Source organism: Monodon monoceros, unplaced genomic scaffold (genome assembly GCF_005190385.1).
Source record: "Monodon monoceros isolate NGI ecotype Baffin Bay Population unplaced genomic scaffold, NGI_Narwhal_1 Super_Scaffold_18, whole genome shotgun sequence".
In the NCBI taxonomy this organism is placed as follows: Eukaryota; Metazoa; Chordata; class Mammalia; order Artiodactyla; family Monodontidae; genus Monodon; species Monodon monoceros.
In genome coordinates this window covers 86,042,365-86,186,543 of record NW_021703774.1, presented here as the reverse complement: position 1 = coordinate 86,186,543, position 144,179 = coordinate 86,042,365, and the positions used below count along the sequence as shown (strand labels likewise).

The window sequence follows — 144,179 nt, the reverse complement described above, 5'->3', positions numbered from 1 at the left end:
TCCCATTGTTGTGAATTTTTAGGGGAGATTTTTTTCAGTTTTGTGCTCAGAGCCAAGGCTGGTGTAGATCAGCCTCCATGAAGCTGCCCTGGGCCAGTTCTCTCTCCTCCTCTTACTAGGCCAAAACTTCATCTCCTATTTTCATGGTTTGTTGAAATCCAAACCCCTTAGTAACAAAGGGAGACAATATTAGGACTTCTTTTTATATTTATAAAAGTAAGGGAAAAAATAAGCTTTCTAATATTTAACATGAATTGACAATTGCACATATATACAATATTTAAATAAGTGTACCCAAAATGAGGGTGGATGAACAAAGAAATTTACTCTTGTGTAATAGAGGTGATCACCTGGTCAGTGGGTCAGTGAGCTAGTGGAAAAATTGGTGAGAAAATCAGCAGCAGTTAAGGAAAGCCACCAGAAGCACTGCTCAAACCAAACAGACCAGTCACAGCAGTGGAACAATGGAGACCAGCACTGAACACAGACAGGAGACCAGCTGACGCCAAAGGGCGTGCTCTAACAATCTGCTCAGGCAGGTTGTTCCTTAGTCCCAATGCTGCAGAAGTCACAAGTAAGCCACATCCCTCCCTCGGACCCCTGGACGCTCTCTTAGGGAGAGAATTAGTGAGCAGTTAGCAAAAGGAAGTAAGTACTATCTAAAGGGGCTAATTCTAAGTTTAAGCTTTAAAACTAATTAGATATTGGCTTCACTTTTTCCCCCTAATATCTAACAGGTGGGGGCTCAGGAGAAAGCCCTGTTTAGGCAAATAAAGTACACTTTCTCTACATGTCTGAATTTAATACGAGCTGAGATTTGGGAGGCTTTGTCCCATTAGTATTCTTCTAGACCCATGTTTTGAAGTCCTCTCTCAGCACACTGGTACTGCTGATTGTTTCTTTATGATCTCTACTGATGTCGGGCAACAAAACTGAAGTTGAAAGCCAACACCTTAGGATGACAAAGCAGAGGATGGAAAGGATCCAAATTCTTGATTGCATCCCTAAGCCGGTGAACCACTTCTGGAATCAGCTTCCGCTGAACCTCTTTGGACAGTTGACAAACTAAACCTCTGTTATTTAAGCCACTTGTTGTTGGATAGTCTGTCACCGCTGAAAGTATCATAACTTATAGAAAAATCATAACTCGTGTAATAATTACAAACTGGAGGGAGTGCGATTCTCTGTATCACTCTCAGTTTGTAATTATTCTATGAGAACATAACAGAGACCTAATACATATACATATCAGGGAATGAGGGAAGGCATCCTGAGGTTAGGAGATATTAAATCTAAGACCTGAAAGATAAGTAGGAGTTGGCCAGTGACGACTGAGGAAAACAGCATTCTTTGCGCTTTTAACATTGCTGAGAAGAAAAGGAATTCGAAAAGTTCAAAGAACTAAAGGAAGGCTACTGTTACTGGAGAATAATGAACAACAGAAAGAGTGGCATAAACAGATTAAAAACACAGGCCATGTTAAAAATCCTACCTTTTATCCCAAGGGCAATATAGAGCTATATTAGGATAAATTACGTTATGCTGTGATAACAACTCCAGAATCTCAGTGACCCACAGGGTAAATACCTCATTTGTACAAATACCCGTTGTAAGTCAGCTGTGGGCTCTACTCCTAGGATGTTGTCCTTACTCTGGGTCCGAAGCAGCTACTGTCTGGAACATAACTGGTAGCCATGGCAAAGAGAAAAGGGAAAATGGAGAAGCATGCTGTGACTCTTGAACTTCTACTTATAGGTGACATATTCAATTTCCGTGTACATTTCACTGGCCAAAGCAAGTGACATGCTCTCCTGACTTTAAGTCCTCCTGCAGGGAAGGATGCTGAATATTAGTGAACAATATTACACTCTAACCCAAGAACTATCTCAGAATTTTGGTCAACAGAATAAACATGATTTAATTCACAATGTAAAATATTCCTCTAGGGAGTTCCCCGATGGCCTAGTGGTTAGGATTCAGGGCTTTCACTACAGTGGCCCGGGTTCAATCTCTGGTCTGGGAACTGAGATCCCACAAGCCACGTGGCACAGCCAAAAAAAAAAAAAAAAAGAATCCCTCTAGGTGCTGTGTGGAGAACAAGAAATAAGGGAAGAGTCAGTGAAATGAGATCAGTCATGAGACTCTTGGAGCTGTCAGCTTGAGCTACGGTGGTGGCAGTGGCGAAGGAGAGAAGCAGACAGATCATGATATATTTTAAAGGTAGAATTGAATGAACTTTGGGAATGACTGGATGAAGGAGAGAATGATCCTGCTATAGACTGAATGTGTCCCCCAAAATTTCATATGACATGCTAACCCCCAAAGTGATGGTATTAGGAGGTGATTAGTTCATGAAAGGAAGCCTCATGAATGGGATTAGTGCCCTTATAAAAAAGATTCCAAAGAGCTCCCTGGCTTCTTCCTCCTTGTGAGGACACAGCAAGAAGACAGCATCTATGAGCCAGGAAGTGGGCCCTCACCAGACACTGAATCTGCCAGTGCCTTGATCTTAGATTTCCCAGCCTCCAGATTGTAATAAATTTCTGTGGTTTATAAGACACCCAGTCTACGGTATTCTGTTATAGCAGCACTCTCGGATTGAGACAGTACCAAAAATAACTTTTAGGTTTCTGGCATGAGACACCATGTAGATGGGATTGCCGATCTCTGAGGTGGAGGAGATTGTTTGGGGATAAGATCAAGAGTTCAATTTTAGACATGTTAAGTTTAAGATGCCTGTGAATCAAGCAAGTGGCAAAATTGCATGCATAGCTCAGGAAAGAGGTCCAGGCTAGAAATATAAATCTGCAAGTCATTGGCATACAGGTAGCTTTTAAAGCTATAGGAAAGGAGAACATCACTTAGAAAGCATGGAGTAAGAAGGCCCTAGACCAAGCTCTGGAAAACTCTAAAACATAGATGTCAAATGCAGGCAACAGAGCCAGCATGGCATAGTGGTACAAAGCTCAGGCTCAAATTCAAGCTGCCAGCATTTGAATCATCTGGAGCAAGTTACATAATTTCTCTGAGCCTCAGTTTCCTCATCAGTACCAGTTCTGTCTCAACAGTCTGTTGTAAGGATTAAGTAGAAAAAAATACTTAATACATGGCCTAACACATTAAAAAGCACTTTATAAATGATAGCTGTTTTTATTTTTATTTTTATTAAAGGAGACTGAGAAAGAGCCTTCAGAGAAGTAGGGGAAAACAGGCAAGTGTTAAAGAAACCATAAGAAGAGGCTGTTTTTAGAAAAAGAGAGCTGCCAAAAGTGTCAAAGTCTACTGAAAAACTGAGTAAAATTAAAAGCTGGGACTGAAAATTGTCTTTTGGATTTGGCAAGAAACACGCCAGCATTTTTAGTGACTTGGTGAGGAAGAAACCAGATTGGGGAGAGTTAAAGATTAAATGGATGTCCACCTCATACTATGCACAAAAATAAATTCCAGGTGAAGTAGATATAAAAGTAAAATGTGGGGCTTCCCTGGTGGCGCAGTGGTTGAGAGTCCGCCTGCCGATGCAGGGGACACGGGTTCGTGCCCCGGTCTGGGAAGATCCCACATACCGCGGAGCGGCTGGGCCCGTGAGCCATGGCCGCTGAGCCTGCGCGTCCGGAGCCTGTGCTCCGCAACGGGAGAGGCCACAGCAGTGAGAGGCCCGCGTATCGCAAAAAAAAAAAAGTAAAATGTGAAACCTTAAAATGTTACGAAGAAAATCTGGAAGAATATCTTTGTGATCTCAGTGTAGAAAAGGAGTTCCAAAACAAGACAGAAAAAGCATAAACCGTAAAGCACAAATGTGATGAAATTTAAAACATCTATGCATCAGAACTCATCACTTAAAAGGTGAAAAAGATGAGTTACAGATGGAAAGAAAATACAAGCTTATAAACAACAAAAATAACATTCAGAATATGTAAGGAATCCTGTAAATCAATAAGAAAAAGACAACCTAATAAATGGACAAATAATATGAACAGGGATCTCACCAGGACCTACAATCTATTAATATTTTCACTTTGTCAGTGTCATCACCTCACCATGTTATTTCTCTCTTTACTTCCACTTAGATTCCACAATCCATCACCTCAATCAATACCTTTCATACCCCTTTAAATTTCTGGTCCCTTTTTCTTTGCCTAATTCATTTGGGAACACCATAACCTTGAGTAAATTCAACTCCATGTTCTCTGAAGCTTCACCCCTATCTATGGCTGACTACAGCTGTAGATGCCCTTCCTACAATGCAATAAAAAAAAAAAAGTACAAATTCTGTTGAGAGTTTGGAGATGAAATGGTGGAAAGATGAAGGGGGCCCAGGCTCTTTGAAGGATGGCTTCCAGTTCTTCAATGAATGAATGAAGAAATGGTGAAAATGAGGATGTTAAGATATGAGGGAGAGAGGGTCAGAAAAAGAGGATGTGAGGGTCAGAAGTTTGAAGAGATGGAAGAAGGGATAGCATAGTTGTTATAGAGAGTGGGAAGGCTATGTTACAAGAGAAACTGGGTCAGATTTGGGGGCATTTTGGGTACCAATTTGTAGCCATGAATTTATGGAATATCATTTGTGAAACTTACTGTGCATATCATGAAGCCCAGAACTGGGCACCAGTCTCGTTATAGTTGTAATGGACCCAGAGCATTACATCAGCACCTTTGTTCAGAACTACTAATATACCAACCTCCACTCTGCCATGCCATGGAGTTTATTCTAGTCTACTCTCCCAAAGGCTCTGCACCTATTTATTCCACTTAATATACACAGCTTATTCATGCTTATGCATGATGGAGCAGTAAGACAAAAGAAGCCAGGATCCTGGAGCCTTCATATCAGCCCTGGACTACCTATATTTATGTGAAACAGAAATAAACTCAGCCCTTCAGCCATCATAATTTCAGCCTTTCTGCCCCACAGCTGATCCTAATTCTAACCAAAAAAATCCTCAATTAATAATACACAACTAATCAGAATAACAGGTAACCAGAAAAATGCCCAGGTTAAATCACAATCTAAATGACAATGAACATAGGTTTAAAACTGTTAAAATATATTGAAATTAAAATAACTTTAGCATTTTTAATGAAATCAATGTGTTGCAAAAATGTTTTACTAATTTTATATAAATCTATGTAATAATTATATTTATGAAACAAACTTATAAAATAATGATACATGAAGGTTGCTATAATTGTGCAAATTGCCTCAACATACCAGTTATCCAACATTTACTGAGTGTATATACTATGCTAAGCAGTATGCTAACTACTAGGAATATGAAGATAAATGAAAGAGTCTCTGACTTCCCTTGAGGAGCTTACAGACTAATGATAGAGACATAAACAGATGATATTTGATATACTTAGTTTCACTATATTTTTTTAAATTAATGAACAGATTTTGTAGATTTAGCAATAAACAAAATTTTTTTTGTGTCTTTTAAGAAGAGATCCACTTTGGAGTGGGGGAGAAAGCTAAATGTAATTTGGCTCGCTGACCAATAGAGGGTGATAGAACATCAGAATGACAGCTTAAGAATGCCTTTATGGACCAGGTTGTAGGCATTTTTCTATAATTTATTCAATTAATACCATTTCCCAGACTCGTTGACATATTTCGCTATGAACATACAAAGCAAATAAATTCACTCTGAATAAAATACATTTATGATTTGGAAAAAATACAGTGAAATAAATAACAAATTTCACTTATTCATGTTTCAGTTTTCATTCTTTTTTAAACTTTTTTCTTCTGTGTCCTACAATATCATGAAAGCTTATCAACTGAAGAAATACATTGTATCAGGTTTTTTTTCTCATAAGTGCTGCAAATATAGTTTATCTGTCTTAGTATCTTTCCAAGAATGGTCAAGTTAATGAAACCCAATGCAATGGGAACACCGAGCCAGCTGTGGCTGTTGACAGAAATAAATGATAAAAATCTTTAGGACTTCCCCGGTGGCGCAGTGGTTAAGAATCCTTCTGCCAATGCCAATGCAGGGGACATGGGTTCGAGCCCTGGTCCGGGAAGATCCCACATGCCGCGGAGCAACTAAGCCCGTGCGCCTCAACTACTGAGCCCGCGCGCTAGAGCCCACAAGCCACAACTACTGAGCCCACGTGCCACAACTACTGAAGACTGTGTGGCTACAGCCCGTGCTCCACAAGAGAAGTCACTGCAATGAGAAGCCCACGTACTGCAACGAAGATCAGCCCCCACTCACCGCAACTAGAGAAAGCCCGTGCACAGCAACAAAGACCCAATGCAGCCAAAAATAAAAAATAAACCTTTATATTATCTGTGAGTAATATTTTTTTTAATTTATTAATTTATTTTATTTATTTTATCTTCCCAGACCTGGGCTCAAACCCGTGTCCCCTGCATTGGCAGGCAGATTCTTAACCACTGCACCACCAGGGAAGCCCCTGTGAGTAATATTTTAAAGCATGAAATTTGATTCCCCTTGTTTAAGTCAGTTTCTTTGGCTATGATTCATAAATTAATGAGATTGAAACTTTTCAAAAAGCAACTATAGTAAAGCATTTTATGTTAAACCAGTGTGTTTTCTACCAAAACAAAGATTTCTTCATCAGAATGTGTTCTGTTTAAAATTATTGTGGAAGTGTCTCTCTTGTTTGGATTATTATAAAACTTGATTCTCCCTTTTGAAGGATACCTGTTGGCAATTATTTATGGAGCACCCATTAGCTACTCAATTTATGTGCCAGAACAAATTAACAAATTACCAAAAACTGAGTGGCTTAAACAACAGAAATTCACTCTCTCACAATTCAGGAGACCAGAAGTCTGAAATCAAGGTGTAAACAAGGTTGGCTTCCTCTGGAGGCTCTGAGGAAAAATCCTTTCCTTGCCTCTCTCCTAGTTTCTGGAGGTTGCCAGCAGTCCTTTGCTTGTAGCTATATTGCTCCATTGTCTGCCTCCACCTTCACGTGACCTTCTCCTCTGCGTGTCTCTGTGTCTTCACATGGCCTTCTTATAAAGATAGCAGTCATCGGATTTAGGGCCCGCCCTAATCAACTATGACCTCATCTTAAATAAGTACATCTGCAAAGACCCTACTCCCAATAAGATCACATTCTGAGATTCTGAGTAGACATGAATTGGGGGGGGGCACTGTTCAACCCAGTACAAGTAGTAACGCTATCTTATATATCTTCAAACAAGTCTTAAAAGAGAAAAAAATAATATGGTTTTCTGTTACGGAAATAATATGGAAACTGAATATACTATATTCAAAATAGACATATCCCAAAATCCACTCAACCGAATCTTTTAATTTTATTTTTATTATTTTTTACTTTTACTTTATTTTCATGTTCATGTATTTATACCTTGTCTTGTTCTGTAATGGTTTTGAGCTGCCTTATAATAACATTTAGATAGTAATGTGCACAACATAAAATATATGTGGTTCACTGTTAATAAACAGTGTACACGTTTTACTGAAACCCAGTAGAACTAGAGATTTAGCAATAAAGGAAGATACAGAAAAACCCTCTCTATACATGGAATCCAAAAATTTCCATCACATGAAATTCCTGGTCACGTTGCAATGTTAAACATCTCTTCTCAATTAGTTTTCCAGTTACTATGTGTTTTAACTTTTTTGTCTTCATTTATGAGATGTGTAAGAAATAAACCAATTATTAGAAAATGTGCACCGTATACTGAACTGAGAAAGCCCCAAATAATCACAAAGTAGTCATTTTCTAACCCATTACTCTGCAGAAGATACTACCTTTAATTGATCCCTCTTTGAGAATTGCAGCCAGATGGAGGATGGGAATGAATTGACAATTGAGTTGTATCTGAATTCACATTATCTCAGAGACATTGTCACATTTTTAAGATAGAAAATCAAGACCGGATAATGCTAAAACACAGATGATAAAGGGAAATATGGTCCCTTGCACCATTCTCATTATCAGAAAGGAAAAAACACATCAGCTCCTCTGGAGAACCCAAGTTTTTTGTAGCAGTGAGTTGTTTTTAAAAATGTCCCACTGAGTAAATGAAAGGAGAAAATAATGTCCTTTAGAAACTCCTAAAGTAATTGCAATAACAGGAAAGTCTGCTTCTTGTCAATTGTTTTGTTACAGTGGAGGCCAAAATGCTGAAACACAACTCAGCCAAGGCACTTGTGAAGGGCTAAGATAACACAATCACAGTGGTTGGTTGTTCCAGCATATTCCAAGGATAGAGGTTAGTGTTACTGGAAGAGTAACTGAAACAAATATCCTTCAAACATGCTTCCCCAAATACCACCCTCCCACTTGGCATTTAGGTTGCTACGGGATGGCAGAGCCTCCCAGCTTATGCTGACTGATGAGAATCCAGGAAGCTAATATTCTGAGCTGCTAGACCTATACATGTTTTAAAAACAAGTGAGCAGATAGTAAAGTTACATTTCTTAAGAAAATTAAAGAATCTATGTAGAAAACAGGACAAATACTCCAATGGTTCCTGCAAGGAAACTCAGGATTTTCCTCAAGAAACAGTTCTGGGGGCTTCAAATTCAACACAGTAAACCCAGGGAGAACCTTTGTCTTCTCTACTTCCCTACCTTCTGAGACCTAATGATAACACAGGAACAAACCCAGAACGATAGAGAGAACAGGAGAGTTGCCAGTGGGTGAGGGATTAAAACAAATTTGTGGAAGATAGAAAAAAAACTAGAAACCCGTGGTTAGATAAGAAAGAATGTGTAGCTCAGAATAGGCAGGAAGGGAATATCAGTGGAAGAGAAGGTCAGTCTCCACGGCAGAAACCTGCAGGAGCTTTACACGGAGTGAGCAGGTACCTTGGGGGGCAGGAGGCAGAGGGGAGGCTACACTAGAGGGATGTTTGAAAATGTGTCTAGTATATAGCACCTGACTGCACCAGACACCTGCCTACACTCCCTACCCTCTCCTCCCGTTCCTAAATACCTAGAATACCAACTAGCATTTGACTTCTGCTGCCCTCCAACCAAAATAAACAAAAGGTTTTCTTATCTTGAAAAATTGAATAAACTGACTGCAGAGAAGTAGGACTGCTAAGGCTGGATGCTAGTGCCCCAAGTAAAGCTCTCCCCATTCTTGCATTTTGGAGTGCCAAATCTCCCCCACAAAAACTAAAAGTCTCTAGCATTCTTACCCTAAAATGAAGGCAACCAGTGGATAAGTCTATTTATAGAAGCAGCGGCTGGCTGTCTACCAAGAATTTGTGCTCCTCATTCCTTAGTGTGATGCTTCTTTGGGGCAGTGACTGCCCAGCCAGGGACTTCATTTTTCAGCCTCTCTTGCACTCCGGCATAGTCACCTAACTAGTAAACGTGGGTAAAAGTGATTGATATGTGTCACTTCCTGACCAGAGCTTTGGAGAAAGCTGGTGTGCCTTTTCAGTGTCTTGTTTAATCTCTGGCAGCGGGAAGCAGAAGGCACCAAGACCCAAGGTGATGCTGAAAGTACCAGTGGAAGGAGCCTGGGGCTCTGAATCACCACATGAAAGAAAGCAACCTGCCAATCAGAAAAACTTGCATTGGAGTGTGACAGATGAGAAACAAACATCTATTCCGGAAAGCCATTGCAATCTGGAGGTTTGTTTGGGTAACCCAATAACGGTTATTGGGTAATCCAATAATCAATTGTCCCTTCTGTATGCACAGAGCTATCCCACAGGAAGACAGACCTATATATACAACAGAAAGAAACTCCTAAAAGCTATCTAGAACAGTCCCACTCGTAAATATGATGGGCAACTAAAGATCATAAGATCACAAAAAAGAAAACAAGCAACATTAAAAGAGAAAGACCAATATAAATAGTAGTGATCTTAGGGGAAAGGCACAGATTACAGAATAGACAAAGAAACTTTAAATTTTAAAAATTAGCATTATCAGAGAGATTTGAAAAGATATTGCTTCCACAAAGTTAGAATCGGATGCTCCTACCTCTCACCCTGATCTCCCCCCCACACCAAAGTAAAAATCGGAAAGGAGAAAGACTTCTTGGAAATTATGCACACGATTGCTGAAATTTTAAAAATCAGTAGGAGTTGAAAAACAAAGTCTAGAATCTCTCATAGAACATAAAGCAAAAGATAAGATGAGATAAAACTTTAGAGAAAAGATGAAACAAAATCCAGAAGGTCCAATATCCGGCAAACAGAAGTTCAAAAAAAAAAAAAAACAGGGAAGAATGAATATATATATATATTCATTAATAAATAAATATATATTTGCCTAAAAGCAATGGATGATTAATTCTCACACAGTAAATGCAAGGAGGGCTTTCAGTCACTAAATGAACTTATTAAAATGTTTACTGAGCACTGTAAAGATGATACGTACTAACTTTCTGAGAAATAATTGCAGTTAGGCTGAGTAGCTTGGATTTGGATCAAAAATGGCAGGGAAAGATATACAAGTAGAAAAAATATATAATTCAGTTAACTTTAATATATGGTTTATTGGAACCCCTCACAGAGTTTTTCAAAAGAACTTAACAGATTTTATTTTAATAAGACACAGTAAAGAGGAAATGGTTTAAAAGATGGCATCAATCTTTTATTTAACTAAGAACTGCCCTTCATTTAAAGGCAATGATACAATTTCAAATTGGAACTTCCTTCTCAAGAAGTGGTATGAGGATATAATGTTGATTTAACATACAATCTTCAACAAAAATAAAGTTTATACAATTCACCCGGAAATAAAATGCACTGGGCATTTATCATGTTAGTCAATGTAATTCTCCATGGGTCACAATTTTTATTATAGCTAAGAACAAAACAATACAAAGAAAAGTTGAATAAACCAGTCAAGTTCATAATTACCCTGATTTTTAAAAAATACAAATAAAATGTAACTTTCCAAACAAATCCATTCAATAACGATGATCACATTAGATTTCATTCTAATTTTTTTTAATGTTTAGATAATCACATAGTATCAAGTCTTCAACACAGTGAATTCCATTTTGTTAAGAAAAAAAAAATAGAAAACCAGTAGTCCTTAAATTTTCTTAGCTCATCATAGCATATGTTGTGTAAAATTAAAGTTTTGCTTCCATATATATATATATATATATATATATCCTCTAGAGTTAAATAAAATCATAAGATCATAAGTATTCCTAGTAAAGGAGATAAATGAGTGCCAAGAAAAATGAATGAAAAAAACCATCTAGACACAACATCATGAAATTTTAGAACACCAAATACTGAGATTTTTTAAATTAATTAATGGTTTTTACTGTGGTAAGAACACAAGATCTACCTTCTTAGCAAATTGTTAACTTATAGATACGCTGTTGTAGAGCAGATCTCTAGAATTCATTCATCTTACATAACTGAAACTTTATACCCATTGAAGAGCAACCCCCCATTTTCCCCTCCCTCCAGCCCCTGGTAACCACCATCCTACTCTCTGCTTCTATTAATTTGTCTATTTTAGATACCTAATATAAGTGGAATCATGCAGCACTTGTCCTTTTGTGACTGGCTTATTTCCCGTAGCATGATGTCTCAAGGTTCATTCATGTTGTTACATATGGCAGGATTTCCTTCTTTTTTTAGGGCCAAATAATATTCCATTGTGATTTTTTTTTTATTTTTTACTTTTTTATTATTATTATTATTTTGTGGTACACGGGCCTCTCACTGTTGTGGCCTCTCCCGTTGCGGAGCACAGGCTCTGGACGCTCAGGCTCAATGGCCATGGCTCATGGGCCCAGCCGCTCCGTGGCATGTGGGATCTTCCTGGACCGGGGCACGAACCCGTGTCCCCTGCATCGGCATGTGGACTCTCAACCACTGCACCACCAGGGATGCCCTGTATTATTTTTTTAATCCATGAATCCATCAATGGACACTTAGGTTCTTTCCAAATCTTGGCTGTTGTGAATAATGCTGCTATGAATGTGAGAAGAGAAGGTTTTTTTAAAGCCTTTAGAGAGGAAAAGAAAAAAAGTTCACTAACCAAGGAACAATAATAAACTAACGTCTAACTTCTTATCAGTAATTCTCTGTGCTAGAAGATAGTGGAGCAATACCTTCACAGTTCTGAGGGGAAAAATGTTTGGATATAGAATTCCATGCTCTGCCAAACTATAAATTGACATGAAGGCATACTAAAGACATTTTCAGATTTACAAGTACTCAGAAATTTCATCTCCCATCTGTTTTTCATGATGCAGATTTTTAAAAATATTTTCCAGAGAAATGAGGTGCAAACGAACAAAGAGGAAGATATGCAATATAAAAAAGAGTGTAATTAACCCTGGAGTCTAATGAAAAACAATTCCAGGGTGAGGCTGTGCATTGGGTTTATAAAACAATCTAAATCAGAATAAGAAGTCAGTGGGCCTCAAGTACAATGTCTTCAAGAAGAAAAATGAAATTTAGTCTTTGCAAAAGATAGAATGATTATGGAACTGGATGATATCAGCGATATGGTAAAGAAAACATTTTTTTTCAACAAGATAAAAGACAATTGGCAATTCCAGGAGAGACAAACAAGAATTGCATTCTAAAAACTCATGATACAAATATGAAGTCAGCTAAAATGTGGCATAATTTTAAGCAATTTATGAAATTATAAAAGAACGTAATTTGGACACTAGAACATTCTTTAAGGAGCCCAGAGCTCATGATCTTGGACCTCTAAAAAAAAGAAACAATTTGTGAACATTATTTGGCTCTGCAATGAACAATAATTAAATAATCATAATAATATAAATTGGGGAAAAGGTTGATTTTTAACTTTCAAAATCAACCTATAAACACTACATGAAAGGTGGGTTATAGCACACACACTGCAACGAAAAGTAGCCCCCGCTCTCAGCAACTAGAGGAATCCCGCGCCCAGCAAGGAAGACCCAATGCAGCCAAAAATAAATAAATAAAATATAAATAAAATTTTTTAATCTAAAAAAAACCTGATTTTAGCATTAACCTTGAAAATGCAAAAACAAAAGTATAGTTGACAGAATATGGCACCTAGAAGAGTGGAAGGAGCTACTAGTCTCATCAAAGTATATCCAGAATATAACTGCTTCTCACCAATTCCATGAGCACTCCCTGCTCAGAACTCCCATCATCTCTGTCTGGTTTACTGCAATAGCCTCCTAGCTAGCCTGCCTACTTCCACCAATGCCTTCCTACACTTCCTACACTTATTCTCAACATAGAAGCTATGCAAATCCTCCTAAATACAAGTCAGACCATGTTATATCTCTGCTCAAAACCTTGCAATGGCTTCCCATTTCACCCAGAGTACAGAGAAAGTCCTTATATTGGTCCATATGGCCCTACATCATCTCACCCTCTGTCATCTCTCGGATCTCACTGCCCACCACAAGGCCCTTTGCTCACTCCATTCCAGCCATACTAGCCTCCATTGCAATCCTTGAATGTGCCAGGCCCATTCCAGCTTTGGGGCTTTTGTTATTTCATATGCCTGGAACTCTCTTCCCTAAAATATTTCATATGGATAACTTCCTCCCTGCCTTTAAGTCTTTGCTCAGATGTCAGCTCTCAATGAGGCTAAATCTGACCACACTGTTTAAAATTGTTACTCCCACCTCCCTGACTCCAGATCCCTTTTTACCTTGGTGCTACTTTTCTTTTTCCTTGAACGTATCAACGCCTACAGCAGGGGTCCACAACCCCCCAGTCCGTGGCCTGTTAGGAACCCAGCTGCACAGCAGGAGGTGAGCAGCGGGCTAGGGAGAAGCTGCATCTGCCGCTCCCCATCGCTCCCATTACTGCCTGAAACATCCCCCTGCCCCGCCCCTCTGGAAAAATTGTCTTCCGTGAAACGGGTCCCTGTGCGAAAAAGGTTGGGGACCGCTGGTCTACAGTATAATGTAAATATCTCAACATCCCTCCTCTCACTTGAATGTAAGTGCCAATGAGGCTGGGATCTTTTTTTTTTTCGCTCACTGAGCACTTAGAATAGTGCCTATCACCATAGCAGGTGTTCCGTAAGTAATCATTAAATGAATAAATATAGCTTAGGAGTCAAGAGATTATATAAGGCTGATGGGACAAAACCTAAAGCTTTAAGTATATTATTTAGAAATATAAAAAAATGGAAAATAAAACTATAATAATAACTATCAAAATCCAGAGGGGATAGCTAAATTCTTATTTTTATTATAGGCAGTGAATAGATAATGGCTTTTAAATTGAGCAACTAAGAAGTGGCAGCAACAGCATATAACTGAAAGCTTGGAGATGATTACTAGCATACTAAAAAGAAAAAGTTACTAAGAAGTGGCTACTACCTCCATGTGTGTATATATATGTCTGGTATAAACATAGAAACAAAGACTTGAAGGATACGCACAAGATTACCTGCCATTGTAAATTCTCAGGACATAAAGGGGTATAAAATAAAAAGGAATAAAAGGGTAAAAATCAGTAATTATAATGATTTTAATCCTTTTACCAAACAAAGGAGGTCATTTGCCTCTGGAAAGTGGGACTGAGAAGTGGGGCAAAGAACTGTTGTTTTTCAGTATAAATTCTTCAATAATATTTTATTTTTACCATGTACATGTATTACTGTGATAAAATTGAAAGAGGAAATTAATTTAAAAAAAAAAAAAAGGAAAAGAATAAACAGGTCCAGGTTCACTCTAGCACATAAAACAAATACCCAATAGATTCCCCAAATACCATCATGGCCAAGATGATGTTGGCTCAGAAATTTTCAAAGTGAGTGTTACCAAATGATCACCATGGTTATAAAAAATAAAATGAGATGAAATAACACTAAACATTTGGTTTTAAGCACTTTAACTTTCTGATATATACCTGTATGGATTTCAAAATGTTCATCTATTATCTAAAATTGTCTCTATTTGAAAGCAAAGGCCTCCTCTCGTATCCACCTGTCAGCTGCTAGAGAAATTAGTCCAGTATTTTAGCATTTGACCTTATTTTCTTCTTTCTGGATCATAGGGGTTGGCTTTGCCTCTTTGTGGGTTTGCCGAAAGCAAAAGTAACACGCCCGGGGCTTCCCTGGTGGCGCAGTGGTTGGGGGTCCGCCTGACGATGCAGGGGACACGGGTTTGTGCCCCGGTGCGGGAGGGTCCTGCGTGCCGCGGAGCGGCTGGGCCCGTGGGCCGTGGCCGCTGAGCCTGCGCGTCCGGAGCCTGTGCTCCGCGACGGAAGAGGCCGCAGCAGTGAGCGACCCACGTACAGCAAAAAAAAAAAAAAAGTAACACGCCAGACCAAACATTTGTCACTAAACAGCAGGAGATTTCTTACTTTTACCTAAAAGAATGTTTGTTAGACAGAAATACTGTAATCATTAAACAAAGACGAGGCCCAGTCTCAGTGATGGTGTAACCTTAGGCCTCAAGGTCTCAGGGAACAGCCTGCTTCTTCCCATTCTCACAAAGCCCTGAAGGATGCAGCCTCTCCTTCTGCAGTGCTGTCAAGAAGGAGAACTGCGAGGAAGGTTCTGATGATGAGGGGATATACACATCTACACAGAGTTCTGCAAAACTCAAGGGCTGAAACTAAAAATGGCCGTTATGGTCAGCCCTAGTATCTGATACCAATACTCTCCCAATCCCTAGCAAGACTGGAGGGAGTGATAAAGATAGCTCCTGGCCAGACCTCAGGCAAAAGAGAAATTCTGGTTCTCAACACTGATTGTGTCACCAGAGGGTGGGGTTAGGGGGAAGGTGTGGGGAGAACACAAGGAGTTAATACCAAAGAACAAAGTGTTCCTTTATCTCCACAGTTTATCTTTAGGATGGCAATCTTGCTGTTACCCTGGTTAAAGATCAACTTACTACAGCAAAGGTTAGTTGACAAGCCATTCAAGGCATTTAAACCAGTAAGTGCTAAAATTGTATCTGTGCATTTGTGTGTGTGTGCTTTTGAGAAAAGGTCTGAAGACTATATTGCAGCCCCCATTGGGTAAATTTATTATGTAGTTTATTAAGTTTATTACACTTAGGACAATTAAATTTTGGAGGACATCTATCAAAGATGACAATGTTTGTTTTAGAAGTGTTAATATTATGCCATTTTTTCCCTAACAATGTTTATTATACAAGGATTGATTGTCAGTTGAGGTCAGTCTTGGTTCTTGAAAGAAAAACCATATTATCACATAATTACTTACCCCCCCCATTTTCTCAAATAGTGGGGCAAAAGATCAGAAGGTGACTCTGCTTTTAAGTACTTTAAATTTCAGAAAAAAAAATTCCTGTGATGCCCAAATCTTTCAATGCTGTTAAAATGTAGACTTTTAAAGCGTCAGTAACCAGGAATCTCTACTAAGTATATATGCAATTCCTGTCCTCAGTCTCAGTGATCTCAGTGCCATCCAGGTGTCCAAACTAGAGCCCTGGGAGCAATTCTTGCCCTCTCCCTCTCCCTTATTCTCCCTATCCAATCACCCCTACAAAGTCCTAGACTATAATTCTAAAATACATCTTGAACCTTCTCATGCTCTCTAATTAAACATATTCCTGCTCATCACTATCTCTCAATTGGGCTGCTACAATAATAATTTTTGAAGTGAAAATAGTAACAAACACTTCATAATACTTACTATGGGTCAGGTACCCCTCTAAGCACTTTACATATATTAGCTCATTTATTCCTCTCACAATCCTATAAGGTGTTCTTGTATACCACCACTTTAGGATGAGGAAGTATGCACAAGGAAGTTAAGTAACTTGCCCAAAGTCACACACCTGCGATGTGGAGAAGCCAGCAATCACCTCTTACACTTCGCATTCACACCTGTCACCCTCTGATTGGATGTCCAATCAGCAGCCAGTGTGATTGTCTGAAACACTTAACTCTCACCAGAACCAGAAACTCTCATAAGGTGAGAACAGAAAACAGCTTTATTCTTTTCTTCCCAAAAACCTGATCAAACCAGCTCTGCAGGACAGGTTCTTTCCTAGTACCTAAGAGAAGTCCCTTGACTTTTTTGGTGCTCTCAGTTAATAAAAATTCTTCTTTTTAGTCACAAAGTAGTCCCATTTCAATAATAAAAATGCCCAGTCCAGTGTGTTTGTCAAAACCTGCATTTCATTACAGTTAATGCTTCCTCCCACCACCCACTCAAACTGCTTGGGCTGGAGGCCTCGGTGGTGGGGATCAGCTCCTCTCTTCTTGCCCTTTTCCTCTTCATTCTCTCAGCTGGCCTTGGGCCAGCCACGGGTGGAGGAGCCAGAGAAGGAAGAAAGATAAGGAAAGTTCTTGTTCGACAGGCACAGATGTAACCTAGCATCGGTACACTCTGGCTGTGGCAGGTATTTCAAATTGACTCTTGTTCTCAGGGTTGTTTTTATGAACACCTTGGATATTCTCCTGGGGGCTCCTCTGACCACAGCTTCCTTGAAGCAGGCAAGACCTCCAACTTAGCTGGACACTTCTACCCCCACCCGACCCCCAGCCTCACCTTCAGCCTCTGAATCTGATGGCACATCTCCCCCTTCTTTGTGCTAAGGTTGACTGGTTTAGGCAGAAGGCTTCTTGGGCATGATTCTTTTTAAATGACCCCAGGCATATATTCCTACTAAGGGTTTCATACCTTTAAGATGCCAAGGAAAGGGTTAAAGTTACTTTCCAAATACAGTTCCTTATTCTAATGCCAGCAAACTTTTCCAAGTATTTCTGTGTCCCATGGAATCCAGAGGATGCAAGTCAAATTCTCCATGTTGTCTCCCTAAAGCCTTCCTTACTAGGCCTGAGGCAAAGTAAAAACACCTGTCCCACCAGTCTCCCAGGGGTGCAGGCAAGACGCACGACACATTGAAGATTCTTTCCATGAGAATTTTCCAAATCTCAACTAGCTCCTTAGCCCCTTCAGTTTTAGCCCTTGTATAGCCTTAAGATAGGCAGGGGAGTAAGGATCCACACAACTGGTTTTTAGACCTTCTTTGTAATTCTGGCATTGATGATCTGATTCTAACGCTGAACTCTGGAATATGGGGATAAGTGGGGCCCTCAGCTGAAAGTAAGTTAGAAAGAGTCCTGTTTTAACATCTGGTTAGAAATACTAAAATATTATGTCTTTCCATTGCTATTAGGAGTAAATGCCAACTCCTTAACATGTTCTATGGAGGGCTGCGTGATGTGGCCCCTGCTTGCCTCTCCAGCCTTGTCTCCTGTCACTCTTCCCTGGGCTGTCACACTGGGCTTGCAGGTCCTTAGATTCTCTAAGCCTTTCCTACCTCACAGCCTTCAAAAATGCCTAGAATGTTCTTTCTCCTACCATTCTTTGTCTTCTCATTTTTCAGGTCTCAGTTTAATTATTACCTCATTACAAATGACTTTCCTGAAATAGCTTCCCACCCCCAATCCATTATTCTCTCTTATATATACTATTTTACTTTACAGCATTTATCACAAGTTATATAATTGTGTGTTTACTAGTTTGTGGCCATATGGCCACAGACTGCTTACCTATTTACCAAGCATTTCCATTTTCCTCCTGGGCATACAATTGGACTGCATTTCCCAGCCTCCCTGCAGTTAGAGGCAGCCACATGACAAGTTCTAGCCAATGGAATGGAGGCAGAAAAAGACCACTTCCAGGCATGAAAGCCTTCCAAGTTTGACTCAATTACCATTGTGAACCTCATCTAGGAAACCCCAGGGGACAGGGGTTCTGCCACTTACTGACCTTGAGAAAGTTGCTTAATCTCCCTGTTCCTCACTTTCTTCATCTGTAAAGTAGAAGAATAATATCTACCTCACTGAAGGGTGAGGTTTAAATAAATGAATAAATGAAGGTGCTTAGACTAGAACAATGGCTAGTACATAGTAAGTGCTCAATAAATGCTGATAATATTGTTATAATGGAATTTTATTATTATGGAATAACTAATGATATCAGCAAACATATGAAATAAGAGAAATACAGATTTGCAAGGCTTAAATTGATAAGGTAAAGAAAACAGACCTTTTTCACATTATAAAGGAATTTTTTAAATCATAACCAATAAACATGTATTAGGATGAACAGAGCAGGACTTGACTATGTGTGAGGTAAGAAGTAGCAGAGAAATTTAGAATTAAAGGCTTAGAAACTTCTGCCAATTAAAGATCAATCAGCAATAAGAGTAAGGGAATTCTGAATATATAACATAGCCATTCAGATTTGATTAAAAACCAAAAAAATCAGTTTATATACCACTTTTAAAAAACACATCAGTGTAAAGTTAAAGTACATCTGTATTTTTCAATACCAAACACCCACCTAATCAGCAAAGACAGATGGGAGTCCTTTCCTCCTGCCCCTGCCCCTGCCCCTTCTACATCGCATAACCACCATATCCCCCTTTTACTGACGACTTCTACCTGGGAATCAGCAACATCACTTATACTGTAGCCCAGGCTTATCAAACTAGTGCAAGGCCAATATATTTGGCCGAAAAAAAAGAGTTTCCACAACTGCAGGTGCTTGATTAGCTAAGATATTTGTTAAGAAATCAAGTCTTCTCTAAAGATAAAACCAAAAATTGAAGCAAGTCACTGGATAACTTTGATAAACTTGCTTTTAAATCTGTTGCTTGTGCATTTACCTCAGTTTCCTTTCTTACGTGTTATTGGAAAAAGATTTTTTTTCCTTTATTTTTTATCATCCACATTATTATTGTTTCAGGGGTTTTTTTGTTTTGTTTTTTGTGGTTTTGTTTTTGTTTGTTTTGCTTCGTAGTAAAACCATCAGGGTGAGATTTTGACACAATCTCCTTTGGCCAAACTGACTTGCCGCGCATGTAGCGGTCTTCTTGTTCCCACAGAGCAACTTCCCATCTTTTCTTAGCTAGTATTTTGAAGCGTGCCAAAGAAGGGAAATGATACTGGCTGTCTCGACATACCTTAAGTCTTGACCCCACTCTACCTCAAAAAAAAAAAAAAAGCATTTTTATAAAGATAGCTCTTAGGATTTAAAGGATAACTTTACACGAGTAAAATTAAATGTAGCATTAAAATATCACACTAAATGGGCCCACCGCATATTACTACTGTAATTCTTTTCAGTTTGAAAGTGAAAAACCACAGATATGGACTAAGGTTCTGCTTATAACACTTTGTGTTATAAATGGACTCATTTTTTGTAACAGATCTTCCCTATCCACTTATTTAGGAAGTACTCTGGTAAAACAATTGTTAAACCCTTAAAAAATGTTTTTTAATCTTAACCAATTCTACTGAAACCTAAATATTCCTTGTTAGAAAGATTATAAAAATTATACTTTCCAACTGTGAAATTATATTGGATTGCATTAGTCATGATAATGACAGTAATTGTCTATGGGCTATTTATTTGAAATATATTAACTGCATCAGATTTAAACTAGAAAGCCCCTGAGTTTAAGTGTTCAAAGAATATGTAAGCTAAAAGTTTAAATCCAGTCCATCCATGGATGGATGCTTTTTTTGTTGTTAAAGGTAAAGATCTTTTTGCTATTTTAAGAATCTCCTTGGTTAAAGATTTTGAACACAGTGAAAAATCTATACGTCTCGGACACTGGGCTAAACAAGAAGGTCAGGTTAAGATTACAAGAGGCACTTCTCCAGCTTCTCAGTTTTAGACCATAAATATACTCAAGTAATAAAGGAAACAACATTGAATATAAGTAACCTGGACACTCATTATTACCATAGTGCAAAATTCAAGGTGTCCCCTAGCACACTTCACATTTTCATCACTGGCATCAGTTAAAGTGAAATGAATATATAAATTTCAAGAATATAGTATAAATATATTTCTTCTCTACAAGAGCATACTTTCTGTATCAATCTTAATCCCTCCTTCCCTAAAATTGCTTAAAGTACCACCATCCTCTGTGTCATGGAGTTTTATAATATTGGAGTCTTTTTATTTTTTAACTTCTTTCCTTATTCCACCACCATATGCAATGAGTTGCCAGGGCCTATTGATTCTAGCTTTACAATAACCTCTCATGAGTCTTCTCTTTTCTAACGACTCTGCTAATATCCTAACTCAGAGCCTCATAACCTATTGTCTGCACTGCTGTAATAACTAGCCTTCTAACTGGCCCTTGCATTAGCCTCTCCCTAGCCCAATCTATCTTAAACACGCCTGTCAGGTTAATGTTCCTAATGAACAACTCTGATTTTTCATTCCCTTGCTCAAATACTTCACAATCTACAAAATAAAGTCTAGACTACCCAGCCTAGCATTTAAAACCAGGTTCTGGCCGCAGTCTATGTTTCCAACCTGTTTTTTTCTACTCCTTTTCATAGCTACTTTTTCCTTTGTTTCAACTCAGACTCTTCTCCTCCCTAACTTCGTGCTTTCCTGCCTCTCTCTGTTGGCTCAAGTCGGAAATGCCTTTCCTTCCTCCTCTGCATTTGCAGATCCTACGCTTCCTTCAAGGCTCAAGGTCCAGCCTGATGCCACATCCTCCACAAAGCCTTCTCTTAATGTCTCATCTGGAAGTAACTGTTTCTTCTGAGGTACACTGGTAGTTATGTAAATGCCTCTTTCTCAGCTTTCTTCTGTTTTATTTTCCCTACTCTCAACTCCTTGAGAAGATCCAACTCTTATTTGCTCTTGTATCCTTGAATTGAATATTTGCATTTTGGTCAACTAAACAAATAAGAATTGAATAAATAAATAAATAAATAAATAAATCCAATAAACAAGAGGCATTTAAGGCAAGTACGAATTTCATGTAAAAGAAGACATGATCTAATGCACAGAAAAATACTGAACGATATTATAGCTAGACACCAGTTAAAAAAAAAGAACATTGGAAATGAATAAATATTTATATCTAGGTAATAATATAAAATAATCTTTTCTGAGAAATATCTCCTCAGAGTATTTATTCTAACTGATGCAAAATTTTACGAGGAGTTTTTAATGGACAAACATGCCTAATCCTTTCATTTCTACTTTCTTTATTATTAATACTAGCCGGTGCTGCTGATTTGGCTCTAGGTAGTTGAAATAACATTTGAAACATCATCAGGTCATATTTAGGCCAACAAATATAAAATTGAATTGAATTGAAACACCATCAATCCAAATATAACCAAACCCATCACCTGGTGATTTATTTCCTGAAAAATAGAGTCAAAGTCTGTTTTTGTTTTACTCTAAACTTTTGAGATCACCTTTAAAACATCATCAAATTCATTTCTTTCACACATGCCCAGCAAAGAGCTTAGTACATAGAGAAACAGTCACTAAATATTGAATGAATGAATCTACAAAATAAGAGTGCTGATAGAATTTGTCAGCAACTAACTCTGAGTAATAGTGCTGTACTCAGAAATCAAGCCAATAATGAGCTGGACAGAAAATAGGTGCTCAGTAAATATTTGTTGAATTTAATTAATATAATTTTAGAGCTGGAGAGGATCTTAGAGATGATTTGCCTTCTGTTAATTTCTCTTTCCTCAGTCTGTACACGGTGCTTTTGCATATGTTTATTGAAGCACAGTATTAGCAAGTATTTATTTAGCTTTTCTCCATGTTAACTCCTCGAAGGCAAAGACATTGTGATGACCCACCTTCCCCAGGTAGCCTGATGTTTGGCAGATTGTAGGCACTCAAATGCTTGCTGAGTGAGTGAGAGCTAGTCTAGACCTCTGACACCCAATATGGCAGCCATATGGCAGCCATAAAAGCTTTTATCCTTTTATCCAGGCAGACTAGTATTCAAGACAACTAAATGTCAGTACTTAGGTATCAAAACGTTCTTATTTAACTACAGAACCAAAAAAGGAAGATGTGTTTTTATTGCCATATTTCCTTTGATGTGAAATTAAAAAGGTTTTGCTTGGCTGGGAATGTTATTATTCAAACTCCTGTGTCATTCTCCTATAATCATTCCTCAATAAAGCTAGTATAGTTCGGTTTTAGACAATGGAAAATTAAGGCAAGTATTTGATTTACCATTCTTAGAATGTATGCTTTTGCAAACAACCCAGTATAGGAGTGCTTCCTAAAAATGAATAACATATAGGAAAAAAAGCCATGAACTCCCAATGTTAATTTAAATTATTATAAGATTTCATAAATGGGGCTTCCCTGGTGGCTCAGTGGTTGAGAGTCCGCCTGCCGATGCAGGGGACACAGGTTCGTGCCCCGGTCTGGGAAGATCCCACATGCCGCGGAGCGGCTAGGCCCATGAGCCATGGCCGCTGAGCCTGTGCTTCCGGAGCCTGTGCTCCACAACGGGAGAGGCCACAACAGTGAGAGGCCTGTGTACCACAAAAAAAAAAAAAAAAAAAAAAATTTCATAAATGTATTTTAAACATCAAATTAGATCTTATAACTTTTATATAACTCTAAAACAGTACAATTTACAAATTAAATATATCATAATATTCTAAACAAATGTCTCAAATTAATGACAATAGTTGAATATTCATTCATTCAGCAAATATTTATTTGAGGATATACTTTGTTCCAGGCATAGAGTATATAATACTAGCTGGTACAACAAACACACCCCAAATTTAAGTGGTTTTAAAAACTAAGTGCAGTGAAATAAGCCACTCACCAAAGGACAAATACTGTATGATTCCATTCATATGAGGTACCTAGAATAGTCAAATTCATAGATACAGAAAGTAGAATGGTGGTGGCCAGAGGCTGGGGGACGGGAACATAGGGAGATATTATTTAATGGGCAAAGAGTTTCAGTTTGTGATGACAGAAAAGTTCTGTAGGTGAATGGTGGTGATGTTTGTACAACAATGTGAATATACTTCATATCACTGAACTGTACACTTAAAAATGGTTAAGATGGTAAATGGTATGTTATATATATTTTACCACAATTTTTAAAAATAATTTTTAAAATCACACAAAAAATTAAATGCTAATTTCTCACTCACTTCACAGACCAATACCTTGGTCAGTGGGTTTGGGAGAGTGAGTGAGGTCTGCTGTAAGCTGCTAATAGAAACACCCAGGCTGATAGAGCCTTTCTCATCTTCAGCACTTGGCTTCCAAGGAGATCTTAACATCAACATTCAGCCGTCAGATGGGGGAACAGTGAAAGAATCACATGTGGGAGTTTTATATGGACTAGACCTGGAAGATGCATGCATTTCATTGGCTGGAACTCAGGCTTGCAGCAGCACCTAATTGCAAAGGAGACTGGAAAATATTATCTGTGTACTCAGGAAGAAGAGAAAACAGGTTTGGGTTTGGTGGTGACCTAGCACTCTATGCCATAGTCCCACCATTTGGTCATAAGATATCCATTTCACCCTTTTTCCCCAAATAGATAATCCCCAAGAGGGATAATCTAAAATCTCACTCAGTTACTTCATCAAGTTCAAAGTACAGGATCTCCAGGTAACCACATGGGCTTCTCCATCAGGTCTGGATATAATTCCACATCATCTTGTGACCTAGTGATTCTCAACCACAGGTGATTTTTGTCCCCCAGGAAACAGTAGGCAAGTTCTAGAGGAATTTTTGGTTGTCACAGCTGGGAAGGAGGAAGATGCTATTGGCATCTAGTGGGTAGAGGCCAGGGATGCTGCTAAACGTTGTACAATGCACAGGACAGACCCACCCCCACCCCAAAGAATTGTCTGGTCCAACACGTCGATAGTGTCAAGGATGAGAAACTCATTGTGACCTATGGACTAATAAGATATCTTCCCCAGTCACACCCAGTATATAATGATGGAACAAATGTATTGCAGTAGATACTTCCAGGTGGGACAGGGGAGAAAGGGGGACACTGGCCCACTGCAAAGATGAAATTCTGCATGGAGGCTTTGTGATGGCCCTGAACTGGCAGTGGCAGAAGCTCCTAGGCTACACCATATTACTCTTTTCTGCAAGGAGCCCCTTTCTCCTTGTACATTGTCCTCTGTGGTCACTGACTCTGCCCTCTGGGAGTTTTTCCTCTAAGCCTGCATGTGAAGTGGGTGTTGGGAATCATGACTTCCTTGAGGAAAGTACAGCTTTTAATACAGGCTCCTGATTTCTTTAGCAATACAGTCCCTCAAAAATTGAAAGACTTCTGATCTATCTGCATCCAGTCAGTTCCATAATGCCAATAACACTAAAGTTTTTCCTAGGGATAATTCTTGATCCTAATTTATTTCCTTGCTTTCTCACCCCATGTTTCCCTTCCTCTCAACTTAAAAGTCCATCAGACTTAAATGTGAAGGCCAAACCCTGAATCTAATCTTTGCTGCATGGCTGAGTTTTAATGGGCCCTTGCCCAAAAGCTTTTTCAGTCTTATTTCCTATTCTTTGAAGTACAGAGCAGTAGGTTTTTCCATCCCTGAGTCTCCAAATTGCTGTACTCTCTATATTCCTCTTCATTTATGCTTGCAAACCTACTCATTATTGCATGAGCTCATCTCATTTTCTAATATCTTGCTAAATGCAGCCAGTAGGCATAACTTCCAACCTCTTCTAGAGCTATGAGCTTTGTAGGCACCTTATTTGCCTTCTGAATTATCACAGGCAACTCTTTCACCAAATGTCTTGCCATGGGTTTCCATTTTCCGGCTCCTAATAAGTTTCCTTGTTGCCCACTGCCTGTCTGACTAGTTTTAGATTTCTACAATAGCACTCTACCTCTGTAACAATTTCTGAATTAAGGTAAAGCTAGCTGTTGTGACAAACATACCTCAAAAAGTCACAGTGAAAGTTTGTTTCTTAGTCACATAACAGTGCAATACTAGTGTTCCTGGTTAGGGGTGGAGGAGTGAGAGAATAACCCTTTGCCATACAGTCACCTAGGGACCCAGGCTTATACAGGCTCTGTCATCTTCAACATGTAACTTCAAAAGTTTCCCTTGGGGCGTCTCTGGTGGCTCAGTGGTTGAGAGTCCGCCTGTGATGCAGGGGACACGGGTTCGTGCCCCGGTCCAGGAAGATCCCACATGCCGTGGAGCAGCTGGGCCCGTGAGCCATGGCCGCTGAGCCTGCGCGTCTGGAGCCTGTGCTCCGCAACGGGAGAGGCCACGTCGGTGAGAGGTCCGCGTGCCGCAAAAAAAAAAAAAGTTTCCCTTGACATCAAATTCCAAACTAGATGCCAGAAGAGAGGGAGGACCACATGTGGGAGGTTTTATGGGCCAGGCCTGGAATTGGTGCCATCACTTCTGATCGCATTCCATTGGCCAATGGAATGTAAGTAAAAGTAGAGCGTGCATATTCCAGGAAGTGTTCTTAAAGGGAGAGAGCATACCTTTCTTCCTTCTGAGCATGCCTTGCATCTTCTTGCTGGTTGGAATTGAGAAATGGCTGGAGCTAGAGCAGCCGTATTAGACCATAGGGTAAAAACCACATGTTAAGGATGATGGAGCAACAGAGCTTGGGTTCCTGATGATCATGGAGCTCTCCTACCAGCTCTGGACTCTTTACCTCCTGTCTTTACTCAATTAAGAAGGAAATGAGCTTCTGTCATATTTAAGCCACTGTTGTTTTGAGTTTTCTTTTATTTGGAGCTGAACCTAACTTTAACTTACATAACTATTCTCTAACTGTTTGGTACGGTTACTTTTTCTTCTGCCCACTCCTCTTAGTTGGAGACCGCTTATACTTCCTTCTCACAGTAGAGGGTACTATAAGATCTGTCAAATCTCTGATACAAGTAGTCTTAGCACATGACTAGCACCTTTATCGTTTTACCTGAGAAGTAAAGCACTTAGGATTGGTCCATAAATTCATATCATTTCAAGAAACACTTATTGAATACCCAGTAATGCCAGGTATTGGGCTAGATACAAGAGATACAAAGATGATTAGCAAAATCCCTGCCTTTGAGGAAGTTTATTATAGGTATTGGGGTAGATATTTAGATCTGCTGCCTCAATTTCCATTCCATTATTCTATATGAAGAAGTTGGAAAGCTAAAAATTATATTCCTCAGACTCCCTTGCCACTTGAATTCTAGATGCAGATAAGGTCAGCCAAATAGATGCACTTATGAAAAAAATAGGTGCAAGTGAAATTCAGGCTATCTTCTGGCTGCTGTGGCAAGTGGGTGCTCAAAAGCTTTTTCAATCTTATTTCCTTTTCTTTGAAGTACAGAGCACCTTGCAAGCAAGCTGTGATGACATGTTTGTGGCATCTAGACCCTTCATATGGGCTCCATGGTGGTGGCAACAGCAGCAGCAGTGTCCTATTGTCAGTTTCTCATCCCAGCTACATTGTAAATTAGTCAGAATAGGCTAGCCTAATGCTTTAGTAACAAGCAATCCCCCAAACCTCAGTGGCTTAACACAACAAAAGTTTCTTTCTCACTGACAAAAGTTAACTGCATGCACAGCAAAGGAAACCATCAACAAAATGAAAAGGCAACCTATGGAATGGGAGAAAATATTTGCAAATCATATATCTGATAAGGTGTCAATATCCAAAATATATAAAGAACTCATACAACTCAATAGCAAACAACAACAAAAATCCAATTTTAAAATGGGCAGAGGGAGAATTCCCTGGCAGTCCAGTGGTTAGGACTCGGTGCTTTCACTGCTGGGGACTGGGTTCAATCCCTGGACAGGGAACTAAGATCTCGCAAGGTGTGAGGCATGGTCAAAAAAAACAGTGGGCAGAGGAATCAAATAGACATTTTTCCAAAGAAGACATACACATGGCCAACAGGTACATGAAAAGGTGCTCATCATCACTAATCATCAGGGAAATGCAAATCAAAACCACACTGAAATATCACCTCACACTTATTAGAATGGCTATTATCAATAAGAAAAGAAGTAACAAGTGCTGGCGAGGATGTAGAGAAAAGGGAACCCTTGTACACAGTTGGTGGGAATGTAAATTGATACAGCCACTTCAGAAAACAGTATGGAGTTTCCTCAAAAAATTAAAAATAGATCTGCTGTATGATCCAGCAAGCCCACTTCTGGGTATATACTCGAAGGAAAGAAAATCACCATCCTCAAGAGATATCTGCACTCATGTGTTCATTGCGGCATTATTTATAATAGCCAACTCATAGAAAGAAACTAAGTGTCCACCAATGGATGAACGGATAAAGAATATGTTATATATAGATATAATTCGACCATATAAAAGAAGGGCATTTTGCTATTTGCAGCAACATGGATGAACACTGAGGGCATTATGCTAAGTGAAATAAGTCAGACAGAGAAAGACATATACCATGTGATCTCACTTATATGTGAAAACTAAAAAAAAAAGACACAGATACAGAGAACAGATTGGTAGATGACAGAGGCAGGGGATGGAGGGCTAGGCAAAATGGGTGAAGGGGGGTCAAGAGGTACGAACTTCCACTTATAAGAGAAATAAGTTCTGGGGATGTAATGTACAGTATGGTGACTATAGATTTACTGTATTGTGTATTTGAAAGTTGCTAAGAAAATAGATCTTAAAAGTTCTCAACACGAAAACACAAAATTTGTAACCATGTGAGGTGATTGATGTTAACTAAACTTATTATGGTAATCATTTCACAATGTATACCTATATCAAATCATTATGTTGTACATCCTGGACTAATACAATGTTACATGTCGATTATATCTCATTAAAACTGGGAGACAAAAGTTTACTCCTGCTGTGGGCAGTTGTTCTCCAGGGGCTGACTCAGTGATCTGGGCTGCTTCAATCTTGTGGCTACCACATCTTAACACAAGGTTTCCTCCATGATAATTGTAGCAGGGAAGAGAAAGTCTAGAGAACTGCTCAAAAGCTTGTCACTGTCTCATCCTGGAAATGACATATTCTCACATTTTATTGGCTAGAGCTTGTCACATGGCCCTACTGAACTGCAAGGGGATTGGGAAATGTAAACTCCCATATGCCCAAGAAGTAAAGAAGGACCAGATATTAGTGGCATCTGATAATGTTTGCCACAAATGATGCGGCTTGAATTCAACAGTCTGTTGACTTCTACTCCACCAGCCCTTCCAAAGGTTTCAGAAGGACTGAATTGCCTGACTTATATCCCTTTGTTTCAGGTTTCTACAGGGAACCCTGGCTGAATCAGGTGTGCGCTGGTAGCTTTCTGTCCCCTAAACTCCATCACTCTCCACCCTTCTGTGCCTCAGGAGGCTATCCTCTACCAGCTGCATCTTCCAGATTCCTTTGCCCTCTTGCTTTGGTTGGTTTTAGATCATGCGAGGTACCAGCAGGAGATCAGAAAGCAGGAGGTGAGAGAGGTCAGGATATTTATCCCCCTTCCTTTCAACTCCCCACCAGACTATGGATTCCTTACGCTGCAGTTCTGTAAAGAATCCTTTCATTAAAATTTCCTCATTTAAACACTTTGAGTATGATGTCTGTTTCTTGCCTGGACCTTGACTCATACACGCTTTTTAATAATCAAACCACGAGTCTAAAAAAAGAATACTAGACTCCCTTCCTTCAGTTTTACTGAAGCTGGAGATCTTTATATACTTCAAATCTGAGTAGATCATTCCTGTTTTAAAACTTCAATGGCTCCCTATTATATTCGCGGCAACACACCCCACTCTAAGTTGCAGCCAGACTGAACTACTTTCAGTTCCTCCTGCAGCATGGTCTCTCTTCCTCTGAGCCTTTGCACACGCAGTACCTTCTTCCTGGAGACTGCTCTCCACCCCCACTCTCGCCATTCAGACATAAGCCCAGAAAGTTTTCCACAACCCTACTTATCCTAGTTAAATGTATTGTATTCCCCCATAAGCCTCTATTAACCCACTGTCATGTGAAGATAGAATTCAATGTTACACTGTACCACAACTGCCTGCTTACTTACCTGTGTCCTCCGATAGACCCTAAGATTCCGCACAGAGACTGCATCTTAGATCTCTAGGACTTATCAAGGTGCTTGGCACATATTAAGCACTCAGTAAATCTTGGATAGTTCCTGAATGTCGTTGAAAAAGCTTGAACCCTCCTGCTCTAGCTACTGTCCTTTCTCTTTTCATTCACTGACAAAAATCAGAAAAAAAAAATTAAGTCACCTACCCCACATGACTACCTACCATTCACTTCCCAGATTGTTACCCAAAAACTGGGTTTGCCTCTTGGTGGGTGTTGAGCCAAAAGACACAAAGAGAAGGAAGGATTTATTACTTGCAACAAGTAAGGAGAATACTGGGGATCTTTCCCAAAGCAGTATCTCCCCAACAGCAAAACTGGGGAAATTTTAAGCTAAGGGTACATGCGTATTCATGAAGGGGCTTGAACAGAGGAGAATTCAGCATAGAATTGGGGCAAAGGTGGACAGATCCCAGGCTTTAGTTGGTCGAAGCCAGAAAAAGTCATCATTCCTTAGGTTCTGATCAGTCTGGGGTCTCAGCATGTAGTTACCATCCTCCACCTGGGTGAGGGGTCTTAGTTCCTGCAGAACTCAAAAATAAGTATCAGATTGTAATGTATATCCCTTGAGGCGGAACTGGGACTCTGTTTTATTGCTGAACTATTGTTACTTGACTGCTTTCCCTTTGTCCTGCATTCCCTCACTTCCCTTAAGATCATTAATTACTGACACCTGTTCAAGGGCAATTATTGTCTCCAGGCTTAGATCCCAAAATGGCTTAGGCCAAAAACGGCTTCTCTTATGTTAAGAAAACCATGCCTGGTTCTTTTTTTCTCCAGGGACCCCCCATCCTATCTGCTTACAAGACCATTTAAATCTTACTTTGCCATCACCTTTTATGGAGGCTTCTCTTGCCAAGATTACCAATGACCTCCTAGAACTTCAATTTAATAGCTTCTTTTCAGTCCAAATCCTCCAGGATTGCTCCGCAGCAATACAGACTACCCTTCTCTACTCTCCATAGATCATAGACCTACCTCTTTCTCCCCCTCTCTAATTGATCTGCTTGCGTATCTGTACTATAAGCCCCTGTGTGTCTTGTTCATGTGTATCTCTAGTCCCCAGCACAGTGCCTGGCACACAGTAGGTATTAATAAATACAAATGTTAAATGATTAAAACTCTTTCTTGGCTTCCAGTCCATTTATCTTCCTTGATCTCCTCTTTCTCTGTTCTCAGGCGCCTTCACAAGCTCCTCTTCCTCCATCTACCCATTAAATATTCTTCAGAGTAACTCATTTTTATCCATTCTTGGGACTTCAGCCATCAGGGAAAATGCTCTAAATCCCAAATGCATATATTCAGTCTTAACCTCTCCCCTGAGCTAAGGCTGCCCTTCTCTCCATGGATGTCTCCCAGTTCAAATAAATGTTCATTATCGCTTCCATTTCCAACCTGCCTTCCTCCTGCTTCCAGCCATCCAACTAGTTTTCCAAGTTACAAACCTCAAAGTCCCGTTTAACTCTTCTCACTTCCTCTTACCCTTGTCCTGCTGGCCAACCAGCTATGTTCACTACCAACCGCCCAGCTCCAAACTCCTAAACTCTGTCCCTGGGTCTTTACCTTCATTTCCTCCCCCTGGAACACCTCCCCTCCTCCCACACCCCACCTTGTCCCAAATCCTATTCATTCTTTGAAATTTAGAACACTGGTTAACTTCAATTAATTGCTGCTGCTTCTGAGTTCGCGACAAACCGCTTCTTCATTCTAAACACACATGCTAGGTTTGTTTTTTAACGACAGATTTGTATATGTCTCTCACTAAATCGTAAAACTCTTGAGGTCAGGGTTTTTCTGTTTTTTTGCGGTTTTTTAAAATAAATCATTGGGTCTAGACAGTGACTAATATTTTAGGCGATTAAAAAAATTTTATGTGAATGAATGCATGAATAAATGAGTGAACTGGAAACGAGAATCTCTTCTATGGCAGCCTTTCAGAGAGATTACGGAGAGGGTTATAACTCAGACTGAAAACACGATTATGTAACCAAGTAGGCAATATACATTGTAACAACATACACCTACCTGCCTATAGAGGGCAGGTAATTGCTATGCATCTATGGAGACTTTATTTTTAGGCTTTTCAGTTCCCGGTATAGACAGACAAATTTTAGAAAGGAAGGTACTATTTTCATCCCGTCTGTACTCTTTTATCCGGGATGACAGGAATTAAAGAAGAAACAAGAGAAAACGCCTGTAGCAGTACAGTGCCTGAGTCCTCAACACATTTTAATCCTTTCCTTGTTCTTCCTCGTTTTATATTAGGAGGCACATGAATTTAGAGTACCTAAAAGAAATTTTAGTTTTAGGATTTCAATTTGACGAAAACAACGTCGTGGAGATTCTGATTAACCCTATTAACCCATGACTCTCAAACCCAAGGGAAAAATATATCAGTGGAGGGGAAGGGGAAGAAAGGGGGCGGAGCAAAAACTGAAAGAAAGGCAGAGAGGAAGCTGTAGAAGGAAGTTCGTTTTTGGTAGGATTTGTCTTTTTTTAACCCCAGAGAGGCGTGACGCTCTAACGCCCAGAACCTCCACGCCCGCCCTCCCTCTTCCGCCCGGCAGTGCGCTGCTGGCCGCTGCCGCTAGGGGCGCCTCCGACCCCGAGGCGCTGAGGAGGCGGCGGCAGCGGCAGCGGCGGTTCTCGGAGCTTCCCCTCCCCTCCTCCCAGACGGGCGGCGGCGCCGGCTGCAAGCTGCACACCGAAAGGGCGCCCACCGCTCAGGCGAGCTGCAGCACGACCGCTCCCCGTGGGTGGGCGGGGTCCGCGCAACGGCCGCCGCCGCGCTCCGGCCGGGGCTGCCGCTAGAGGCGGCGGCGGCGGCGGCACCGGCCCCGGCAGCGGCTCCACGCGCAGCTCGCAGCCCCGGCCATGGGGCTGGGCGGGCCCGCGGCTCGGCCGAGTTGAAGCGGCGGCGCCGGCCCGCGCGCCCCTTGGGGCCGCCCCCGCACCCCGCTCGCCGGCGTCTGGCTCTCATGATGATGAAGAAGAAGAAGTTTAAGTTTAAGGTGGACTTCGAGCTCGAGGAGCTCTCCTCGGTGCCCTTCGTCAACGGGGTCCTCTTCTGCAAGATGCGGCTGCTGGACGGCGGCAGCTTCACCGCCGAGTCCCCCAGGTAACGCGCCAGCCGCTGCTCCCGAGCAGCTGCGCCCTCGCCTGCCCCGCAGGGGCTTGTTGGATGGGCAGCATCTCTTTCCGTGGCCCATTTGCTCCAGGAGGGCGGCCAGCCTCGGGAGCTCTTCTTTCTCTAGGGACCCGTCTGAGATCTGTCGGGAATGTATCGATCTGCGAAAGTGCTTTGCAAATGGGTTCTCGGCTGGGGTAAGCCACCTGTGCTCGTGATTCCAGATGGTTCCTGGTATCTGTTCTTCCCTCCTAAATTCTCTTGGAATGGGAGCGATGGTCAGAAGGGAGAGGATGCTTCTGGTTTCTCTTTAGACCTTTCCATATTTGTGAGATGCCAAGTGGAACTTGAGCTGTTGTTAAAACAAAAATAACCCAAACTGCTCGAGTTCCAAGAGCGCCCGCTCTAAACCGAAGCCTGTGCTTTTAGCCTTTCTTTTTCTCCGTGTTGGTTACTGGGGGGCGCTGGAGTCCAGGATGAGGCCGGGGTAGGCCTGATCAGGCTTGAGTCAAGTATTCCCTGGCACAGACAGGACAACAGTTTGTGCCTCATCTCAGAGCTGCGTGTCCAGTTACGCGCTAACACGCACTGAATTGCCCGTATTGAGGCGACCGCTAATGGCTCTCAGTGGGGAGCAATTAGAACCAGGAGAGCCAATGCCCTGCTCTCATTTTGAAATGAGCCCCTGGGCACTCCCAGGGAGTGTCGTTGGCAGGTTACAGAATCAAGTCAGGAGTGGTAGTGTTCCTTGAGTCATTTCAGGGATATTTGTAGGTTGACAGATCTCTCCTAGGGTAAATGTTCCTTAAGAAAAGAGAAAATTTGTGTAATTTTTTAAAATGAACGTTTAAGTTCCTGAGATCAAGGAATAAGGCTCATAGTTAATGCTTATTTTGCTTAGATGTGCTGTTCATGGACTTCATTTTTACCCTAAAAAATATTCTGCTTTACTTTTATCTGTCACCCCTATTAATAATGTAAAGGAAATAATGTCCATGGGTTGTGGAATTGGGACCAGAAAATTGTCCGCAGTGGCAATATTGAAGCCTATGAAAGCCAAAAAATGTAAATGTCTAGTTGGCCAAAGCAGAGGACGTATGAAGCAATACTGATTCTCAGAATTAAAAAAAAAAAAAAATCAGCTGAGGGTAGTTTTTTAGATTAAACTATGATGACACATCTACACAGTCATTTTTAACACATTGGTAAGAGAACACTGTAACTCAGAATGGTTGAGCAAATATTGTACCAGCTCTTAAGGTGCTGAAGTCCAAAGCCAATTCTTGAATGTTCTGTAGGTGCAAATGAGAGTCTTACCCCGTTCTGTGGCAAAGTCCCACCCACCACTCTGGCAGTTAGACCAGCTCTCCTGGGCCAGTGGTGACACCTGGTGGTCAGGGTACTTCCCTGCTCCCTCCTTTCTCCCTCAGATTATTGGTTTGGCTTGCTTGTAAATCAGTTATTCTGGTATTGCAGACAGTCATTTATTCAGCAAATAGGTATAGGCTAAACCTTTTAAATATCATATTTAATTCTCACAGCAAGCCTATGACGTAGGGATCCCCATTTTGTAGATGAATAAACTGAGATTCAGCATAACTAACTTTCCCAAGGTCCCCACATCTGGTAGGTGAAAAGCCAAAATTATAATACAAGTCTCTCTAATTTCAAGCAGATTGATGCCATGTAAAGGAGAAAATTGTGTGTTGTGCTGAAGAGGGAGCTTCCCAATGGTTTTAACAAGCAAGGGGTGTAATTTGATTTGGAATTTGCAAGATTGGAAAGGAAAAAGCAGAGTATCCTGTATTAAATTTACCCCTTTTTCTTCCAACTAAAACATGACTTTAATCAAAGTCAGTTAGGTTAAGAGTAGTGCTCTGTATAACCAACCAAACAACACCCATATAGTTTGGAGGGAAGTGATTCATAAGAAGGAGCATGTTCCTTATTAGGTACAGGTAGTTGGTGTAAAGCTAAGACCAAGATTTTGGAATGAGGTGGATCTGAACCTAAATCCTGGCTCCACAATGGCAAACCTGGGTTGGTTACTTAGCCTCTCCAAGCTTCCATCTATAAAATAGAAACCATCACTGGCTTATGGGGGTGTTGTGAGGATTTAGTAAGACGATGCACCTAAAACAGCTACCACAGTGCTCTGGCACCAACTGACATTTAAAAAGAAGATAAGGAGCTTGTCTGAAAGGGTTTGTTTCCTTTACATGTTATACTTAATTTTTTTCTCCTGGCAACTATGATAGTATTGATTTCAAAAAGCTACCTCATTTTAGAAGAAAAAAGAAAGAAAATCAGAAATACTTAAGGATGTGAATTATTTAAAAATTGCATAACTTAAGGCAGAAATGTAGAGAACAAACGGATGGACACCAAGGGGGGAAAGGGGAGGTGGGATGAATTGGAAGATTGGGATTGACATATATACACTAGTATGTATAAAATAGATAACTAATGAGAACCTGCTGTATAACACAGGGAACTCTACTTAGTGCTCTGTGGTGACCTAAATGGTAAGGAAATCCAAAAGCGAGGGGATATATGTATACATATAGCTGATTCACTTCGCTGTACAGAAACTAACACAACTTTGTAAAGAAACTATTCTGGGACTTCCCCAGTGGTGCAGTGGATAAGAATCCACCTGCCATTGCAGGGGACACAGGTTCTATCCCTGGTCCGGGAATATCCCACATGCCACGGAGCAACTAAGCCCGTGGGCCACAACTACTGAGCCTGCACTGTAGAGCCCACGAACCACAACTACTGAGCCTGCGTGCCGCAACTACTGAAACCCACATACCTAGAGCCCATGCTCTGCAACAAGAGAAGCCACCGCAGTGAGAAGCCCGTGCACCTCAACAAAGAGTAGTCCCCGCTTGCCGCAACTAGAGAAAGCCCGCGTGCAGCAACGAAGACCCAACACAGCCAAAAATAAATAAAATTAAATCTTTAAAAAAGTAAAAAAAATAAAGCAACTATACCCCAATAAAAAATTTTTTTAAAGGCATTTAAGTTTTAAAAAAAATTGTTATAACTTTTCATTCTTGGGTACCAGTCTAGGCAGTGCATCTCTAAATAAATGCTAGATTTTAATTTTTAAAAAAATCACCTGTACCTCTCAAAAATCAAATATAGTTAACACTTAAAATTTCTCCCATAAAAATATGCAATGAACTACACAGAAAAGGGTTAACTTAGCAGGCCCAAGACTGCTTTCCTGAGAAAGGCCTGTTTACAGTGTTTTTGCTGGCATCTGGGAACCTGAATGTTCAGCAGTTGCCTACAGTGAATCAAACTTTGGAGTGGCTCATTGTGCCTAGACTACAGTGTGATTTGTGCTGAATACTTTCTGGGAGTCTGGAATTTTGGCCTGTTCTAGGCAGAGGGTGCCTACGTGACCAGCCCGGAGGTGCCTATGTGGGGGGAGGGTACCCTTAGGTACTGCATTTCTAATGAGTTTCCTTGGTAGACACATGTGTTGTCACAATTTGATGTTGGAGAAATTGTGTTCTGGATGACTCCACTGAGAAAGAACTCTTGGAAGCTTGCACTTGGTTTCTGAGGACTTTGTTCTGTGCCCCTTTCTCCTTTGCTGATTCTGCCTTGTATCGTTTTGCTGTAGTACATGTACGATATATCTTAGACATGGGTATGACTATATGCTGAGTCCTGTGAGTCCTCCTAATGGATCACTGAACCTGGGGGTGGTTGTGGGGACCCCTGATGCATGAACCTACGTAAAAGAATAATTCATTTTGTTAAAGAAAAGCCTTGTAGGTGCATAGCAAATAATAAATATATTTAAGTATATTTTGTTTTGTGCGAAAACTAAAGATGAAGATCATTCATTGTTTACCAAATATTAATTGAGCATTTACCAAGTTTCTAGCTGCCTGTCAAGGGCAACAAATATAAGTACAACAAATATGAAGGCCTATAAGGAAATTAGATCATACATGGATAATTGCTTGGTGATAGGAGACAGTATGATTTAGTGCCTAATCAGTGGGTCACACAATATGTGAGTGTTGTTGAATTTCTGAAGGTAAAGAGTTTGTTTACAGCTGTAAAGGCTACTGAAAACCACATCACCTTTTCAGTTGTGCATGCTGGAAGGATGAAGTGGCGTTGACAAGGAAGTGTGGGTGGGAGGACTGATTGAGCAAGTTGGCAATAGGAGTTGGTGATAGATCAGCCTGACTGCTGAGAGAGTTCACATTAAACTTCTAGCAGAAGATAGAGACATTGAATGCAATTATAAAGAATTTACTTTCCAGTGCTTATAGGATAAAAGCCAATCTAATTACTCCAATAAAGATGTTTAAAAAAAATGTCAATCTAAGATTCTTACACTAGGTTGTAAGGTAATTAAAGTGATGTTTAAGCTGGCTGGTGGGCTGATGCTCTTTGGATTCAAATGGGGATAGATTAGAAATGAGGAGACAAATTAGGAGTCTATTAAAATAACCCAGGCAGAAGTGAATAAGAACCTGAACTTGGAGGCTTCTCGTGGAAGTAAGTGATGAAATGAAAATGCTGTGACAGATGCCTTGATGACATGACAGAGTAAAGAAGTCAGGAAGAATCTTTGTTTTATTTTGCAAGGGGAATATACATATCGTTGGGGAGATACGAGGAGGTCAGTTATATGTTTAACATACTACACTTAGTGACAGGCTGATAAGCAGTTGGAGACATATTACTGTGGATTTCTTAGCTCTGGTCTATTGTAAGTAAGCCTGCCTACTGGATTTTTCATCTAAAATTTCCTTACACCGTTTTGCCCTTTTAAAGATTATTAATGAAAATTAATCTTAGAAGCATCCAGTTTCTCCTGGGAAGGTGTATCCAGTGAAGATGTTAGAAAAAATAAAGACTTAAAAGGTACTTATTTGTATACCGTATGCTAACACATATATATGGAATCTAAAAAAAAAATGGTTCTGAAGAACTTAGGGGCAGGACAGGAATAAAGACACAGACGTAGAGAATGGATTTGAGGACACGGGGAGGGGGAAGTGTAAGCTGGGACAAAGGGAGAGGGTGGCATTGACATATATATGCTACCAAATGTAAAATAGCTAGTGGGAAGCAACGGAATAGCACAGGGAGACCAGCTTGGTGCTTTGTGACCACCTAGAGCGATGGGATAGTGAGAGTGGGAGGGAGACGCAAGAGGGAGGGGATATGGGAATATATGTATACATATAGCTGATTTACTTTGTTATACAGCAGAAACTAACACAACGATGTAAAGTAGTTATACTTCAATAAAGATGTTAAAAAAAGGTATTTATATGTAATACATGTTATTAAAAAGGTCAGATTTTTACATACGATAGTTAATAAAACACTCAGAAAATACATTGTATGATTATAATAACCTAATAAACTGAAGCCAAATTATTGCCTAATAAAATATTTTTGAAGACCTTTCAAAAAGACAGAATGTTACATTAAAATCTTTTCAGAGCACCCTTCCTTTGTAAAAGCATTCAGATCACTTTAGAGGTTTACTAAGACTATCAGAACAAGTTTAATAATTTCTGGTCTGCTTTAATAAAGAAATATAATGAGAAAATTTTCCTGTATTTTTTTAGGATTTCCAAGTTTGCTTTATTTTTTTCATCTTTTTTTGTGTTCGTAGCTAAATACTTTTCTAAGTTTCACATGAGCTTGTGGCAGAAAACCATATGTGAATTCAGGGAGTATCTGGGAAGCTTATGAGCATATCTGTGTTGGATCTTTTACTTTGTAAACAAGTTGAAGGCATTTTTTTCTCTTTGGCCAGAGTATCTTCATGTTTTCAAGATTTTAGTTCACTGCACATTGTGTACTTCTTTTTAGTAACTTTTTTCCTTATTTCAAAAATAACACATATTCATGTGGAAAACTTACAAAATAGAAAAGCAAAAAGAACAGAAATTGCATATAAATGAACCAGCTAGAGATAATCACTTATTATTTTGATGTATAACCTTGGAGACTTTATTGATCCGTACACACACATATGTATACACACACACCCTCCACACACACTTATCACATACTTTTTTTTAAAAACCAAAGTGGGATCATACTATACTTATATTTTTTTTCATTTAATGTATCTTCCCATATCATTAAGTATTCAATTACAGACTTATTTTTAATAGATGCATACCATTCCATTGTATGGATTTCCATGGTTTGCTGAACAAAGCCCCTTTTGAAATAGTCTTTCTTCTTTGCTTTCTTTTTTATTAACATTTTTATAAACACACTAAATTGAGCATCCTTAAAGATGTGCACATCATTGTTATTTTTTTAGGATTCACACTTAGAAATGGAATTATTGAGTCAAAGGGCAGTTTTAAGACTTTTGATACATGTATATTATTAACTTGCCCTTTGGTACATTAAATTGACTTTTTTAAGATGGAAAAATTACTAATAAGTAACAAATACAAAAAATAATGCTGTTTGACCATATGGCACAAAATTATTTATACCCTGACCAGAAATGAGGTCATCTATTCACATTATTATAATAGCTATAAAAATGGTAGCTGACGCTTAATTGAGCTAGTACTTTTTAAAAAGGAGCTGGCACTTTGCCCATGTGTCAGGAACTTTTCTAAGCCTTTACAGCCTCAAAATAATCCTAGGAGGAAGGTACTATTATTACATTATCACTATTATTACTACTGCTATTACTCTCATTTTATACCTGGGGAAACAAGCCCAAAGAGGTGCTGAAGGTTAACACAGCTAGTAAGTGGCAGGGCAGCGAGGCAGCCTGGCTCCAGGGTGTGCTCTTAATCACAAAACTCTGTTGCCTCTCAAATTTTATGTTACATGTTTTCTCATTCTTATGTTTTAACAAAAGAGTAGATAAGTATATATAGTATGACTTTTTCTGAATGCTAGTCTCAGAAAACTGGTTCCAGTGTGTGACACCACTAAACAAGTCATTAGACCTGGCCCCTTTAGATTTGCCCGAAGTTATTGTATATGAAAGATGAGAAACATAGTACTCATGCACGTACTGTTTTTTTCAAGGTGTGACTTTCCAGTTGTAAGTCCTCAAAATTGTTTCATTACTGGATTGTTGTACCTTGTAAAACCGTTATTAATGCCATTTTCCACTAGTAAGTTGATAGTCACTGTTGTATGTCTAAGCCTTGCACACTAGGCAGTTTATAAATATTTATTGAAAGAATGCAGATATTTGGAGAAAGGATCTGTTGTAGCTTTGCTAAGAATGACAAATACACAGAGATTCCCAAATTAAATACATGGGGAAGCCATATGGGGAAGTATATGCTGTTCTATGTACACAGCTTATAAAGAATTAATGTTCAATTTGGGGTGTCAGCCTTTGAGGGATATTATCAAGTAGAGATCCAGGGAACTGTATTAAGATTCTGAGGAATCCCGAATTGTGTTCATAACAGGAGACTGGGGTGAGTCTCAAGGGAAGATGATGGTGTTCAAATACTAAAAATTGAGCATGTATACATGTATATTTTACATTCCTAATTTTATGTATTACAAAATCCTTTTTATAGATGTGTTACCTCCTGTTGGGTTAGGATATAGATCAAGTTCTGTAACACATATATTTGAAAAATAACAAGTGGCTTAAACTAGGTAGAAATTTATTTCTCTCACATATAAAAAGCCCAGGCTGATGTGGTGGCTCTGACCCATCAGGTTATCAGGGGCCCTGACTCTTTATCTGGTTGCTCTGTTATACCCAACTAGATATTGTTCTCATCCCCAGGGACTAAGTTGGCTTACCCCGCGTCCGAATTCCAGCCCCTGGGAAGGAGGAAAGGGGAACGCGAGATCCTTTTTGCTCACAGCCTGTTGACCAGAACTTGAGCACGAGGACACATCCAGCCCCAAGGAAGGATAAGAAATGCCGTCTTTGCTGGGTGTCCATGTGCCCAGCAAAAGAGTCAGTTACAATAAAGAGAAGGGGAAGACGGTTATCAGAGGACAGTTAGCCTCTGATACTTCTCTCTTTTAGAGAAGAGAAAGTTGATCTGCAGGAAAGCAACACAATTTGTTCGAGATCACATGTCAATTAAATGAAAGATATTTGAAAGACTGTCCCATAAAGAGGGAATAGAGTTAGGCTGGGTACATCAGAGGAGAGAACAGGACCAGTGGGGAAATGTTAAAGATGGCATGTTTCTATTCAATATAATAACAGAAAAGATAATCTGTAACATTTAAAAGAAGACGGTAGTTAGTGAATAGGCTACCTTGTCCATTTGTCAGGAATGTTACCCTTCATTAGAAGGATGGGTGACCTAGGTGATTCTTAAGGCCCTTGCTAACTCTAGGTTTTCTATGATTAAGCTTTCAATTTTATTTCCTAATACTGCTCTTTCTAAACCTCCCATTTTAGCCAAGACTGGTCAGTTTATATTAGCCAAATATGTGTGTTCTGTCTCCTTGGTACTCTCTCCTATTTCCACCTCTTCTTTACCATTCTTTTAGTTGATTGAAATTCCAAGCATTCTTCAAGATCTAGAGCAAATGTCTCATCAGCTTTATGCCCACATCTGTCCCAGCCTACAATCCACCCACTGCTTTCCTCCAACACTTAATTCATATAGTGTCCTTAATAAACATTCGTTGTTTGTTGAATGAACGAAATCTTTTTTCATCGTCCCTACTATGATTTCACCTCTTACTCAATTCCTGTACTTCTTGTTTCTACCATTCATTTCACCAAAATTTGTTCTTTTAATTACCTATAAAAATTTTCTATGCAGTGTAAAATTGACAGTAGTAGAAATAAATACAAGAAAAGGTAGGAAGAAGTGTTTAACTGGGTTTTTTTTTTTTTTTTTTGGAGGGGGTTGGTCAGGGGAAGTGTCATGGCAGATAATTTTTTAGCAAGGTTTCAAAAACAGTCTAGCTGGAGAAGGAGATGGAACAGTAGAAGGAACAGTACACACAGTGGCAAGGAATAGCAGCATGGTGTGTGCTGGAAGTACTGTGAGTATAGTGGTGTATTACTGCTGCCACATAAAGAGCAGGAGAGAGTGGTCATTTCACGGAGTCTGGGCTTGCTTGGATACTCAAGCATCTAGGGAACCAAGAGCAAAGGAGTGACTTATGCAAAGTTAGTAGGTTAGCTTAGGTAGGGCTGGAATTTAAGAGAATTCTCATCTGATGACCTTAGCTTTCTCAGTAGGAGCCAAAAAAGATGAAGTGAGGGATATGAGGATAATGATAAAAAATCAGAAAAGCTTCTATAAGGAATGAGAGAAGCAGCTGACCAAAGACAAGGCCTAACTGAAATTTAGAACATGAATTTTATTGATGGCAACATGCATGTTCCTGCATCTTTCTCTAGAGAAAGTCTAGAGAGTAGGCAAGGTCCAGGGTATAGGTGTTACTGAAATGGTATGAGGATAGGCATAGGGCAAAGAACTCTGGGTCTAGGATGTTAGGTTATTTGCACAGTGTTAAAATAGCCAGTATGATTGCAGGTGTTGGGTGAAGAGAGAGAGAGAGAGGGAAAGGTACTTGTGTGTGACATTAACTAGGAGAAGAGTGTGACATAGCCATATGTCATGTGCCTCAAGCTGAAAGGAAAAGAGGTAACAGCCTGTAAGTGGCACTGAGGAGTTAGGAAAATGCTATTGCTGCCTCCTGTGGAAGATGGGAGTGGAGAACACTACCCCCTATAGAGCTTCAGCACAAGTAGTGTGCTCACGAGCTAGCCAGGTTTCACTTAGGCAGTGGGTAGACTGTTAGGTGAAGAGGTTGAGAATGTAGAGTTTGTTCAACCCTGGAACCAGGGTTTCAGGTGGTGTGGTAGAATGAGTTGGGAAAGAGAGCAGCAACAGAAGAATGAATCAGAGTGAGGAAGAAAAGAACTGTAGGAAAGAGCAGTCTGGAGATTTAGGGAGAATAGGTGACCAGGACTTGCACTATGGTCTTTTCCTGTGGATTACAGGGATGAAAAGTATACGTACAACTGAATGGCCTTAAGATTTCTAATATGGATATAAAATAATTTAGTGTCACTTAGTAATATACATTTAGATTTCTCCCATGTCTTCATGGCTTGATAGCTCATTTCTTTTTCACACTGAATAATATTCTGTTATCTGGATGTACTATACTTTATCCATTCACCTACCATTCACTGTGTGATTCCACTTATATGTGCTACCTAGAGTGGTCAAATTCACAGAGATAGAAAGTAAAATGATGGTTGCCAGGGGCTGAGGGGAGGGAGCATTGGGGAGTTGTTGTTCAGTGGGTACAGAGTTTCAGTGTTACAATATGAAAGGGGTTCTTGGAGATTTGGTGCACAACAATATGAACGTACTTGAAGCTTTTGAACTGTGCACTTGAAAATGGCTAAGATAGTAAATTTTGTTATATTTTTCCACAATTATTAAAAATGAATAAATATTTTACACTCTTCCCCCAATTTTTATTAGGCCAAGCCAATTATTTACATGTTAATATATTCAAGTAAAGTGAATTAGTATTAAAAAGAAAGTTTTCTCTCTCTTTTTTAAAAAATTAATTTATTTTATTTTTGGCTGCATTGGGTCTTCGTTGCTGTGCGCAGGCTTTCCCTAGTTGCGGTGAGCGGGGGCTACTCTTCATTGCAGTGCGAGGGCTTCTCATTGCTGTGGCTTCTCTTGTTGCGGAGCATGGGCTCTAGGCGCACAGGCTTCAGTAGTTGTGGCACGGGGGCTCAGTAGTTGTGACTTGCGGGCTCTAGAGCGCAGCCTCAGTAGTTGTGGCGCACGGGCTTAGTTGCTCCGCAGCATGTGGGATCTTCCCGGACCAGGGCTCGAGCCCGTGTTCCCTGCATTGGCAGGTGGATTCTTAACCACTGTGCCACCAGGGAAGTCCTGAAAGTTTTCTTTTTTTTTTAACTTCACAATTTAGAGACATTTTGCCCTGAATTTTCTGCAAATTCAGGGCAAAATGAGCATTGATGAGTCCGTTCAGTCATTCTACCAACTAATATGATTTAACAAAATATAGACATATTGGCTTATTTGGTAATTAATTTTTATTTAACAGTTTTAAGAAAGTCCCTCTTTTTTCCCCCTACTTGTGTTTCTGCTTATTTAAGTCATTATTTTTGCTCATTATATGTCTTGAGATATATGTTATTTGTTGCTCATCAACAAATGTCAGCGTTTATTGATAAAATTATCTCTAGTTTATCTTTTATTAAGTGTAGTACCTTGAAGATAAGTTTGTTCTGTGAAAATAGTATGTATGATGCTTACTTACATCCTTTGCATGAGCTCTTTTCATCATCTCAAATGATATATTCTTCACAATAATCATTACTGTAAACATTGGTATAAAATATAATTTTTACCATCCAGGAGCCTGCACTTTATAGGGAGATATTGACATATATTGTTAAGTGCAATATAGGGCAGGGTGACAAAGCCTATATATAGTAAGTGTACAAATAAAATTGTTACAGCAGTTGAAAGGAGGAATGGAGCTATTAATTCTGAGAAAGTAGGGAAGACTCCTTAGAAGAGGCGGCCTGCGAGCTGAGCTTTGAAAGATTAGTAGGATTTAACCAGGAGGGGGGAAATGGGATGAAAATGTCAGACATTTTGACTCTGATAATGTTTTGACTTGTGTTTATTATCAAAAACTATTTTTAAGAGTGGTACATCAATACTGTATCTTCATCAGAAAGCATTTTCTAGTGCAACGCTTTAGAAAACAGGCTGGCAATTCCTCAGATGTTAAACAGTTACCATATGATCTGGCAATTCCACTAATAAACCCCAAAAGACATGAAAACATATCAACACAAAAACTTGTTCAATTAACACTTGAACAACACAGGGGTAGGGGGTCGGAGCACTTGCCTGACGCACAATGAGGCCAAACAAACTGAAGTCAGACTTCGGAGCATTTGGAGCAGAGAAAGGTTTATTGCAGGACTATTTAAAGGCAAAGTGAGGGAGAAGCGTGCTTAGTTGTTGCAAACTTCTTGGTGAAGGAATCCTTTGTTCTTGCAGCTGTCCGGGTAGGTCAGGTCATGATCTTCCTGTGTGCAACAAAACAAATATTATTCTCTGTTCTACAACTTTTTATCTCTGTATGAATGGACTCTTATAGGTCAGAGCCCTGAGAATAGGCTATCCTGTATATTTCAGACTATAGGCAACATTCTTTTACAAAAGGTTCAGAGCCAGCATGACTAAGCACAGGCAACAAAGCACAAAGGTTAAAGCAAAAGGAATAAATCTAATGAGTCAGATTTGTTCTTCCCTATTACACGCTGACTCTCCATGCAGTCAAGTCAACTTACCTTAGTCGGCCCTCCTTATCAGAAATTCAGTACCTGTGGTTCCACATTCGAGGATTCAACCAGCCATGGATTGTGTAGTACTGTAGTATTTACTATTGAAAAAAATCTGTGTATTAGTGGACCCGTGTGGTTCAAAACCATGTTGTTCAAACTGTACATGAATTTTCATAGCATTATTTATAATAACCAAAAATCCGAGACAACCGCATTGTCTGTCAGCTGAGGAATGGGTAAATAAGATGTGGAATATCCATACAGTGGAATATTTTGGCAATACAAAGAAAGGAAGTACTGATACATGCTACAACATGGATGAAACTTTAAAACTTCATGCTAAGTGAAAGAAGCCAGTCACAAAAGACCACATATTTTATGATTCCATTTATATGAAATGTCCAGAATAGGCAAAGTCTACAGAGGCAGAAAATAGATTAGTGGTTGCCTAGGATTGGGAGGTTGGAGGGAAACGGGGAGTGACTACTCATGGTATGAGCTTTTTTTTGGAGGTGATGAAGATGTTCTAAAATTGATTGTGGTGGTAGTTTCGCACTCTGTGAATATATTAAAAACCATTGAGCTGTAAATTTTAAATGGGAGAATTGTATAGTATGTGAATTATATTTCAATAAGGCTAAGCATTTTCTGACAAAACGCCATTAAGCCAATCTAATTAACTCCTTAGATAATTTTCTATACCAGTTTATTCTTTTATTTAACAAATATCTGTTGTGTCTACTATGTGCCAGGCACTGTTCTAGGCATTTGAACTATTTCTGTTATTTTTCACTTCAGGCCTTTTTTTTTTTTTTAAATAAATTTATTTATTTAGGCTGTGTTGGGTCTTCATTGTTGCACATGGGCTTTCTCTAGTTGCTGCAGGAGGGGGCTGCTCTTCATTGTGGTGGGCAGGCTTCTCATTGCAGTGGCTTCTCTTGTTGTGGAGCACGGACTCTAGGCGTGTGGACTTCAGTAGTTGTGGCTCGTGGGCTTCAGTAGTTGTGGCTCACGGGCTCTAGAGCACAGGCTCAGTAGTTGTGGCACACGGGCTTAGTTGCTCCACGGCATGTGGGATCTTCCCGGACCAGGGCTTGAACCCGTGTCCCCTGCATTGGCAGGCTCAACCACTGTGCCACCAGGGAAGTCTCCACTTCAGTCTTTATTTTATGGAATTATTTTCCTTGGTGTTTATTCTCTTCTCTGTATATTTTAGAATGAACATGAGTTATAAAACAAGTGTAACCTAATCTGTATAGTGGCTATTATTTTTATAAAGTCCAAATTTTCAGGATCAGATTTTACATTATCTAAATTCTGTTAAGAATTCTTAATTTTTGTGACAATTTATAGTCAATAGCAGTCTTTATCGTGTGATATTTTAACCAGTGAGTTGTTTTAGCTAATTTTATGTTTATTATTGCTACCATTAATATTCATTATGAGCTGGATAAAAGACTTGTAGAATTTTTGTTTCTTAGCTAATCCAACAGAAAATTTTGAGCATTGCCTCCCACTCTGTATTATGGTTTAGGGATCAAAGATGTTCAGAGTCAATATGTCCTGCTTTAGGGTAGGAGAAAAACAGACCTGATAAACAGGAATACAGAACCATAAAAGTGGACGGTGTTGAGAACTTGGTGGCTAGGTGGTGGAGTGGAACAGAGAATGTTCGGGGCCTATAGTTAAGGACAAGACTGCACTGGGGGCCAGATTTTGGCAGGCCTTGGATGCCATTCGTGAAGACCAGGTTTTATTTTGTAGGCAATATGACCCTGAATCCCTCTTATTTTCTGATTCTAAAATTAATTCAAGATCACTGTAGAACATTTGGAAAATACATAAAATTACAAAGAAGAAAATGTTACCTATCAGAGACAATTACTGTTAAAATTTTGAAATATTCCCTTCCAGTTTCTTCCAATCCATTTTTATCCTGCTTTTTTCTTTTACTGAACATTATAATATATGCATTTTCCATGTTATTAAACACTTCAGCATATTATTCTGATAATGCCATATGTAATATTCTTTCGTGAATGTACTATAAGTTAAGTAATAATTCTTCTGTTTTAGATATTCCTATTTTTTCAATTTATTCCTTCTCTTGCCAATACTGAGCTCTTTCCTGTGATTATTTGAATGTGAGGTGCAAGCAGGGTCTGTGATGATGTGTGGTAGGCAGCTCAGAGTTTATATCTTTTTTTTTTTTTTGCGGTACGCGGGCCTCTCACTGTTGTGGCCTCTCCCATTGTGGAGCACAGGCTCCGGACGCGCAAGTTCAGCGGCCATGGCTCACGGGCTCAGCCACTCCGCGGTATATGGGATCTTCCCGGACCGGGGCACGAACCCGTGTCCCCCGCATCGGCAGGCGGACTCTCAACCACTGCGCCACCAGGGAAGCCCCCAAGAGTTTATATCTTAAACTGAGCATGGTAGTCAGGATTTCTTTCATACCTAGATCTTAAGATAATCCACATGGACAAGATAATTAAAGCCCAGGATAGCATATAGAACAAAATGCAAGGGTCAGAGGATAGAACCTTGGTAGAAGAAGTTATAATTAAGAAAAATGAGACCAAACCATTGGAGAGAATTGGGCATCACAGAAGCTAAACAAGAAAAAAACTTGATGGGGGTGTAGGGTGTTCAGCCCTGCCATAGAGTGGAAAGGTGGAATGGTGTGAGAACTGCTCTCTTTATTTGACAATTGGCAAGTCTTTGGTGAACTTTTTTTTTTTAATTATTGAGGCATAATTGACATACAACGTTATATCAGTTTTAGATGTACAACATAATAATTCAGTATCTTTATATGCTGCGAAATGATCACCACAATCAATCTAGTTAACATCCATCACCATACATAGCTACAAAAAAATTTCTTTTTCTTGGGATGAGAACTTTTAAGATCTACTCTTAGTAGCTTTCAAATATGCAATACAGTATTATTAACTGTAGTCACCATGACCTCATTACATTTATTTTATAACTGGAAGCTTGTACCTTTTGACCCCCTTTACCCATTTCACCCACCCACATATCAGTGAGATCATGCACTATTTGTCCATATGTCTCTGACTTGTTTCACTTAGCATAATGCTCTTAAGGTCCATCCGTGTTGTCGAAAATGGCAATATTCTTATTCATGACTGAATAATATTCCATTGTGTGTGTGGGGTGTGTGTGTAGGTATCTCACATTTTCTTTGTCCATTCATCCATTGATGGACACATAGGTTGCTTCCATATCTTGGCTATTGTAAATAATGCTGCAGTGAACATGGAGGGTGGGGGATGCAGATATCTTCTAGAGTTAGTGTTTCCTTTTCTTCCCCCTCCCCAGATAAACACCCAGAAATGGAATTGCTGAATCATATGGTAGTTCTGTTTTTGATTTTTTGAAGAACATCCTCACTATTTTCCATAGTGGCTCCACCAATTTACATTTTCACCAACAGTGCACAAGGGTTCTCCTTTTCAACATCCTCACCAACACTTATTTCTTGTCTTTTTGATGATAGCCATTCTAACAGGTGTAAGGTGATAGCTCATTGTGGTTTTGATTTGCATTTCCCTGATGAATAGTGATGTTGAGCACCTTTTTGTGTACCTATTGGCCATCTGTATGTCTTTGGAAGCATGTCCATTGAGATACTCTGCCCATTTTTTAATTGGATTGTTTGTTTTTTGCTGTTGAGTTGTATGAATTCTTAATATATTTTCAATATCAACCTCTTATCAGATATATGATTTGTAAATATTTTCTCCCATTCAGTAGGTTCCTCTTTCATTTTGTTGATGGTTCCCTTTGATATGCAGAAGCTCTTTAGTTTGAGGTAGTCCCACTTGCTTATTTTTGCTTTTGTTGCCTTTGCTTTCGGTGTTAAATACAAAAAATCAGGGGCAAGACCAATGACAAGGGGCTTACCACCTATGTTTTCCTCAGTAAGTTTTATGGATTCAGATCTTACATTCAGTTTAATTCAATTTGAGTTAATTTTTGTGTATGGTTTAAGATAGTGGTCCAGTTTCATTCTTTTGCATGTGACTGTCCAGTGATGAACTTGAGAGAGTAGTTTCATTGGAGTCATAGGAGTAGAAACCAGGTTCCAAGGGGTTAGGGAGTGAGCAGGTGGTAAAACAGCAGAAGCATTGTGTGTAATTGTTCTTTTGCAAAGTTTGTTAATGAAGAGAAGGAGAAAAGGAGAATTAGTTAAAACGGGGAAATCAGGAACAAACAATTTTATTTTATGTTTTTATTTTTAGGATAGAGATTTGAACATGATTATAGGTCGGGGCAAAGGAATAGTGTAAGAGAAAACAGGGATATAAATATTAAAAACAAACCCATGATTGAAAGTCTTTCTTTTGTCTTAAAGAAAAATATTTTGTTCTGACCTGAAACCTGTTTACTGGTTTCAGAAGAAATTCTTAGGCTTTTCCTAATCAAATGCTATTTCCAAGCACTGTGGCTTAGAAACTAGCTTACACCCAAGACTTATTTTATCTTAATGAAATAATGAACTACCCATAGTACTGATTTTGGACTTTACATGTTTGCTTCATTTCATCATAGTGAATCATCACTAACATAGCATTAGAGTGAACTCATTTAGTGACATTTTCTTTCTAGTTACAGTTTTATATATTTCCTTGTTCAGAGACTGCAGCCACATTTCAATAGCAATTTCTGGGAATTCTCTAGTGCTGGTGTTTAAACATAAAGTTATTAACATTTTATCTCCTATGGTTATCTTTTGAGGCCAATTCAGAGTCCCTTAAGGTTTTTTGGTTTGTTTGTTTGTATTTTAGTGTTTCCTCTGGGTACCATCTCGACATGAAGGTCTCCCCATTTTGGTCATTCCTTATGGTTAAGGATTGACTTCCAGAAAGTTCAAATGAGTATCTTACTTGAACTGTCCTGTGGACATTACTATTTACTCTATGTACAAGGCAGAAAAAGTTTTAGAAATAACAGCCCCAGGAAGGTAGTTAGAAAAGATTGTCCATTGTCCTTGCAGAAGAAGGTTATTGTTTCCAAAATTGCTTGTAGGCTGCATCAGTAAACAACGTTTTATAAGCAACCATAAGTTACCTTAATAATTTCTGTTAATGCATTTCTATTAATGGAAAAAATAAACAATCATTGCATTTTTAATGCAATGCTAATATGCATTTGTAATTATAATCATATAATAATATAATGTGATTATAATTATACTATAATATAATTATAATTTGTAATGTAATATGCATTTGTAATTATATGCAATTGAGAACTGTAAACTCTCTCATTATACTAATTAAGTAAGTCTTCCTGAAGCAATCAGGAACTCAGTAATAACTGCAGTATTAGCACTGGCTATTTCCTAATTTGAGAAACTATAAATTAGAACCAACTGATAGTAAGTCAAGAATCTGCTAAGGTTAACCCTTATAAAACCAGCACACAAAATAATTGAGAAGCTATGTAAAATATTTATTGCAGTTTCTCTAACTCACCTACTCTGCTGCCACTGGGGTTTCCTTCCATGTGAGGAATGGTATCAGACATGTCAAGTAATGCAATGTGATGCATAAACATGAAGTTTACACTGATTGTGGTCAGAGTCAGCAGGAGTTACCTCAGCAGGTCTGTGCTACTCAAGAAACATCCCACCGTATTCTCAGTACAGTCCTTTTATATACAACCTCCTTGTAGTCTCATTTTTCCGTTGCTGCACAGATCTCTTCCAATCTATTCCCCAGACCTCCCTTCAAGTAGAGTTATCTAGACTGTGTTGCTGTGCCTTTGATTTTAATTTACTTCACTTGCCTGAGTTTTTCCTCATTGTATCATTATCATTATTTTTACAGATAACCAAGACAGCCAGAGTAGAGCCTTCATACTACATTTTTAATATTAGTTTGTGCTCTTTTGTCATATTGCAGCTGTGTTACTGGCTCATTTCACACTGGATCTCAAGAATGTAAACATTCTGCAGTTTTCTTCTCCTTATCTATATCTCCAAATAGGTCTTCATGACCTGTGCATGGCCTTTGGAATTCACTATTTAATATTACTCTGCCAGAAAACCTCCTCTGATACTATAGAGCAGCGGTCCCCAACCTTTTTGGCACCAGAGACTGGTTTCATGGAAGACAGTTTTTCCACGGGGGTTGGGAGGGGAGGGGGGGTTCAGGCAGTACTGTGAGCAATGGGAGCTATGGGAGCAGCAGATGAAGTTTGCCCGCCCCTCACCTCCTGCTGTGTGGCCCAGTTCCTAACAGACCAAGGACTGACAGGTAACAGTCCGACGCCTGGGGTTTGGGGACCCCTGCTATAGAGTTCCCTTTCAATAATTATACTTGTGAAAATACCAAAGGAGTACTTTTTTTTTTTTAACATCTTTATTGGAGCATAATTGCTTTACAGTGTTGTGTTAGTCTTGGCTGTATAACAAAGTGAATCAGCTATACATATACCTATATCCCCATATCTCTTCCCTCTTGCGTCTGCCTCCCTCACACCCTCCCTATCCCACCCCTCTAGGTGGTCACAAAGCACCGAGCTGATCTCCCTGTGCTATGCGGCTGCTTCCCACTAGCTATCGATTTTACATTTGGTAGTGTATGTATGTCAATGCTACTCTTACTTCGTCCCAGCCTACCCTTACCCCCTCCCCGTGTCCTCAAGTCCATTCTCTACGTCTGCGTCTTTATTCCCGTATTGCCCCTAGGTTCATCAGAACCTTTTTTTTTTTTTTAAGATTCCATATATATGTGTTAACATGTGGTATTTGTTTTTCTCTTTCTGACTTACTTCACTCTGTATGACAGACTCTAGGTCCATCCACCTCACTACAAATAACTCAATTTCGTTTCTTTTTATTGCTGAGTAATATTCCATTGTGTATATATGCCACATCTTCTTTATCCATTCATCTATCGATGGACACTTAGGTTGCTTCCATGTCCTGGCTGTTGTAAATAGTGCTGCAATGAACATTGTGGTACATGACTCTTTCTGAATGATGGTTCTCTCAGGGTATATGCCCAGTAGTGGGATTGCTGGGTTGTATGTTTGTTCTGTTTTTAGTTCTTTAAGGAACCTCCATACTGCTCTCCACAATGGCTGTATCAATTTACATTCCCATCAACAGTGCAAGAGGGTTCCCTTTTCTCCACACCCTCTCCAGCATTTATTGTTTGTAGATTTTTTGATGATGGCCATTCTGAGGTATCTGACCGGTATGATGTGATACCTCATTGTAGTTTTGATTTACAGTTCTCTAATGATCAGTGATGTTGAGCATCCTTTCATGTGTTTGTTGGCAATCTGTATATCTTTTTTGGAGAAATGTCTATTTAGGTCTTCTGCCCATTTTTGGATTGGATTGTTTGATATTGAGCTGCATGAGCTGCTTGTAAATTTTGGAGATTAATTCTTCATCAGTTGCTTCATTGGCAAATATTTTCTCCCATTCCGAGGGTTGTCTTTCGTCTTGTTTATGGTTTCCTTTACTGTGCAAAGCTTTTAAGTTTCAGTAGGTCCCATTTGTTTATTTTTGTTTTTGTTTCCATTTCTCTAGGAGGTGGGTCAGAAAGGATCTTGCTGTGATTTATATTATAGAGTGTTCTGCATATGTTTTCCTCTAAGAGTTTTTTAGTGTCTGGCCTTACAATTAGGTCTTTGATCCATTTTGAGTTTATTTTTGTGTATGGTGTTCGGGAGTGTTCTAATTTCATTCTTTTACATGTACCTGTCCAGTTTTCCCAGCACCATTTATTGAAGAGGCTGTCTTTTCTCCATTGTATATTCTTGCCTCCTTTATCAAAAATAAGGTGACTATATGTGCATGGGTTTATCTCTGGGCTTTCTATGCTGTTCCATTGACCTATATTTCTGTTTTTGTGCCAGTACCATACTGTCTTGATTACTGTAGCTTTGTAGTATAGTCTGAAGTCCGGGAGCCTGATTCCTCCAGCTCTGTTTTTCTTTCTCAAGATTGCTTTGGCTCTTCAGGGTCTTTTGTGTTTCCATACAAATTGTGCAATTTTTTTGTCCTAGTTCTGTGAAAAATGCCATTGGTAGTTTGATAGGGATTGCATTGAATCTTTAGATTGCTTTGGGTAGTAGAGTCATTTTCACAGTGTTGATTCTTCCAATCCAAGAACATGGTATATCTCTCCGTCTACTTGTATCATCTTTAATTTCTTTCATCCGTGTCTTATAGTTTTCTGCATACAGGTCTTTTGTCTCCTTAGGTAGGTTTATTCCTAGGTATTTTATTCTTTTTGTTGTAACGGTAAATGCAAGTGTTTCCTTAATTGCTTTTTCTGGTTTTTCATCATTAGTGTATAGGAATGCAAGAGATTTCTGTGCATTAATTTTGTGTCCTGCTACTCTACCAAATGAATTGATTAGCTCTAGTAGTTTTCTGGTAGCATCTTTAGGATTCTCTATGTATAGTATCATGTCATCTGCAAACAATGACAGTTTTACTTCTTTTCTGATTTGGATTCCGTTTTTTTTCTTTTTCTTCTCTGATTGCTGTGGCTAAAACTTCCAAAACTATGTTGATTAATAGTGGTGAGAGTGGCAACCTTGTCTTGTTCCTGATCTTAGAGGAAGTGGTTTCACTTTTTCACCATTGAGAACGATGTTGGCTGTGGGTTTGTCATATATGGCCTTTATTATGTTGAGGTAGCTTCCCTCTGCCTACACTCTGGAGAGTTTTTATCATAAATGAGTGTTGAATTTTGTCAGAAGCGTTTTCTGCACCTATTGAGATGTTCATATGGTTTTTATCTTTCAATTTGTTAATATCGTGTATCATATTGATTTGCATATATTGAAGAATCCTTGCATTCTTGAGATAAACCCCACTTGTTTGTGGTGTATGATCCTTTTAATGTGCTGTTGGATTCTGTTTGCTAGTATTTTGTTGAGGATTTTTGCATCTATGTTCATCAGTGCTATTGGCCTGTAGTTTTCGTTTTTTGTGACACCTTTGTCTGGTTTTGGTGTCACAGTGATGGTGGCCTCGTAGAACGAGTTTGGGAGTGTTCCTCCCTCTGCTATATTTTGGAAGAATTTGAGGATAGGTGTTAGCTCTTCTGTAAATGTTTGATAGAATTCGCCTGTGAAACCATCTGGTCTTGGGCTTTCGTTTCTTCGTAGATTTTTAATTACATTCTCAATTTCAGTGCTTGTGATTGGTCTGTACATATTTTCTGTTTCTTCCTGGTTCAGTCTCAGAAGGTTGTGCTTTTCTAAGAATTTGTCCATTTCTTCCAGGTTGTCCATTTTATTGGCATAGAGTTGCTTGTAGTAATCTCTCATGATCCTTTGTATTTCTGCAGTGTCAGTTGTTACTTGTCCTTTTTCATTTCTAATTCTGTTGATTTCAGTCTTCTCCCTTTTTTTCCTGATGAGTCTGGCTAATGCTTTATCAATTTTGTTTATCTTCTCAAAGAACCAGCTTTTAGTTTTATTGATCTTTCCTATTGTTTCCTTCATTTCTTTTTCATTTATTTCTGATCTGATCTTTATGATTTCTTTCGTTCTGCTAACTTTGGGGTTTTTTTGTTCTTCATTCTCTAATTGCTTTAGGTGTACAGTTAGGTTGTTTATTTGAGATGTTTCTTGTAGTATGATTGTATTGCTATAAACTTTCTCTTAGAACTGCTTTTTGGTGTATCCCATAGGTTTTGGGTCGTCGTGTTTCATTGTCATTTGTTTCTAGGTATTTTTTGATTTCTTCAGTGATCTCTTGGTTATTAAGTAGTGTATTGTTTAGCCTCCATGTGTTTGTATTTTTTACACTTTTTTTTCCTGTAATTGATATCTAGTCTCCTAGCGTTGTGTTCAGAAAAGATACTTGATATGATTTCAATTTTCTTAAATTTACCAAGGCTTGATTTGTGACCCAAGATGTGGTCTGTCCTGGAGAATGTTCCATGAGCACTTGAGAAGAAAGTGTATTCTGTTGTTTTTGGATGGAATGTCCTATAAATATCAATGAAGTCCATCTTGTTTAGTGTGTCATTAAAAGCTTGTTTCCTTATTTATTTTCATTTTGGATGATCTGTCCATTGGTGAAAGTGAGGTGTTAAAGTCCTTTACTATTATTGGGTTACTGTCGATTTCCTCTTTTGTGGCTGTTAGCATTTGCCTTCTGTATTGAGGTGCTCCTTTGTTGGGTGCATAAATATTTACAATTGTTATATCTTCTTCTTGGATTGATCCCTTGATCATTATGTAGTGTCCTTCTTTGTCTCTTGTAATAGTCTTTATTTTAAAATCTATTTTGTCTGATATGAGAATTTATACTCCAGCTTTCTTTTGATTTCCATTTGCATGGAATATCTTTTTCCATCCCCTCACTTTCAGTCTGTATGTGTCCCTAGGTCTGAAGTGAGTCTGTTGTAGACAGCATATGTACAGGTCTTGTTTTTGTATTAATTCAGCCAGTCTATGTCTTTTGGTTGGGGCATTTAATCCATTTACATTTAAGGTAATTATCGATATGTATGTTCCTATTACCATTTTCCTAATTGTTTTGGGTTTGTTATTGTAGGTCTTTTCCTTCTCTTGTGTTTCCTGCCTAGAGAAGTTCCTTTAGCATTTGTTGTAAAGCTGGTTTGGTGGTGCTGAATTCTCTTAACTTTTGCTTATCTGTGAAGGTTTTCATTTCTCCATTGAATCTGAATGAGATCCTTGCTGGGTAGAGTAACCCAGATCCTTGCTGGGTAGGTTTTTCTCCTTCATCACTTTCAGTATGTCCTGCCACTCCCTTCTGGCTTGCAGAGTTTCTGCTGAAAGATCAGCTGTTAACCTTATGGGGATTCCCTTGTATGTTATTTGTTGCTTTTCCCTTGCTGCTTTCAGTACTTTTTATTTGTATTTAATTTTTGAAAGTTTGATTAATATGTGTCTCAGCGTGTTTCTCTTTGGATTTATCCTTTATGGTACTCTCTGCACTTCCTGGACTTGATCGACTATTTCCTTTCCCATGTTAGGGAAGTTTTCAACTATAATCTCTTCAAATATTTTCTCAGACCCTTTTTTTCCCTTCTTCCTCTGGGACCCCTATAATTCGAATGTTGCTGCATTTAATGTTGTCCCAGGTCTCTGAGACTGTCCTCACTTCTTTTCATTCTTTTTTCTGTATTCTTCTCCCTGGCAGTTATTTCCACCATTTTACCTTCCAGCTCACTTCTCTGTTCTTATGCGTCAGTTATTCTGTTATTGATTCCTTCTAGAGTATTTTTAATTTCAGTAATTGTGTTGTTCATCACTGTTTGTGTCCTCTTTAGTTCTTCTAGATCCTTTTTAAATGTTTCTTGTGTTTTCTCCATTCTGTGTCCGAGATTTTGGATCGTCTTTACTATCATTACTATGAATTCTTTTTCAGGTAGGTGGCCTATTTCATCTTCTTTTATTTGGTCTTGTAGGTTTTTACCTTGCTCCTTCGTTTGTATGAAATTTTTTTGTCATTTCATTTTTTTTCTTTTTTTGATGGGTGTTGCTGTATTCCTGTCTTACTGGTTTTTGGCCTGAGACATCCAGCACTGGAGTTTTCAGGCAGTTGGATAGAGCTGGGTCTTGGTGCCGAGATGAAGACCTGCAGGAGGCCTCACTCCAATTGATATTCCCTGGCGTCTGAGGTTCTCTGTTAGTCCAGTGGTTTGGACTTGGAGCTCCCACCACAAGAGCTCAGGCCAGACCTCCGGCCTGGGAACCGAGATCCCACAAGCTTTGTGGCATAGTAAAAACGAAAAAAAAAAAAGAAAAAGAAGGAGGAAAGGAAAAGGGAGCAGTACAGTATCAAAGAATAAAAAACAAAATAAAATTAGAAAGGTAAAAATTGTATTTGGAAAAATAAAACTATAATTGAAACAACTGCAGCAAAGTAAAATAAAACCTCAACAGAAAAAAATAAAAAGGGGTGGAGGGGTGGAACAAGCCAAAAGGAGAGATCACTAACAAAGTATAAAGAATAAAATAAAGTTAGAAAAATAAAAGATTTGTTAGGAAAAATAAAAATATAAAAGAATCAACAGCAGCGAATCAACAAGGTATAATAGAACCCCAATCTAAAAGAGGAAAAAAGAAAAGAAAAAACAAGCCTTGGCTATAGGGGTGGAGTTTAGGCAGGGGGTGGAACTTAGGCAGAGGCAGGGTTTTGGATGGGGCCATGTTCAAGTGTGGGGCGGGGCCTCTGCTTAGGACCTGTGCAGAAGGGGAAAGGCAGCATCTGGAAAGGAGAGCCTCTGGTGTGTGGAGTTCGGAGTTTGGAGGTAGGGCGCACTGAGTGAGGGTGTGTGGGTGGGGTTTAGGCCCAGCTCCTTGGGGGGGGTCTCAGAGGGGTTCTCCGAGGGTAGAGGTAGGGCCCTGGGTGGGGGCGTAGGGGCGGGGCTTGGGCTCTGTGCAGCAGCGGGGAGGCTCGGGCAGAGGATTAGGTCTGAGAGCCCAGCAGGCTTCTTGGTGCCTCAGTTCACAGGGAAAGCACTGGCCTGGTTCTGTTCCTTCATGCCCCTCCCCCACTGTCTCCCCCAGGGTCTCCCCCCTCACTACTGGACCCCTAACCGTGGGTGGGTCCCACTGGGTATAGGAATTCCTTCCCTCCCCCAGCCACCCCTCAGGGGTGCTGGTTCCGGAAGTCCGGCCTTTACTTTTGCTCCCCCTTCCCTCCCTCCCACTCCCGCAGGGCCCACGCCACGGGAGGGGGTCCTTGGTGGGCAGGGGATCAGACCTGGGATCTCAACAGGTCCCTGGGAGCCCAAGTGGGCAGGGGAACCTGGCCACGCTGCCTTTTGATGCTCTGCCCTCCCAGTGGTTCCCCAATTTCCCCCTTTGGGTGTGGGATCCCTTCGTCTCCCCCAGCCACCCCTCAGGGGCGCCAGTCCCGTCTGGCCTCCACTTCTCCTCCCCCTTCACTCTCCCCACGCCCCACGTCCTACCCAGTCGCTGGGGGTCCTCCCTTCCCTTTAGGTGTCCTTGGTCCCCCACCAGTTCCTGGTAGGTGCCCTAGTTGTGCAAAGGAGTACTTTTTTAACACCCAGCAAAACTTTGTAAAGTCCTATTTCTCTTGCTCTCAGTATCTTTCATTTGCAAGGCAGCTCCAGATGTGCAAGTAAAATGTCCCAGGAGTTTATAGGAACAAGAGAATAATTTTGCCCAGGGGCTCAGGAAACGCATCATAGAAAAAGCTTTTGAGTGAAGTCTTGATTCGTAACTCTTTGTAGTTTACACAGTTATATAGATATATATAGATAGTTACACGGTGATATATGTATGTTTGTACATATATATATATTTTTTTAATTTCAAATTACCCTTTTTTGAGTGACTAAAACAATGGAAATTTATTTTCTCACAGTTCTGGAGGCTGGATGTTCAAGATCAAGGTGTGGTTGAGTTTGGTTCTGGTTTGCAGATCCCTGCCTTCTTGTTGTGTCTTTTCCCTGTGTGCCTGCATCCTTTGTGTCTCTAAATTACCCTTTGCAGTAAGTTTTTACAGATTCAGGCAACATGTTTACCAATTTATATGGTATATAAGTATCTATACATATAATTTATATTTAGCTCAATTGAAAGCATTTCTTAAAAGAGGAAACTTATGTAAAGGAAAGTAATTTGTGCAACATCATTCAGTGTTGAAATTAGACTTGAGCACAGGTACTCTGAGTCTTAAGATTTGTTTCCTTTCCTATATCATGTGGATGAGGTTGGATCATAGGAAGAGGCTAGAAAGCATCCTGAAGGAAAAGAACAGCATGCAAGCAGGTGTGCAGAGTCTGGGCAGGGAGTAATGGGATAATTCAGTTTGGTGAAGTCACCGAAGGTAGTCAGAGAGGGTCAAATTTGAGAGGCTGAGGGCAGACCTTGGAGGGGTAAATGCGTAGTTGAAGAATTTGACCTTTAGTCTTCAGACAAAAAAGGGGCCATTCATTTCTTGATCTGGAAACTGGCTGATTGAATAAGTGATTGAAGAAACTGTTTACAGCTGTTATTTTCACACATGCCTTTAGACAATTCAGAAAGGAAAGGAAAGGAAAAACAAGTCCTCTTGTTCAAAAGTAAAATATTTTTTAGAGAACAGGTAACCTACTGAATTGGTTTCTTGCCTTTTTTTGATTCTTAAGCTCTAACTTGTAATTCATTTTTCTTGTTCTTGCACAATTCTTTAAGTGTCTTATTCAGAAAGGGTATCTGTGATAGTTTTTTGCGATAGATTTTTGCTTTGTTTAGTTTAGTCCTTGCATACCTCACAAAATATTTCTTTTTCCTTCATACACAATACATTTTTTGGTTAGATATGAAATCCATAGTTCACATCTGCTTCTGAGTTCTATAGTTAGTCCCTTGTCACTTTGTTTTTAAGGGTTGTGGAGGACATATTTTCATTCCTATGTATATAACCTGATTTTAATTTTCGATATATTGAAGGACTTTTACCTGATGAAAGTTGGGAAGCTTTGTGTAGTTTTCTTTTCATTAAAATTTCCTAGACTGTAATAGTATTCTTAAATATTTAGTATGGGTCTTTTCTTAGATTAGGATATTTTTTCCTGTTATTTCATGTTTTATTGTGACGTTTTCATCTGTACTGTCCTTTCTAGAAACTAAAGAAGTGATGCTATGTAGAATGTGTATAGTTACAGAAAAATAAATTAATTTTCATGTATGATAAAATATTTGTCAAAAATATTCATTTTGGGGGCTTCCCTGGTGGTGCAGTGGTTGAGAGTACGCCTGCCGATGCAGGGGACACGGGTTCGTGCCCCAGTCCGGGAAGATCCCACATGCCGTGGAGCGGCTGGGCCTGTGAGCCATGGCCGCTGAGCCTGCGCGTCCGGAGCCCGTGCTCCGCAATGGAAGAGGCCATGGCAGTGAGAGACCCGCGTACCGCAAAAAAAAAAAAAAATTCATTTTGATTCTACATAGCTCCTAATTCAACACTTGTTACTCGATGAGGAAATTGAGGTCCCAACAGGTTAAATGACTTGTCCAAATTCACTTATATAGTTTATACTAGAAAACATCTTGATTCTCTGTCCTTTTCTCTTTCCATTATGCCATCCTGCTTTTCTTTTGACTGGCTGATAGGCTGAAAAGTTATGAATAGGAAACTATGTATTAGAGGACAGACTTGTGGTTGCCGGTGGGGCGGGGGTGCAGAGGATTAGGAGATTGGGACTAGCAGACGCAAACTATTGTATATAGGATGGATAAACAACAACGTCCTATTGTATAGCACAGGGAACTATATTCAATATCCTATAATAAACCATAATGGAAAAGAATATGAAAAAGTATATATATAATTGAATCACTTTGCTGTACACCAGATACTAACACAAGTATAGTAAATCAACTATACTTCTATTAAAAAAAAGAAAGAAACTAAACTATATGTAAACTGACCTGGGTGCTAGTCTTCCTTTTTTATATCATTCTAATTGTATTAAATGTTTAGAAATGTGATCCAAAAGTTTATAGAAAGAGTGATCTGTGCGTATATATGAGGGAACTTAAAGAATACATGTCTCTTTAGGTAAACATAAATTCATATTTGAGTTTAAACATTTTTACTCATAAAAACAATTATTAACTAGTCAATTATCATACTATAAATATGGGCATAATTTTACATACTTTTTTAAAAATGAAATTTTTCATTAGGACATCTGCCAAGTCACTGAACAGCAGTCTTTCAAACATTTTTTTGTTACGTACAGCAGATTATTAACAAGCAAGTATTCAGCAAACATTTATTTGAGGACCTACTATATACCAAGCAATACTGTTTTTTATATGAAATTTCTCATTAGAACCGTTCTGGGCAATGAACAGTGATCTGTTGACAAACTCACCTGCTTTGGGGCTTGGTCCTTTCTCTTCCCCTCCTCATGATGCAAGAGGAGCCCCTTCTGTCCAGGGCCAGTCCCCCCAGCTATTGTCTGAATCCCATGCCGTCTGACATTCGCAGCAGTGAGTCCCCTCTGGCTCCATCATTCATATCCTCTCAGATCCTTGACTTTTTCTCTTTCCTGGTTCTCTCCTATAACACTAAAGCATGTTAAAGTGAAATCCTCACTCTACCCCATATCCCCATCTGGCTTCTACCCTAATTTTTTCCACTTTATTACTAAAATATTTGAAATCAATTGTCTGTGTTCCCTGTCTCTACTTCCCATAGTAATCTGCCTTCACCCCCACCTTTTCACCGAAACTACATTTGTCAGTATTATCAGTGACTTCACTGTTGCTTCTTTTTAATCTTTTATCTTACTTGATCTCTCTGCCACATTTGATTTTGTTGAGCAATTCCTTCTTAAAAACCTTTTGGTGATAACATGATCTCCTTTGTTTCTTTCTGTTACACTTGAGTCTCCTTTGCCTGCCCCCTTCTTCTCCTATATCTTATGTGTCAGTGTTCCATAGAGTTCCAGACTCTAGCATGGTGGCACATGGAAACATTCTGGTTCCCTGATGTGGAAGCTCTCAGGAAAAGGACCAAAACGCTGTCCTTCTGGGTTTTTATGAAGCCTTCATTATATAGTCTGGATTGTCTAAATCATTGGTCAGTGGCTATTGATTCAACCTTAAAGCCTCTCTCCCCTCCACAGAAATCAGGGGGTGGGACCGAAAGTTCCAATCCTCTAATCACATGGTCAGTTCTCCTGGCTACCAGCCCCCAACCTCCCTCGAAATCCAAAAGTCACATCATTCACATAACAAAAGACACATTTATCAATATCAGCATAGGACATTCCAAGGGTTTGGGGAGCTGTGAGCCAGGAATAATGGATGAAGACCAAATATAAATGAGAAGTATATTTTGGTCATCTGAGTGAACAAATATATATTTCTGATAAGTTACAGTATCACAGGGACTCTCAGGTTCCTCAACCTCAAGATGTCCAAAACTGGATTATCATTTCTCTCACTAACACTACCAGCAAAATGAATGAATGTACAACTGAGTGAATGAATGAATGAAAAAAAGTCTTGTGTTCAGTTTTTTCCACTGAACGGTGGTACTGTCCTCTGAGTTCCTCAAGCCAAAAATAACCTCTGGGGTATGAGAGATTCATTAATCCTTAGTGTTGTATTTTAAAGTCACAACTTTATAGATCTAATTTATCCTTGGAGTCTCAAAATATTGTTTTTGCCTCAGTTTCCAAAGGTTCATTTTTTCAGGAATCTATATATCTTTCATAAAATAGAAATCTCCATTAATGCTGAAGAAAATTCTCAAAAATTTAACCATTATTTCTCTGTGGAGGGCAAATGTAAGTGGACTTAGAACTACTTATATCCTTGATAGTAACAATTTCTAGCATTTATTATTGAGGTCCATTATAAACCAGGCATTATTTCAAATACCAAGTGTAATAATTCACTTGGTTTCCCAAAATTCCCATAAGGTATAAGTACTATTACCATCCCTGTTTCACAGAGGAGGAAACGGAAATGCAGAGAGTTTAAGGACTGTGTCCAGAGTGACAACCGGCAAGTAGCAGAAGCAGGATTTGAACGCAGCAGACTGGCTCTGGATACAAGCTCTTAACATGCATGCAATAATGCTGTCTGGCAAAACAGCTTGCATTCCTCATAGCAGTTTTTTATCACTGTTTTTAATAAGTTAAAAATGCTTTAACTAGCACAACATTGTAAAGCAACTATACTCCAATAAAAATTAGTTTAAAAAATATTAAATAGAAAGAAAAAAGTCCAGAAAAAAAATTGCTTTGCGTTACCAAGATATGGCATAATTTTATGCCTAGAGTATACATGTGCAAGTTATTCTTAGAATATTAAGTAATGCAGTTCGCTGGTACAGTAACTAAGCAGTCATAAAAAATAGATCCATAATTTTCATTTCATTTTATATTATTTTTATTTTTTTAAGACTTTTTAGATTTTCTTTGACTCTTTGAAGCATAAACAATGGCAATAGCAACATTTATCTTCTGTTAAGTCCCCTGCTTACATACTTCACAGTCAGCAACTTTATCATTTTATCTTACAAATACTTGGCTTTCCACAGTATCAACACGAATCATATTCTGTTCCTTTGTTGCTTGAAAATGGTTAAGCAACCATATAAGACTCATAGGAAATCAATGAGTCACAAAATGGAAAGCATTTACTAATGTGACTTTTGTCTCGGTTGCCAAGTAGTCTGAGTTTGTTTCCATGGTAACCCGTCAGTATAACAAACTGTCACAAACTAACTTGGCCACTTTGTTTGTGTTGTCTGGACAGCTTTCTGCCAGCTGTTTGTGTGTGTGTGTGTGTGTGTGTGTGTGTGTGTATGCATTAAAGATTACCACAAAAAAAATTCTGAGTAATTGCCTTAAGCACACAAAAATTTTTTTATTTGGATAAATTGTTTTAAACTCCAAGGCTATTATTTTGATAGTACAAAATCTAAAAGATTATTTAAATTAACATATTCATTTCTACTTGAGTTCCTGTTAAGAAAGAGCATAGTCAGGAATATCTTAGGCTTATAAATTTTTTTATTTACAATATTGGTTCATTTGAAATATATAATCATAGGAGAATCTGCCAGAAACAAGGCAAGGATAAAGGAAATTAGGACCACATCCTGGGGGATGAGGACTGAATGTAATGATGGAGGAGGCCAACTCAGCCAGTTCCTGTCAGCCCCTCCCCTGGATGGCAGTGCTCTAGGACAGGAAATGGTGGACGCTGGGGTATTCAGGGGACCAAGGCAGGCCAGGTCATACAGGACACCAGGCTTTCACCTGGAGGCTGAGTCAGGGAAAGATTCCTAGAGTGGGTAATAACTAATCTAAATGAGTTAAAATTAAACTGGTGAATGTAGTAGTTGAAAGGGAGAGTAGATAGAGTACGAGGGAAAGCAAACATCATGAACAAAGGCATACAGATGAGAAATAGTGTGAAGTAAATGGAAAATTACAATTAGTATGAGACAGAAAGCATCAAGCGATGAGACTAAAGATAGTCAGGGGCCTAATCATGCAGATGCCATGTGAAGGAGGTTGGACCTAATCTGAGATGGGGAAGCAGTGAGGAATTTTAAACAGAGGAACGACATTACCATGTTTGTATCTTAGAAGAAGCTGTCTGGTAACATGAGGAAGGTAGGTTTGCATGGGGGCCATTTAGGAAACCTTTGCCGTATTTCAGGGAAGAACTATTGAGGGACGGAATTAGGGTAGTGGGGCTAGACACATGAAAGAGGTTGATTTAGGAATAGGTGTGAAGTAATACAGGCAGGAATTGGTAGCTGGGACTGTTTATTTGTAGCCCATGAATGACATTTATGTGTTCAGTTCACAAATATTTATTGTTTACTATGGTTGGCAGTGTATTGTCCAGAATATTATACTGGGTTCGTATCCTCTGCCTTCATCATTTTTGGGTTTCTCCTTCAGTAAGGATTCTTTACTGTGCCACATTGTGAGTTAATTAATAGATGAGTATACCTTTCATAGCCCAATTCATCCCAGCCTGATCTCTTGGCTCATTAGACTTTCTTACTCTCACATAAGAATCTGTTCCAAAGTCCTAGCTCACATGTCAGTCTGCTGCTTGGGAGGCGATATTCATGTGTCTAGATAGTGTCTTAATCCCTAGCAAGTGGGCCTGAGTTTATCTGTGACTTCATGAGGTGAGGCTATACAAGTCATGAAAAATATGGATAGGTTCCAAAGCATTTCATTCAAACAGTAATTCTTTGTAGCTTTATTGAGGTATAATTGACAAATTTAAATTGTTTATATTTAAGGTGTACAACTTGATGTTTTGATATACATATACATTGTGAAATGACTGCCATAATCAAGCTAATTAACATATCTATCACCTCACCTGTACGATCTACTCTCTTAGCAGATTTCAAGTATACAATGCAGTAGTGTTAACGATAGTCACCATGCTGTACATTAGATCTCTAGAACTTACTTATCTTGCCTAACTGAATTCTATATGCTTTGACTAACACTTCCCATTTCCCCCACTTCCCAACCCTGGCAACCACCATTCTCTGTGCTTCTGTGAGTTTGACTATTTTAGATTCCACATGTAAATGAGATCATGCAGTGTTTGACCTTCTATGTCTAGCTTATTTCACTTTGTATAATGCCCTCCAGGTCCATACATGTTACTGCATTCCCTTTTTTGTGGTGGAATAATATTTTATATATATATATATGTATGTATATATGTTTCTTTATCCATTCGTCCACTGACAAACACTTAGGTTGTTTCTATATCTTGGCTGTTGTGAATAATGCTGCAGTAAACATGGGAATACATCTATCTCTTCAAGATACTGATTTCATTTCCTTTGCATGTATACCCAAAAGTGGGATTGCTGGATCATATGATAATTCTATTTTTTAATTAATTTTTTTATTGGTGTATAGTTGCTTTACAATGTTGTGTTAGTTTCTACTGTACAGCAAAATGAATTAGCTAAACATATACATATATCCCCTGATAGTTCTATTTTTAATTTTTAAGGACCCTTCACAGTATTTTCTATTCTGACTTTATCAATTTATATTTCCACCAGCAGTGTACAAAGGTTTCCTTTCCTCCACAGTCTTGCTGACATTTATCTTTTGTCTTTTTGATGATAGCCATTCTAAGTGGTGTGAGGTGATACCTCATTGTGGTGATTTGCATTTCCCTGATGATTAGCAATGTTGAGCATCTTTTCATATATCTGTTGGCCTTTGGTATATATTCACTTGAGAAATGTCTTTTCAAGTCCTTTGCCCATTTTTTAGTTAGATTATTTGGGTTTTTTGCTATTGAGTTGTTCGAGTTCCTTATATATTTTGGATATTAACCCCTTATCACATAATATGGTTTGCAAGTGTTTTCTTCCATTCCATAGGCTGCTTTTCACTCTGCTGATTGTTTCCTTTGCAGTACAGAAGCTTCTTAGTTTGATGCAATCACATTTGTCTATTTTTGCTTTTGTTGCCTGTGCTTTTGATATCATATCCAAAAAATCATTGCCCAGACCAATGTCAAGAAGCTTTTTTTCTGTTTTCTTCTAATAGTTTTACTGTTTCAGGTACTGTGTTTAAGTCTTTAATCCATTTTGAGTTGACTTTTTTTTTTATGGTGTGAGGTAATTACAGATCCAATTTCATTCTTCTGCATTGGATAACTAGTTTTCCCAGCAGCACTCTGCTTTCTCCATTGTGTGTTCTTGGCACCCTTGTCAAAAATCAGTTGAGTGTACATAGGTGGATTTATTTCTGGGCTCTCTATTCTGTTCCATTGGTCTATATTTGTTTGTATGCCAATACCATACCGTTTTGATTATTGTGGCTTTGTAATATATTTTGAAATCAGGAAATGTGATGCCTCCAGCTTTGTTCTTCTTCCTCAAAATAGCTTTGGCTATTCAGGGTCTTTTGTGGTTACATGTGAATTTTAAGATTGTTTTTTCTATTTCTGTAAAGAATGCCTTTGGGATTTTTGTAGGGATTGCATTGAATCTGTAGATCACTTTTGGAAGTACAGACATTTTAAGAATATTAATTTTTCCAATCTATTAACACAGGATATCTTTCCATTGTGTCTTCATTAATTTTCATCAATGTTTTATAATTTTCAGTTTACAAGTTTTTTATCTCTTTGGTTAAGTTTATTCCTAAGTAGTTTATTCTTTTTGTTGTTATTGTGAATAAGATTGTTTCCTTAATTTCCTTTTTGGGCAGTTCATTGCTTGTGTCTAGAAAATACCCTGATTTTTTTTAATGTTGATTTTTGTATCCTACAGCTTCACTGAATCCATTTATTTGTTCTAAACTTTGTTGTTGTTGAGTCTTTAGGGTTTTCTACATATGTGATAATGCCACATGCAGATAAAGATCATTTTAATTCTTTTTTCTAATTTGTATGCCTTTTATTTCTTTTTCTTATCTAACTGCTCTGGCTAGGATTTCCAGTACAATGTTGAAGAGAAGTGGTGAGACTGAGCTTTCTGACCTTGTACTAGAACTTAGAGGAAAAGCTTTCAGTTTTTCCCCATTGATTATGGTATTAGCTGTGGGCTTTTCACATATGGTCCATATTGTGTTCAGGTAAGCTCCTGCTGCACCTCTTTTGTTCAGAGTCTTTATCATAAATGGATGTTGAATTTTGTCAAATGCTTTTTCTGCACCTATTGAGATGGTCATGTGTTTTTTTGTCTTTCATTCTGTTACTGTGGTATATATATCACATTGATTTTGCATATGTTTATCCTTTTAATATTTTGTTAAATTCAGTTTGCTACTATTTAACTGAGGAATTTTTTTTTTTTACTGTAGATCACAGGGAACTATATTCAATATCCTGTAATAAACCATAATGGAAAAGAATATGAAAAACAAGATACACATATAATCACTATGCTGTACACCAGAAACTAACATAACATTGTAAATCAACTATACTTCAGTTAAAAAAAAAAGGAGGAGTGGTTGGAGCCTCTGGTTACAGTTGGCAGACTGAACCCTCATAGTTAATTCCACTTCAGCCTGAAATCTGAACAAAATAAATCAGAGAAATAATAAACATAAACCCATAAGGGAAAAAATAGCAGGAAGCAGAAACACTTCTGGTCCACATTCTATCTGGTGAAATTTTAACCCCTTTGATTTTTTTCTCTGTAAACACGACAAATAACAATTTCTTGCCAATAGACTTTTTTTTTTACATCTTTATTGGAGTATAATTGCTCCACAATGGTGTGTTAGTTTCTACTTCACAACAAAGCGAATCAGCCATACATACACACATGTTCCCATATCTCCTCCCTCTTGTGTCTCCCTCCCTCCCACCCTCCCTATCCCACCCCTCCAGGCGGTCACAAAGCACTGAACTGATCTCCCTGTGCTATGCGGCTGCTTCCCACTAGCTATCTGTTTTACATTTGGTAGTGTATATATGTCAGTGCCACTCTGTCACAGCCTCCCCCTCCCCCTCCCCATATCCCCAAGTTCACTATCCAGTAGGTCTGTGTCTCTATTCCCGTGCCACCCCTTGGTTCTTCATGACATTTTTTTTTCTTAAATTCCATATATATGTGTTAGCATACGGTATTTGTCTTTCTCTTTCTGACTTACTTCACTCTGTATGACAGACTCTGGGTCCATCCACCTCATTACAAATATCTCAATTTCGTTTCTCTTCATGGCTTAGTAATATTCCACTGCATATATGTGCCACATCTTCTTTATCCATTCATCCGATGATGGACATTTAGGTTGTTTCCATCTCCTGGCTATTGTAAATAGAGCTGCAATGAACATTTTGGTACATGACTCTTTTTGAATTATGGTTTTCTCAGGGTATATGCCCAGTAGTGGGATTGCTGGGTCATATGGTAGTTCTATCTGTAGTTTTTTAAGGAACCTCCATACTGTTCTCCATAGTGGCTGTACCAATTCACATTCCCACCAGCAGTGCAAGAGGGTTCCCTTTTCCCCACACCCTCTCCAGCATTTATTGTTTCTAGACCTTTTGATGATGGCCATTCTGACTGCTGTGAGATGATATCTCATTGTAGTTTTGATTTGCATTTCTCTAATGATTAATGATGTTGAGCATTCTTTCATGTGTTTGTTGGCAGTCTGTATATCTTCTTTGGAGAAATGTCTATTTAGGTCTTCTGCCCGTTTTTGGATTGGGTTCTTTGTTTTTTTGTTATTGAGCTGCATGAGCTTCTTGTCAATTTTGAAGATTAATCCTTTGTCAATTGCTTCATTTGCAAATATTTTCTCCCATTCTGAGGGTTGTCTTTTGGTCTTGTTTATGGTTTCCTTTGCTGTGCAAAAGCTTTGAAGTATCATTAGGTCCCATTTGTTTATTTTTATTTCCATTTTCCTAGGAGGTGGGTCAAAAAGGATCTTGCTGTGATTTATGTCATAGAGTGTTCTGCCTATGTTTTCCTCTAAGAGTTTGATAGTTTCTGGCCTTACATTTAGGTCTTTAATCCATTTTGACCTTATTTTTGTGTATGGTGTTAGGGACTGATCTAATCTCATACTTTTCCCTGCACCTGTCCAGTTTTCCCAGCACCACTTATTGAAGAGGCTGTCCTTTCTCCATTGTGTATTCTTGCCTCCTCTATCAAAGATAAGGTGACCATATGTGCGTGGGTTTATCTCTGGGCTTTCTATGCTGTTCCATTGACCTATATTTCTGTTTTTGTGCCAGTACCATACTGTCTTGATTACTGTAGCTTTGTAGTATAGTCTGAAGTCCAGGAGCCTGATTCCTCCAGCTCCGTTTTTCATTCTCAAGATTGCTTTGGCTATTCAGGGTCTTTTGTGTTTCCATACAAATTGTGAAATTTTTTGTTATAGTTGTGTGAAAAATGCCAGTGGTAGTTTGATAGGGATTGCATTGAATCTGTAGATTTTTTCGGGTAGTAGAGTCATTTTCACAGTGTTGATTCTTCCAATCCAAGAACATGGTATATCTCTCCGTCTACTTGTATCATCTTTAATTTCTTTCATCCGTGTCTTATAGTTTTCTGCATACAGGTCTTTTGTCTCCTTAGGTAGGTTTATTCCTAGATATTTTATTCTTTTTGTTGCAATGGTAAATGGGAGTGTTTTCTTGCTTTCACTTTCAGATTTTTCATCCTTAGTGTATAGGAATGCAAGAGATTTCTGTGCATTAATTTTGTGTCCTGCTACTCTACCAAATGAATTGATTAGCTCTAGTAGTTTTCTGGTAGCATCTTTAGGATTCTCTATGTATAGTATCATGTCATCTGCAAACAGTGACAGCTTTACTTCTTCTTTTCCGATTTGGATTCCTTTTATTTCCTTTTCTTCCCTGATTGCTGTAGCTAAAACTTCCAAAACTCAGTTGAATAAGAGTGGTGAGAGTGGGCAGCCTTGTCTTGTTCCTGCTCTTACTGGAAATGCTTTCAGTTTTTCACCATTGAGGATGATGTTGGCTGTGCGTTTGTCATATGTGGCCTTTACTATGTTGAGGAAAGTTCCCTCTCTGCCTACTTTTTGCAGGGTTTTTATCATAAATGGGTGTTGAATTTTGTCGAAAGCTTTCTCTGCATGTATTGAGAAGACCATATGTTTTTTCTCCTTCAATTTGTTAATATGGTGTATCACATTGATTGATTTGCGTATATTGAAGAATCCTTGCATTCCTGGAATAAACCCCACTTGATCATGGTGTATGATCCTTTTAATGTGCAGTTGGATTCTGTTTGCTAGTATTTTGTTCAGGATTTTTGCATCTATGTTCCTCAGTGATATTGGCCTGTAGTTTTCTTTCTTTGTGACATGTTTGTCTGGTTTTGGTATCAGGGTGATGGTGACCTCATAGAATGAGTTTGGGAGTGTTCCTCCCTCTGCCATATTTTGGAAGAGTTTGAGAAGGATAGGTGTTAGCTCTTCTCTAAATGTTTGATAGAATTCGCCTGTGAAGCCATCTAGTCCTGGGCTTTTGTTTGTTGGAAGATTTTTTATCACAGTTTCAATTTCAGTGCTTGTGATTGATCTGTTCATATTTTCTATTTCTTCCTGATTCAGTCTTGGCAGGTTGTGCATTGCTAAGAATTTGTTCATTTCTTCCAGGTTGTTCATTTTATTGGCATAGAGTTGCTTGTAGTAATCTCTCATGATCTTTTGTATTTCTGCAATGTCAGTTGTTACTTCTGCTTTTTCATTTCTACTTCTGTTGATTTGAGTCTTCTCCCTTTTTTTCTTGATGAGTCTGGCTAATGGTTTATCAATTTTGTTTATCTTCTCAAAGAACCAGCTTTTAGTTTTATTGATCTTTGCTATCGTTTCCTTCATTTCTTTTAAATTTATTTCTGATCTGATTTTTATGATTTCTTTCCTTCTGCTAACTTTAGGGTTTTTTTGTTCTTCTTTGCCTAATTTCTTTAGGTGTAAGGTTAGGTTGTTTATTCAAGATGTTTCCTGTTTCTTAAGGTAGGATTGTATTGCTATAAACTTCCCTCTTAGAACTGCTTTTGCTGCATCCCATAGGTTTTGGGTCATCGTGTCTCCATTGTCATTTGTTTCTAGGTATTTTTTTATTTCCTCTTTGATTTCTTCAGTGATCACTTCGTTATTAAGTAGTGTAGTGTTTAGCCTCCATGTATTTGTATTTTCTACAGATCTTTTCTTATAATTGATATTTAGTCTCATAGCCTTGTGGTCGGAAAAGATACTTGATACAATTTCAATTTTCTTAAATTTACCAAGGCTTGATTTGTGACCCAAGATATGATCTATCCTGGAGAATGTTCCATGAGCACTTGAGAAAAATGTGTATTCTGTTGTTTTTGGATGGAATGTCCTATAAATATAAATTAAGTCCATCTTGTTTAATGTATCATTTAAAGCTTGTGTTTCCTTATTTATTTTCATTTTGCATGATCTGTCCATTGGTGAACGTGGGGTGTTAAAGTCCTTTACTATTATTGGGTTACTGTCAATTTCCCCTTTTATGACTGTTAGTATTTGCCTTATGTATTGAGGTGCTCCTATGTTGGGTGCATAAATATTTACAATTGTTATATCTTCTTCTTGGATCGATCCCTTGATCATTATGTAGTGTCCTTCTTTGTCTCTTCTACTAGTCTTTATTTTAAAGTCTATTTTGTCTGATGTGAGAATTTCTACTCCAGCTTTCTTTTGGTTTCCATTTGCATGGAATATCTTTTTCCATCCCCTTACTTTCAGTCTGTATGTGTCTGTAGGTCTGAAGGGGGTCTCTTGTAGACAGCATATATATGGGTCTTGTTTTTGTATCCATTCAGCCAATCTGTGTCTTTTGGTGGGAGCATTAGTCTATTTACATTTAAGGTAATTATCGATATATATGTTCCTATTCCCGTTTTCTAAATTGTTTTGGGTTCTTTATTGTAGGTCTTTTCCTTCTCTTGTGTTTCTTGCCTGGAGAAGTTCCTTAAGCATTTGTTGTAAAGCTGGTTTGGTGGTGCTGAACTGTCTCAGTTCTTGCTTGTCTGTAAAGGTTTTAATTTCTCCATCAAATCTGAATGAGATCCTTGCTGGGTAGAGTAATCTTGGTTGCAGGTTTTTCTCCTTCATCACTTTAAATATGTCCTGCCAGTTCCTTCTGGCTTGCAGAGTTTCTGCTGAAAGATCAGCTGTTAACCTTATGGGGATTCCCTTGTATGTTATTTGTTGTTTTTCCCTTGCTGCTTTTAATATGTTTTCTTTGTATTTAATTTTTGACAATTTGATGAATGTGTGTCTTGGTGTATTTCTCCTTGGATTTATCCTGTATAGGACTCTCTGTGCTTCCTGGACTTGATTAACTATTTCCTTTCCCATATTAGGGAAGTTTTCAACTATAGTCTCTTCAAATATTTTCTCAGTCCCTTTCTTTTTCTCTTCTTCTTCTGGAACCCCTATAATTTGCATGTTGGTGCGTTTAATGTTGTCCCAGAGGTCTCTGAGACTTTCCTCAGTTCTTTTCATTCTTTTTTCTTTATTTTGCTCTGCAGTAGTTATTTCCACTATTTTATCTTCCAGGTCACTTATCCGTTCTTCTGCCTCAGTTATTCTGCTATTTATCCCATCTAGAGTATTTTGAATTTCATTTATTGTGTTGTTCATCGTTGCTTGTTTCATCTTTAGTTCTTCTAGGTCCTTGTTAAATGTTTCTTGCATTTTGTCTATTCTATTTCCAAGATTTTGGGTCACCTTTACTATCATTATTCTGAATTCCTTTTCAGGTAGACTGCCTATTTCCTCTTCATTTGTTAGGTCTGGTGGGTTTTTATCTTGCTCCTTCATCTGCTGTGTGTTTTTCTGACTTCTCATTTTACTTATCTTCCTGTGTTTGAGGTCTCCTTTTTGCAGGCTGCCGGTTCGTAGTTCCTGTTGTTTTTGGTGTCTGCCCCCAGTGGCTAAGGTTGGTTCAGTGGGTTGTGTAGGCTTCCTGGTGGTGGGGACTAGTGCCTGTGTTCTGGTGGATGAGGCTGGATCTTGTCTTTCTGGTGGGCAGGTCCACGTCTGGTGGTGTGTTTTGGGGTGTCTGTGCACTTATTATGATTTTAGGCAGCCTCTCTGCTAATGGGTGGGGTTGCGTTCCTGTCTTGCTAGTTGTTCGGCCTAGGGTGTCCAGCACTGTAGCTTGCTGGTCGTTGAGTGGAGCTGGGTGCTGGTGTTGAGATGGAGATCTCTGGGAGATTTTCACTGTTTGATATTGCATGGAGCTGGGAGGTCTCCTGTGGACCAGTGTCCTGAAGTTGGCTCTCGCACCTCAGAGGCACAGCACTGACTCCTGGCTGCAGCACCAAGAGCCTTTCATCCACACGGCTTATGTAATTAAAAACCCACTGGACAGTTTAGAAGCCCCAGCAGCTCATGATGCAGCTTTCCAGTGGCAGTCTTCAGTTCCACAACACGAAGAAATTTCCATGTGGATGCTTCAACTTCATTAGGGACACTTCACATATAAGGGTTCTACATCTTGAAACATTCTCCAATGGATTCTTTTGCGACGCAGTTAATTCTCTCTCGTGTTCTTAAACTCCAAAGCCAAGGATGTGATGCACACAAGTCCAGAGGCTTTTCCTTGACTGCCCCCCCTCAGCTGGGCTGGCTTTTCCTTCCAGAGGGATCAGGAGAGGGGTGGTGGTTTAAAAGCCCTCGCACTGGAGGTGCCTCCAAATCTTCACACCTTCATTTCACACAAAAGTCAATTCAGCTATCTTCATGGGACAGCTCTCTTACGTGGCTCTCCTCTAAGTGATGCTTCCAGGTATTTGCCCTCCTTTCTCTTGTGACTGTGCTTTCTTGGAGTCCTTTGATTTCAGCCTCCTTGGGTGGCGCCAGTCTCCAAGTGAACACTGCGATGGCGAGTCCTCTGCACATGCTGGTGACACACGCCTTGTGGCCTCCTCCCTGTCCGCCATGCGCCAGAACCACGACCCGTTGGAGCAGCTCTAGGAGCTGAAGCGGGTCAGGATCACCGATGGAGAAAGCGTCGTCATTACCCTGAGGATGGACACAGGCTGGCAGCCGTGCGGGCGGAGGGCATCCAGAACCGACGGCCGGGAGAGCTCTTCTTACTTGAATATCAACTCCGTGGCGCCCACAGGAAACACTCTTACTGAGGATTTTTGCATCTATCTTTATCAGGGATATTGGCCTGTAGTTTTATTTTCTTGTGGTGTTTTTGTCTGGCTTTGGTATCAGGATGCTGCTGCTTATAAAATGAGTTTCCCTCTTTTCTGTTTTTTGGAAAAAGTTTAAGAAGGATTGGTATTCTTTGAGTATTTGGTAGAATTCACCCATGAAGCTACCTGGTCCTGGGCTTTTTTTTTGTAGAGACGTTTTTGATTACTGACTCAGTCTCCTTATTTTTTATTGGTCAGTTCAGGTTTTCTTTTTCTTCTTGATTGTTTTGATAAGTTGTGTATTTCTAGGAATTTATTGATTTCTTCTGGGTCATCCAATATGTTGGCATGTAATTGTTCATAATAGCCCCTTATGGTCCTTTTTATTTCTGAAGCGTCTGTTGTAATATCTCCACTTTCATTTCCGGTTTTATTTGAGTCTTCTCTCTTTTTTCAAATTTATCTAGCCAAGGGTTTGTTGATTTTGTTTACTTTTTATATATGCAACTCTTATTTTTGTTGATTTTTTTCTGTTGCTTTTCTGTTTGATTTATGTCCTCTGTAATCTTTATTATTTCCTTCAGTCTTCTAACTTTATGCTTAGTTTCTTCTTCTTCAGGTTTTGAGGTATAAAGTTAGGTTTATTTGAGATCTTTCTTTTTTAATGGAAGTGTTTATTGCTGTAAACTTAGTATGCTTTTGCTACAATCCATAAGCTTTGGTATGTTGTGGTTTTGTTTTTATTTGTCTTGAGATATTTTTTTAATTCCCTTTTTATTTATTCTTTGAACCAATGGCTGTTCAGGGGTATGTTGTTTAGTTTCAATATATTTATGAATTTCCCCATCTTCTTACTGTTACTGGTATCTAGTTTCATTCCATTGTGGCTGGAAAAGATACTTGGAGTGATTTAGATCTCGTTAAATCTGTTGACTTCTTTTGACCTAACTTGTGATTGATCCTGAAGAATGTTCTGTGTGCACTTGAGAAAAACGTGTATTCTTCTGCTGATAGATAGAAAGTTCTGTATATATCTGTTAAGTCCATTGGTTCCATAGTGTTGTCCAGTTCTGTTTCCTTACTGATTTTCTGTCTGGATGATCGATCCATTATAGTGAGAGAGATATTGAAGTCTTCTGGCAGGAGAAGGTCTTTACCTGCCTAAACCAGTCTGTAAAGACTGGAAGAGGTGTCTTCTCTTTCAAACGCACAGACACCACGCAAGACTACACAGATCACGAAGAGTCAGGTAAACATGATATCACCAAAGGAAATTAATAAACCTAGTACCAACTGAGGTGCAGGCCTGCCTTCTCAAAGCAGCCCTCCTTAGTTTTTGGGCTCCATCCGAGGGTCACAGCCTCCTACCTGGAACCCAAGGTTCCCACAAAGTCACTTTTGTTTGTGGATGTCTGCCAAATAGTTGTTTCTGTAAGAGGATGAGGGCTAGGAACCTCTTACTCTGTCTTGCTTCGTACAGTAATTTTAAATGAGGAGAACAGGACTCTGGGATTCCTGGAGCACCTACCATGATGAGAATAACATTTGAATTTTACAGATTCCTTTATTTGGGAATGATCAGTCTTAGGCTATATCAATTAGGATTTGGTTAAGCTGCATATAACAAAACCCCAAATAAGCATTTTAAATAATAAGGTGTAAGTTTGGAGGGAGAGAGGGCTGCATGATTATTGGGACCCATCTTTCTTCTGTCTCTGTGCACTATCATCACATTGCTTTTCCTCAAGGTAACCTTATGGTCCAAGATGGCTATTGACACTCTAACTGTTGTCATTACAGTTTTCTAGGTAGAGGAAGGAAGAAAAGAGGAAAGGTAAAAGGACATATCTTAACTATATTTCTTTTCTTGTGTCTTTCTAGAAGTTATACCCAGTAACTTCCATTTATATCATTGGCTTGTACTCAATCCCATGGCTACCCCAAGCTGCAAGGAAGAATGGGAAAATGCAGTCTTTTAACTGGACACGTTGCCATTCTGAATAAAATCAGGTTTCTGTTTGTTTTGGTTTTTGTTTCTTTCAGATTTTTTTTTTTTAACGTGGACGATTTTTTTTTTTTGAGTCTTTACTGAATTTGCTACAATATTGCTTCTGTCTTATGCTTTGGTTTTTTTGGCCATGAGGCATGTGAGATCCTAGCTCCCTGACCAGGGATCGAACCCATACCCCCTGCACTGGAAGGCAAAGTCTTAACCACTGGACCACCAGGGAAGTCCCAGGTTTCTGTTTTTAAAGAAGAGACGAGACTGGATATTGGATAAGCAACTGGCAATCTCTATCACATATGCACCTGGGCAATCCATTGACTAGTTTAGCTAACTAGTTAATCTGGTGGGTAACCAGCCTACTGGTGAGTACCATTGTGGACAGAGGTCAGAGGCCTAAAGCCTTTCCTAGAGACTAAGAGTTCTAGGCGGAAATTGCTAGTAAATTGGTGGATATATTAATCCAATGACTAAAGTAGAAGACTTCAAATTTATATATTCTCAGTGTATACATAGTAGTTAAGGCCATAAAAGTAAAAAGAAAAGAAAGCTAGAGATAGAGACATCAGCATTTTAAGTGGTGGACATCAGCATTTTGAGGTGACAGAAGAAGCTGAGAAGAGCTAGTCACAGAAGTAGAAAGGGACTAGAGTATTTCAAGAACATATAAGAGGAGTCAACTACGATAATAAAAAAGAACTCATTGGATTTGGCAGTTAATTGTTCACTGGTGAGCAGTTTCAGGGGAGTGGTGGAGGACAGAAGCCTGATTGAGGGCATGGAAAAGTAACTAAGAGGTGAGGAAATAGAAGGAAAATGTCTACACTGTAGAAGGTCTTCAAATTCCAGTTCCAAACAAGTCACTGACTTTCTCCTTTTCTTTTATCTATAAAATGGAGCTAATAGTACCTTCCTCATAAAGTTGTTTTGAGGTCTCAATGAGTTAATACATGTAAAGTATTTACAACAATGCCTGTTGTATAATAAGCACTCAATAAATGCTGTCATTGTTGTCGTCATTATCTTCAAAGAGCCTGGATCTGAAGGGAAAGAGGGTGGTAGTAAGTAGATGGGAACATAGGGTTATAGAAGCATACTCTTTTCCCTTAAGATTTAACATTATATGCTTTATGAAAACTTATTCTTCACCTCTATTCTATACTATGATATCAATTATCTACCTGTATTTGTAATGGTAAAGTTTTTTAATCTCTTGTTTCTTCCCAAGTCTACCAGACTTAATGTTGCCTTCCTCCACTCTCTAGCCAAACTAGACCAATGTTTCTGTAGATACTCCTTTCCTACTTATGTGTTTTTTTGTTTGTTTGGGGTTTGGGGGGTTTTTTTTGCAGTATGCGGGCCTCTCACTGTTGTGGCCTCTCCTGTTGCGGAGCACAGGCTCCAGACGTGCAGGCTCAGTGACCATGGCTCATGGGCCCAGCCGCTCCGTGGCATGTGGGATCTTTCCAGACCGGGGCACAAACCCGTGTCCCCTGCATCGGCAGGTGGACTCTCAACCACTGCACCACCAGGGAAGCCCTACTTATGTGTTTTTTAAAGAAAAACACCCACATATGAAGTTTGCTTGATTTCTCTTATTTTTATTACTCAGGCCAAAGCTGCCCTCCATTTGTGATAGCATATACCATTTGGTATGTAAAGGCTGCTACATTATAAGGGCGTTTTAAACTAGGTAAAAATCTACAGATGTATTTCTGTAGTTAGTATTGCTGAGGAACTGTTTCACAAAGTAATGAAAAGTAGCAGAATATAAAGCAAAGTTTTAGGGTTTTGCACTGCGTATAAATGGATTTTTTATACTTATGACATAATTTCTAGAATAATTGGCTGAAAAACATTTTAAGATAACATTTAATTTTCATGTATTAGCCAATAAAGAAGGTTCTTGGGTTTTTTTTTTTAAGCAGTTAGAAAAAAATGGCTTGCAATGTTATATACTTTTGTTCCCATTTTCAGATTATTTAATACTAGACAACTTTTTAAATTTGGTTTTTATTTTAACCAAGTTATAAATACACATAGTTTATTTTTTTGTTTGGCTTTTTTCTGGCCACGCCATGTGGCATTCAGGACCTTAGTTCCCCAACTAGGGCTAGAACCCATGCCCCGTGCATTGGGAACATGGAGTCTTAACCACTGGACCTCCAGGAAAGTCCCTAAACGTATATAGTTTAGAGTCTAAGTTCTACAAGGTATATTGTGGAAAATTGCAGTCCCCAGCCACTTCCCTGTTTTTCACGTGGCCTGACAGGGAAGGAGCAGGAGAAAAATACACCAACTTCTCTCTCCTCCTGCGCTCCATCTTTGCGTTGTTTGTCCCTTTAGCACATGCAGAGGCAGAGGGCAGGGGAGCCTGGTTGATATAGTCCATAAAAGCCAGCCTCCTGGGCCACAGCAAAGGGCAGAGTGGATCTGGAATCACAAACAGAATATCAAGCCCAGTAGTTTTGATTTCCATGAGTACTTTTTAGTTTCCTGTATGTTCCTTTTTTAAAATTTAACAGCATCCTATTCCTGTATGGTAAATGTACTTTCTTTCTCTCTGAGAATCTTTTCTTCTTCCAGCATAGACTTAAGTTTTCTTCCAGTTGCTTTTTGCTCTTTTTTTAATCTCTGTCTTTCATATTAAGATAAGTGTCTGCTCATTTACTACGAAGCACTAAAAGTTAATTAGCTTTGTGCATATGGCGGGTGCTCATTGATTCAGATTTTCACTGTAGATTGTTTTGTTGGGAACCCTCAACATCCATCTCATTTTCTTTGGGGCTGATTGGCTTCCCCAGGGAATATTCTTTCCACATCTTGAAGAATATGCCCTGGCTCCAGCATTCTGAGGAGGCAGGTTAAGGGAGAAGATTGGAGGCTTCAGCATTCAGTGAGTCATCTTTAATCCACCTCCCCCAATATGGTCATGCTATCATGCCATTTTCAATACCTTGCCCTCAAGTCAGGTGTTTCAGAGATCCCTTTGTCTTACCTTGTCAGGAGAATGATCTCAGTCTTCTGCAGGAGTCACAGGATCTGAGGTTCTGTTTCTAAAACAGTTTTCAATCAATCCTTCTGCCTTTTGGGCTTCCTTCATTCTACTTCAAGACCAATTTTAGATTCCTTCTCATGGCTTTCATTATTACCAGCTTAAGGTTCAGCTTTCTTCAATTTGCTTAATCAGTTATCACTTGTCTGTCCCTGTCCACTTCTTTTTGTCTCCTGTCTGGTTCTCTTTGTCCTTGGTGATGGTGACTTCAAATTTTTTTTTTTTTTAATTTAGAAGATTTTGGGGAGGAAGCAGAGGCTAATACAGGTACCCAAACTGCCATCCTTAACCAAAAGTTTTAATGTAATTTTATCAGAAAAGTAAAATAACAGGGTTTTTTTTTTTACTGTTATCTCTGATTCTTGATCATTATATCGGTGGTCTCAGTAACAGGAACAGCAAAGTGCCTTGAAGCTCAGCATACTCTTGAAGGGTCCAGGAGTACTGGGACATTGTTATATCTGCATACCTTTTTTGGGAAGCTCCAGAGGCCATGGCTGATTACTTGACCAAGCCTTGAGGCCAAGAGATGTTGAGAGAGAAACAACAATAAAAAAAATTATGGTTTTATTTTTTCTTGCTTGTTATTTTCATTATTATTCAATGATTTTTTTTAATTCACTATTTTTGAGTGTACAGGTTAGCTACTTCTCATCTTACTGTGGATGCCTTAGGTTGCCTGACAAACACCTTCAGGTCTGTCCTTTGACAAACAACTCTCAATCTGCCTGTGTTGTGACCATACAGATAAATTGCACCCCTGCTGGATTTCTAGGGAAACTCCCCTAAGAACACATATACATTCTCGTCATATCATAATTCATTAAATCACCTAAAGCTTCCTAATGAAAAAAAAAAGCTAAAGTTATGACAGTTAAACCTATGATAAAACACACACCCTCCTCTCTGTTTGCATGTCTGTTTACATGTATATAAGTAAACATACGTGCACGTACCACACACAAACACATACTTGGTTTTTAAATTATATTTGTTTTTGCACTTCTTGTTCTTGAATTTCTGTGCATTGATGGAGAAATCCATAAAAGCAAATGGATTTGTCCCAATACAAACTCATTTTATTCACTGAGGCAGCTACTAAGTTGACTCCCTGTCACATTCACCGTCCTCAGCCTTTATCTAAACTTACAGCTCGCCCATCAGCTACTATCAATCATCCTGTAGAAGTAACCTCATCTATTACTTTCCTAAGAAAATGAAAACTAACCTGGGCTCTCTTGCCTTTCCTTTTTGCTTTCTCCAGCTTTGTCTTTATTTTTGCCCACTGCCTTTCTTTTCTTCTGATGTTAGAGGAATAATTATCCTTCCTTTCTAAGGGAATGGTAGAGGGAACAGCATGTACAGAGGCCTGGAAACTTGAAAGAGCAGAGTTGTTGGACAAAATAGACAAGTGGACTTTTGAGTTAAATGAGCCTAGTTTAAATGCTAGTTATGCTACTTCCTACCTAAATGACCTAGAGTTATCTTCTCTCCTTGTGCTTCAGTTTCCTTACCTGTAAAGTGAGGATAATGCCAGCTACCTCCTAGGGTTGTTGTGAGATTAAATAGCATGTGGTAAACTGTCCATAAATGGTAGCTGCTGTTGTTCTTATGGCTGGAATAGGAGTGAAACTGTGACAGTAGCTCATTTTAGAATAAGTATTGTTCATATTTCTGTCTCTTATACTAAGTAAACTATAAGCCATATAACGTTAGAAACACTGTCATTCTGATCTTCGTAGTTTAATCACCTAGCACATACTCATCACATCTAATACAAACAAATGTGTAGTGTGTGTTGAATGAATGAATAGTGAAGCATCAGTTTATATTGATTAAATTGATAAGTAAATTCACTTTTTTTTTCAGTTTCCTGTGGATAATAAAACTTTCTAAAGATTTTCAGATCACATTGTTAGGAATTTGTTTTCTTCAAGTTTCATTGTTTCCAAATACTGGTTTTTAATATGTCATGTTTGCATGATAGACTTGAGTGAAAGAGTGTGTGTGCTTTTTATTTTTTAACATGTCATCAATACTAGTTAATTAACTGGTTCTTTTTTTTTTTTTTCCTCAGGGAGGTGGTGCAAGCAAACTGTGTTCACTGGAGAAAGAAGTTCTCATTTATGTGCAAAATGAGTGCAAGTGCCACCACAGGCATCCTAGACCCTTGTATCTACAGAGTATCTGTGAGGAAGGTATAAAAACAGCCTAGTACTTCTCCCCTTTCAGAAACCATGATAAGTTCCGTAGTCACTGACTCACTTTATTTAGCTGGACTTTATTGTTAGAACTGTTATATGTAATTTCACTTCACACTTGCAGCATAATTTAAATTACTATGACAAATATGAGGAATCTGAAGTTATAAATTAAAATATTATTCAAGAACCTTCATATCATCACTGTACATATAATTATTTGTATTAGTTTGGGGGCTGTAAATGTCTCTATCCTGCCATTCATTAAGTTTCTCTTCTTTATTAGGCACTGGTTTTAGGGACTTTACATATTTTGTGTCTAATAACAACCCTGAAGATATGTGTTATTTTTTCCATTTTCAGGGAAACCAAGGCTCAGAGAGGTTGTTACTTGCCCAAATTCACTTAGCTAATAACTGACAAAGTAGGAACTCAAGCACAAATCTTTCTGATTCTAAGTCCATGTTTTCTTTTTTATATAGCTCCTTTTCCACTTATTAAGTGGAAGCATATTACCAATAATCTAAAAAAATTACAATCGCAGATTGTTTCAACTTAATATATATCATATATATATCCTACCTCTTTGGGGTGAAAAAGAGAAATCCATTAGGAAGCCACTACTGGTGAATTAAACTACTTGCTTTAAAATGTAAACTTCATGTTTTACATTTTATATACATTTTTTAAATAGCCAAAGTAATAACATATACATGTTCAGAAATTAAATAGAGAACTATTTAGAATGAAAAGCAAGAGTCCCTTGCCTCATTCTTTTCCACTCCAGTTTTGCATCCTTCTGTATCGGATAAAAAGTTTGTGTTTTTAGCTTTTTTATTCTGTTTTTTGAGTGAACTGATAACACTATGACGTATATGATTGTATTTTAATTTCTCTTATACTGCTTAATTTACTCAGTTAAAATATATCACAAGCACATACATACGTTTTATAGGTTTTAAGCCTTTGATGAAAATAGACCTCTAAAATAGTCATTTGGAGCAGCAATAGTTGAATGGAGGCTTTTTTAAGGGAAGGATGGTGCTGTGAAAGTGTGTATGGCATCATATTGACCTGGGTTTGAATCCCAGATATATCATCTATTAACTGTGAAACCTTAAGCAGTTCTCCTGACTTTTTTTTTTTTTTTTTTTTTGCGGTACGCGGGCCTCTTACTGTTGTGGCCTCTCCCGTTGTGGAGCGCAGGCTCAGCGGCCATGGCTCACGGGCCTAGCCACTCTGCAGCATGTGGGATCTTCCTGGACCGGGGCACGAACCTGTGTCCCCTGCATCGGCAGGTGGACTCTCAACCACTGTGCCACCAGGGAAGCTCTCTCCTGACTTTTAAAAATCAGTTTTCCTCATCCAAATAAGGGTATAATAACTTCCTCATTGAGTTATTAGGATTAACCAAGATGTAAGTAAATCATTCTACCTTCTTCCCTTGCAACCTTAATTCCTGCTGTACTCTTACTTTGAAACTTTTTCTTTTTTTCTTATTGTAGTAAAATTGCTTTGCAATATTGTGTTAGTTTCTGCTGTACAATGAAGTGCATCAGCTATATGTATACATATATCCCCTCCCTCTTGGACCTCCCTCCCACCCCTACCATCCCACCCATCTAGGTCATCACAGAGCACCGAGCTGAGCTTCCTGTGCTATACAGCAGGTTCCCACTAGCTGTCTATTTTACACATGGTAGTGTATTTATGTCAAACTTAATCTCCCAATTCGTCCCACCCTCCCCTTCCTCCCGTGTCCACATGTTCATTCTGTACGTCTACGTCTCTATTCCTGCCCTACAAATAGGTTCATCTGTACCATTTTTCTGGATTCCACATACATGTGTTTATATATGATATTTGTTTTTCTCTTTCTATCTTACTTCACTCTGTATGACAGACTCTAGGTCCATCCACATCTCTACAAATGACCCAGTTTCATTCCTTTTTATGGCTGAGTAATATTCCATTGTATATATGTACCACATCTTCTTTATCTGTTCATCTATTGTTGGACATTTAGGTTGTTTCCATGTCCTGGCTGTTGTAAATAGTGCTGCAGTGATCATTGGGGTACATGTGTCCTTTTGAATTATGGTTTTCTCAGGGTATATGCCCAGTAGTGGGATTGCTGGGTCATATGGTAGTTCTATCTTTAGTTTTTTAGAAACCTTTTCTAAATGGAGTTTAAATCATGATTTTTGAAAGATGATCTGTCTTTGAATTTTAAGAAAAGGAAAATATGTAACGAATTTATAGTAGAGGATAACTCAGAATTCCTTTTTTTTAAACTTTTCTTTATTTTTTTGCTACTTAAGGTAGGGCTTATTCAACTGAAATAAACCAGTTCTTCAGACTATAATGGTTTGGTGTATTAGTTAAGGCATATGTGATAAGTTGCTAAAACAGAGACCCAAATATGCGATAACTTAAACAAAATAGAAGTGTATGTCTCTCTAGGGTAGTAGCCAAGGGATCCAGAGCTGGTAGAGCAGCTCTGCCATCTTCACTCTATGGTGCCCATTTTTAGATCCAAGGAAGTTGCTCTAGTCTTGTTATCTCTCCACCAGTGAGAAAGAAGAAAAAGCCACATGAGAACAAATGTATTCCTTTTTAGTGCGTGACTCAAAAGTGGTGCTAATGGCTTTTGCTCATGTCCTACTGGTTAGAACTTAGCTATGTGATCGTGCCAAACTGGAAGAAAAGCTGTGAATGTAGTCTCTAACCGAGTGGCTGTCAGATTCCAACACTAAAGAAGGAGAGAAGAGATATTGGTGAACCACTAGCATTCTCTTACCATGCTTGGTAAATGGAAATATTTACTGAACTTACTCTACCTATCCTATCTAATTATTATGTAAAAGTGAGAACCCATAAAGAAAATTTAGTAAAGTCAACTGTATAAATACTTTCTGCATTGCAAAAAATACCTTAAGATATAATATTTAACCAAATATCTGGGCACCCCATGACCTAGTCAAGTTGACACATAAAATTAACTGTCACAGACCTGAAAGTTAAAAAGCCCTTTGTTAGATCACTAGGGCTGCTGTAACAAAGCACCACAACCTGGGTGGCTTAACACAATTTATTGTCTTACAGTTCTGGAGGCCGGAAGTCCAAAATCAAGGTGTCAGCAGGGCCATGCTCCCTCTGAAGACAAGGCTTTCCTTGACTTGTGGCTGTCTAACTCCAGTGCATGTCTATGTTGAGATTTCCCATTTTTTATTAAGACACCAGTCATATTGGATTAGGACTTCATTTTAACTTGATTACCTATGTAAAGACTCCTCTGTTTCCAAATAGGGTCATATTCTGAGGTACTGTGGGTTAAGATGTCAACATATTTTTGTGGGGAACACAATTCACTCCATAACAGGCACTAAGATTATAATAAACCTGGGGATTTATGCTTCTGAAATTAATGGACTGGCTTGTTACAGGCCACCCTTCCCTCTGAGAACAACCAGAAAAGCTAGACAAAATATTAAAAATAGCTGCTTGAAGACATCAGAAGCTGCTTCAGTAAGGATTTAAGAGGCTTAGAATCATAGACCAGGGAAGCTTAAAGAGATGAGCCTGACATTTGGCATTGCTTTTACCCTCAAAGCATTTTCTCATTTGTAAGCAGTAGCTGAGGAGCTGAGCCAAAAGCAGTGATGGAGAGGCTAAGAAGCTGAGCTAAGATTCTGGCAATTTTACAGGACTAAGGGGACAAAAATGGAGTCCAGGGCGTACCAGCAGAAGGAGCCTTGGTAAACACCCCAAGCTTTTAGTTGGGACTCTCTAAGCTTTAAGTTGGGACTCCCTTAGCTTTTAGTCTAAGGCTCTCTAAGAGTTTCAGCCTAGAAGAAGGAGTATAGTGGCTATAGATCAACCCTTACAAAAACTGAAATTCAGCTTCCAATCAGCTCAGTTGCTGCTTGGATGAAGGTTAACTCAATCCCTGACCTTACTACTTGCCAGAAGCAAATGTATCAATATATTTTCTCTGGAGGAGAATAACATTACTCTGAGCCTAAAATTATTTCTTCAAGTTGTCACACACACACAGATTACCAAGCATACTAAAAGACATGACTACGTGACCAAAATCAAAAGGAAAAATAGATAATAAAAACAGACCCATGGAAGATACAGATTTGGAGAAGATCTAAGACAGACTTTTTACAATAAGTGTAATTAGTCATCAATACAGGAAATCAGAGAACTTGAAACTATTTAAAAAATCAAATTGAATTCTAGAACTGAAAAATACAGTAACTGATATTCAAAGCTAAGTAGATGAAACTAAATCTCAACAGATGTATTTAACAGCAGGTTTGTCACAACTGAAGAAAACCTTGGAAAATAAGACAAAGTAAAATATCCAGACTAAATCATGGAGAGAAAAAGGGTGGGGTACACATAGCAGAGTGTAAGACATGGGAAACAGTGTAAAGGTTTCACACACACACACACACACACACACACATAAAATTGGAGCCCTAGAAGGAGATGTGAGAGATTGTGACTGAGGATCTTCTAAAACTGATGAAAGATACTGAGCCACAGATTCAAAAGTACCGTGAACCTCATGCAGGATAAACAACAAATATGACATGTTTACAGATAGAAGACCAGCCTAGCTGGAACATGGAAAACATGGAAAGGGAAGTCCTTGATGAAGAGGTTGGAAGCACTGGATCATGTAGAGCCTTATAGGAGTTTAGATTTTATTCCAATTAGATTTGGAATCAATTTGAGGATTTTAATAAGGAGAGACATTATCCTTTAGATCACTTTTGCTGATCACTTTGTGATCTTTTAAGATCATGAAGGATGAATTACAGAGACCACTTAACTGATTGGAATAGTTCAGGTGAGGAATGCTTATGTTTTGGCATGGAGTTATAACAGTGGAGGTGGTATGATTCAGGATGTATTTTGGAGGTAGACTGCCACTAATGGATTGGATATAGTGAATGAGGGAAACTGAATTGAGAATAACTCTTAGACCTTTTGCCTCAGCATATGGGTCGATGATTGTGCTATTTATTGAAATGGCAAAAACTCAAAGTGGAGCAATTTTGGGGGCAGATAAATAGAGATCAGTAGGCCTATCTTGGCCATGTTAAATTTGAGGTGTCTATGTGACATCAAGTGGACATGTCATGTAGGCATTTAAAATACTACTCTCGGGAGAAGTTCAGACTAAAGATAAAGATTTGAGAGTCATCAGCATACAATTTTTATTTAAAGCCATAGACCTGAATGGGATAAACCAGGGAGAAAGTGTAGATAGAGAAGACAAGAGGCCTAGACCAAACACTTAGAGGTAGTATAAAAGTACTTAGCAGGTACAAGAAAGGAGGAAGAATTCATGTATATCACTTCTTGTATACTTTTGGCCAGATCTTAGTTACACTGCCATAGTACAAAAAGCAAGTGGAAAATGTAGTCAGTTACATTATTTTGGGTAGCCAATGCCCAACTAAAAATAGAGGATTCTATTATTATGGAGAGGGGGAGAATGGATAGTTGGGATACAACTAGCATTCTTTCCACAGAGGTTGAATAAAGGAATAGGTCTTGCCAAGGAGAGTGAGGAGAAGCCAGAGAGGTAGGAGTAAAACTAGGCAATGTTGCCACTTGGAAATTTAAAGAGCAAAATGGTATAAGGAAGGAGGCAGAGTGGCCAAGCCTGTCAAATACTGTTGTGACATTAAGTAAGATAAGACAAAGCCTTTGGCTTTGATAAAAATGGAGATCATTGGCAATCCTTAGAGCCACTGCAGAGGGAAAAATGAGGGCAAAAGCCCAATTAGAGTAGATTGAATAGAGAGTGGGATACAGCATATTTGGGTAAATCTTTTGAAGAGTTTGGCTGTAAAGGGGAGCAAAGAAAAGAATTAGCCAGTAGAGACACGGATCACCTGGAGAAAGTTTTGTTTTGCTTTGTTTGATGAAAGGCACTATTAATGATATGACAGTGACCTAATAAAGAAGGAAAATTTGGTAATTCATAATGGAGTAGATCTGGTGGCATGGCCACAGCCTCACTAAATGGGCAGGGAAGGGGAGGGATAACACATATTCACGAACAATAGAATTTACCATAGATTACTCTTCAGCTTATTTCAATTTGCCTCTTTAAAGATGGAAATGGTAGATAATACGTTGTGTATCTGGTTTATGAAAGAAAGATAAGAGACAGCTCCATTCAGCAAACACATTTTTAAAAGTGAGTGAGGGAGAGCTGTGGCGGCGGTTTCCATCCTGTTGATGAGTGTTTCTTCCCTGCCGCCGCGACTACACAGACCATGGCGTCATGGTCGAGGAGGTACAGAAACATTCTGTGCACACACTTGCGTTCAGGTTATTGAAGAGAACCCATGTCATGTTTGTGGCTGATAATGGAAAACCTGTGCCTTTGGATGAACAGTCACAAACGAGAAATGGCAATCAAGCTGCATAATGAGTATGGTCCTGTGTTGCATATGCCTACCTCAAAAGAAAATCTTAAAGAGAAAGGCCCTCAGAATGCATCAGATTCATATGGACACAAACAGTATCCTGCCAGTCAAGGACAAGAAGTTCAATGTTTGGTGACAGGTACACATCCATATCCACCAGGACCTTGGGGTTGCTTTGACAGCGGACACTAAGATCCAAAGAATGCTGAGTGAATCAGCTGCACAGTCCTTAGCTGTGGCATTACCTACTTCTCAAGCCAGGGTCGATGCAAACCATAGTGCACCTGCTGGAGGTGAATACCGACACCCTGGGGCTCCTGACCAGTCACAGACTGCAGGGGCAGTTGTTATGTACGGTGGCAATGCCAAGAACTCCACACTGATGGCTAAAAAAGCCCCTACAATGCCAAAACTTCAGTGGCACCCACCGTGGAAACTCTACAGAGTGATCAGTGGGCATCTTGCCTGGGTTTGATGTATTGCTGTGGAACCTGGAAATCAGTGGTTTGTTACTGGATCTGCTGACAGAACTATAAAGATCTGGGACTTGGCTAGTGGCAAGTTATAACTGTCATTAACTGGCTAGTGGCAAGTTAAAACGCACATCAGTATTGTGCGTGGTGTGATAGTGAGCCCAAGGAGCGCATACCTGTTCTCCTGTGGAGAAGACAAACAAGTCAACTGCTGGGATCTTGAGTATAATAAGGTTATAAGGCACTGTCATGGACACCTGAGTACAGTATATGGTTTGGATCTGCACCCAACAATCAACGTGCTGGTGACCTGTAGCCGAGACTCAACTGCACGGATTTGGGATGTGAGAACTAAAGCCAGCGTACACACGTTATCTGGACATACTAATGCGGTGGCTGCAGTGAGGTGTCAAGCTGCATAACCACAGATTATTACTGGAAGTAATAACCTGGAGAAATAACTGGAGATACCAATGGACTTATTTGAAGCTATAGCAAGGGCTGCAGTCTTTTATGAAGACTTCATAGAAAAGTGTTACTTAAGTTTCTGATGCCTGTGCCTCTTTCTGGCATATACTGAGTTTTACAAACCCTGTCCTTAGCATCCTGATTCCCTATCGGGCAAGAAAATTTGTCACACTTCACTTTCTATAGTTAGAAAACAAAATTACAGGAACAATCAGTTTAAAATTTGTTTCAAATTAAGAAATTATACCATAATTTTGAATAAGCATTTCCAAATATACATATCCCATCTTGCATGCTGTAGGTGGGAGTGTAGTTGTTACAACCTTCAGGAGGGTAGTTTTCCAGAATATACTGAAGATGCTTGGAATCTTTGGCTAACTCTTCATTAGAAATGAAATTACTAGGAAACTGCCTAATGGGAATAATCTGACAACTGTACACAGCAAGTTTATTTCACCTTTGTCTTTAATTAAAACTAGCCCAGATGTCCTAACAATAAGGGACTGGTATAATAGATTATGGTATTTTCATGTAGTTCCTCTCCATTAAGAGTGAGAAATATCTCTGGAATAACATGTCCAAATTTTACTCTTATATAAAAAAGGAAGCTGTGCAAGCATTTTTTTTTTTTGGTAGAGTAACTTGTTAATGCTCTAAAAAAGGATGGAAAAGTAACACCACATTGTTATCAGTGGCTTTGTGAGAGTGGGATTATGGGAGAACTTTCATGATTGGCTTTATATATTTCTATAATGTTTTAATTTTCTATAAGCATGTATTTTGTAAACTTAAAGGAAAAAAAACCCCCACAAGAAAAAAAAAAGTGAGTGAGGAGAGGAGAATTTGGCCCTAATTTTAATGGCAAACACATAATACAGAGTACCTATACTGTGCGCTAAGCAGTGTTCTAAGTGTTTTACACTTAATTCTTGCATCTGTGTGATGTCCTAAATTGAGGGATTTGGCAAATTAATGTAGTTATATATTTTAAAGTAAAATGTTAAGATATATTTTTCTTCTTTTTTTCTTTTTTTTTTTTTTACTTTTCACTTTTGCCAGTCTCCTTCACTTAGATAAGAATTAGATAAGGGAGTTTCTACTGTATTACCATAGAACAATGCCATATATATTAAGTGGAAAAAAGTAAGGTATAGAACAGTATATGTAGTGTGCTATCATTTGAGTAAAGCAGAAATGTATATACACATCTTTTGGACAGTTCCTAAAAATTGATAATAGTGGTTGTCTCTGGGGCAGGGGTTTCAACTCTTGTTGAAATCTTTGTACAGTATATTATTAATATGCTTATCTCAGTAATTAATTTAACCTTTCTTTGGTGATTCATGTTCTTGCAATGTGTCCAGGACATTTTTGGCAGTTTCTTCTTCAGCAAATAGATTAAATATTAGCTTGTCTTCTCACCATTTGTCTCCTTCAGATTTAAATTAAATTCTAAATAAAAATTCTGGTTATTTTCAGGGGGTCAGGGGACATCCAAACAGTTGGATTTAAGATCATCAGAATTTTACTCTGTATTTACTAGCCTGTAAATATCTACCTCAAAATTATTTGACATATATTTAATTTTAAATCTTTAGTCATATGATATCCTTATAGTGTTTTTTATCTTTGGCAGGAATTAAAAGGTGGAAAAGCTTATGCAAAGGTAAGTTGGTGTTCTTTAACGCCTTTGGAATTTGTAATATCATTCATTGCTATTTATAAGCTTAAAAATTAAATGGTTTGCTTTTCTAATTGCTGTTTAAGCTTGGCTGTTTTTAAATAAAGCAACTCAGAGATTGAATAGTTGGATCCAACATTAAATTATAGGCATATTCTTTCTAAATGTTGATTATGGGATGTTATTCTTAAGTTTCAGTTTCCTTACTAGGAGACAGTCTCTGGTTTGCATTAAACAATTGCAACTGTTAATTCACTTTCCCTTGGGAAGTATTCTCAGTCCCACCCAACCCCCAGCGGAATAAGGCTCTCCCTCTGTGCTCTCTTAGCACTCTGGATACATGATCACTGCTGTCCTTTATACTTTTACTAGCTGTATGGAATTACTAATGAATGTGCTGACTTTTTTGCTGCATAGAAGGAATTAGTAATTAATAATACTACCAGAAACCCAGCTCTTTTATTTCTAAACCTCTTTAATCTCTAAACCACTTTTTTTTTTTTTTTGGCCACGCTGTGTCACTTGCAGGATCTCAGTTCCCTGACCAGGGATTGAACCTGGGCCACGGTAGTGAAAGCCCAGAATCCTAACCACTAGGCCACCAGGGAACTCCCCACATACTCCTCTTGTATTTCTCTGTGATGGTAGCTCCATCAGTCTAGTCATCTAAGCATCTAAGCCAAGAACCAGGGCACTAGTTTCAACTATCAAATCTACCTACCCCTCTAAAACTAGTTGGCTGCAATATCAGTTAGGATGCTGTTTGGTACAAGTAACAGAAAACCCTCCTCACCTAGAGATTTTTTTAATCTCACAAAACAGGTAGATATGAGATAGAGCTATAGATGTGAGATAGAGCTGCTCCAGGATTGGTTAATCCACTGACTAAAGAACATCATCAAGAATCCATGTTACTTTTCTCTTTTTTTCTTACATTCTCTATGTGATGGCTTTGTCCTTGGCTAGCTCCCTTCATGGTCAGGAGGTGGCTAGCTGCTCAAGTTTTAGTCAACACATTCACATATGACAAAGCTCAGCTGTTTCCCCATTTATGACTTTTTCAAGTGAGAAAACTTTTCCTACATGGCCCCCAGAGGATTTCCCTGTACCTTTGATTGTACACAACTGGATCATATGCCCACTCCTCAACTAGTCATGGGCAGTAGGAATGGATTGCCATGGTTAGCTTAGACTAATCACAATTTTACAGTCAGCTAGAGGTTGGGTTACTTTCCTTGTGTACATGGATGAGCTAAGAGTGGACACTTGAATAAAATCAGGACTTGCTAGCAAGGAATATCAGGGCATTGAATGATGGGTAGGCAAAAAACAGGCTGCTTTGACTGACAGATCTTGATTTCTCCCTTCTAAAAAGCTTTTGAAACCATCTCTTCTCTCCAGTCCCAAGACCACTGCCCTAGGTTATGCCTTCATTATTTCTTATTTAAAACCTGCATTGGCCTCCTATCTTTTCTGTGCCTCTGTCGTCTCCCACCAGTTCATCCTCTATATTATTGCCAGAGGGATTGTTCTGAAATTCAAAGATGATCATATCCTTCCCCCACCTTTAGTCCTTCAGCAGCTCTCTATTGCCTGTAAAGGAAAATGAAATGAAAAGTCTTTAACCTAGCATATTGGACTCATCTTGGTTTGCAAATCATCTATCTGCATACTCACCCACTCACTCAGTCATCCTTATGCTTCAGACATACTGCCCAGAGAACATTCCTGGAGTGTGCCGTGCTGTTTTAGCCTTGTTGCCTTGTGACTTGATGTTTTCCCTGCCATGCATGTGCTTCTGTAGACTCATGTATCATTAAAAAGTCAACTTAGTCATCCCTCCCCACTGAGAAATTTTCTTTTCCTCTCTTTCTTGTAATTGTGCCTTCCTTTATCACAGCACTTATACTTTTTTATAGGAATTTATTTCCTTTTCTTTCTTCCCTTATTAAACTATGAGTTCCTTGAGAATAGGAATAATATACATTCCTAATACCTAACATTATCTGGAATGAAGATGCTCAAAATTATTTGCCAATTGAAGGAAGCTCTACCACAGTTATACCTACAATTTATATTATATATATATATATATATATATATGCCATTTTACTGAGACAGTTATCTCAGTGAAACCAAAGAGAAAATCATAAGGAAATATGGACTCTCTTGTACCCCATTACAATGTAAGCTCTTTCAAGACGGTTCTTATCTGCCCTGTTCATCACTGTTTTCCAGTATTTAAAGCAGGGCCTGGCACATAAAAAGTGCTCAGTAAATGTTGACCTTAGCATGCTTTCTTAATGGGGACTGACCAGATTCTTTTTTTAAAAAAACTTGCTTTATGCTTAGTGACTGTAATACCAGCATTCCAACAGTGGATGGTGAGCCAAAGGGCTGTTTTTTATTAAAAAAATACATGTTAACTGCTTACCATGTGCCAAGCATTGTTCCTGCCACTATTTTAAGTATTAGAGATACAGCAGTAAACAAAACAGACAAAAATCCCTGACTTTGGGGAGCTTACATTCTAATGGGGGATTGAGGGAGGGGGACAGGCAATAAAATAAATATGAAATGTGTATATACATGATGTGATGATAGCTACTAAGAAAAATAAAGCAGATAAGCTGTAGTGACAGCTACAGGGGAGGGGAGGGGGGAGCCAGGCATGTTCTAGAAGGGTCAGGGGAGGCCCCTTTAGAGAGATGACATTTGAACATAGACCCTAAAGCAGTGAGGAAGAAAGCTGTGAGATCTAAGAGAGAATGTATCAGGCAAAAGAACAGTAAGTGCTAAAGGCCTTGAGGTGATCTTGGCATTTTTCAAGGAAAAGGACCTTGTGGCTGGAAGAGTGGATGAGGAGGAGAGGGGGAAATGAAGTTGACGAGGTGGCCATGGACAGAGGAATCAGAGACAGTCAATATAGACAAGTCTTTCGAGGAGTCTTGCTCCAAAGGGGAGCAGAAGAATATTACAGTAGACTGGAGAGAGGTATGGCATGAGGTTTTGTTTTCTTTTGTTCATTAAGATGGGAGAAAATCCAGCATGTTTGTGTTCTGGGAATGATCCATAGAGAGGGAAGAATCCCTGAAGCGATGAACTTGAATAGGCGAGAGGAGAGTGGTTGGCCTTGGATGGGAGCACAGCCAGCTCACTTACAGTAAGTGGGAAGGTAAACATGTGGGCACAGATTCAGGTAGGCGAGTAGATGTGGCTGGTGATAAGAGCTTGTGGAAGTTGAATGCTCTTTTGATTGCTTTTATTTCGGAGTGAAATAGGAAGCAAGGCATCAGCAAAGAGTGTGGATGGAAAAGATATTGGAGGTTCAAAGAGAAAGGATAATGTATGAAATAAGGCATGTGGATGATGTGTGATCACACAGCCACAGGAGTCTTCCCATGTTCATTTGGATGTGGCTTTGCCCTGGACATATCCAGGCTTTTTGCTGATCTCTTGGACCCCTAAAAAAGGCAGTAAGACCAGAGTAATCATGTGAAGATTAGGTAGATATTACCTGTGGCTTGATATGTTCCTGACTTACTGCTTTTGGAGCTTGTGGTCCTTCAACTGGCCTCTTAAGTTCTTATTCTTCATTCTTCTTATACCAATTAAGAACCACTAAAACAATGCTCCATCCTACAATAAAAATCTTCATCTTAAATGCCATTCATATGTTCTTCACTGCATGTTTTAAAGCATTAAAGCAGGCAACTTAAAATCACAGCACTCAACTTAAAATCAAGCAGGGTTTGACGTGTATAATACTTTTTATTATATATTCAAGGAGATGTACTTGCAAGCTCAACACATTTTTTGTTAATAAAAGACTGTATACACTTAGTCATATAGAATAGACTGTTCAAAAAATAATGATATAAAGGAGTGATTTTTTGTACCACTTGGAAATGATAAATAGGGTTGAGCAGCATCAGAGGAAAGACCATAGGGTAATCTTTGGTAGCTGCAGAAAATGGGGACCAAACCCGAGTAGTAATAAGATGGAGGAATGCGTTTAAGCTGAGCTTCTGGGTGACAGCAGAGAAGGTTGGTGTGGGGAAGGAAGGAAGAAGGCTTCATAAAGAGAGATTCAGCTTAAGGGGGACCAGCAAGGCAAATGTTGTGGAAGGTGGTAAAGGAGGAGGAGCTTGTACCAAAGGAAGTATGTGATACACTTAAATCATTTTGCTCTTGGGTGGGCAGTGAGAACTTAGTAACCTGCACCTAGCTATCTGCAGCCACCAGTGGTTAACTGGGAATAGAGCCAGACCAGAACAGGGAGATGAGAGTCTGATTGGTTTTCTCTGTGTGTGTGCAAATGACCCTGACTGGTCTGCTAGCATTTCCCATAGAGCGGTGTGAGCACCACTGCTAACTTGCAGTGATTTCAGTTGTTTAATATGCATTATTTTTACGTTAAGTTATATATTTTAATGTGTGCAGAAAAATACATTTAGCAACCAAATATGTGATTTCAGAGATCATATTGCTTCAGACAAGAGTAGAATAGGTGGTACATTTTTGCAAAAAGGGAGCCAATTTTTTAACAAACATTTGGGGTGGCCAAAAAGTTCGTTCGGTTTTAAGTAAAAAGACACATTTTTCATTTTCACCAAGAACTTGATTGAACAACGTATTCATTAATCGAAGAAACTTTTTGGCCAACCCAATATTAAGCAAAGAATAGAACAGGTGTCGTTAAGTTGGCAAAAACTGCAAACAACTGAAGTTTGAGACCACTTGGCTAGAGCATGGATTGAATGTTTATTTTAAAGATAATATGATAGAAGCCTAGTAGATATTCTATTAATATAATTATCTTTCTTTTCATAGCTGGGCTTTGCAGATCTAAACCTGGCAGAGTTTGCTGGATCAGGAAATACCACTCGTCGCTGTTTACTGGAAGGCTATGATACCAAAAATACAAGACAGGATAATTCCATTCTTAAAGTAAGCACGTTTCTAGATTTACGTGTCAACAAATGAGATTCTCTGCCTTTAAATAATCGTAGGTATATACTGTCAAGGGCAAGATGGGAATCAGTATTGAAATCATGAGCTGAACATACCACTGAAATACTCACCATGTAGAAGAACAAACTATCCAAGTCACAGAAGCACTGAAAAGTAACAAATGTTCACCTTCATGATCACGTGGTGCTGTAAACGTTCAGGGAAGAGAACACACAACCACTACAGCATAAGGGCTCGATGAGTGGAAGGGAAGGAGCATCGTAAATGAATACCTTACAATATGCTTGTAGCTCCCAAGAGGTGATTTCCAAAGCAGCTGTGGTGGGCACATAGAAGTCACTGGGTTCTCTCGCAACAAGTGAAACTCACTTTGGGCATCTGCCCTACTGTTTCCAAGTACCTTCAGGACCCATGTATTCTGGTGAACCCAGAGGGAATACACACTTCAGAGAGCTGGAGTATTAAATGAAACCAGTAGAGAAAATGTTTGTAAGGTACCTTGCATCTGGTAAAACTCACTGGATAAACCTTTTGCTGTGTTTTAGTTAGGCTTACCCCATTATGGTAAGTTATCTCATGATAAGAAAGGAAAATAATCCTGAATAAAAACTGAATGGTCAGAAGTTAGTGGACAAAAGAATTACCCTATATCTAACAGTTTTCAAACCCACTTAGTTTATGCCTGGCACTTAATAGATTCTTAATTCATGACTACTGTTAAGGTTTTTGTTACTATTACCATTATCATTATTATTCCCAGAACACAATAAGATCCTATGGCTGATTCTTAAAAGGCAATCAGTACCTAGAGAATAGCAGCATTTCAGAAAGCATTAGCAAAGCTTTAAATTCTGGTCCAACAAAAATATACCATTTCTGAATAATAGTACTCTAGGTATTCATTCATTCATTCAACCAGAATTTTTTGAGTAGCCAGAGGTTTAGGGAGCTTAAGGAGCATAACCCCAGCCACGTGGCAGGAACGTGGCATCAGGGCTCTGTGTTTGTTCTTAGATCTCTGGAGCCCTGTGTAAGCACTTCACCTCAGCCCAACTGTTTCCTCCTCTGTGAAAGGGGAATTGCAGTACTTACCCCAGGGACCTGTTCTTGAGGCCTAAATGAGTTACTGTATGTGATTTTGCCAACACTAGTTGTATGGAATAGAAATCCCTCAGGTTAGCTCATGTAGAAGAGAACTTTAGTTCAAACACAAGGACATTTCATAGAGCCCTAGGGTGGGAAGTGACAACCAGACCTGAACTCCCAGGAGCTAAAGGAGCTTTCTAGGCCTCTCAGGGACTGTTCTTGCCTCTCTGCATTATCATTCTGTCTGTAGACGAACTTCCTGTGGTTACTCACAGCTTCCCTGCCCTCCCTAGAACTTCAGCTGCTAAGTGGCATTGGCTTGCGATGACATCAGCAGAATCTGGGAGGCGGGGGAGGCTGTTTCCAGAGACCTTTTCTAAAAGGTCTTGGCCTGGTAGGTTTCCCAGAATGTGTTTGCAGTAGTATCCTCACAGAGCCTAGTATACTCTGGGGCAGGGTGGATGTTCTACAGATGCTAACTCCTTCTTTCTAGAAGGTGGCAAGAACGTTAAAGTCACATAGTAAGTAGCTTGAGAGAGAAGCTGATGCATTTGGTAGGTAGAGGACATTGAGTACTTCTAAATTTTTTATAGCTTTATTGAGCTATGATTCACTTACCATACATTTCACTCAAAGTACACAGTTGAATGGTTTTTAGTATATTCATAGGTGTGTCCGACTATTGCCATAATCAATTTTAGAACATCTTCATCACCCCAAAAAAGAAACCTTGTATGTGCCCAATAGCAGTCACTTCCCACTTTCCCCCAACTCTCCTCCCTTCCCCCCAGCCTAAACAACCCCTAATCTACTCTGTCTATGGATTTACCTATTCCGAACATTTCATATAAATGGGATTATAGAATATGTAATGTTTTGTGTCTGGCTTCTCTAAACTTAGCATAATGTTTTCAAGGCTCATCCATGGTGTAGCGTGTGTCAGTACTACACTCCTTTTTGTGGCTAAGTAATATTCCATTGTATGGCTATACCACATTTTATTTATTCATCAGTTAATGGTCATTTGCCTTGTTTTCAGTTTTTAGCTATTATGAACAATGCTGCTATGGACATTCATATGCAAGTTTCATTGTGGGCATATATTTTCTTTTCTCTTGGGCATGTATCCAAGAGTAAGTACTCTTGGAGCAGAATTCTTGGGTCACATGGTAACTCTGCTTTTAACCTTTTGCAGAGCTACCGGACTGGTTTTCAAGTGGCTGAAACATTTTACATTCCCATTAGCAGAGTGTATGAGAGTTCACATTTCTCCAAATATTGGGTCCTTTTATTCTTTAGCTTCTTAGAATGGGGAACTGCATAGATAACCCTGTGCATTTCATATTTCAGATGCTGCTAATAGGTATGTGGAGACTTGAATTAAGCATTTAGTCTTCAGGATAAACACATACAGAAATCCTCCAGAGGAAATGCCTCTTACTGTGGGTGAAAGGTCTTGAATAGCTCGGGTGTCAGGAAGATCAGATATTTCTAAGCCTGATCTTTACAAAATATTATAATTGCTTCATGAATGAATAAAATCATGAATGATTAAAAACTACATTCATTCATTCTTGTCCAAAGCTAGAGCAAAGGCCAGAAGCATTCTACTCTTACAGGCCACCAGCAGGCACCCCTGAAAGCATCATTATGGCAAACATGTTGGAGGAAAACATTCCAGACACTTAAACACCACAGGAGTCTGGGAGGAAAGACAGATAAAATAGACCAGAACAGCACACACCCAGAAGATTGTTACTGATGAAGCCCTTGCTTTTTGTTTCCATCTTTTCCACTTTTATTTTTGCAGTGACAAAGTTGTTAATGTTGAAAATGATTTTTAACCTATGTCTGTATAAAGCAGCAGTTCAATATTGGATATAACCCAATTCAGTAATCATTTTATTTATAAATAGGAAATACTGGACTAGGTGATGTGGAAGGTGCATAGATTAGCAGAATGTGGCTTCTCCTCTCAAGATTTTTATAATTACAATATTTCTTTTTCTTATGTTTAGGTTTTAATCAGTATGCAACTGATGTCTGGTGACCCATGTTTTAAAACGTAAGTTGATGCTCAGTAAATGACTTATTTGTCTGAAAGTTTAATAATGATTTATTTGTTTAAATTTTCACATTCATATTATGTAGTGTTTGTAGGCTAATACCAGTGAAGGAATAGTTCCTCTTTCAGGAGACTGACCTGACCCTCACAGAAGTTACTATTACTTATTACCAAACAAACTCTCCATGCTCTAAATTATTTAAGCCATGGGTCTTTTGTCATCTTCAGGTTTTGGGTGAAATTATACAAATTTAACTTTTTAATTTGATCTCTGTAGATTTGTCATTTCTTCAATAAATACCTATTAAGTGCCATGTGCTAGGCCCTAATCTATAGACACTAGAGCAGGGGTCCCCAACCCCCGGGCCGCGGACCGGTACCAGTCAGCAGCCTGTTAGGAACCGGGCCGCACAGCAGGAGGTGAGCGGCGGACAAGCCAGCGAAACTTCATCTGCCGCTCCCCATCGCTTGCATTACCGCCTGAACCCCCCACCCTCCCACCCCCGTCCATGGAAAACTTGTCTTCCAGGAAACAGGTCCCTGGTGCCAAAAAGGTAGGGGACCGCTGCACTAGAGAAACAAAAGTGAAAAAAATAGATCAAGTCCCTGACATCTTGGAGTTTGTACTCTAAGAGGAAAACAAACAACAAGCTAACAAGTAAATACATACTATAGAGATAGTTATGAATGCTTTGGAGAAAAATAAAGCAGGGTAGGAGAGGCATGGTGCGAGAAGTGTTGCTATTTTATATAGTCAAGGAAGTCCTTCCTGGTAAAGGTGATATTTGAGCAGAGACCTGAGGGAGGTAGGAAGCAAGCCATGCAGGTATTTGGGGAAAGAGCATTTGAGACAGCGGTAACAAGGACAAAGGCCTTGAGAGAGGTGGGTGTTTGGCATGTTCAAGTAACTGCCAGGAGACCAGTGTGTCTAGAGCAGACTGGGTGAGGAGGAGGGTGATAAGAGATGACACCAGATGACAAAGGATCTTGTAGGCCATTATAGTAATAGTCTCATAGGCCACTTATAATCTGAGTGAGATACAAAGCTACTGGAGTGTTGGGAATTCCCTGACAGTCCAGTGGTTAGGACTCCATGCTTCCACTGCCGGGGCCCGGCTTGGATCCCGGGTCAGGGAACTAAGATCCCATGTGCCGCACGGCGCAGCCCCCCCCAAAAAAAACATGCTACTGGAGGGTTTAAAACAGAGGAGTAAAATGTAAAATTATCAAACCTTCTGGCTGCTAGGTAGAGAATAGACAATTCGTGGGAGCAATGAAGGGGCCAAGGGCAGAAATAGGTAGATGAGTTAGGAGGCTGTTTTGTAATCCAAGGTTTTGGGCCTGAGTAAAGAATGGTGTAAATTTATTGAAATGAGAGAGCCTACAAGAGGAACAGGTTGGGAGCTTGGGTATCAGACATGTTAAGTTTGAGATGTCTATTTAACATCCAGCCAGGCATTTTGATTAGGCAGCCGGATATATCATTATAGGGTTCAGTGGGGAGGCCCAGACTGGAGATACAAATTTGGAAATCATGACATCATCAGCACATAGGTACTGGTTAAAGCCATGAGCTTTGATTAAATGACCTACAGGGAATGAGTATAAATAAAGAAAAGGACCACAGACTGAGGTGTGGGACACTCCTGCATGTTAGAGGTTGGTGAGATAGGGAAGAACCGGCAAAGGAGCAATCAGTGAGACAGGAGGAAGGAACCAAAGGAGACTACTGTCCTGAAACCAGGTAAAGAGTGTGTTTCAAAAAGGCCGGAGTAATCACCTGTGCCACACACTACGGAATTAGGTCACGGAAGACATGGGCTGAGAATTGACCTATGGATTTTGCGGTATAGAGACCATTGGTGACTCTGACAAGCACTGGTGGAAGCTTTTAGACTACGGCCACATTGGAGTGGATTAAAGAAAGTTTTGGAGGAGAAAAATTGGAGACAGTGAGTGTAAACAATTCTTATGAGGAATTTTGCTACAAAAAAGGAACAGAAAAACGGGGTCATAAATAAAAAGGGGATGTGGGGTTAAGGGCAGCTTTTTATCTTTTTTTTTTTTTAATGGGAGATAGCACAGCATACTTGTATCCTGATATGAATGGTCCAGTAGACAAGGAGAAATGTGGTGCAGAAGACAAAAGGGTCAATTGCTAGAACAGTGTCCTTGGATTGTCAAGAGGGATGAAGACAGAGAGTGTGGATACAGATGCATATATATGAGAAGTGGAAACATATAGAAGTTATTTTCAAATTGCTCCTTTTCTTAGTGATACAGGAAATGAGCTAATCATTGAAGAGCGAGGATGGGAAAGATGGAGGTGGGGGTTTGAGCAAAGAGGAAAAAATGTGTAAAAGTCTTCTCAGAGAGCAAGAGAGTGAGCTGAATGGGAAAAGGCAATAGGATGCCTGTCAGCAATCTTGAAGACACTTAATAGTTAAAAATGAAAGTTAGGGACTTCCCTGTTGGCACAGTGGTTAAGAATCCGCCTGCCAGTGCAGGGGACACGGGTTAGGTCCGGGAATATCCCACATGCCACGGAGCAACTAAGCCCGTGCGCCACAACTACTGAGCCTGTGCTCTAGAGCCCGTGAGCCACAGCTACTGAGCCTGCGTGCCATAACTACTGAAGTCCGCGCACCTAGAGCCCGTGATCCGCAACAAGAGAAGCCACAGCAATGAGAAGCCCACGCACAACAACGAAGACCCAACACAGCCAAAAATAAATAAATAAGTTTATACCAAAAAATAGTTAATCAGATATCATTTAAATATCTGAGAAAAAAAATACATCTAGAAAACAATTAATTCCCTAAGCATCAACTTCCATGTAGCAACATCCATGTAGTTCTCTATTTACATACTACTTTATAAAGATGAAAATATATATATTTAACACAAATCAATTCTTGATTAAAATTATGCATTTTTGTAAAACTTAGCCTTCCTGTGCTGTTTTCTCTCGAACCATAATTTCCTGGCTGCTTTCTTTATTTCCTGCTCTTTTGAGAGTAAACAATTTTTGGTTTCTTAGGTAATAGTATGTTTTCCTAGTGGAATATGTTTAGGGTGAAATGAGAAAATGAGCATTAAAATTTAGTAGAAGAAAATGTATTCATCATTCCTTCTTAGGAGCTTTTTATGAATGTTCGCTTTCTGGCCCTTTCTCTGCCATTTTCTCTCTCTATCTGTGAAACTCAAATACTGAAGAGCTCAAAAAGTAGATTCTCTTATGTCCTGTATTATCTCCACAAATGTAATTCTGATAATTTAGAGATTATAGTTATAGATAAAGACTTTTTTGGAGGTAAACTTTGCTATTTTTATTACTTTTAACAAACAGGATATCACATATTAGCCTTCTCCTTTCCTAGACATGCACGTATATCAGAATATCTTCATATAACATATTACCCATCCCTTCCTTTCCTTTAGGACTGTGCCGTTTTGGGGTTTTTTTGTTTTAAACATCTTTATTGGAGTATAACTGCTTTACAATGGTGTTAGTTTCTGCTTTATAACAAAGTGAATCAGCTGTACATATACATATATCCCCATATCTCCTCCCTCTTGCGTCACCCTCTCACCCTCCCTATCCCACCCCTCTAGGCGGTCACAAAGCACTGAGCTGATCTCCCTGTGCTATATGGGTGCTTCCAACTAGCTATCTATTTAACATTTGGTAGTATATATATGTCCATGCCACTCTCTCACTTCGTCCCAGCTTACCCTTCCCCCTCCCCATGCCCTCAAGTCCATTCTCTACATATGCGTCTTTATTCCTGTCCTGCCCCTAGGTTCTTCAGAACCATTTTCTTTTTTTTTTTTTTTTAGATTCGATATATATGTGTTAGCATACGGTATTTGTCTTTCTCTTTCTGACTTACTTCACTCTGTATGACAGACTCTAGGTCCATCCACCTCACTACAAATAACTCAATTTTATTTCTTTTTATGGCTGAGTAGTATTACATTCTATATATGTGCTACATCTTCTTTATCCATTCATCTGTTGATGGACACTTAGGTTGCTTCCATGTCCTGGCTATTGTAAACAGAGCTGCAATGAACATTGTGGTACATGACTCTTTTTGAATTATGGTTTTCTCAGGGTATATGCCCAGTAGTGGGATTGCTGAGTCATATGGTAGTTCTATTTTTAGTTTTTTAAGGAACCTCCATACTGTTCTCCATAGTGGCTGTATCAATTTACATTCCCACCAACAGTGCAAGAGGGTTCCCTTTTCTCCACACCCTCTCCAGCATTTATTGTTTCTAGATTTTTTGATGATGCCCATTCTGACTGGTGTGAGATGATATCTCATTGTAGTTTTGATTTGCATTTCTCTAATGATTAATGATTTTGAGCATTCTTTCATGTGTTTGTTGGCAGTCTGTATATCTTCTTTGGAGAAATGTCTATTTAGGTCTTCTGCCCGTTTTTGGATTGGGTTCTTTGTTTTTTTGTTATTGAGCTGCATGAGCTGCTTATAAATTTTGGAGATTAATCCTTTGTCAGTCGCTTCATTTGCAAATATTTTCTCCCATTCTGAGGGTTGTCTTGTGGTCTTGTTTATGGTTTCCTTTGCTGTGCAAAAGCTTTGAAGTTTCATTAGGTCCCATTTGTTTATTTTTGTTTTTATTTCCATTTGTCTAGGAGGTGGGTCAAAAAGGATCTTGCTGTGATTTATGTCATAGAGTGTTCTGCCTATGTTTTCCTCTAAGAGTTTGATAGTTTCTGGCCTTACATTTAGGTCTTTAATCCATTTTGAGCTTATTTTTGTGTATGGTATTAGGGAATGATCTAATCTCATACTTGTACATGCACCTGTCCAGTTTTCCCAGCACCACTTATTGAAGAGGCTGTCCTTTCTCCACTGTACATTCCTGCCTCCTTTATCAAAGATAAGGTGACCATATGTGCGTGGGTTTATCTCTGGGCTTTCTATGCTGTTCCATTGATCTATCTTTCTGTTTTTGTGCCAGTACCATACTGTCTTGATTATTGTAGCTTTGTAGTATAGTCTGAAGTCAGGGAGCTTGATTCCTCCAGCTCTGTTTTTCTTTCTCACGATTGCTTTGACTATTTGGGGTCTTTTGTGTTTCCATACAAATTTTGAAATTTTTTGTTATAGTTGTGTGAAAAATGCCTTTGGTAGTTTGATAGGGATTGCATTGAATCTGTAGATTGCTTTGGCTAGTAGTCATTTTCACAATGTTGATTCTTCCAATCCAAGAACATGGTATATCTCTCCGTCTGTTTGAATCGTCTTTACTTTCTTTCATCAGTGTCTTATAGTTTTCTGCATATAGGTCTTTTGTCTCCTTAGGTAGGTTTATTCCTAGGTATTTTATTCCTTTTGTTGCGATGGTAAATGGGAGTGTTTCCTTAATTTCTCTTTCAGATTTTTCATCCTTAGTGTATAGGAATACAAGAGATTTCTGTGCATTAATATTTTATCCTGCTACTTTACCAAATTCATTGATTAGCTCTAGTAGTTTTCTGGTACCATCTTTAGGATTCTCTATATATAGTATCATGTCATCTGCAAACAGTGACAGTTTTACTTCTTCTTTTCCGATTTGGATTCCTTTTATTTCTTTTTCTTCTCTGATTCCTGTGGCTAAAACTTACAAAACTATGTTAAATAATAGTGGTGAGAGTGGGCAACCTTGTCTTGTTCCTGATCTTAGAGGAAATGGTTTCAGTTTTTCACCATTGAGAACGATGTTGGCTGTGGGTTTGTAGTATATGGCCTTTATTATGTTGAGGTAGGTTCCCTCTGTGCCTACTTTCTGGAAGTTTTTTATCATAAATGGATGTTGAATTTTGTCAAAAGCTTTTTCTGCATCTGTTGAGAATATCATATTGAGATATTCTCTATTGAGAATATCTCCTTCAATTTATTAATATGGTTTATCACATCGATTGATTTGCATATATTGAATGATCCTTGCATTCCTGGGATAAACACCACTTGTTCATGGTGTATGATCCTTTTAATGTGCTGTTGGATTCTGTTTGCTAGTATTCTGTTGAGGATTTTTTCATCTATGTTCATCAGTGATACTGGCCTGGAGATTTCTTTTTTTGTGACATCTTTGTCTGGTTTTCATATCAGGGTGATGGTGGCCTCGTGGAATGAGTTTGGGAGTGTTCCTCCCTCTGCTGTATTTTGGAAGAATTTGAGAAGGATAGGTATTAGCTCTTCCCTAAATGTTTGATAGAATTCGCCTGTGAAGCCATCTGGTCCTGGGCTTTTGTTTGTTGGAAGATTTTTAATCACAGTTTCAATTTCAGTGCTTGTGATTGGTCTGTTTATATTTTCTGTTTCTTCCTGGTTCAGTCTCAGAAGGTTGGACTTTTCTAAGAATCTGTCCGTTTCTTCCAGGTTGTCCATTTTATTGGCATAGAGTTGCTTGTAGTAATCTCTCACGATCCTTTGTATTTCTGCAGTGTCAGTTGTTACTTCTCCTTTTTCAATTCTAGTTCTATTGATTTGAGTCTTCTCCCGTTTTTTCTTGATGAGTCTGGCTAATGGTTTATCAATTTTGTTTATCTTCTCAGAGAACCAGCTTTTAGTTTTACTGATCTTTGCTGTTGTTTCCTTCATTTTTTTTTCATTTATTTCTGATCTGCTCTTTATGATTTCTTTCCTTCTGCTAACTTTGGGGTTTTCTTGTTCCTCTTTCTCTGATTGCTTTAGATGTAAGGTTAGGTTGTTTATTTGAGGTGTTTCTTGTTTCCTGAGGTAGGATTGTATTGCTATAAACTACCCTCTTAGAACTTTTTGCTGCATCCCATAGGTTTTGGGTTGTCATGTTTTCATTGTCATTTTTTTTTAGGTGTTTTTTGGTTTCCTCTTTGATTTCTTCAGTGATCTCTTGGTTATTTAGTAGTGTATTGTTTAGCCTCCATGTGTTTGTATTTTTTACAGATTTTTTTCCTATAATTGATATCTAGTCTCATAGCGTTGTGGTTGGAAAACATACTTGATACCATTTCAGTTTTCTTAAATTTACCACGGCTTGATTTGTGACCCAAGAAAAGATCTGTCCTGGAGAATGCTCCATGAGCACTTGAGAAGAAAGTATATTCTGTTGTTTTTGGATGGAATGTCCTATAAATATCAATGAAGTCCACCTTGTTTAATGTGTCATTTAAAGCTTGTACTTCCTTATTTATTTTCCTTTTGGATGATCTGTCCATTGGTGAAAGTGGGGTGTTTAAGTCCCCTACTATTATTGTGTTACTGTTGTTTTCCCCTTTTATGGCTGTTAGCATTTGCCTTATGTGTTGAGGTGCTCCAATGTTGGGTACATAAATATTAACAATTGTTATATCTTCTTCTTGGATTGATCCCTTGATCATTATGTAGTGTCCTTCTTTGTCTCTTGTCTTTATTTTAAAGTCTATATTGTCTGATATGAGAATTGCTACTCCAGCTTTCTTTTGATTTCCATTTGCATGGAATATCTTTTTCCATCCCCTCACTTTCAGTCTGTATGTGTCCCTAGGTCTGAAGTGGGTCTCTTTTAGACAGCATATATATGGGCCTTGTTTTTGTATCCATTCAGCCAGTCTCTGTCTTTTGGTTGGAGCATTTAATCCATTTACATTTAAGGTAGTTATCAATATGTATGTTCCTATATCCATTTTCTTAATTGCTTTGGGTTTGTTATTGTAGGTCTTTTCCTTCTCTTGTTTCCTGCCTAGAGAAGTTCCTTTAGCATTTGTTGTAAAGCTGGTTTGGTGGTGCTGAATTCTCTTAGCTTTTGCTTGTCTGTGAAGGTTTTAATTTCTCCATCGAATCTGAATGAGATCCTTGCTGGGTAGAGTAATCTTAGTTGTAGGTTTTTCCCTTTCATCACTTTAAATATGTCCTGCCATTCCTTTCTGGCTTGCAGAGTTTCTGCTGAAAGATCAGCTGTTAACCTTATGGGCATTCCCTTGTATGTTATTTGTTGCTTTTCCCTTGCTGCTTTTAATAGTTTTTCTTTGTATTTAATTTTTGATCGTTTGATTAATACTTGTCTTGGCGTGATTCTCCTTGGATTTATCCTGTATGGGACTCTCTACGCTTCCTGGACTTGATTGACTATTTCCTTTCCCATATTAGGGAAGTTTTCAACTATAGTCTCTTCAAATATTTTCTCAGTCCCTTTGTTTTTCTCTTCTTCTTCTGGGACCCCTTTAATTCAAATGTTCGTGTGTTTAATTTTGTCCCAGAGGTCTCTGAGACTGTCCTCAATTCTTTTCATTCTCGTTTCTTTATTCTGCTCTGTGGTAGTTACTTGCCCTATTTTATCTTCCTGGTCACTTATCTGTTCTTCTGCCTCAGTTATTCTGCTATTGATCCCTTCTAGAGAATTTTTAATTTCATTTATTGTGTTGTTCATCATTGTTTGTTTGCTGTTTAGTTCTTCTAGGTCCTTGTTAAATGTTTCTTGTATTTTCTCTATTCTTTTCCCAAGATTTTGGATCATCTTTATTGTCATTACTCTGAATTCTTTTCCAGGTAGACTGCCTATTTACTCTTCATTTGTTTGGTCTGTTGGGTTTTTACCTTGCTCCTTCATCTGCTCTGTGTTCCTCCATCTCTCATTTTGCTTAACTTACTGTGTTTGGGGTCTCCTTTTCGCAGGCTGCAGGTTCGTAGTTCCCGTTGTTTTTGGTGTCTGCCCCCAGTGGCTAAGGTTGGTTCTGCGGGTTGTGTAGGCTTCCTGGGGGAGAGGACTAGTGCCTGTGTTCTGGTGGATGAGGCTGGATCTTGTCTTTCTGGTGGGCAGGACCACGTCCAGTGGTGTGTTTTGGGGTGTCTGTTACCTTATTGTGCTTTTAGGCAGCCTCTCTGCTGATGGGTGGGGTTGTGTTCCTGTCTTGCTAGTTGTTTGGCCTAGGGTGTCCAGCACTGTAGCTTGCTGGCCGTTGAGTGGAGCTGGGTCTTAGCGTTGATATGGAGATCTCTGGGAGAGCTTTTGCCGTTTGATATTATGTGGAGCTGAGAGGTCTCTGGTGGACCAATGTCCTGAACTTGGCTCTCCCACCTCAAGAGACACAGGCCAGACACCCAGCCAGAGCACCAAGACCCTGTCAGCTGCATTGCTCAGAAGACAAGGGAGCAAAAAAGAAAGAAAGAAAGAAAAAAATAAAGTTATTAAAATAAAAAAATAAAAATTTATTTAAAAATAATTTTAAAGTAATAAAGAAAATGAAAGAAGAGGGCAACCAAACCAAAAAACAAATCCATCAATGATATCAAGCGCTAAAAACTATACTTAAAAAGAAAAAAAACGGAAAGACAGAACCCTAGGACAAATGGTAAAAGCAAAGCTATACAGACAGCACACAAAGAAGCATACACATACACACTCCCAAAAAGAGAAAAAGGGAAAAATATATCATTGCTCCCAAAGTCCACTGCCTCTATTTTGGGATGACTCGTTGTCTATTCAGGTATTCCACAGATGCAGGGTACATCAAGTTGATTGTGGAGATTTAATCCTCTGCTCCTGAGGCTGCTGGGAGAGATTTCCCTTTCTCTTCTTTGTTCGCACAGCTCCTGGGGTTCAGCTTTGGATTTGGCCCCGCCTCTGCGTGTAGGTCGCCTGAGGGCGTCTGTTCTTCGCTCAGACAGGACAGGGTTAAAGGAGCAGCTGATTCGGGGGCTCTGGCTCCCTCAGGCCAGAGTGGAGGGAGGGGTACGGAATGCGGGGTGAGCCTGTGGCGGCAGAGATCAGTGTGACGTTGCACCAGCCTTAGGTGCACCATGTGTTCTCCCAGGGAAGTTGTCCCTGGGTCACGGGACCCTGGCAGTGGCAGGCTGCACAGGCTCCCGGGAGGAGAGGTGTAGATAGTGACCTGTGCTTGCCCACAGGCTTCTTGGTGGCTGCAGCAGCAGCCTTAGCGTCTCATGCCCGTCTCTGGTGGCCGCGCTGATAGCTGTGGCTTGTGCCCATCTATAGAGCTCATTTAGACAGTGTTCTGAATCCCCTCTCCTCGTGCACCCCGAAACAATGGTCTCTTGCCTCTTTGGCAGCTCCACACTTTTTCCTGGACTCCCTCCCGGCTAGCTGTGGCGCACTAGCCCCCTTCAGGCTGTGTTCACGCTGCCAACCCCAGTCCTCTCCCAGGGATCCAACCTCCGAAGCCCGAGCCTCAGCTCCCAGACCCGCCCGCCCCAGCGGGTGAGCAGACAAGCTTCTCGGGCTGGTGAGTGCCGGTCGGCACCAATCCTCTGTGCGGGAATCTCTCCGCTTTGCCCTCCGCACCCCTGTTGCTGCGCTCTCCGCGGCTCCGAAGCTTCCCCCCTCCGCCACCCGCAGTCTCCGCCCGCGAAGGGGCTTCCTAATGTGTGGAAACCTTTCCTCCTTCACAGCTCCCTCCCACTGGTGCAGGTCCCGTCCCTATCCTTTTGTCTCTGTTTATTATTTTTTCTTTTGCCCTACCCAGGTACGTGGGGGAGTTTCTTGCCTTTTGGGAAGTCTGAGGTCTTCTGCCAGCGTTCAATAGGTGTTCTGTAGGAGTTGTTCCACATGTAGATGTATTTCTGATGTATTTGTGGGAGGAAGGTGATCTCCACGTCTCACTCCTGTGCCATCTTGAAGGTCTGTCCTGTGCCGTTTTATAATCTATCCCATATGCAGCTCATCTCAGCGCTGCATGCTGATTATCTGCTCTCCATGTCACCTCTCCTCAGGGGGCTCAAAGGACTAAGCAAATCCCCTGCATCAGAGCTAAGAATCCCCAGCACAACCCATTCACACACAGCGGGGTGGCTAGAGAAAGACTTTTATAACTCATTAAAATAAACGAACTTTACCTAATCCCCAGAAACGTGAAAGTATTTCTCAGGAGAATCAAACTCCCAATATTTGTTTTCTCTTTTCTTTGAGTATCTGAAATTGTGCAACTGTCAGTAGAAAAGGGACAGCTCTAACATCCGTGTACTTACTGAGTATGGATTGAATAGAAAAATGTTTGAACTGCTGGTGTAAAAAGTAAATTCTATTTACCAGGTTGTATTTCAGTGTATATCAAATATGTAAAATCACAGTACTTGGGAATTCCCTGGCGGTCCAGTGGTTAGAACTCCATGCTTTCACTGCCAAGGGCCCAGTTTTTAAGGTATGAGTATAATGCAAGTTCACTTTTTACTGATGAGGACCCTAAAGCACAGAGCAATTGAGGGACTTGATTGAGTATTTGTCTATAAGACAAAGATGTAAATAACTGCTGGAGAGAGTCATTGTACTCTTCTCTCTGCTTTTGTCTGTCTTTTAATTTTTCATGATACAAGTTTTCAAAAACCTTCCAGAGAAACAGACAAGACTGTAGCAGATTCTTAGCACTCTGAGTTAAATTCTAGTTTTGATATTCTATGAACAGATCTGTGACTTAGATCGAACAATTTTTCAGAAACACAAATTTTATACTAAAGCCCGTACTTATGAAGAAGACAGCTGGTAAGTCAGCCTCTAACCACTTGCCCTAAACTCCGCTTTATAGTTCTCTACAATTTGTCAAATACCCAGCAGCTCTCAAAAAGAATGAAGCTGACTCTGAAGAGAAAGCCAACCACTAATGCCTATGAAAAGGATATTTTAAAGGAGAAATTATAGGTACTGGCATTTAATGATTTTGTGGTAAAGCAGATCTAGGGATGATATACTCTCTTGAATATCTAGGATTCTGGAGCGTTCATATTCTAGAAAGGAGGAAATTACCACTTGTCAAAATGATTTAATGAATATTACTGTGTCCCAATTTAATTCTTGAAACAACTCTGTGGTGTGAGAACATTGAGGCTCAGAGGTTACAGAACTAATTTGTCCAACTCCCCAGTTTTCTCTCATTCAGTACATGTGCATAGATCGCCTACCCTTTGCTAACGTTTACCAAACTCAATAAGACCAACCCCCTGCTCTGAAGGATTCACTATTTATATGGGAGACAGAGGCACAACATATGATGTTACTGAGGCATAGAGGAGAGTCCTTAACTACTCTTCCTTGAAAGCCAGGAAAGTCTTCACTGAGGGGGTGACACTGAGCTAAGTTTTAAAGGATGAATAGGAAATCACTAAGCAGGAGAGGTGGGTAGAGACATTCCAGGAAGAGAAAACAGCTTGCACAAGTTTATAGCATTGTTACAGGGCATGGAGAGAATATTTATGAAATGCCAAGTAAGTAGTAGTGTCATTTTAGGAGGTCATTTTTCACATACTCTTAACATTACATGAAATTAAAATAATCCCATCCCTTTCATTCTGAAATTGAACTACATTAAACAATTTCTGATAAGAAATATAAAAACATTTTCAGAACAAAAGGGATAATAGAATAAAAAAGTGGCACGTGATAGGCACTCAGTGATTATTTATTCAACAATTTGAAATTCTCCTAGTAGCTGTTAGGAGATTTCTCCTAATAGCTGTTAGGAGATTAGGAGATTTCTCCTAATAGCTGTTAGGAGATATTTCCTAATAGCTGTTAGGAGATTTCAAATTCTAAATTTGCTAAAGTTTTAGATCCTAAATTTGCCTTAATATCAGTCCCTGTGGTTAATGAATTTTCTCCATAATGCTTAGTTGCCCCAGTGTTAGATCAGTTTGTACAGATGGCTGAAATTATCAAGGGGTTGGGGTTCTTCAGATTTTTTGAGACTGCAGAATGAGTAGCTCCAAACTGAAGGTATTGCTCAAAGTGATATGGCTGTGAAGTCAGGCTGGACAGGGAAGAGCGGAGCCAGAGGGAGACTGATGGAGAGGGAGAAAGGGAAGAGGCCACACGGGGCGGGGGGTTCTGAAGGGCTGGAAAACAGGTCTAAGAGGTAGATGGTTGGAGACACTGTAATCAGGCCAGCTGTGAAAGGAAAAACAAAAGGTAGTGGCATTAGAAAGATAAGAATTTAGGGAGGTTCCCTGGCCGTCCAGTGGTTAGAACTGGGTGCTTTCACTACTGTGGCCCCGGCTTCAATCCCTGGTCACAGAACTAAGATCCCACAAGCCATGCGGCATGGCCAAAAGAGTAAAAATAAGAATTTAGACAGGCAGGAATGCATCGCCATCAGTGATTAGTGACTGTGACTACAGACTCCATTCTTTGTAAGTGTATGTCCTTTACATGTTAGTATTTCTTACAGAATATTGAATGCAGGAGGTTTTTCACCAAGCTGTTTGACATTGTTTAAAAATATGCATTTTGGTAATTGAAGAGGTAGGTCTAGGCCAGACTGCAAAGGGCCTTGTATTGCCATTCTGAGGACTTTGAGCTTTATCCCATAGGAAGCTATTGAAGCAGTTTTTGTTTGTTTTTTGACATCTTTATTGGAGCATGATTGCTTTACAATGTTGTGTTAGTTTCTGCTATATAACAAAGTAAATCAGCTATATGTATACATATATCCCCATATCCCCTACCTCTTGTGTTTCCCTCCCACCCTCACTATCCCTCCCCTCTAGGTAGTCACAAAGCACCGAGCTGATCTCCCTGTGCTGTGCGGCTGCTTCCCACTAGCTATCTATTTTACATTTGGTAGTGTATATATGTCCATGCCACTCTCTCACTTCGTCCCAGCTTACCCTTCCCCCTCCCTGTGTCCTCAGGTCCATTCTCTAAGTCTGCGTCTTTATTCCTGTCCTGCCCCTAGGTTCATCAGAGCCTTTTTTTTTTTTTTTTTAAGATTCCATATATATGTGTTAGCATACGGTATTTGTTTTTCTCTTTCTTTCTTCACTCTGTATGACAGACTCTAGGTCCATCCACCTCACTACAAATAGTTCAATTTCATTTCTCTTTATGGCTGAGTAATATTCCATTGTATATATGTGCCACATCTTCTTTATCCATTCATCTGTCGATGGACACTTAGGTTGCTCCCATGTCCTGGCTATTGTAAATAGTGCTGCAGTGAACATTGTGGTACATGTCTCTTTTTGAATTATGGTTTTCTCAGGGTATATGCCCATTAGTGGGATTGCTGGGTCATATGGTAGTTGTATTTTTAGTTTTTTAAGGAACCTCCCTACTCTTCTCCATAGTGGCTGTATCAATTTACATTCCCACCAACAGTGCAGTAGGGTTCCCTTTCCTCCACACCCTCTACAGCATTTACTGTTTGTAGATTTTTTGATGATGGCCATTCTGACTGATGTGAGTTGATACCTCATTGTGGTTTTCATTAGCATTTAACTAACGATCAGTGATGTTGAGCATCCTTTCATGTGTTTGTTGGCAATCTGTATATCTTCTTTGGAGGAATGTCTATTTAGGTCTTCTGCCCGTTTTTGGATTGGGTTATTTGTTTTTTTGATATTGAGCTGGATAAGCTGATTGTATATTATGGAGATTAATACTTTATCAGTTACTTCATTTACAAATATTTTCTACCATTCTGAGGGTTGTCTTTTCATCTTGTTTATGTTTTCCTTTGCTGTGCAAAAGCTTTTAAGTTGTATTAGGTCCCAGTTGTTTATTTTTGTTTTTATTTCCATTTCTCTAGGAGGTGGGTCAAAAAGTATCTTGCTGTGATTTATGTCATAGAGTGTTCTGCCTATGTTTTCCTCTAAGAGTTTGATAGTGTCTGGCCTTACATTTAGGTCTTTCATCCATTTTGAGTTTATTTTTGTGTATGGTGTTAGGGAGTGTTCTAATTTCATTCTTTTACATTTAGCTGTCCAGTTTTCCCATTACCACTTACTGAAGAGGTTGTCTTTTCTCCATTGTGTATTCTTGCCTCCTTTATCAAAGATAAGGTGACCATATGTGCATGAGTTTATCTCTGGGCTTTCTATTCTGTTCCACTGATCTATATTTCTGTTTTTGTGCCAGTACCATACTGTCTTGATTACTCTAGCTCTGTAGTATAGTCTAAAATTAGGGAACCTGATTCCTCCAGCTCCGTTTTTCTTTCTCAGGATTGCTTTGGCTATTTGGGGTCCTTAGTATTTCCATACAAATTGTGCAAGTTTTTGTTCTAGTTCGCGAAAAATGCCATTGGTAGTTTGATAGGGATTGCACTGAATCTTTAGATTGCTTTGGGTAGTATAGTGTTTTTCACAATGTTTATTCTTCCAGTCCAAGAACATGGTATATCTCTCCATCTGTTTGTATCATCTTTAATTTCTTTCATCAGTATCTTATAGTTTTCTACATGCAGGTCTTTTGTCTCCTTAGGTAGGTTTATTCCTAGGTATTTTATTCTTTTTGTTGCAATGGTAAATGGGAGTGTTTCCTTAATTTCTCTTTCAGATTTTTCATCATTCATGTATAGGAATGCAAGAGATTTCTGTGCATTAATTTTGTATCCTTCTATTTTACCAAATTCATTGATTAGCTCTAGTAGTTTTCTGGTATCATCTTCAGCATTCTCTATGTATAGTATTATGTCATCTGCAAACAGGGACAGTTTTACTTCTTATTCTCCGATTTGGATTCCTTTTATTTCTTTTTCTTCTCTGATTGCTATGGCCAAAACTTCCAAAACCATGTTGAATAATAGTGGTGAGATTGGCAGCCTTGTCTTGTTCCTGATCTTAGATGAAATGGTTTCAGTTTTTCACCATTGAGAACAATGTTGGCTGTGGGTTTGTAGTATATGGCCTTTATTATGTTGAGGTAGGTTCCCTCTATGCCTACTTTCTGGAGAGTTTTTATCATAAATGAGTGTTGAATTTTGTCAAAAGCTTTTCCTGAATCAATTGAGATTATCATATGTTTTTTATCCTTCAGTTTGTTAATATGGTGTATTGATTGCTTTGCATATATTGAAGAATCCTTGCATTCCTAGGATAAACCCCACTTGATTATGGGGTATGATCCTTTTAATGTGCTGTTGGATTCTGTTTGCTAGTATTTTGTTGAGGATTTTTGCATCTGTGTTCATCAGTGATATTGGCCTGGAATTTTCTTTTTTTGTGACATCTTTGTCTGGTTTGGTTATCAGGGTGATCGTGGTCTCATAGAATGAGTTTGGGAGTGTTCCTCCCTCTGCTGTATTTTGGAAGAGTTTGAGAAGGAAAGGTGTTAGCTCTTCTCTAAGTGTTTGATAGAATTTGCCAGTGAAGCCATCTGGTCCTGGGCTTTTGTTTCTTGGAAGATTTTTAATCACAGTTTCAATTTCAGTGCTTGTGATTGGTCTGTTTATATTTTCTGTTTCTTCCTGGTTCGGTGTCGGAAGGTTGGACTTTTCTAAGAATTTGTCCATTTCTTCCAGGTTGTCCATTTTATTGGCATATAGTTGCTTGTAGTAATCTCTCATGATCCTTTGTATTTCTGCAGTGTCAGTTGTTACTTCTCCTTTTCCATTTCTAGTTCTATTGATTTGAGTCTTCTCCCTTTTTTTCTTGATGAGTCTGGCTAATGGTTTATCAATTTTGTTTATCTTCTCAGAGAACCAGCTTTTAGTTTTACTGATCTTTGCTGTTGTTTCCTTCATTTTTTTTTCATTTATTTCTGATCTGCTCTTTATGATTTCTTTCCTTCTGCTAACTTTGAGGTTTTCTTGTTCCTCTTTCTCTGATTGCTTTAGATGTAAGGTTAGGTTGTTTATTTGAGGTTTTTGTTGTTTCTTGAAGTAGGATTGTTTTGCTCTAAATTTCCCTCTTAGGACTGCTATTGCTGCATCCCATAGGTTTTGGGTTGTCGTGTTTTCATTGTCATTTTTTTTAAGGTATTTTTTGGTTTCCTCTTTGATTTCTTCAGTAATCTCTTGGTTATTTAGTAGCATATTATTTAGCCTCCATGCGTTTGTAATTTTTTACATTTTTTTTCTTGTAATTGATATCTAGTGTCTAGTCTCATAGTGTTGTGGTTGGAAAAGTTACTTGATATGATTTCAGTTTTCTTAAATTTACTGAGGTTTGATTTGTGACTCAGGATTTGATCTATCCTGGAGAATGTTCATGAGCACTTGAGAAGAAAGTATATTCTGTTGTTTTTGGATGGAATGTCCTATAAATATCAATGAAGTCCATCTTGTTTAATGTGTCATTTAAAGCTTGTGTTTCCTTATTTATTTTCATTTTGATGTTCTATCCATTGATGATAGTGGGGTGTTAAAGTTCCCACTATTATTATGTTACTGTCGATTTCCCCTTTTATGGCTGTCAGCATTTGCCTTCTGTATTGAGGTGCTCCTATGTTTGTTGCATAAATATTTACAATTGTTATATCTTCTTCTTGGATTGATCCCTTGATCATTATGTAGTGTCCTTCTTTGTCTCTTGTAATAGTCTTTATTTTAAAGTCTGTTTTGTCTGATATGAAAATTGCTACTCCAGCTTTCTTTTGATTTCTATTTGCATAGAATATCTTTTTCCATCCCCTCACTTTCAGTCTGTATGTGTCCCTACGTCTGAAGTGAGTCTGTTGTAGACAGCATATGTACGGGTCTTGTTTTTGTATCCATTCAGCCAGTCTGTGTCTTTTGGTTGGAGCATTTAATCCATTTACATTTAAGGTAGTTATCAATATGTATGTTCCTATGTCCATTTTCTTAATTGCTTTGGGTTTGTTATTGTAGGTCTTTTCCTTCTCTTGTGTTTCCTGCCTAGAGAAGTTCCTTTAGCATTTGTTGTAAAGCTGGTTTGGTGGTGCTGAATTCCCTTAGCTTTTGCTTGTCTGTAAAGGTTTTAATTTTTCCATTGAATCTGAATGAGATCCTTGCTGGGTAATCTTGGTTTCATCACTTTATTTTTTTTAATCTTGGTTTCATCACTTTATTTTTTTAACATCTTTATTGAAATGTAATTGCTTTACAATGGTGTGTTAGTTTCTGCTATATAACAAAGTGAATCAGCTGTACATATACATATATCCCCATATCCCCTCCCTCATATGTCTCCGTCCCACCCTCCCTATTCTACTCGTCTAGGTGGACACAAAGAACCGAGCTGATCTCCTTGTGCTATGCAGCTGCTTCCCACTAGCTATCTGTTTTACATTTAGTAGTGTATATATGTCCATGCCACTCTCTCACTTCGTCCCAGCTTGCCTTTCCCCTTCCCCGTGTCCTCAGGTCCATTCTCTAAGTCTGTGTCTTTATTCCTGTCCTGCCCCTAGGTTCTTCAGAACCTTTTTTTTTGTGTTAGCCTTCGGTATTTGTTTTTCTCTTTCTGACTTACTTCACTCTTTATGACAGTCTCTAGGTCCATCCACCTCACTGCAAATAACTCAATTTCGTTTCTTTTTATGGCTGAGTAATATTCCATTGTATATATGTGCCAGTTCTGATTTATCCATTCTTCTGTCGATGGACACTTAGGTTGCTTCCATGTCCTGAGTATTGTAAATAGAGCTGCAGTGAACATTGTGGGCCATGGCTCTTTTTGAATTATGATTTTCTTAGAGTATATGCCCACTAGTGGGATTGCTGGGTCGTATGGTAGTTTTATTGTTAGATTTCTAAGGAACCTCCATACTGTTCCTCATAGTGCCCTTTCATCACTTTAAATGTGTCCTGCCACTCCCTTCCGGCTTGCAGAGTTTCTGCTGAAAGATCAGCTGTTCACCTTATGGGGATTCCCTTGTATGTTATTTGTTGCTTTTCCCTTGCTGCTTTTAATATTTTTTCTTTGTATTTAATTTTTGATAGTTTAATTATTATATGTCTTGGCATGTTTCTCCTTGCAAATATCCTGTATGGAACTCTCTGCACTTCCTGGACTTGATTGACTATTTCCTTTCCTATGTTAGGGAAATTTTCAACTATAATCTCTTCAAATAGTTTCTCAGACCCTTTCTTTTTCTCGTTCTTCTGGGACACCTATAAATCAAATGTTGGTGCATTTAATTTGTCCCAGTGGTCTCTGAGAGTGTCCTCAGTTCTTTTCATTCTTTTTTCTTTATTCTGCTGTGCAGTAGTTATTTCCACTATTTTATCTTCCAGGTCACTTTTCCATTTTGCTGCCTCAGTTATTCTGCTATTGATTCCTTCTAGTGAATTTTTAATTTCATTTATTGTGTTGTTCATCACTGTTTGTTTGCTCTTTAGTTCTTCTAGGTCCTTGTTAAACGTTTCTGGTATTTATTCTATTTCCAAGATTTCGGATCATCCTTACTATCATTACTCTGAATTCTTTTTCAGGTAGACTGCCTATTTCCTCTTCATTTGTTTGGTCTGGTGGGTTTTTATCTTGCTCCTTCATCTGCTGTGTGTTTTTCTGTCTTCTCATTTTCTTTACCTTGCCGTGTTTGGGGTTTCCTTTTCGCAGGCTGCAGGTTCGTAGTTCCTTTTGTTTTTGGTCTCTGCCCCCAGTGGGTGAGGTTGATTCAGTGAGTTGTGTAAGCTTCCTGGTGGAGGGGACTGGTGCCTGTATTCTGGTAGGTGGGTCTGTATCTTGTCTTTCTGGTAGGCAGGGCCACGTCTGGTGGTGTGTTTTCTGATGTCTGTGAACTTAGTATGATTTTAGGCAGCCTCTCTGCTAATGGGTGGGGTTGTGTTCCTGTCTTGCTAGTTGATTTGCATGGGACATCCAGCCCTGGAACTTACCGGCCATTGGGTGGAGCTGGGTCTTAGCATTGAGACAGAGATCTTTGGGAGAGCTCTCACTGATTGATATTACATGGGGCTGGGAGGTCTCTGGTGATCCAATATCCTGAACTCGGCTCTCCCACCTCAGAGGCTCAGGCCTGACACCAAGGCGGAACACCAAGACCCTGTCAGCCACACGGCTCAGAAGAAAGGGAGAAAAAAAGAAAGAAAAGAAAATTATTAAAATAAAAGTATTTTTAAAATAATAATAATGAAAAAAAAGAGCAACCAAACCAATAAACAAATCCACCAATGATAACAAGCACTAAAAACTATCGTAAGATAAACATAAAAATCAGTCGCAGACAGCAGACCCCAAATCTACAGTTGCTCCCAAAGTCCACTGCCTCAATTTTGGGATGGTTCGTTGTCTATTAAGGTTTGATGCAGGGTGCATCAAGTTGATTGTGGGGATTTAATCTGCCGCTCCTGAGGCTCCTGGGGGAGATTTCCTTTTCTCTTCTTTGTTCACACAGCTCCTGGGGTTCAGCTTTGGTTCTGGCCGCCCTCGGGCATCTGTTCCCGCCCAGACAGGGTGGGGTTAAAGGAGCAGCTGATCAGGGGGCTCTGGCTCCCTCAGGCCGGGGGGAGGGAGGGGTATGGTAGTTATAATTGGAATGCGGGGCGAGCTTGTGGAGGCAGAGGCGAGTATGATGTTTCAGCAGCCTGAGGTGCGCCTTGTGTTCTCACAGGTTCCTGGCAGCGGCGTGTTGCACAGGCTCCTGGGGGGTGTGTGTGGATAGTGACCTGCGCTTACACACAGGCTTCTTGGTGGCTGCAGCAGCAGCATTAGCATTTCATGCTTGTCTCTGGTGTCCGAGCTGATAGCCGTGGCTCACGCCCATCTCTGAAGCTCATTTAGGCGGTGCTCTGCCTTCTGTGGGCAGACAGGGAAGGAATCCCCTCTCCTCGTGCACCCTGAAACAATGGTCTCTTGCCTCTTCTGCAGGTCCAGACTTTTTCCCAGACTCCCTCCCGGCTAGCTGTGGTGCACTAGCCCCATTCAGGCTGTGTTCACGCAGCCAACCCCAGTCCTCTCCCTGGGATCTGACCTCCAAAGCCCAAGCCTCAGCTCCCAGCCCCCTCCCGTCCCAGCAGGTGAGCAGACAAGCCTCTCAGGCTGGTGAGTGCTGGTCGGCACCGGTCCTCTGTGCGGGAATCTCTCTGCTTTGCCCTCCGCACCCCTGTTGCTGCGCTCTCCTCCGTGGCGCTGAAGCTTTCCCCCTCTGCCACCCGCAGTCTCCACCCGCTAAGGGGCTTCCTAGTGTGTGGAAACTTTTCTTCCTTCACAGCTCCTTCCCACTGGTGCAGGTCCTGTCCCTATTCTTTTGTCTCCGTTTTTTCTTTTTTCTTTTGCCCTACCCAGTACGTGGGGAGTTTCTTGCCTTTTGGGAGGTCTGAGGTCTTCTGCCAGCGTTCAGTAGGTGTTCTGTAGGAGTTGTTCCACGTGTAGATGTATTTCTGATGTATTTGTGGGGAGGAAGGTGATCTCCATGTCTTACTCCTCTGCCATCTTTAAGGTCCCCTACTATTGAAGTGTTTTAAATCAGACAGTAACATGTTCATATGCACATTCAGAAAGACCACAGTAAGAGTAGCATGGAATACAGGTAGGCAGACTAGCTAGGAGACTCTTGCACTCATCCAGGTACAAAGGCCAAACTCAATTAATTGGTGGAGGCAGAGAAGAGATCATGAATAGGAAAAATATTAAGAGAGAGGGCTTCCCTGGTGGCGCAGTGGTTGAGAGTCCACCTGCCGATGCAGGGGACATGGGTTCGTGCCCCGGTCCGGGATGATCCCACACGCCGTGGAGCAGCTGGGCCCATGAGCCATGGCCGCTGAGCCTGTGCTCCGCAACGGGAGAGGCCACAACAGTGAGAGGCCTGCGTACCACAAAAAAAAAAAAAAAAAAAATGTTAAGAGAGAATCTGCGGGGTGTGGAAATTAATTGGATATGAAGGAAAGTGAATAGGAAGGACACAGAGGCAATATCTAGAATTCTAGTTTTGGTGACTTTTTTTTTTTTTTTTTTTGTGGTCCATGCCATGCGGCTTGCAGGGCCATGGCAGTGAAAGCGTGAAATCCTAACCACTAGGCCACCAGGGAACTCCTTTTTTTTTTTTTTATCGAAGTATAATTGATTTACAATATTGTGTTAGTTTCAGGTATACAGCAGAGTGCTTCAGTTATGTATATTTTTTCATATTATTTTCCATTATAGGTTATTATTAGATATTGTATATAATTCCCTGTGCTATACAATAAATTCTTGATGCTTATCTATTTAATGTATAGTAGTTTGTGTCTGTTAATCCCATACTCCTAATTTATCCCTCCCTTTCCCCTTTGGTAACCATAAATTTGTTTTCTATGTCTGTGAGTCTCTTTCTGTTTTGTATATAGATTCATTGTATTATTTTTTTGACTCCACATTTAAATGATATAATGTTAGTCTTTGTCTGACTTACTTCAGTAAGTGTAATATTCTCCAAGTTCATCCATGTTGCTGCATATGGCAGTATTTCATTTTTATGGCTGAGTAATTTTCCATTTTATATATATATATATATATATATATATATATATATATGTGTATGTATATGTATATGTATATGTACACCACGTCTTCTTAAGCCAGTCATCTGTTGATGGGCACTTGGGTTGTTCCCATGTCTTGGCTATTGTGAATAGTGCTGCTATGAACTTTGGGGTGCTTATTAAGTCAGAGAATGTTTTGCCTATGTTCTCTTCTAGGAGTTTTATGGCATCATGTCTTATATTTAGGTCTTTAAACCATTTTGAGTTTATTTTTGTGTATGGTGTGAGGCAGTATTCTAATTTCATTGATTACATGTAGCTGTCCAGCTTTCCCAACACCACTTGTTGAAGGGACTGCCTTTTCTCCATCATATGTTGTTGTCTCCTTTGTCATAGGTTAATTGACTATAAGTGTGTGGGTTTATTTCTGGCTCTCCATTCTGTTCCATTAAATCTGTATATCTGTTTTTGTGCCAGTACCACACTGTTTTGATTACTATAGCTTTGTAGTATAGTCTGAAGTCTGGAAGGGTTATGCCTTCACCTTTGTTCTTTTTTCACAGGATCACTTTGGCAATTCTGGGTCTTTGTGGTTCTATATAAATTTTAGGAGCATTTGTTCTAGTTCTGTGGAAAATGTCATGGGTGGGACTGCCCTGGTGGTGCAGTGGTTAAGAATCTGCTTTCCAATGCAGGGGACATAGGTTCTAACCCTGGTCCAGGAATATCCCACATGCTGCAGAGCAACTAAGCCCATGCAGCACAGCCACTGAGCCTGTGCTCTAGAGCCTGCGAGCCACAACTGCTAAGCCCATGCCACAACTACTGAAGCCCACACACCTAGAGCCCATGCTCTGCAACAAGAGAAGCCACCGCAATGAGAAGCCTGCACACCGCAACAAAGAGTAGCCCCTGCTCACCACAACTACAGAAAGCCTGTGCACAGCAACGAAGACCCAATGCAGAAAAGGGAGCCCTCTTGCACTGTTGGTGGGAATGTAAATTGATACAGCCACTATGGAGAACAGTATGGAGGTTCCTTAAAAAACTAAAAATAGAACTGCCATATGACCCAGCAATCCCACTACTGGGCATATACCCAGAGAAACTCATAATTCAAAAAGACACATGCACCCCAATGTTCATTGCAGCACTCTTTGCAATAGCCAGGTCATGGAAGCAAACTAAATGCCCATCGACAGACAAATGGATAAAGAAGATGTGGTACACATATACAGTGGAATATTACTCAGCCATAAAAAGGAACGAAATTGGGTCATTTGTAGAGACATGGGTGGACCTAGAGACTGTCATACAGAGTGAAGTAAGTCAGAAAAACAAATATATATTAACGCATATATGTGGAATCTAGAAAAATGAGATGAACTGGTTTGCAAGGCAGAAATAGAGACACAGATGTAGAGAATAGACATATGGACACCAAGCGGGGAAAGCAGGGTGGGTGGTGGTGGGATGAAATGGGAAATTGGGATGACATATATACACTAATATGTATAAAATAGATAACTAATAAGAACCTACTGTATAAAATAAATAAAATTCAAAAAAATTAATTAACTTTTAAAAAAATCCATTAAAAAAAAGAAAGAAAATATCATGGGTATTTTGATAGGGATTGCTTTAAATCTGTAGATCGCTTTGGGTAGTATGGCCATCTTAACAATATTCTTCCAATCCAAGGGCATGGGATGTCTTTCCATTTCTTTGAATCATCTTCAGTTTCCTTTATCAGTGTTTATAGTTTTCAGCATATAAGTCGTTCACCTCTTTGGTTAAATTTATTCCTAGGGTTGTTTTTATTGTTTTTCTTTTTAGCCAGTTTTAAACGGGATTTTTTTTCCACTTTCTCTTTCCTGTATTTCATTGTTAGTGTAAAGAAATGCAACTGATTTCTGTATATTAATCTTGTATCCTGCTACCTTTGAATTCATTTATTTGTTCTAATAGTTTTTGTGTGGAGACAGAGGCAATATCTAGGATTCTAGTTTTGGTGACTTTTGGATTATAATGGCATTCACAGAGAAGGGGAATATAGGAAGAAAACAGATTTGGGGAAAGAGTATGAGTTTAGTTGGACAAAAACTTGCAGGATAAATATCCTGCATATTCCAGTAGGATATGTAGTTTTGAAATTTAGGAGACCCTGGGATAGGAATAATCTATCAATTAAGTAGGTTTAATGGCAGTCTTAAATGTCTATATTCCCAAGGACCTGTATTGAACTAATACAGTAAGATTTTAAGAATTGCCACATAGTGGATCAACTTCATGATCCCCCTTCAGTCGCCTTCCTGTTTTATTTCAGGTGACCAAGGGATAGTCTCTAGGAAGATGTGATTTTCCTCTCAGTAACCAACTCAAAAGATTAAGGATGTCCTCTTAAAAAAAAAAAAAAAGAAGTTCTTAGAACTCAGTCTTGCCCCTCCCTGCTTCACACCTTCTACATGGAGATGGGAGCCTTGAATGAGCCAGTGAAAGTCTATCCATCATCTACTCCCAGAGAATCCAGCCCAAAATATCAAATCTAAACAACTGGGGCTCTTTATAGACTCTCCCTGGGGCAGGTGGACTGTTTACAGGGAAGAAGGAAGAAGATAAAATCATGGATAATTTAAGTTAATGGAGCCAACAAGAGATCTTAGGCACCGGAGCCGGAGGCATGAGGTATCCCCTCCAGCCTCAGCTGCCAAGGGGCTTGTGCCACCACCTCCATCTCACAGAAACATCCCTGCCTGGCCTGAGAGTAGAGCTGACGAAGCGCCTTCCACCGACACTGCTGAGAACATACCTCCTCTCTTTTCCCAAAGCAGTGCCCTTTCTGGTCTCACTTTTTTTGTTGTGTAAAAACCCGTTTTTCCCCAGTGAATTTTATTCAGGTTTTGAGGATGTTCATACATTATTTGTTGATTTTTGTCACTTTCATCCTCAGGGAGGCAACATCACCTGGCACCTTACTAAGGCTGTGTAGTAACTACGCAACCAATCTCTTAACAATATTTCGAACTTTCAGATTCACCAGAAATCAAGTTCTGACCCTTAGAAATGTTTATTTACAGGCCTCCTTCTACATCAATGTCTATACCAATTGCTGGTGAATCTGAATCTCTGGAAGAAGATAGAAAAGGTGGAGAGACTCTCAAAATTCATCTTGGGATAGCAGGTATGGATTGTCGCTTACTGGTTTTTCAGTTTGTAAGAAACAGTACTACCCTAAAAGTTTCCCAAAGTCCCTCCCAGATTTAAAATTCTGTGGGTATATATAACTTGAAATAGGCCAATAATTATCAGCAGTTTCAATTATGCAATGTTTCATTTTGTCTAAAGGGTGTGTTATCCTCTGACCAATTAAAAGCTAAATGTTGCAGTGACACTCCCACCCCCACCATTGTATGCCTCTACTCCCCACAGAAATGACAGGACACGACAGGATTGTTCCCGTTCCACATGCCCAGCAGCTTCTGCCAGTCATCTCTCAGGTGGTGCTTCTCTTGCATGAATCACATACCCTCTTTCATTGGTTCCCAAACATTAGTGCACATCAGAATCACCTGGTGGCTTGTTAAACCATAGATTGCTGACACTGCAGCCAGAGGTTTTGATTAAGTACATCTAGGTTGGGGCCTGAAAACTGCATGACTAAGTTCCCAGGTGATGCTGCTGTTCCTGCTGCTGGGCCCAGGCCACACCTTGGGGGCCACTTCTCCAGGCAAACACCTAGTCATAGGCTGCTCCCCAAGCTAAAAGCAGGTGGGGGAATGTCAAGTTGGCTGGGGAAAAAGCATTTATGAGCTTCCTTTTTTCTCCCACGCCATGTGACCAGGGTTATTATTTGAAAGAATGAAAAGAAAGGTGTAGTGATGTGGTTAACATTTTCACCACTTTTCAGATTGCAAAGATAAGATTTCTTATGCGTAATAAGGATTCTCAAATTTCCTGATTTGGGATCAGTGAATCCTTTGTGTACTTTTAACTCTTGCATTAGCTCCTTGTCTTCAGTATTTAAATATTATGAATTCTTTCTCATGTTGGAAACGAAACACTCATTAGCCCTACATCCTTCTCCATGTACTGCTCTCCCATAGGCTCACACTCTCCTTCCCCCACCATCCCCCACCCTCTTTCTCTCAGACTCAGGGGAGCAAGTTATAGCCAAACTTCTAGGAAGAATATACTGCCCATTTATTCCTAAACTCATGTGTGGTCTGGCTTCTACATTCTGCCCTCTCTTGATGATGTCTCCAAGAACATGACTGTCAAATCCTGTGGGCATTTTTTCTGCTCTCATCTGAATAAATTGGCCATTTATTCTTTCTGGAAGCTTTCTCTTGCCTTGGCTCCCACCTCTTTTCCCTAGCTTCTCAGAGGCTTCTTTATCTTCTTCCACCTTCCTGTTAAAATATCGATACTGTCCAGGATTTGGTTCCCTCCACTCACTTTCCCTGGGTGATGGCATCTGTACCTGGGATTTAACTATCACATAAATGTGAATGTGATCATGTAAATATGAGTTAATATGTTTGATTTACAAATTCATGTTGCCTCCAGGCCTCCGTCCTGACCACAGGCACATATTTCCAAATGCTTTTTGGAAAGGTCCACTTTATGTCACATTAGACTGAAACCCATCTGTTTATCTTTTTTTCTCAGCAAGCTTCTAAGTTCTTCGTGATCAGGTCTTAATTTTTCTTTGTATCAACAGCATAATGGCCGGGGACACAGTAGAAATTCCATGAGTAGTGAATGGGTGTCCTCAGGTGTCTCAAATTCCACATACCCAGCATGTCGTCTTCCTAACTCTTCCCCCTGTATTTTCTGTTGCAGTTATCCTGGCACACACTTCTAGTTAGTAATTAAGTACTGTCATTTGTGTCTGCTCAACATATCTCAGCTGAATTATTATGAAAATCTTCACTCCTTCACCCCCTGTTCATCCTGCTGCCAAAGTGATCTTTCCAAAATGTCAATCTGGTCAAGCCACACCCTTTTTTTTTTTTTTTTTTGCTGTACTCGGGCCTCTCACTGTTGTGGCCTCTCCCGTTGCGGAGCACAGGCTCTGGACGTGCAGGCTCAGCGGCCATGGCTCACGGGCCCAGCCGCTACCGCAGCATGTGGGATCTCTCCGGACCGGGGCACGAACCCGCGCCCCCTGCATCAGCAGGCGGACTCTCAACCACTGCGCCACCAGGGAAGCCCCACACCCTTTCTTAAAGCCATTGAATTATTTCCTTCCTTAAACCCATAGGATAAGGTCCTTCATTAGCAGGCATCTGCTCATCTCTCTCTTTCCTTCAGTCATCTACACCACTACCCTATATGCCAACTTTACCAAACTGTTTGCTTTCCTACAGACAAGGCATGCTTTTCCCTGCCTAGTCTAGCCGAGAAATTCCTATGCATTGTTAAAGACCTGGAGTTAACCTCCTTTATGAGGTTGTTCCTTCATTACCAAGTAGTGTTTGATGCATTTGTCCTTTGGAGCTCTTGATAGCTTCTTTTTGGTGCTTGTGTTTTGGTACTTGCCACGTTGTATTATAACTGCTTCTACTCTAAACTGTGAAGCATATATTTTATCTTATTTATTTTGTACCCCTATATCTTGTACAGTATTGGGCACTGACCTGGTAAGAGCTTAATAAATAATTATTGAATGAATACATTTTGAAAACCAATAAATAAATGGATGAATTAAGATCTGAGCCGGGCTTCCCTGGTGGTGCAGTGGTTGAGAATCTGCCTGCTAATGCAGGGGACACGGGTTCGAGCTCTGGTCTGGGAGGATCCCATGTGCCGCGGAGCAACTAGGCCCGTGAGCCACAACTACTGAGCCTGCGTGTCTGGAGCCTGTGCTCTGCAACAAGAGAGGCCCGCGCACTACGATGAAGAGTGGCCCCCGCTTGCCACACCTAGAGAAAGCTCTCGCACAGAAACGAAGACCCAATGCAGCAAAAATTAATTAATTAATTAATAAACTCCTACCCCCAACATCTAAAAAAAAAACTATTAAGATCTGAGCCAATGCTAGGAGTAAAGTATATAACTCTTGATATGAACCAACTCTTTTAGTTCAGAATTTGCTGTAGCCAAACATTTGGGCTTAGGACCACTGTCAAGCAGGACTAGGGATGCTGGTTTGGATTTGTACCTTACAGTCTGTCCAGAAATGAGAAACCCTTTGCAGAAGCGTCAGGTCGCTCCAGTAGCTTACTTATTTGGCAGCATTCGTTGGCCCATCTGTGTTCAATATCATTTATAGAACTGCTGCTATAATTGCTGTGTTACTCAGTTGGTTTCCTTTTGCCTCTAAGTGAAAAACAGTTCTAGTTTCCAAATATTTCACCCTAATGAAAATGGTCACCCTTCTGCATTCTGTGGAAGAAGCCTAGTTCTGGAAATACATAATTGGCATCTGGAATATGCACATTATTAGGAAAATAATAGAAATAGCTTTGACACTGCTTTTTTTGTGCATTGACTTTGAAACTGAATACTAGAATCAATTTCTGAAGAACCTTATTCTCAGTGCTACATCACACGCTGTTTTGATTTAAACCACATACATTTGTCCAAATTATAGCCTAGCACCAGCATCACTAATGCAAAAGTAACGAAGTGTCTACTGTCGTGATGGATTTGGGGAGCAAGATTTCCGCAAAAACCACCCAAAAACCTGGCAATTTTGTGAGAATTTATAAGAATCCATCTGACTTCTTTTTATAAGAGAAATACTAAATATAAAAACTGAAATAGTTTTATTTAAGATAGAGTGCTATTAAATCTTATGAAAAGTACTATAGCACTCCAGTAAACTGAGGTATTTAAGTTCTTTGCACAGTATTTCTTGCAGCACAGTTGTTTACATTGTACTGATTTAAAGGGATTTCTTTCACTCTGTAACTTGATAATGAACTTAGTTTCTAAAATACGTAGATTAGAATACAAATTGACCATTGACTTGTTGACAGTAATAGTAACATTATGTTATGACATATTGCAGATCTCTCAGCAAAGAGTGCCTCTGTTCCAGATGAACTTGGTGCCTGTGGACATTCTAGAACATCAAGCTATGCAAGCCAGCAGTCAAAAGTATCAGGTAGAGGCTAAGAGTGAAGTTGAATTGCTCTGAAGGGACTTGGAATTGCTATGGTGCGGGAGGAGAATGTTTGGTTGCAGTGTGTTTGATACTAGTGTTACATCCAGAGTGATTTTCTCTGACAGGGTATAGCTCTTGCCACTCCCGGTCATCTAGTTTCTCTGAGTTCTGCCACAGGAGAAATACCTCAGTGGGAAGTACATCAACAGGAATTGAAAGTATTCTAGAGCCATGTGATGAAATGGAGCAAAAGATAGCTGGACCAAGTCTTGATACAGCTGATAAAGAAGATACAGCTTCGGAAACACTCAACAGGTATCATTTTGGTCTCAGTTTAAACGGAAAAAAGAAAAAAAAAACACTTTTTTTTCATAACATAATAAAAAAGGAAATTTTAAAAACTTATTTTCAAAGATGCCCAGTGAAACAAGATTCTGTAGAATCTCAGCTGAAGCGAGTTGATGACACCAGAGTGGATGCAGATGATATTGTGGAGAAAATATTACAAAGTCAAGACTTCAGCCTAGATTCCAGTGCAGAAGGTGTGTAGATAACCATTAAGTGTATATGGATGTATGTGACCCGGGTTTGTATAATCAATGTGGTCGGCAGTAAAGAGTCAGTACATTATGATACTGAGTGTTTGGTATTTGTAAAATAAATTTCACACCCATAAAAATCTGAAGATAACTTTTTATTTCTTGGATAGTTTAGTTTAATGGATATTAAACTTGGAAAAGAATTAACTTTAGTTTAAAAATATCAATTTTAAAGAAAGCTTTTATTGTATTTTTTAACTATGCATCAATGTCTGCCATGATTATATACGTTATGACAGATAGCTACATCTGCTTTGTCATAACTGGGCATGAGTACCTCAAGTCACTATTGCAATTTGGAAGGTTAGGTGGTGATCTTCAAATGATAGTGAGTAACAGAATGCCTCATCCCCTCCTTAGCATTTTCACTGAAACTGAAAATTTACGTGCCACCAATTTGAAAGTTATAATTATTCATGCTGGTGTGAATAGAGAGCAGTTAACAATGGACTTAGTTTCATTATGTAACTGGTTGTAAAGAAAAATAATTAAACCCTGCTTGAGGAAGTTTGTAGGAACAGCTGTCTTCTTTACTGGGCTTTAAGAAAAATAGCTTTAAGAAAGTTAACAAGAAGTAACTATTAGGATATCTTTTAAACTGCCTGTTTTAAAACATGTATGTAGTTCTTTTTTTAAGTTTTTATTTCTTTAACAAAACTGAATGTAAAATGTGAATTTATTATAATATGAATATTATTTGACAATCTAACAATTGTACCTATAACAAATATTGTAAATGTATATTGCAGAAGAAGGACTGAGGTTATTTGTGGGTCCTGGGGGAAGTACAACCTTTGGCAGTCATCATCTTCCAAACAGGTATGTAGTCCAAAGAGTATCTCACTAAAATGAAGAATAGACTGACTTTTTCTTTTAAATGCTCATGAGTAGAAGATGAAGGTTACAAAGTTTGTATTAGATTGAGGCTAGAAAGCACAATATTAGTAGTTCCATGAGAAGAATTACAGCTCTTAGTGTAGCTCTTAGTTTTCCTTATCCTGAATATGTTTGAAATTGTATTTTATAAGTTTAATTGTTGATTTCCTTAGATGTATTTTTAGAATGTATTAGTAGAGAACTGGTAGAGCACCGGGCAAGCTGCAGTGTACAAAGGACATTTAGAAAAGAGTTCTTAGTCTGCTATCTTACAGCAAAGCAAAATTATATTTTCAATCAGCGATCTTGTCTGTTATGAGCAGTTTACACAACCACTCAGTAGCAGACACTGATATTAATCTTTCTTGTACTCTCTTTTCTGCGCCCCACTAGAGCCTAACATACATATTAAGAAAAATAAGTTTGGAAAACTAATTTTCATGTTGGTAGTTACTTAGATTCAGATGAAGAAAAGGCACCTGCCAGACTTAGCATTCTGGTTTCCAGCACTGCAGCAGGTAACGGTGAGCACAGATGCTGAGGACACCTTCGAAATGCTGATCACTCCACTGCTTCCCCACAGCCTGATCCCTGTGCACCCAGTACCCAGTATTCCCGTGGAGTATTTATGTAGAACTCCAGCACAACGACAGTCTAAGTCAGAGTTGCAGGGGGAGGGAGCCCCCTGGTCCAAGACAGTTATTTTATTTTCTAATGCTCAAAACCAGAAGGAATGTTTAATTCATTTCTTCTACCAATACTCATTTTATTGAGTACCTCCTATGCGTCCATCACATTGCAGGGCCCAAAGGATACAAAGGAGCAAACACCTACATCAGCAACTAACTACCTTCAGATGTGATAGGTGGGAATAAAACTGTGCTGTGGAGGATAGAGGAGTCACACAATTTAGACCTTTTGCAACTTTCATTTACTTATGCACTTATTAAATTCAGTAACAATTTATTGGGCCAACTTGTGGTTAAGGGTGCAAAGAAGAAAGACCCAGCTCTTACCCTCAGCTAGATTATAGTCTAGCATGCGAGTTTGGAAAACTACAGCCCGTGGGCCCTGTTGGCTCACTGCCTATTTCTGTAAACAAAGTTTTATTGGAATACAGCCCACCTGTTTACGTATTGTCTACACATATTGCCTGAATTGGCTGCTTTGTGCTACAGTAGGAGCCATGAGCAGTATAACAGAGACTATGTGGCCCTCCTAAGATATTTGTTATCTGACCCTTTCTAGCAGGTGAGATAGACAAACTAAATTTTATAGTAATATGATAAATTCTATAATATAGAGAAGTAGAGGAAACTCTGAGATGGCACCTCACTCAGACAGAGAAAACTTCCTAGAAAAGTTGACAAGTACTTGAAGAGGGTCTTTGGGAGAATAAAAGATAAGTGAGCGGTTACGAAGGGGTATGTGGAAGACAGATATTCCTGGTAGTAGGAACAAATAGAAGGAACTTAACAGGCATAATAATTATAATATATAATTATATAGTAGTGAATATATAATAATTATAGGCAATACTTATTGAACTTTTATTAGTTATGTGCTGAGCACCATGTGTATGTTTCATTCAATTCTCATCTCTTTCAATACTATTATTAGTTTTTTAAAAGAGGAAGCACAGATAAAAAGAGGTTAAGGAAGTTTACCCAAGGAAGGCCTTAAAGCTAGTAAGTGTTAAAACCAAGGTCATACCCATGTCTCTTGAGTCTAAAGCCCATTCATTGTACTTAATCATTTTATCTTACTGGTTTATGAATAATATCACCTACTTAGAGAATGCCCATAAACAGGTTTTTCTAAGGAGGTGGGGCATGTGAAATGGAGTTGTGGGACATGAGGCTGGGAAGTATCTTGAAGACAGGTTGTAAAGAGCCTCCGTCCCCATAACAAAATGTTTACCCTTCTTGTGTACACTGGGGAGCCATTGGTCATTCTTCAGCAGGGAACTGACCTATCAGATTGGCATTTTAGAAAAGTAACTGGCCATAATTTTGAGGGTAGATAGGAGCAGGGAAAGACTAGTAGCAGGGAACTAGGTAGAAGAATGACATTTATAAGGACAATGATATGTATGGTAGAGAAAATGTGTTTTTGAGTTAAAGAGACAGGTTCACATCTTAACCAGACCACGACCACTTTGGGAGTAAATCATTTAACTTCAGTTGAACTGAGCTCTATTAAAAATGTGATCATATGCCTACTTCCTGGAGTTGTTATAAAGTATAAATGACATGATATACTCAGTAAGCCCTAGCTATTATTATTTCAGGTGGAGAAACAGCAAAAGCTACAGTTCCAACCAAAAGGAACCAAAATAATAAACGCATGGGCTATCTCATTAGACTACTCAGAGTCCAGTCATAGCTCTTCCACTATTGACTTTACAGTGTTAGTAAACTCTCTGTAAGCCTCATTTTCCTCACCTGTAAAATGGGAATGGTAAATAAGTTATGTAACTCATAGGATTTTTGTGAGGGTTAGGTTTAGATCATTTATGTAAAGTTACTTAGCACAGTACCTGGCACATAAAAGGTTCTCAATATATGCTAGCTATTTGTGTTGTTTGCAGAGAAAAAAAGATAATTTCTAGTTGAGAGAGAATCTAGAACCTAGGATATAAAGGCATTTATGTAGTTAAGAATTCTGGCTCCCGTCCTCCTTCCAAATGAATGTTAAAAAAAATCACCCAATACGTGAAAGCCTAAAGGGACAATTAGGGGTTGAAGCAGATTCATATTACATGCTGAAGAATGTCAGAAACAATGTGTCATGGTGAAAGGAGGCTGGGCCATGGAGTCAGATATGGGTTCTGTTCCTGGCTTAGCCATAATTACCCAGCTTAGCCATGATCTTGACATACTGCATCTCTCACTTGCTACCAAAAAGACAGCTGCATCCCTGGGAGAACAACACACGCTCTGGAGTGGGCTGCCTGTGTTCAGTCCCAAGCTCCACCATTTATTAGCTGTGTGTCTTTGGTAAGTTACTTCACTTCTCTCTGCCTCAGTGTCCTCACCTATAAAATAGTGATGATAATAGAACCCACCTCATAAGAGTTAATAGTGTTAAAATTAAACGAGGGAAGACATGGTAATGCTTAGGACAAAATCTGGTGTGCAGTAAACACTCAAGTACTTTATATATACTAATTAAAGGTCTGTCTTTCAGAGTTCTTATGGCAGTTAATTTGAACTGTCCAGCGAGTACTTGTACACATAGGCTCTCCATAAATGGTGGGTATTCATCAGAGAAGCTAATGTGTTAGTGTCAGATCCATTATGTAAGATAAACTAGTAGCACAGGATGAAACCAGAATCATTTACCTAGAGCACAGAAGAGGCACAAGAACCACGGTTCCAAAAGGGAACCTATGAGATTGAAGAGAACAGGGCAACAAGTGATAGAGACTTGGGGAGGACTGTTTGCAGTAATCCATTTTAAGTCTAGTGGATACAGCCTGGCCAGCTCAGGGCTGCTTACAGAACCCCGCATGTACCTCCTTGCTTGCCTTTGGGACATTTAATTTCTGACAAGTAGTCTGCTTTCATTTCTACTTTTATTCCTCTGTGATTTATCTTTCATCTCTGACTGCTTTTAAGCTTTTCTCTTTATCTCTGGTTTTTAGCAGTTTGCTTATGACGTGCCTTGGCGTGTTTTTCTTTGTGTTTATTCTGCTTAGGGTTCATTGAGCTTTTCTTGAATCTGGGGGTTTAAAATTTTCATCAAAATTGGAAATTCTGCAGCCATTATTTTTTCTCCACTCCTTCTGGTACCCCAGACTTACAAATTGTAGCTCCTGCATCCCTGAGCTCTGACCTGAGTCCTCCACTGACAGAGACCACCTAGCCGTATCTGGGTCCTCCCTCCCTGTGCTGTAGGCTGGGAGGGTCCAGAAGGAGATGGCTTTAGGCAGCAAGCTGAGGCAGTTTGTCTGGCTTTTCTTTCTTTCTTTCCCTTATCTCAGGGCCCGTCCCATGCTGCCTGCTGTCCAGTGTGTGAAAACTGTTGTTTCATATAGTCTATCCAGTTTTCTAGTTATTTGAAGCAGGAGCGAAAGTCTGGTTCCTGTCACTCCATCACTGCCCGAAGCAGAACCATTTTAGGGCATCTAAAAGCCTATGTGCAGTGGTGCTCACCAAGGTTCCTTCAAATTCTGATTATCTGCAGCTGTGAAAGAGCGTTCACTGGTATTCTGTTGAGGATGTTCCTATTTCTTCTTTAGAATGAATCTGTAAGAACAGAAGTCTCTGAGCAATCAACTGAGAATTCCAATTCAGTCCTGGTGGACTAGTAACTACTACCTTACTTCCATTTTTTAGAATTTCCCCTTAAAATTCCATTAAGGGCAGAGACCAGTCATGGTGGTTGCTTCTGGTCTTACTGATCTCTGGCATACTCAGAGTGAAATGTCAGGTAGTAGTCCCTGGCATCTTGACAAATGAGGAGATAGGCGCCTGGTGATAACTTTAAGCAGTAATACCCTCCCACCATGCAATACCACTTTAGCTTTCCTCCTAATCACTCAGGAGGGGTCAGTGAAAGGGTAGAATGATCCTCATCCAAAAATAAATCCAGCTCCCTCAAAAAGACACTGTGTTTATAGGCTCATAGAAAACCTTTATCAGGGGAGTTCAGGGTTTTTTTTTTGGTTTGGTTTGGTGTTTTTCTTGTTTGTTTGGTTGGGGTTTTTTGCCGTGCTGCAAGGCTTGCAGGATATTAGTTCCACAACCAGGGATTGAAATTGAACCCGCGCCCTTGGCAGTGAAAGCGCGGAGTCCTAACCACTGGAGTGCCAGGAAACTCCCAGTTTGGATGTTTTGAGCACTACCTGCCCTGGACTCCTTACATGGTGCCCTGCAATAAACGCTGCACTTTCCTTCAGCACCAGAAAAACAAAAACCAAAACCTTATCCTCCCAGACCAAGAAACAATAGACGGAACATGTGTTCATTCCATTATAACATAAGGCCAAGGTACCAGGTGAATCAACAAAGAAAAAAAAAAAAACCTGTTGATGAGGTCTTTACTTAATTTAAGTATTTCTAAGTACTTTATTCACAAAGCTTGCAAATTTTAAGTCTTTTAGTATTCTCCATATTTCATTAATAGAGGTCAGTTAGTACCTGGCATATTAGGGCAAAGGCTAAGCTGCTATAATAAAGAGACCCAAAAATAAAATGGCCAGCCTGGAGGAACAGCTTTGTCCCAGAAATGATTCACTGGTGCAGGTACCTCCATTTTGTCCTTTACCATCCTCCTTACCTGTGTTATCAAAATTGCTACCAGTCCAAGGCAAGCAATGTCCCTTTAAAGCAAGTGAGGCAGAAGTTGGCATATCTCCATTCACGTTCCCTGGGGGTGAAACTTAGTCACAAGGCCACACCTGTAGACAAAGGAGTTCAGGAAATGTCTCTAACCAAGCAGGCTGTCCCTAGCTAAAACCATGGAAAAGGGGAGAGTAGATGTGGGAGGACAGCCAGCAGTCTGACAAACCATGCTCGTGAAGAAATAAAGCCCTCTTCAAGATCATTTTCCCTTTTAATCTGCATTAGCATAGATATAATTTACAATACTGACCACCTATAAAGACATTTGCATTCGACTAAAATAATTTTTGTGCTTCCTTGTTAAGTACGTTAAGACGCCACAATACTAATGCAACTAAAAACTATCATCCATTAAGTCAGCGCAAGACCTGAACTGCTGGAGTCAATATATGCTCCTGGATTTACATATAAACATGTTTGCCACAGTGTGTTGATAGTTAAGAATTTGGAAACATTACTAGATTACTGTGGGAATAAGTATGAGGTGATCAGGGACTAGACTAATCCCAGTGTATCAATTATAAACATTCAATACTTCAAGTACTTTCTCTCTGTGATATCAAATATAAACCTTCTGGATATCAAATCAAGTAGAAAATGCCTAATGCACTATCTCTTTGGGGACAAAATCAAGTGGAACAATCTCAAACACTACAGCTCACAAGTTTGAAGTTTTGTTTTGTTTTTTCCCTACTTTTAGGGTGGGGTCTGGAGCTTATGAACAAGTTGTGATCAAACGCTAGAAATCAAGCTGGTGAACTGAAGCTTCCCTAGGGGTTTAAGATGTGGTCAGTTGAGCTGTCAAGGCACTTTATTCAAGCACTTATGAGAAAGTGAACCTATTAAAAAAAAATGCAGCATGTTCATCTATCAAGAGGAAAGCCAACACTGATTTCTTCTCTGAAGGTGCCCACCACTCTCCTTTCTCACCCACCCACAGGGAACATCGGAATGGTAGTATCAGGGCAGTGTGCCGCGTGTGCTTACAGGTACACAGCTTCTGTGGTCACTGCACATAATAATGAAAAGCCTTCTTTTTTTTTCAAAACATCCAGTGGGAAAAACAGCACTATACGTCTGAGTATAATTTTAATGTTGAAGTGTAAAACGTGTGATAGAAGTGCTTGACTGATTTGGGCTCTAACTTTTTAATTTTATGTTTGAGAGACAATAAGTGAAAATAATTTAAACTCTATAAACTTTGCCAAGAATAGATATAATTCCTGTGAAGGAAATCTTCCATATTATACTATCACGGTATTGTACTAAGTTCATTCACTCTTTTTGATGCAATATTTGATATAAAATGTGGGTGTTCGTGATTTGGGAAGGTGTTATACTACATTTTAAACATGTAAAATGCTTAATTCTAAATGTATTAGTCATAAATTGAATAACAAATGTGAGTTATTTAAGTCTGAGATACGTGAATGGGTATAATGCTATTATTATGCAGTATGTATCATTACTTGTTAATATTAGATGAGCTACAGAATTCCCACTAGCACTATATGAGAGACCGAAGTTTAAGACTCCATATTGTTAGGCTACCATAAGACACCCTAATGTAAGAGCTCTGTTAACAGAATAATATCTGATGGTTTCAGGAGTCAAAATTTAGAACAACAGGAGGAAAATTGTGATATGGTCAGAAACAGAGCTGCCTTTTCTCTGTAAGTTCAGGCTTACATGAAACTGAAAATTATTCCAAGGAGGTAGTGGATAAAGGACAGGGGACAGCCACTTGACATCACTGACATGGACCCATGGTTTTCTGTTTTCTTCTTTACTGTATCAGAAATTAGTTATTTTGAGGCAAGAATAGAATATAACATACATCAAATAGAGCTTTTAAAATAAGAATATCTGATCTGGATCCAGTTAAATAGCACAGCAGATAAACCTTAAGAGTTTTTCTGGTCTTACATGACAGTGTCTGTATGGAAAGATCTTAATTTTCTTGGAATCACTCAGTCACTGAAGAAAAATATTGATTCTGTAGAACCAGTCATTCCCAGTCCTTACTTTCAAAACCATGTCCAAGAAATGTGCTGTGTTAGAATTACTTTGGTCTAATATTTCCATGTTGGCAAAGTCAGAGGGAAAAATATATTATTTTTTTTAATTTATTTTTAATATCCAGATTTAGAGGTTTGAAAATTTTTGAATAGTTCATGTTAGGGTTTTTTTTTTAATATTTCAAGGATTGGGTATTCCAAATTAATTCAATACTACTTTTATAAATAGATTCTGATATTTTTTTAAAGAGATAACACCCCGTTTTAGAATATCTTGAATGTTGAAAGATAGGATTTTCTGACTTATTAGTCATGCTTTTTTATTTTTTAAGATTTGTTTTGAGGAAAAAAAATTGACCTGAACATTTTAGTCTAACCAAGGAAAATATTACCTTAATGGTAAAGACATGCCGTCTGCGAATAAACAGGTGAATTGATCCATTCGTTATATATCATGGGAAGAAAAAAACAATCAAAGAAAGTTTTTAATAGAGATGTGAAGATATTGTTTAGAGAGACATTTATTATGACGTCTTAAAAACATATTTTTCTATTTTCAAAGTATTATTTCTAGGCTATGTTTTTTATTGGCACTTCTGCAGATGATTTTGCAGTTTTGAAAGTGAAAATAAAAACTAGATTGTAAGTTAGGTTCAGTGAGGACATTTTCCAGATATGTAAAAGATGCTGTGATTAGGGCACTGCCCACATCTTACTCATCCTTGGCTGCCCTTGGCCCAATACCTTTATACAAGACTGGCTCTTGGTATTTAAGATGATATAGCATTATTTTTTAAGAACAAAATGTGGAGAGATTTTGAAAATCGTGCCTTTACAATTTGAGCAGCCACCAGATACATCTTGCTTAAGGTACTAGTAAGTATAACATATGTTTTGATAAGTAGAAACATTAGGAAGAAAAAAGATGACGGTGTCCGCTTTCTTCAGTGAAAGTCTGGATTTATTTTATTCTATTTTGTGTTCTATCATAATACTTTGCAATCAGATTTCATTACAGTCCTTGAAAATATTTGTTAAAGGACCTAAGTGTCTTACTTTCTAGTTTTTCTTAGAGTATATACTAGTAATATCTTAACCATATAGCTATTGAAAAAAATCTGCTTATTAAATACCAAGTCTACTTTTGGTTCCATTTTGAGTTTCAAAAATAAATCTGAAAAATTAAATCTTAATAACTTTTCAACTTTTAAATATTAAATATTTTATTTTTTTAATATTAAAGTCGAATTTTAAATCACCTAGTCCTGGAGAATTTGCCGATATATAACATTTTCTTTTTCTAATCTTACCCTAGAGAAAAAGATTGATGGTATTTTTAAAGCTAAGTATTTCTGATCAGATAATGAAGTGTCTTAAATACCTTGTTTGGGGGAAACACAGAGACCAGTCAGGAGCCCACTTCCTGTGACTTGTGCTGGTGAACAAGACTAGAGAGGATGTGAAGGGTAGCAGAGGGCAGAGAAGGCCCTGGGCCATTAGTTTACACTCTGATGGTTGACTCCCCCTTTGCGATGGTGGTGGTGAAGGCTTCTGTATACAGACAACTAATTTGGACTGGTACTTATAATCTGAGAAAGTCTTGGCCAAGAATCCTAAAGTCCACCAACCCATTTCAGCAAAATACTATCAGAGTAATGATGTCCTAACTAGATTCTTCTGTATATGTGCTTTTTGGTTTTTTAAATGGAAACCATGAGCCACAGAGGTCCACCACTTAGCCCATTTGTTGCTAGAAGGGAAAAAAATCTCCTACTAGCCTCCAGTCACCCACACATTCAGGTGTCAATGAGTTTTAATATATTAAAACATCCAGAAGTATTTTTAGAATTTAAGATTTCCATGCTAACTAGACTACCTTACAAGTTCAAGCTGATGGTATTATTAAATACTTCGTTGAAGTTCTCTGAAGTGTTAGGCTTCCATTATATATGATAATGCTCTAAAAGATACTGGGCTTATATGACAGGGTTGCATTTTATTTTAACAGACCTTTAACTGGGGCAGTTCAGAAATTATGCTTGGTCAGTTCTCTTGGATGGTATGTCATGTTAATGTAACCTAGTACTGTAGTTGAAATTGTGTTGTGCCGTTACCCATGTGTTGGCTTAGGTACTGTACATAGTCTTAATAGCTGAGATGTTAAAGAAGATGAAGTCTAAAAATACAAAGGATGAAACATGCCTATATTAACCTGTTTTAAGACTGCTTTAGATATAAAGGCCTTATTCCCTTATATATGTGACTTTTCAGAAGATATATATACACAGTATATTTTAAATGGTCATGTGGGTGGTCTCTAGCTACTCTCCATATGACAAAACTGGCAAATTTTTTTATTTACGTGGACAACAAACTCCACATTTACAAACGTTTATGTTCATCTTATGCATATAATAATGAATTCTCTTGCTGATATTCATTGACCAAATCCCACATACAGGAAGACATTTACCGTATATTCAGTTTGTTTTTTTGGAAATACATCTTACTTGGGGGATCACCTTCCTCTTAGACATTTATTTGGTCCTCTGGAAATTGATACAGTTGTGGGTAATCATGTAAATGTTTATGAAAAATTTTTTATTGAAGTGATTCCATTAGTATTCTAATCTCTAATACATGGAGAATGACCTTCATATTTATATATTTCTTTATTTTAACCTCCCAGCTATTAATCCAGGAAATTTTTTCCTTTTCTTTGCCAAAACTTTTTATTGTAAAATATTTGAGTAATGTAAAGGTGAATCTTATACATGTTCAATAAAAATCATATCTTTAACTTTAGAATGTTGTTTATACTTTAAATTTTCAGTTAAGGGGCTTCCCTGGTGGCGCAGTGGTTGGGAGTCCACCTGCCGATGTGGGGAACACGGGTTCGTGCCCCGGTCCGGGAGGATCCCACATGCCGCAGAGCAGCTGGGCCCGTGAGCCATGGCCACTGAGCCTGCGCGTCCGGAGCGTGTGCTCCGCAACGGGAGAGGCCACAACAGTGAGAGGCCCACATACCAAAAAAAAAAAAAAAATTCAGTTAAGATTCTGTCAGAAATCTGTCCGTTGCTTGCCAAGGAAAGAAAACCAAAAGGAAAAGACCAGCATGTAACTCCTCCCTGAGGGCTTCCCTTTATTTATGACCAGGTAGTATAGCCAGTTTACAGGCTTGAATGCCTCCAGTGAAAGACTTTTCTCTGAGACCTGAGGCAGCCCCTGCCATCCTGTGGGCATGGACTTTGGAGTAAGACAGACCTGAGTCTGAATTCAAACTCATCTCTGAACCTGTTTTCTAATCTAAGATGGTGATAATACCACCAACTCTTTTGGGTTGTGATGAAGAACACAAAAGCTAATGTAAGGAATATGCCGTAGGCACTCAGTGTTAGATCAAGCCAAAAATTTGTCTTTGTGTAGCATCTACATACATACCTTAATTCTAGTGTTAGACATATGGAAGATGGTCAATAAATGTGGCACTATTAGAGGTTAAAATCATGACTTAAATGATATTCATAATCACCACACCCTTGTACAGACTGCTTTTCCTTTTGACTAGAATGTCCTCACAGAGCGGAAAAACAATGCCAACAAATTCTCTCTGCTGATATTCAAATTACAGCAGCAACTTCAAGTTAATAAAGAACTATGGTTCAATATGAGTTTGGACCTGATCTTTCTATGTAGATTGTCATGATTTCCCTGGACAGTACAGATTAAGAAAGGTTACATAAGTTAAGGAGAAAGTACCCCACTTGCTGGCAGAAGCAGGGTGGGGTTATGGCCACTCTAGGGGAAACCCTCAAACCTCCTCCCCAGTACACAGGATTGTACGGGATCATCTGGGACAACTTTGTGCCGATCACAGCAGAACCTAGCAGGAGCCTCTGATCTGTCCCCTCAGACTTTTCAATATAGTTGATGTACAATATTACGTAAGTTACAGGTGTACAACATAGTGATTCACAGTTTTTAAAGCTTATACTCCATTTATAGTTATAAAATATTGGCTATATTCCCTATGTTGTACAGTATATCCTTGTAGTTTATTTTATACTTAATAGTTTGTACATTTTAATCCCCTACCCCTGTCTTGCCCCTCCCCCTTCCTCTTCCCTCTGGTAACCACTAGTCTGTTCTCTGTAAGTTGGTTTCTTTGTTATATTCACTAGTTTATTTTTTAGATTCCACATATAAGTCATATCATACAGTATTTGTCTTTCTCTGTCTGACTTACTTCACTTAGCATGATACCCTCCAAGTCCATCCATGTTGTTGCAAATGGCAAGATTTCATTTTTATGGCTGAGTAGTATTCCATTGTGTGTATATATATATATATATACCATGTCTTTTTTATCCATTCATCTGTTGATGGGCACTTGGGCTGCTTCCATATCTTGGCAACTGTAAATAATGCTGCTTTGAACATTGGGGTGCATTTATCTTTTCAAATTAGTGTTTTCATTTTTTTCATATATATATATATATATATATATATATACCCAAGAGTGAAATTGCTGGGTCATATGGTAGTTCTATTTTTAGTTTTTTGAGAAACTGTCATACTGTTTCCCACTGTGGCTGCACTAATTTACATTCCCACCAATAGTGTACGAGGGTTCCCTTTTATACATTCCCTCCAGTATTTGTTATTTGTGTTCTTGATGATAGCCATTCTGACAAGTGTGAGGTGGTATCTCATTGTGGTTTTGATTTGCATTTCTCTGATGATTAGCAACGTTGAGCACCTTTTCATGTGCGTCTTGGCCATCTGTATATCTTCTTTGGAAAAACATCTATTCAGGTCTTCTGTCCATTTTTTAATCAGGTTGTTTGGGGTTTTTTTGATGTTGAGTTTTATGAGCTCTTTATATATGTTGGATATTAACCCCTTATCAGTCATATCATTTGCAAATATTTTCTCCCATTCGTAGGTTGTCCTTTCATTGATGGTTTCCTCTGCTGTGCCTAAGCTTTTACATTTGATTAGGTCACATTTGTTTATTTTTGCTTTTATTTCTATTGCCTTGGTAGACTGACCTAAGAAAACATTGCTAAGATTTATGTCAGAGAATGTTTTACCTATGTTCTCTTCTAGGAGTTTTATGGCATCGTTTCTTATATTTAGATCCTTAAACCATTTTGAGTTTATCTTTGTACATGGTGTGAGGGAGTTCTAATTTCATTGATTGATAGATAAGCTGTCCAGCTTTCACACCACCACTTGTTGAAGAGACTGTCTTTTCTCCATCATATATTCTTACCTCCTTTGTCATAGGTTAATTGAGCATAGGTGTGTGGGTTTATCTCTGGACTCTATTCTGTTCCCTTAATCTGTTTGTGTGTTTTCATGCCAATATCACACTATTTTGATTACTGTAGCTTTGTAGTATAGTCTGAAGTCTGGAAAGGTTATGCCTCCAGCTTTGCTCTTTTTCCTCAGGATTGTTTTGGCAATTCTGGGTCTTTTGTGTTTCCATACAAATTTTTACATTTTTGTTCTAGTTCTGTGACTAATGTCCTTGGTTGGTTGTTTGGGGTTTTTTTGAGGGAGGTTGTTGTTTTGTTTTGTTTTGTTTTGGTGGTGCCACATGGCATGCAGGATCTTAGTTCCCTGACCAGGGATCAAACCCATGCCCCCTGTAGTGGAAGCACAGAGTCTTAACCACTGGACTACAGGGAAGTCCCTGTCCTTGGTATTTTGATAGGAATTGCATTGGGTCTGAAGATTGCCTTGTGTAGTGTGGTAATTTTAACAATATTATTCCAATCCATATGTTTGTGTCCTGTCCCCTCAGACCTTGCCCATGTCTCAGGCATGAGGTTCCCAGGCCCAGCCTTCTTATGACTTAACCCATCTTTCTTCAACACCTAGTGTTTTTTCTCCCTTCCTCCCTACATCCTCTCCCTTCCTTTACCTTAGTTTACCTTTTTCTTCCTGAACATACATAGCACATACCTGGTTGCTGCACATTTAAGGAAATGAAACCTTTCTTTCCATTTGCATGATATGAAATCTTTGATGGAGCTAATCCATCACACATTACACAAAATGTAACACAAATTTAGGAAACATACAGAAAAGCCTTAAATTTAGACATTTCCTGAGTCAGTGATCTCAAACCTAATAAGGAAACGTCTGAGACCATCCTGTATGAATTAGTTTAGACCCCATTCCTATGCAATTACAGCTCAGCTAGGTTGAGATATCTCCTTAGTCATTTCTCTTAAGAAATTGACTTCACCGCTAGATCTTTAAACCATTTCAGCGGTGAGTTTCCTGCGTATGCATGGCAGAGTTTCAAACCTCTAAAGAAAATGGGCATAACTAGGATTTTTTTTTTTTTTTTTTTTTTGCGATACGCGGGCCTGTCACTGCTGTGGCCTCTCCCGTTGCAGAGCACAGGCTCCGGACGCGCAGGCTCAGCGACTATGGCTCATGGGCCCAGCTGCTCCACGGCATGTGGGATCTTCCCGGACTGGGGCACGAACCCGCATCCCCTGCATCGGCAGGTGGACTCTCAACCACTGTGCCACCAGGGATGCCCAACTAGGATTTTTTTTTTTTTCATCTTATTTATATCAGGGAGTCCTCAAAGCAAATGAATGCATTTAAGTGGGAAAAGTGTGCCACCTTCTGGTACTGAACTTCAATGATTCAATTCAAATCTACCTCTCCCACATGATCCTGTGTCTGGCTCTTCTTTCGCCTATATTCTTTGGAATTAAGACTAAAGGAAAAACATATTTTATATTTTTTCAGTACTAAATTTTAAAAATTTGAAATACTTAAAAAGATTTTAAAGCATTGCATACTTTGCTTAAATAAGGCAAAATTGTTTTTAGTATGGGATTAATGAAAGATGCTGTAAGTTCAGTGATATGATGATTCCTCCTAGAAGAGACTGGGTGATCAGCATGATAAAGGGATTCCAGACAGAGGGGCAGGGCTGGACAAAGACATAGCAATGGGAAAACACAGCCTATTCAATGAAAGCAAAGTATCTGAGTCAAGGATGAGGTGTGAAAGTAGGGAGCAATGCAGTGTTTCCAGGTAAGAATAGAATGACCAGAGTTTAATTTGACTAGTTCCAGGTAGGGTCACAGCATACAAGATGAAATGGAGTAGGTACCAATAACTGCAGCCATGCTGGCACAGAGTACATACAGTTTGACAGGAACTTAGAAACCAACAGATAAATGGGCATAGGCCCTTGACAGTTAACTTTCAAAAGACAGGTGTATAACTAGCCTTCCCCTGGCTTCAAAAACTAGTCACAAAAGAGGTGAAATTAACATTTACTGT

The 144,179-nt window shown here is 39.2% G+C and overlaps 1 protein-coding gene and 1 pseudogene across 1 annotated transcript; both read left to right on the top strand.

The window, feature by feature from the left end:
• The first annotated feature begins 32,669 nt into the window (after window positions 1-32,669).
• Window positions 32,670-135,666, top strand: FAM102B (family with sequence similarity 102 member B). Its single transcript, XM_029226836.1, has 11 exons — window positions 32,670-32,901; window positions 81,501-81,621; window positions 90,660-90,689; window positions 95,538-95,654; window positions 98,783-98,829; window positions 123,988-124,091; window positions 127,926-128,021; window positions 128,147-128,336; window positions 128,436-128,563; window positions 129,370-129,439; window positions 135,545-135,666. The coding sequence occupies exons 1-11, from the start codon at window positions 32,762-32,764 to the stop codon at window positions 135,585-135,587; spliced, it is 1,086 nt and encodes a 361-aa protein (XP_029082669.1). The 5' UTR covers window positions 32,670-32,761; the 3' UTR covers window positions 135,588-135,666.
• On the top strand, window positions 87,938-89,016 carry LOC114898844 (annotated as a pseudogene).
• Window positions 135,667-144,179: the final 8,513 nt, after the last annotated feature.

Coding starts and splice junctions, on each gene's coding strand:
- FAM102B (XM_029226836.1), top strand. CDS start 32,762: ATGATGATGAAGAAGAAGAAGTTTAAGTTTAAGGTGGACTTCGAGCTC. Junction 128,564..129,369: donor CCTAGATTCCAGTGCAGAAG/GTGTGTAGATAA, acceptor TGTATATTGCAG/AAGAAGGACTGAGGTTATTT. Junction 129,440..135,544: donor AGTCATCATCTTCCAAACAG/GTATGTAGTCCA, acceptor CCCTACTTTTAG/GGTGGGGTCTGGAGCTTATG.